We start from the raw sequence: 108,551 nt of genomic DNA on the forward strand, positions 1-108,551 counted from the left end.
AAAAAATGAGCAGGATCTTGCTGTGTGTGTAAAAAGAGGATTGTTGATGGCAACAGGAGGAAGAGGAGAGGAGATGCAGAGAAAGACTGTTGTGTGGGAGAGGTGTTGACTTGTTTGTTTGGATCATGTGTCTCTTCAACAAATCGTATCATCTTGGCAAACCATGCAAACATGTCTGAATCATAAATGTCAGAACCATGACATTGACAGGCTTTACTGTTCTTTTTTTTTTTTTTTTTTCCCCTCCATACTTGATTTTTTTTTTTTCTGCGTTTGTTTTTGGTAATTTCAAATAATCGTGGCGATGCGATATTCTGGATAATCGTAGGACAAAAAAGCGGCGTACCAGCCAGGAGGTGTGCGTGGATGTAGCCTATTTGTGTGCACACAAATCAACCACAATTATGATTGACATGCTGGAGGATGATGTTGCCTTGGAGACACAGAAATACAAAATGCCTTGCATTCACTGGCAAACAGAGAAGCAATGCATGCTGCATCTATTCATTCTTTGTGCTCGGGCTTGAACCACATTCTGACATTTTTGTCCATAATCTTTTATGCTCACTTTCACACTCCATCTGCCCTGTCATATCATCCTCAGTGTTATTGTCTGCCACCTTGCAGTCCTTGCTGACCTGTCTCCATATTTCATTATTATTGGCTTAAGGGGCCCCCACCCCTCCAAACTAGGCCCTCTGTGTAACTCCTCCATCCTCACTTTGCACTCCCCTGTTCACTCCTTCACTTTATTTCACAGGTTTAACAGGATGCATCTAGGTCACACATCAATCTTGTGTAACTTGTACCATCTGGGTGCAAAGCTTAGACAAAGTGAAAGGCTGATGGCCAGACAAACAAACACAAACATACATGCACACATTGCACTTGATGCAGCCGTCTCTGCCAGTGTTGTGACCAGGGGAATATGAGTAAACAGCAGCCGCTGTCAGATCTGGATTGACTGCACCTGTCAGCGTTTAATAAATAAATATGCGTATTCCTATTGTTACATTCACATGGTGCTGTTAAGGAGAGCGTTGCACAGCATCTTGGTTCAAGACAATGAGAACAAAAGCTTCTATTTTACAAGTTCAAAAGGCCCTGCAATCATATTTTAATACTCTACAAACTTGACTGTCGGATAACAAATTACTGCTCAATAAAAATCTACTTAATGCTCTTTGGCCTGAGACAGAACCTCAACTTAAATCTAATTGGCTGCCTTTAACCCACAATGATGCCAGAGTTCTTCAGGAAATAGGGAAAAAATGAAATATTTATGTACGTGGGCTGACTCTGAACTTACCTTCTAACCACACATCGATCATTTCATGAAGGAACCCTTTGGTGCTGGTGTTCTTTTTTGTTCTACATGATATTTTCTTAGAAAGAGACAACCTCTTCTACCAATGGTGGAAAATACTGTTCATTAGAATGCTTCTAACACTGATTTTCATCATCATTTTCATCATATAATTTTTTTAAAGCATTATTTGTGATTATACGCATTGTCCAAACCAAGTTTTGTTACGTCTACATCATTTTATGTATTAGAAGCTCTAATCAGATCTTGTTTTAAAATGGAGCAGTTATGCTTTTACTTGTGTTCTGTTATATATACTATTGCACTGGTGAAATCTTATATTAAACAAGGCAAACATTTAAAATAATGATATGTATGTGTATGTACAAGTAACCCCATGAGCCGAAATCTCAGTCTTCAATCTGCTAATGCTCACACTTGGATCTGCATGATGTCAAAGAGAGCAGATATACTTAACACGGTCATCCCGAGCACACAGCTTTGTCTGTGAGCACAGAAGCCCTACACATCTGCCTTTCAGACCTTCTGTTTGCAAGGGGCAGCGAATCAGAAAAAAGCTGGATTAAAGGGAGGGTGCCTTAAAGGGAGAATAGCTATAACAGCTTATTTCAGGTAGTGAGTGAACTGAGAAGTTGCACAAAGGCCCACTATAAGATAAATAAGGATTTCTATGAACAATAAATCATGCAAAGCTACTCTAGTAGCGTCAAAGAATTAAAGCAACGGCATTTATGTTTCATTCTCTGTTTGACTGAAATAAGCCGAGTACCTTTAAACATCAGCTCTGTATCATCTTGTCACTTACTTGAAAATATTTTGTTTTCTCATCTTAAAACAGATTGCTTACATTTTCAATCATTTCATTCACATTTAACATTTATTCACTGTTTACTATTAAGTTATTATATTTGTATAGTCCAAGGTTGTAACTCTGAGTCTGTTTTATGTTGTTTTCTTGTCATTTGTTTTGTAGGGATGCTCCAACATATCGGCCTGTATCAGCTTGTTGACTAATGCTGTTCTATTGGCATTTACCAATTTAATTCGCTGATATTTATATATTCTGCATTAACCAAATGTTTGAAGATACTCTGATGATGAACGGAAAGACTTTAAAAGTTATTTTTTATAATGACAATTTGTTTGTCTGATGCAAAGGGGAAATAAAAATAACCCTGAAAACAAAATAAAGAGAAACACATGAAGGTATTGCACAATTTCACAATTAAGTTATTTTTAGTCTTCTGTTTTCTATTTGATGTATAAATGTTTAAAGGGTTTTTTTCTAGTAAATTTATTGTACCTGGATCTAGACAGGGAAAATAAAATCTGTCGGGAAAAGGGGGCAGTTCACACATTTGACGGTCTTCTTGTCATCAGAGTTTCTGTCTCTTGTAGGCAGGATGGTAAGCAGGATAGATGTTTGGTATACAGGTTCATCGCAGCATCTCTGCTGACAGGTTGCGCGCATATCTGGCGGAGCGCAGTTTGAGTTCATGGTAGCACTGAACAAAACTGTGGTAGATGAATGTAATAGGCAGTGCCAGCAGCACAATGCCACTCACTACACACATACCCCCAAGCACCCGTCCTCCAATTGTCACCGGGTACACATCCCCATATCCCACTGTTGTCATTGAGATGATGACCCACCAGGCAGCTGCAGGGATGCTGGCATAATCACTGTTCTGGGTGCCCAGATTCAAGCCGTGCTCCAGTAGCTGGGCCAGGGCGCTGTATATAGCCATGGCAACACAGACAAACACCATCAGCATGACCATCTCTCTGTAGCAGCGCCTGAGAGTCAGCCCCAGAGTCTGCAGCCCCAGGAAGTGTCTGGCCAGCTTCATGAGCCAGAACACTCTCATCATCCGCAGCACCCGAAGTATCACTCCAGCAACCCCGAGCCCAGCACCCGGCATCCCTGCCCGGGCCATCGCCATGGTGACATAGTAGGGGGTGATGGCAATCACATCGATGATGTTGAGTGGCCGGCGGAGGAAGTCCCACTTGTCTTTGGCCACCAGAAAGCGGACTATGCACTCTGCTGTGAACCAGCCAATACACACTGCCTCCACTATCCTACAGAGAAGACAGAAGAAAAATGAGTTGCACATAGTGTAAACAGGAAATGGCAAGAGGAGCTATACTGAGATGGATGGATGGCATGAAATACTGCTTGACAGTCAGTATATGTGAGGAAGAAGAAACAAAAGCAAGGGACGTTAAACGATGGGAAATAAGGAACAAAGCTGTCGCAGTTCAGGGCTGGCATAAGTAAACAAAGACAGCAGGACAGCTACACGGGCTAGTTAATTGCCGGGGAACTGCACAGAGGGAGGGTTTAAACCCTTCAAAGAGAGACCGTGTCAAAAACAGCCACGCAATTACCCCATTGATTAGCACAGCAAAGACAATCAAAATGAATTTGAGATAGGCTGGCATTAGACCTAAAAGCAGTGAAGCCAAGTAAATACCACAATACCTACAGGGCAACTATCAGAACAATTACACCAAACCAAATTATGTAGCAGCTGAGAGAACTGCATCATCTAATGACATGAAACTAAATTGGAATCCTTTTGACCTCAGAGTATACACTCTACTTTTAGTTGATTACCTAACCACTGTAGCTGATCCAAAACTCAAAACTATGTCCAGCCTGAGGGAGCATAACCTAGCCTTATATAGAGAATGGCCAGCTCAGACTTCCTGGAGAGGACAGGCCAAAATCATGCAGACATGGAGATGCACTCTTTCACCTTCCACCCACAAGCTTAAGTTAAAATAAACTCTGACTTTTGATGATTCCTGTAAATGACCTAATTTCTTTCTGTTTGCTTGCACTATTATATAATCCCCTCAGTACACATTCTACTTTTATCTCATTGCCAACTCAAATATTAATCTATCATTATTTGATGTTTGTCCATCGTGTGCGCAGAGCACTGTAAACTAACCAGGACAGTAAACATATTCACACTAACTGTGAAGAGGATAGGAGAAATAAGAGGGGAAAGATATGGATTGGTTATTGATTTGCTTCCTTGAGGGATTGTCGGACTGTCATGTGAGGAGCCTAAGGTGTAATGTGCTGCCTGAAACTTGCCAGCGAGCATATTGACTTCAGGGGCATCAATTCACTAAAGCACAAGTCCAAATTCCCTGTAGACAGTGTAATATGTGGATGTTTTAAATATCTTGGTTCACTGTCATCTTTAATTGTATATAATTATAGCGAACATCATAGTAGCACTCAAAAAGCTGAGGTAGAAAACATCTCAGTGCATCCACCTCCTGGATAATATTAGTGCGCAATGACTTTGGCCGTTGCTTTGAACGCCCGCATGATCAAGTGTTGATGAGTATGTTTATGTATTTATACAATTTATGATGACATAAACGAATATCTGACATGATTTACTCTGTTAAGCTCACTTTTACGCAATCTCAAGCAATCACACAATCTCACTTGTAGGATATCCGCACACATTGCGCCTGAACATTTGGCAGCATTTTTATGAGGGGGCTTCTATTTCTTGAACTTAACTGACCCTTGACTATCGCCTACCTGTGCTCCTCCACAGTATTTCTCTTGGCTGTATCCCAATCCGGCAGGGTGCTAGCGCACAGCATGATCATAGAGACGATCACAAAGATCACGGACACTGAAGCCAAAAGCTGCGCTGCAAGGGAAGAGTTGGGCTCCTCAAACGTCTTGCGCATTTTCTCGAGCCACCTAGCGCGGCATGTGAGCTCAGGCTCTTGCACTGACTCGCCTGGGCTCTGGGGCTCATCCCCAATGTCCTCCTCAGACAGAGTGTCCAGTCCGATGTCGGACATCCTATCGTCCAGGCGTTTCTGGCAACAGGAGTCCAAGTGCGCGCTCTCCAGCCCCCAGTAGAGCATCTCTGTGTAAAAGGACAGCTCACACACTCCGGGTACAAATCGGAGTTTGCCGGAGCGCACGTACAACATAATGAACACGAAAGCCTGCGCGTGGCGGTCGAAGAAAAACTCATTCCGGTCCCGGTCGTAGTCGTCGCAGAGTTCAAGGACCTCTTTCTCGGTTGCGCAGGCAATCAGGCGGCTGACGCGTCTGAGAGGGAAATCCCTGATCACCTCACGGGTGAAGGCGTACCGGGTTCCCCCTACGTTAAGCACGCAGATGCTCTTCCCGAACTTCATCTTGTCAACTTGTCAACCCTGAAAGCTAAAAGAACTCCTCTTCAGAGTCCATTTTTCCTTCCAGTACAGGAGTTTGGGCAGTTGGGGAGCTCGTCTCCCCTGCCCCCCGGGGCGTGGTTCGCTTTGAGTGGAGGTGGCCCTGCGCTGAGGTCCGTGGCTGGTAACTGGAAACTCTTCCCTCTGTCCCTGACTCTCTCGTCTCCGTCTGCCTCTGTAGCCTGAAGAAGAGACTGATCCCCCCCAGTCAGCTCGAGCCAATCCCATCAGTGATGTCACATGCGCGCGCGCGTACGGACGCACGCAGAGAAAACCATAAGCAACACTAATACAGAGCGTAATAGATGATTTAAGTCCACAGTGGAGACTGCTTCTTGTTATGAAATAGTGTTTAGATTCGCCTGGAAGCAGATTATTGATAAATTATCGTCAAATATGAACCAAACTGAGTGGGAAACCCTCGCTGGTTTTGTTACTGTTGTATAAAATGATTTTTTAAAAAGCTCCATTACTTCTCACGGTAATGTTACTTGTTCCACTGATGAAAAAGTACATGCAGAGCTTATATTTGACATGTTTGCACCATCCTCAAAATGTATACACATATTTTTTATATTATGTAAATATCTTTAATTAATTTTCTTAGCATAGGTTAAGACAGCCTTTATTAGTCCCATAGTTGGGAAATACACATTATTACAGCAGCAAAGTGGACAGAGTAGAACAAATAGATGCACCATAACCTATAATCATCATCATCATCATCATCAAATTACTATTAGGATTATTATTTTAACAAATATAGTTTTTAATTTTTTATGTGGTTTCATTTTTTCCGACATTTTAAAATAATACAATATAAAAACAAACATTAGAAAAATAATAATCACAATTTACAAACATTCAACACACACACACACACACGCACACACACACACACACACACACACACACACACTGTTAGCAATTTTAGAAATTCAGTTTCAAAGATTAAATTAAATCAAAGATTAAATTTTATTTTCAACTTTTGGCTTTACAGAAATTAAAATATAAAAAAATAAAAAAATGCACAAATCGTTGTCTTAGGTGTTTGCTAAGGTGGGCTTTAAGTGTCTGCGCGTGTGGGCCGCGTGTAGCTCTGCTGCGCGTGCGCGGCCCCCCTCAAGCGTCAGCAGTGGTTTTTCGGGTTGATCCGACTTCTTTTGGCCGCTGTGAGTTAACTGTATCATAAAGGGTGCTGTAACTCGTAGGAGGAGGGGGGGCTGAATTGTCATAATTCTCCCGATAGGTTACACATCCGGAGTCCGACGATCTTAATTTGTCGCTCCTTTTCCCTTAAAAGAGAGCGACTTTTATTGTTTTTATTAATTTATTCCATTGCTCTTAGTTTATGGTTTGCACACTGGGAGGGCAGAAATGGCGGCCAACATGTACCGGGTCGGAGGTATGTATGTCAATGTGGATCTTTTTTATCACAGAGAAACCGTTGCAGTTTTGCTCGTTCTGGGTGTTATTTGGTTTTATTTTGACTCGTTTGCGTTTAATGGTGAGATGCGGATGTGCTACACCAACGTGGACGTGTTAAGTTGAAGCAGGAAGGTGAGGGTTGGTGTATATTTGGGATCCAAAATGGGTCAGGCCTCGCGTCTGTCGTGGCCACAGCAGCTAGCCGCCAGCTTGCTAAATTGTTAGCTGCCAATGTAAATATTTTTCACTTGTTTGCTGCTCTCCGGGTTTCTGAATACTTAGACTGGGGGGCACAGGAGGCTGCTACACTGATAGACCTTGCGACTAGACATGTGTTTAAAAGGTTGTTAACATGTTACCATGGGCAGTCTGAGGCTGCCTTTGTATTTGCCACTCCTGGCATGCAGCCATTAGTACGAGACCTTATTTAGCTAACGTTAGCACCAGCGATGGCTTCACTGATTACCATCAATGATTACGAGCCTCACCGCTCGTTTGCAGTATTTAAGGAACGTATTTAGCCATCTCGGTAACATCAGGTGCCGAGTTTTGTTGAAGTGTCCATTTAAAATAACCGCAAGTGAGATTAATTATCAAATAGGGATGCAGGATGGTTGATTTGCTAGCTAGCTCGTTAGCAGTCTACTGGAATTCAACATCAAATTATTGTCTCCGTTCATGGCGTCGTTGCGTCTGCATTTACACCTTTAGTCACGCATACTTGAGCTTTAAATCCAAACAGAGACGGCCAGTTAACCTAAATGCGTTTATGCTTGACATGCTACGCAAACTATAGCCGTCTAATGACATTTCTGGCAGCACTTTATAACCGGTATTTTGAAGGTGCATCAGCTTGTTTTCCCCTCTGGACATATTTAGTGCAACTTCTCCTGCTGCTTTCAGGTGCTCTTTGGAAACTCCATGAACATGTAGGGTAGGATACATAAACTTCCAGGGACATTCAGGTGTAGTTTCACACCTGTACCTGAACAAGTCTTAACAGATGTAGTTACAATTTAGCAGCAAAATACTAAATACAAGATAAGGGATATGTCATTATTTATTTGTTTTAACAGCAGTGCATACTTGAGGTACAGCAAATTCCCAAACAAGAGGCTGAGGATTATCATACGTATTAACATGATAGTGAATACACTCTGAGATGCATTAAATGCTATGCTTTTTGACAACCCTGACAAATTTGTCTGACCATGAATTAGAATATTTAAGACTGTGTGCAAATGTAGCATTTGCCATGGACTGAAGATGTGCAGAGGTAGTGTATGTCCTGCTGATTTTTTTTTAAAGTTTTATTTGCCCCCTTTATTGGGGGAGGGCAGTGGAGAGAAGATGGGAAAGCTGGGAAAAAGAACAAGGGGAAGATGCCCAGTAAATGGCCTAGGGTCACCTGCTCAACCCAGTGAGCTATACTGCCATCTGATGATATTGGTTATATTCATGGACAATCTTTATTAAAAAAAAAAATGTATTTAGACTTTTGTACTTTACTATCTTCAATTTATTTCTCTAACCAACTGAAACAGTGACATATGGTAACTGCCTTAAAGGCTATGATAATCTTGCACTTTTCTTCACCCTTAACTTGGTGCTTGCTAATTGGGTTTTTTTTCTCTTTTCTGGTGCAACTCTTGCTGAGAGTCCCAGCTTTCTACATATTTACTGACAAAAAAAAATATGCATATACATTGATTTGACCTACTGTGGTGTTGGCGTATTAATGCCTGTGGACAATCTCCTCTGGTACTGACTTTTGATTGAGTTTGGGTGGTATATATATTTAAATGATAGTCATCGTGTGTGTTTGCTATTGCAGATTATGTATTTTTTGAGAACTCCTCCAGTAACCCTTACCTGATCCGTCGGATAGAAGAGCTCAATAAGGTACTGATGTGTCAGTTTGTCATTTTCATGTGCGTTTATGTTGGGGAATTCCTCACTGTTCCTGTCCCCACCCCATCTTATTCCCACTGTTTGTGTGCATTTTGTGATCTTGTTTGTAATATGACTTGAAGAGACAGGTGTTCCCTGATCTACCAACTGTCGTGACACACCTGTGGGTGTGGGTGGGGTGATTATTATGAACAATTCACAAGCTCATGTTGCTTTGGGCTAAAGATGCAGATTCATTTTAATTATAAGCTGATACCATCCTTGAACAGTAATATGTTTGTTTGTTTTTTAAAGTTTTTTTCTTTCTTTTGTACCAGTATTTTACCTTAATTCCCATTTTATTTTGTTCGAAATCCTTCACAAGCATCATTAATGGATCATGCTTTCCTGTGTCATGCTTGCGCTGCGATATTCAGATAAATGCAGGTCATTATCAGATTGTGTGGGTGGAATATTGCCAGATCAGGTCATTATCATCCTGAAAGAGCGCACTGAGTCTGTATGTTATAATCTAAAGACAGGAGACATTGTAATTATCATAAATGATGAAGTAACAGGAACTCCCTGCAGCATGATAACATTTAATAAAGCTGAGCTGCAGCAAATACAAGCTGTATGAAGCTTGTCGTGTTGGTAAAGGGTAAATACAGTGCTTGATCAGACATGGTGGATATTTTTGTGGCTTTAGCTAGTGCATTTATATGCATGCTGTTGTACGTGTTATTTTTTCCACATCCTTTTTTATAGAAATACATTTGCTCTTGCGCACAATCACCAGAGAAAAACAGAAGAACTTGAAGGCAGGTAGGTGGGGAGTACAAGTTTTTTTTTTTTTTTTTTTTTTCTCCCCAGTCCTTTTTCAAACCATGTACCCCCCCATCTAGTCATCAGTCACGACATTTAATACTGGCTGACTCTGAACACAGCTTGATAGGTACACAAAGGAGCCAGGTCTCTTGGGAAATTACAGGGTTGTACAGGTAGGTGTTGCCGCTTATTTGAGTCAACCTGGATCTCTCTCCTCTCTCTTTTAGACTGCCAGTGGGAACGTGGAGGCCAAGGTAGTTTGTTTCTACAGAAGGAGAGACATCTCCCACAGCCTCATCCAGCTTGCAGATAAACATGCAAGTGAGTAATAGTCGTTACATATCTCGTGAATGATTCCCTCCAAGCATCTGTGAGAAACACAGTAGAGTTTCTTTGGGATCTGTTTATTAATATACATTAAACTATTGTATTTGCATGAGAAGGTTTATGTTTTACTAAATTGTAAAGTGACTGTTTTGGGGTTTTAAACTGCTGGTTGGACAAAGCTGTTTAAATGTGTCAGCTTGGTTCAAGGAAATAAAAAAATAAAATACTTTTTTTTTTTCCTAAAAGGACAGTTGTGATATTTTAGACCAGTCGATTATCTGACAGATCAATGTAAAAGTTTAGATTTTACTTTAAAATTTGTTTGACAACCCAAGGGGCGACAAAGGATCATGGGGGGCTCGAGCTGATCACAGCTGTCATATGGCGAGAGGCAGGGTACACCCTGAACAGGCTGTCAGTCTGTCACAATCTCTCACTGAGAGACAGACAACCATTCGCACACACATTTACACTTAGGGCCAGTTCAGAGTCACCAATTAACCTAACCCACAACTATTTTTGGACTGTGGAAGGAGGCTGGAGTACCTGGAGAGAACATATAGACACCACATAGAAGGGCCCCAGCCTGGATTTGAACCCAGGACCTTCTTGTTGTGAGGTGACATTGCTAAAAAGGGATGGAAAACTCTTCAATTTATAAAGGGAGAATCAGTCGCATTTCTGCCTGACAAACGATATAAAGATGAATTCATTATTAACATTTTTAAAGGACTTGTAATATTAACATTTAAGATTAAATGTCATTAAGCTTTCTGTCAGTCAAGATGACATTTCCAGTGGCAACTTTGCAAGTTGCACATTTACTACAAATAAGATGTTTGTAGTCAGAGATTGACCATTTGAAACTTAAATAGGTACTCAGTGTGACTTTTTCTGGGGGGGGGTCATATTTGTATTTCACTGTAATTTCTCATTTGCTTGTTACTGTGATTTAGAGAATTTGAGTGTGAGTGTGGCTGTGTGAAGTGGAAGGGAAAGTGTTGTTATCACAGCAACACCTATTCAGTGTGGGAAGCAGACTACCTGATTCCAGAAGGCTATTGGCCAGAATAAAACATTAATAGTTAGTTTCTCAAAGTAAAAACATGCTTTCCACCAAAGCAGTTTTCTACTTTAGATGAGGGTGATTGGAGTGAAGACCAGCAGGAGACCCAATGAACAACATGTTTAGTGCATTTATGTTATTCAGCACTGACTAGAAAAATACTGTTCTCTGTGCATGTGTCATCACATCAAACTCCTGTTAGAAACCAGTTTGAGAAGACTGATGCTGATAGAATAGACTTTGTAAACACAAAGGGACCTTAAGAACAAAAAGATAAACCTTACAATATGCAGAGACACATGCATTGATCACAATGTTGTGTCAATTCTGCAAGATGTTTGTTCTTCATCTGCCAGATGGTCAGAAGAAAATGGAGAAACAATAATAAAATTTATCACTGCCTACCACACTAAAACAAAACAAAAAACACTTAATTTATGGTTGACATTATATCAGAGGGAAAACAAAAGAACTCCAGCTAAATTTGATTTATAGGAATAAAACTCAATGTGCAGAGTTTATATAAGAGTCAAAGCTGAAAACCTTTTACTTATTGCCTCACTATAGATGTGTAGGTTGAAGGGAGACAAATATGTGTGGCTCTACATTCATCATTTGTGTCCAAAGAGGGGTGTATGGTGTGCAATTTTGGATTTTCCTGCTCCAGAGCAGTGGCCACACAGTGAGAGATGGTCAGAGGTGGCTGTAATGCTGTTACAATGACAGATTGTCAGAAATTTAGGATGCCCATCCATCCATCCCTCCATCCAATTCAGGGTCGCGGGGGGATGGAACCTGTCCCAGCTGCCATGGGGCTAGAGGCGGGGTACACCCTGGACAGGTTGCCAGTCTGTTGCAGGGCTAACACAGAGAGACAGACACTAACAGCAGGTGTTTGTACTGTGGGAGGAAGCTGGAGTACTTGGAGAGAACCCACACAGACACGGGAAGAACATGCAAACTCCACACAGAAAGATCCCGACCAGATAGAGGATTCAAACCCAGGCTCTTGGTCCTAGAATGACCATCTCACAATAATGGCTTCCATAACCTATGTCTACTAACCACGCGACATGAAATCATGTGCTGATCAACATGACACCAGAACATATAAAGACAAAAAAAATGAAACAAAGAAAAACAAACTCAGACAAAGTGGAAGAAAAACATTGTGTTTGCATCTCAAAGAGGAAAGTCTAGTTGTTGATTAATGGTTTGTACAAACTGTCCTCCAGCTGTTATGACTGTACCAAGGGGGATGTAGTATTAAAAGAAATGACAGAATAAAAACAGCTGTATGTCTTGGCTTCAATTCAGTAGGTACTGTACAGTCTGCATATATCAAACTTGATTTTTTTTTTTTTTTAATTTTATTTAACTCCGTGGTGAACCGATAAGACCACTGAAATCAGTGTTTAGGTGCCTTAAATTTTCAACAGATAGATGGTGCTATGTGTAAACAATATAACATGAGCCTTTGCAAATATTGCGCTCAGAGCATTTCTGCAACAATTATTAGCGGTTGCAGTTTATAAAGAGTAACAGTAACTCTTCAGGATATTACATTTTCATAAATCCTTAATATAACATTAACCACTGAAGTGCCAAATATCGCTTGCTGGTCCACCCACATGTTGTCTTCAGCAAACAATACTGTCATGTTTCAGAGTTTAGGCATTGATTGTCTGATTGACAGTTTGGGTTTTAATCAGTCAAACAAAGCAATTGCTGCGGTTTCCTTAACACACTGTAAGTGAATAGAATTCAACACTGCTTCGTGCTGCTTCCTCTTTCACCGTTACTTCCTTGGGATTTTTCAGTGCATACACTTTGAAAGCTACTATTCCCCTGAAAATGTCAGACCTATTAATTACCACCTATTCTCTTACCCCACTGACACATAGATAAATTTCCTGTGTCCAAAATAATTGTGTATTTTTCAGAAATGGACATGCATCGCTGCACTGAGGAGTCAGGGTTTTAGCAGGATTTTGTCATATGGATGTGACACTACACTAGTTCTTGTATACTGAAAATCGACTTGTAATTCATTTGCAGGATTATATTTATTTAAAGTCTGTACTGTGCCTGCACTGTTTACCAGTGATTTTAATGTTTATATACTACCTGGTTATTATGTGCTAACTCAGCAGCAACAAACCAGCTAATCCTGTATTTTTGCACAAACACTGTCATAGCACTAATAGTCATATAAGCTTGGGCTTCTTTATTTGTAGACAGCACTGTTAGGAAATGTGAAATTATGGAAGAATCTGTGATTTTGATGTTTTTACACGTATCAGCTAATGTCTTTTTTTTTTTTTTTTTCCCCCTTTCAAATTTGTCTCTGGAACAGATTGGCAGAAGCATCTCGTAAAATGTATTTATTTTTGTTTCTTTGTATTTGCCTTTGCAGAGGAGCTGGAGGAGGAGAAGGAGAACCCAACAGACACAGAGCTAACAGAAAAACAAAAACACCAGCTCCGCCACAGAGAGCTCTTCCTCTCCCGGCAGTATGAGAGTCTACCTGCGACGCACATCAGGTACAGTGCACAGGGTCACATACACAAAATGGACCATATAGCTCGTCATCTAAAGGCAGTGCCCATGGATAGTCACTCATTCAGCCTTGAACGCATCCATCAAGCACTGCTCACTTCCTTTGTTTGTGTTTTATATGGTATGTGCTTCCTCCCCCCCCCACTCTCTTTCCATTAGGGGGAAGTGCAGTGTCGCATTATTGAATGAGACTGAAGCCGTTCTTTCATACCTTGACAAAGAGGTAAGCCTGGGGATGGGGGGGGGGGGGGGGGGGGGGGGTGGTTTGATGTCTTTTTCTGGTTTTTGTTACCTCAAGCTGCAACATGGAAGGTCCAGTCATGATACATGCTTCCTTTTTTTATTCAGTTGCTTCAGAAGGTATTCTGACTTCAAAAAAACCCAAACAAAAACCACATTGGAAATTTGTTTCAGTGTAAATAATCCCTTTTTGTCTTAAATGGTTTAGAGATGCAACTATCTTTGCCTCATTTAGTATGAGCGGAACACATAAACACAAAGTGGAACACATAAAGAATCCACAGCATCTATAGCTCACCAGATCAGGCCTAGGTGCTAGCTGTTACATGACAGAAGAGTCATTGCGAAGAATTTGGCTGGATTAGCACTTGTTGGGAAGCTTTTATTGTATTAGGGTAAGGCCTGACTGGTGGGGTGTGGACAGGCAGGGGGACTATGTATTTTTATTGTTAATAATGGATAAAAATTGGGTGTGAGGCATTAGTGTCATTCAGTAACGTTATCTTTATGTTCCTCCTCTCCTCTGCATGGAGCTCCAGTGAAACTTAGAACAGAGGAGGGAAGCAAAACAGCAGTAGAGACTGACTCTGAGCTGGTGGAAACAATTGAGCAAGCTTCGAGACTGGTTGGCAGCCACCGGGAGTAACGTGTATTCCTTGACCGGTTGGCGAGCGATTGCTGGAGGTTCCTGACAGTTGCTTGGTGAAATTAGTCACAAATAGGTACAAAGTAGTGCACTGAAAAACCACCTTGTAATTTCTTTGGTTGCCCAAAGCAGTCACACTCTTTGCAAACAATTTTGTGTAGCAACAGTTGGAAAATAAACATTTTTCCCTAGCATCCAGAGGTTGCAGACTGGTCTCTAGGCCTGTGACCAATCCTGTATTCTGTAAGTCGGATGTGAGAGCCGGGATTGACTTAACTTCCGAATTGACTCCGTTCCAGTAGTAGTTGGAAAAGCTGTGAAAAACAGGATTTGTTTGGCTTATTAGCAAGATAGAGCCATTCATTCATCACTAGCAGTACAAAGTAAAGCCTGTTTTCATTTGTTTTTTTGGGGGGGGTTTGTGTGTTAGCTCAAAAACAGCTGCAGCACATTCACAGATTAAGCCTGGTCAGTGCTCTTTGTCAGGTTTATTTAGTGACTTAAACAGTTTTTTTTTTTTTTTTTTTTTTAGTTTATTTTGGTTAAAAACATTTTTAAGCAAAAAAAAAAAAAAGTTTACAAATGACAAGTAATCATCAATCAAAATAGTTGTTTTATTTTCTTGTCAGTTGACTAATTAAATTATCTTTTTACTAAAACTTTTGTTTATATTGTGGCGCACTGTGTCATAAGTATGTGTAATAACACCTGGAGATCACAGGAATCCCAGCCCAGGCAAAATCAAGGTACTTTCAGGTTAATTGATGTTTTTTTATTTAATTTTTATTTTTTTTTAGGATACCTTCTTCTATTCCCTGGTGTATGACCCCACACAGAAAACTCTGTTGGCTGACAAAGGAGAGATCAGAGTGGGACCGCGCTTTCAGGCAGACGTACCTGAAATGCTACAAGAGGGTAAATTGCATTTTTAAGTTCTAAAGCATGAACATATTTATTCTGTCTGGTACAGTTGTGCAATGTGTAATATTCTAAAAAATTAACTAGCAATCTAATTATTTTGTAATTAAAACCCTACCTCTGTGGCAAGCAAGCGTGGATTGCAGTCCATTGTGTTCCCCTACTGTTTGTGAGCTGTTACCTCTGCGTTTTGCAGGTGAGGCAGATGACAGAGATCAAGCAAAACTAGAAGAGAAACTGTGGGATCCAGAGTGCCCACTCACCAACAAACAGATAGACCAATTCTTAGTGGTGGCACGGTAGGTCACTTAGATATCCACATCAACAACTTCCTGATTGCATCCACTGGATAGGGAGATTCACAGATGGAATAATTCCTAGTTTTGGCACTTTAATAGCCTCTGGTGCTGTGAAGGATTGGTTAAAATATTTTGTGTGTGAGATAATATAATAAATGCACACTGTTGTGAGCCATGGTTCATAAGTTTGGCTCATTATTTTCAGTTTTATTCATTCAATATTTTTGTTTATATTATAGGGGATGAAAATGAATTAAAAATGAATCATGCAGGGATTTAAATCACTTTTTGGTAATAATAAATGACTGTTTACTGTTTGTGATGAACGATGCATCTGTTTGTGCCATTTATTTTTGCTCCATACCGCCCAGTGCATATTTTGTGCCATGAGGCTGTTTGTGTTTAAGTTGCAGACAAGTCCTGCACATTAATATGTGAAATCATACATATATGTATTATGTTTTGACTGTTTGTGGGGAAATTTTTCAGGGCGGTTGGGACCTTTGCCCGAGCGTTGGACTGCAGCAGCTCTGTTAGACAGCCAAGCTTACACATGAGTGCGGCTGCAGCCTCTCGAGATATCACGCTGGTCAGTGGGACGGACACACACACACACACACACACACAGTCAAACCCTACAGCACCTCGCTGGAATTTGAAACCCTTTTTCTTTGTGCATTGATTGCAGTTCCATGCAATGGACACGCTGCATCGTCATAATTACGATCTGTCCAGTGCACTGAGTGTACTGGTCCCAGCGGGGGGCCCGGTGCTCTGCAGGGATGAGATGGAGGAGTGGAGTGCCTCGGAAGCTGCCATGTTTGAAGAGGCATTAGAGAAATATGGAAAAGACTTCAATGACATCCGACAAGACTTTGTAAGTGTTTTGCAGTGATACTGCCTAGAAATACTAGTAATGCAGATGTTATTTAAATAAATAATACATTATTTATGATACTTTTCAAATATTTTGTTTTTATGTAGTGTTTGGTTGGTTGTTGCCCATGACTGTTAGTGACTGCTTACTGTGCAGTCTAATATCTTCATGTGGTGAAATGTATTCATTTTTTAAAACTTGTGTAGCATGCCAATGGACAGTTGAGAGGTTCGACTTTAAGGCTTAGAGAGCTTTGAGAAGTTTCTAAGGACTCGTTCTCATCAGTGAAAATCTGTCACAATGGAAATCCATTATAATCTGCATAAATTGAAGCTGCTGTTCTGTGAAGCACAAAATCACCAATTTTAGCACCCGCCTTTCAAGCCTGTGGGGGTGGGGGATGACTATTTGGTTCTTTTGAACTCTTCTTCCCACCATCTACCTCTACTGCACAATAAAGCCAGGGTATGGGTGCATGCAGTGGCACCAGGTGCTCATGAATACTTATTAAATGTGTGAATCTCTGTGTTTCAGTCTGAGGCCAGAACCAAGCAAAGCCAGTAACTCTGAGCCTCTGTGGTCACGATGCCTCTTGCTCATGAATATACATAAAGGCTTCGCACCCAGATGGCAAGAACATGAGATATTAATATCATTAATTTGCTCTGTGTCTGTCTCTCTTTCTCTCCCCTCACTTGACTCTTTTTGCTTGTGAAGCTGCCGTGGAAGTCTCTGACCAGTATCATAGAGTATTACTACATGTGGAAGACCACAGACAGATATGTGCAACAGGTGAGAATACCATGTAGTTGCTCTTTACATCCATTTGTTTGTAATTAATTAATATGCATTTACACAAGAATGAACTAAACCAGGACACACCTAGCAACTGGATTACACTACAGTATCTTTTCAGCTGCATAAATAAATTAATCGATGGAATAAGTTTTAGTCCTGTTTTTGGGCATTTCTGTTATGACTACTACAAAGAACCTTCATCTGAAAGGGATACTCCAATTTTTTAATGTTTATTTGAAACTGCAATAGCAAAACAAAGAAAAGGAAAACAACACGAGGCACTCAAAAAAGCACATAAAATTTCTTTGGTTTTAAATGTGCACAAAAATCCCTTCAATCATTAGAGAAGTACAGCAAAACCAAAGCGGTTCATGACAGTTATTCTGGTTGCCTTTCTGTAAAATCTAAATTCTTCACATAGTTCAAAAAATGATCCCCAGAAATATTTGAAAAGGGGACAAAAATGCTTTTTACCATCTCAGAGCTGAGGTTTTTAGTTCTTTGTTCATTCAGGATACAAAAGAAGTCAGAATTGCTAGAAATGGTCTTTGTTTTGAAGCAAATTTCTCACCTAAGCCTCCGACCACTTTCCAAATGTCTGAACTGCCAGACATAGTAAAACGGTAATCCTTGAGCCTGTCTGCCCTGTATATTTTTATGATAAAGATTTATTTGCAGTGATTAACTCTGCTGTGACAGGCTGTATGAGTGCAGCTTAAAAAATGTTGGATACTTTTACTTGTAGTGAACCTTTGCACCTTTCCTTAGACTTCCACTGCTGATATAAATGATTTAAAAAATGTTAATTGCATGCCCAAATCACCTTCTAGAGCCATTGAAAATTTATATAGCTGATCACAGACTAAGTTGGACATCTTAGGACAAAACAGCCCTTATCGTGTAGAAACAGAGCATTGCCCCTTAACATAGGCATGTTTTGTTGCAGAAAATGTTTTAAAAGCAAAAGGTCTGGTATAAAGGTTACCCTGGTTGAGATGATCTACCAAATATATAGCATGAACAAAGGATTTCATGTGCTTAGATTTAAATCGACTTTGTGTGTTCTTAAGAGCACAGAGGAAGAAAAGAATAATAATTTATTTAATCATTATCACCGTAATATCACGGTCTAGTTTTCAGGCTGCAGGGCTGATTTTTATTCAAGAGAATACTTGTTAAAGACAGAAGTTGTTTTTATTTTGGGATTAAAGAAATCCACTGTTTCTATTTGAACAGAAGAGACTGAAGGCAGCAGAGGCAGAAAGCAAGCTGAAGCAAGTTTATATCCCCACATAGTAAGTTTGTTTCATATTTCAGTGTTTGTAAATGACATTAGAGGTCTTTTATTACTCTGTTTGTGGTGAAAAGATGCTGCAGCACGTAACTGCTGTCATTTTGCTTCCTAAATCTCTCCTCCTTTTCTCTGACAGTAACAAACCCAACCCCAACCAGATCTCGATGACCAATGGCAAGATGGCGACAGTGAATGGTGCAGGCCCCGGGGCCTACCACACAGCAGGAGGGGGCAGAGCCTGCGAGAGCTGCTACAGTGAGTCTAGTGTCTGCGTGTGAGTGTGTGATTAGGCATGGCAAGTGTGAAATTGAATGGCGAGGGCAGTGAACATAAGTCAATTAGAAATCAAAGGGAGACAAATGAAGCCTTAGACAGCTGTCTCTTGGTTCTAGAAGAATTGCTTTCCTCTTACTTTCAGTTGCTGCTTATCTGTTTATAATTAACAGCTGTTCAAACCCATTGATCAATATCTCAGTTCACTTGGCTGTCTAGGAAATTCAGTAGCAACTGGTTTCTAGTCATGAATTTGAACATTTTTTTGAGATGGAGTGCAATGTGTCAATGTCAAACCACACATTTGGCCCAGTATATGTTACCCAGAGTGCTAACAGAATGCCTCTAGCTGGCTAAAAATATTTGGCAACCACTGGTCACAGGGGGGGAAAAAATGTACATTTCCCAAATGGTTAGTGAGTTGGTTGTGGGAGGTTGCTACTTGTCTGCAAAAACTTGCTAACTACTATCTGAGTGCTAGTAAAACTTGAAGAAGTGTGATGCAAAGTGCAAACGAAGAATATTTAATTTCAAAGTATAAGTTGTGCCTCAACATGTGTCAAAAGTGCAACTTTTATTTTGAAAGTGAACAGTCCGTTTCCGGTTTGTCTTGTATCTTTTTGCGGTTTCACTGCTGCTCTGGGAGTAGCTGGGAAGCGTTTTTAGGCAAATCGACATCTTCCCTGCAATCTGCCGACAACTGTGGCAATCTGCTAGCAACAAAAGCAATCGCAGCGAGGTTTTCAGTGCGGCACCGTATACCTCTTTGCAACCAGTTTCACCTTACAACCTCCAGCAACCACTCGCCAACTGGTCAGGGAATACACATTTTTCCCTCACAACCAGTAGTTGCTAGATAGTTGCCAACCAATATCTAGGTCTATGTGTCTTGGGCCTAAGGTGCTTTCAACATAACATCACTCTGATCTTTTCTGAATGATCACAATCCTCTGCGATACAAGTTGCATGCTATTAAAGTGCTTTAGCGTACAATACATAATATTCTGTGATTTTTCAGTGGCAATAATTGTGTTGGACACGGAAATAATGAGTGTTAGGGATCCTTCAGTTTTCCATCTGCTAATGTCATGTTTTATTGATGGTATTCAATTTTGTGTCCCTTGGTGGGACTCAGTTGCACTGAGAACTGGTGGAAAAATATAGTTTGAGTTCTGCTTATCAGTTTTTGAACATAAATTCTAGACCTGCAGTTCTAAAAAGGGGTACAATTAACAATTTTATTCACATTTTCTATAAAATTGTCCATTGCAGTTTTAGTCCAGCAGTTTTGTATGCATGTACCTAATTGTTTAATCCACAAATTGCTTTTATTCTAAATTATTCTACATTTTTTTCCCCCCAAAATCTACTGTAAAATATACAATATCTAAGAAATACTCACAGCCAGTTGCATTTTTTTTCATGCTAAAAGCTGGAAGATGTGACAAAATGAATGATAAATCATTAAAGCGAATGGATAAAAATGATCCAACCTAAATGCTACCCAGACCTACTCTCTGCTCACTCTGGCTGTTACCATTCTGCATGTGCGTGCAACGTTTCATGTTTATGAGCACCTAAAGTCAGTAGCAGGCATGCAGTGCGACACTGTGTGGAGTATGAATGTTGATTAAAAACACACAGGGAAGGATGAAGATCAGTATTGAGTGTCTTGAGACCAGCTTTCTCCTGCCAGCTCTCTAACAAGTGTTTAATGCATTTTGTACATTAACAGCCATGCAGTCAGCCCAGTGGTATTCATGGGGGCCTCCAAACATGCAGTGTCGTCTATGCGTCTCCTGCTGGATGTACTGGAAGAAGTACGGTGGCCTGAAGATGCCAAGCAGAGCTGAGGGCCCAGAGGAGAGGACCTCACCCAGTCCAGCAAGCAATGTAAGCTCAGTGAAGGGTACAGCAAAGATGAACTGTGACATAATCAGGGTTTCTGCATGTCCTCAAAACATGTTCAGATGTTTAATCACTTATAGTCAAGAGTTTGGAATGATTACAGAAAAAGCAAAACGTTTTAAACAAAGTCGTAAAAATCTTTAATCTTTGATTGGGTTGTCTGGATTGGGAGGGTTTTCCAATCAGATTTGGTGCCACATTTTAAACTGTTCTTCTATCCTTCTATTTTAAGTTCAGTTACTACAAACCAGCTAGCTCCAGCTTTTCATGTGGCCCCTTGGGAAAATTAGTTGCGCACCCCCTGCTCTACGCTAAGCCCACTGATGGTGCAGAGCAGAACAAGGGTAACCATTGCTAGCTGCAGTCTAAGACAAAGGAGTTGGAGTTTATCCGCATGATGACTCAGCAGAGAGGTGGCTGATTGTACTGCAGTAGAATGGTTTTACGTGACCGTCAGGCGCCCAGAAGTTAAACCCTGTTACCATATTCATATAAATTTTATGGATGTGGCAACAAAATGTTTGTAGAATATGTACATGTAAAAATAATAGTAGGCCAAGGAAGTGGCTGATGGAAACTATACAGAATCTTTTATTAATGTCAGTCCTCTTGTGAAAACAGTAGCTTTTCTTCTGTCCACTAGCGTCTGTATCACAACACATGCTCAACTGCCAGTTATCTAATGCAGTCTAATGCAATGGCCCTGCAATAAATTCTCCCCCCAAGAAGGTTGTAATGCTCAATTTTTTATCTAAACTGTTTTCAGAAGGCTGCTGAGTCAACTTTATGGCCGCTTTGGAGGCTGTAATTATCCTCTGGCATAAACGGGGTGGGCAAATGATTAGAATAACCTCACTGTATTACACAATACAGTTCAACAGCACCACGAACAGCAGCCTCCACAGTGACTACGGAGTGAATTAGACTCCCCTCTGAAACAGTTTCAGCCACAAAAGTTTTATTAAATATGCATCTATATTTAAGAACTACCAGTAAAACTTAATTTTGTATTCAGATTTTTTTTAAGCCTTCAAAACAGCCCCTGTAAATCTTTGATATTAGTGGACTTTTCAAAATAAAATGGATTGATACAAACGCTAGTGCAGTGCTACTGTTTTCCTGTTTTTATGCTCAGTGCAGCACTTGCACTGGATTTATTGAACAGTCAACTGGCTTTTAATTTATATGCTGCATTTCCACTAGTACCTACTCAGCGCAGCTCGACTCGGCATGGTTTGAAGGCTTTTCCATTAGGTCCTGGTTCCAGGTATTTTATTTTTTAATATCCACTCAGCCGGGGTTCCAAGCGATCCGAAAATGTGATGTCAAAGAACAGCCACTGATTGGCCAGAGTGTGTTGTCATTAGCTGAGTCTCGAGAGCGACTCCTTCACCAGAATCAGCCGTGCCATTTTTAAAACCCGACAGCAAGAAAATAGAGGCACGCAAACCACTGGGAGGCTCGGTTGAATGCCCAGACGGACGGTTTGCAGCGGTAGTTTTGCAAGAGAGCCATCTGAAACGCGCACACAGCATACATATTTTATTACTTAACAATGATAACCTTCATCCATTAAAACATTGTACGGTGGACTTATGCATGATGATGATAGTAAACTGGCATTAGCTACCGTTAGCCTGCCTCTATCTCATCTATTGTTGTGTTTTGAGTCGCATACAAATTATATCAAGAGACTGCTGCCCGCGTTGCTATATCGACTCCATCCACATTGAGGTGGTACTCAGTTGTAATGGAAACAAAACAAGACCATGCAGAGTCGTGTTGAGTCACGCTGAGTAGGTACTAGTGGAAAAGAGGCTTTAGACGTTTTGTCAGATGCTGAACTGATTTCATTTCCTTTTCTGTGTTTTCTCCTCTCTTTCCCTCCCTTGGTTTCAGGAGTCTCGCTCAAGGGGTCATGCTCCTCGCCAGTCCAACCACATGGTGCCGATGCGAAACAGCAACAGCCCCAAATCCTCCATGAAGACCAAGCAGGCTTTCCTGCTGCAGGCCACCCGCCTCACCAAGCTGGCCCGGCACATGTGCCGTGACATCATCAGGCTGCGCCGTGCTGCGCGCCGGCCCTTTGTCCCCATTAACTGTGGGGCCATAAAGGCAGAGTGTAAGAGCTCTTTCAATTCCTCCTAACTTCTGCCACATGGATGCACGCGCACACATTTCCAGAAAACACACAGCATACAGAGACACACACACACACACACACACACATTCGCCACCCCTCCTCACCTCTCCACACCCCGACTGCCCCACCATCAACCCCCACATCTCTGCCCGCCTCTGCCCCCCGTCTGTCTCTTTCTGTTTTTATTATAATTATTGTTATTATTATTTTGTTTTTTGTATTTTCCCACCCCGTTTCCAATAAAGACTGCCTGTCCTCATAACTGAGTTTTGATCATCTTTTCATTTGTGTTTTTCTTTTTTTTTTCTTTTTTATTCTTTTGTCTGTTATGGTTCTGAGTCACTTTGAACTGAAATCCATTGTTGGAATCATACACACAGGTTTAGTGGTTAGACAGGGCTATTCTACATGCGCATGCCTGCATACACACACGTTACCTGAAGTCGCTCCTGTCATTAATGAGTAGATTGTAACAGCATCCAGTAGAAGTCTAGTCTGAGCCGTATATATTTGCTGAAGTTAACGGTAGAGGAAATGTATTTTATTAAGAAAAGCTCTATTTTGCACGGCGCTCCGGGTGAAGGTGCCTCCAGTCTGTGCTGTTATGACTGAGTTGTCTCAGCCACAAATGTAAATACTGAACCTCAGCTGTCTTTGCCATCACTTTTTTTTTTTAATTTAAAATTTTTTTTTTTTTTTGCACATGCATTTTTGCTTTCCTGTTGATCATGTGTGTATCTGTGTATAAGACAAAGTGAACTGTGTTTGGATTGAGTGTGAGCTTCAGACAGATTTGGACTGCTCAAAGAAGGAAGGTGAAGAGAAGACTTGGGTAGCTGCTGGCCACATCGCCCTTTGTAGATAAGGGGCACCCATAAGGAGTCCAGATCCCATTTGGGGATGGACATTTTGCCATATTTTTCACTCAGCTAATTTCCTGTGTTTCAAATCATGCATTATTCATATGAATCCACCCTGTCTCCTATATCCTGTGGACAGGATTTGCCACTCAGACTCATTTCTTACCTTCGATTTCCCCTCCCTCATCTTTCATTCTCTGACTGTTGCAATATTCTCATCTCATCTACTTTTTTATTTTTTTGCTCTTTTGTTTCATTGCTGTGTGAATGTGAGAGTAGACCTGCAATAAAGTCACACCTGAAAGCATCTCTTCCGAGTCCTTGTGCTTCATGTGTCCGTGTTCTCTGTCCATCAACTCCACCACTCAGAGGAAGCACAGCGGCACCCCCACCTCCCCCTCCTCAGCATGGACTCAGCCTCCAGTGCCTGCTGTCATACCGTCTTCACATTTGAATGTATGTGTGTCTAAGATATGTTTTCATGCATGTAAGCATGTACTGACATCTGTACGCGCATGTGTGTGGGGGGGAATTTCTTTAATGGTCATGCCATCCCTTAAAGCAAATCACTGCATAAATACCTCAGTCATTTACTCCTTTGCATCAACTCCTGCATCTTGTGATCTTTCTCCACATTCATATACATGAGTAAAGGCCATTTTTATCTACATGAGACATTCATGTTCATATTACAAATGGATAAATAGGTTTTTCAACAAATAGAGGGAGAAGAGGGGACTGACACAAATTTTTGTGTATGTGTGTTTGGTTTAGATATGTTAAGGGTGTCGGAAGGGCAGGGGACTCGCCTACCTAAAACCAGAGCCGCCCAAAGGAGCACTCTGACCAGTGTTCTGCAGTTTCTAGGTAAATGAGCACACAGTGTTTGAGCAGTAGGATTTTACCCATGAACCAATAAATTATGAGTAGAAATGATTCAGATGGTCTATAGGAGCCACTTCATGCAGCTCCAGTGTGTTTTTTCCAGAGTCCCGTCCAGCAACCCACGCCCCTCGCTCCCACCGCACCCCAGGCCTGCAGACGCCTCCCCCTCGACGCCTCCTCTCCTCTCTACCGCATGGCCCTCACGGCATGCTGGGGAAACGCAGCTATCATCACCACAGCAGGGCTGACCCCGACAGGCGCACAGGTACATCACAGACTCTTATTATTCATTAAAAAAAAAAAAAAAAAAAGATCTGATTTAATTCCACAAAGGTAATTACTTTCAGCTTTGCTTAGCTTAATCCTGCCCCGAAACAGAAAGTTCTTTCTGTTAAAGCCCCCCCACACCCAAAAGAAAACTAGAAAAATGTATCCTTTTTTTTTTTTTCTTTTTTTTTTTTTAACTCAGTTACTTATAATGTGAATTAACTCTGGGGACCAAACAGTGTTGATATCCAATGTTTTTGTCATCCTTATGCTTGATAAAAATCAAATTAGTAGGAATACATCTGGAGTTGATAACCTTTTCTGCCATTTCTTATCTAAACTAGCTCCTTGGAGAGAATGACAACTAATTCTAATGAAAACGAATCAGCAGATGGGGGTCATTTGGATAATTTGGATGATTCAACTTCAGTTTGACACTTTGTTTTTTATTGGTAACTTCACTTTTTTTTACTGAAATTGAAACACAGTCATTTGTTGCACCACTTGTAACTAGGACAAGAAATAAAAACCAATCAATACTATTCACAACTGACAGGTTCCCTCATGTGTACTTTGCCTCTTTCTCTCACTGCTGTGGGTTTGTTTTTGCAGAGAACCCAGGTACAACAGGTGGACCTCTCATGGTAGGTTCCTTATTTTCTGTTTCCTTTACAATTTCTTTACAGCTGCATCGCCGCTTTGTAATCAAGTTACATGTGAAGGTATTTTTTTGCAGCATAATGGCCGCAACAGCAGCAGTGGAAGTACCAGGGGAGGAGTGATGATCCGCAAGAGGCGCCCTAACTGGATTGATGCCCCCGATGACAGCTTCTTCCTTGTCACACGGGAGACCAGGTAAGCAAAGGTGACCCTTTCTTGAATTCTGATTGGCTGACTGTGTGTGCGTGTAGAGAATGAGTTTTTGTCCTGTGGTGACCTTGGGACAGATGCACAGCGCATACAAATTCAAAAACGTGCAACAGAATTGAAGCTTTTCTCCTGGAAGAAACTGATTAACACACTCATGTCATATTGTATTGTTTTTCTAGGAATATTGGGGTTTTGGAAGGATTTTACATTCACCAGTTAGAAACGACAAACTTCATGCTCGATTTGTATTTTTAGGCTCATCGTATTTAAATTTGGCTCGTCTCACAGTTTGTCAAAGTTTGCTGACTGCGTGGAGCGTGCAGCGAACTGGACCCAAAGTGTGGGATTGCAGGAAACAGACAAATTAACAAAAAAGCAAGCCGCTTATTAGCTGATAAATGTCCAACATGCAGGTAAGTAGACAGAGACTGAGGGAAAGGATCGCACTATTTATAGACACATGGGGTAATCACACGGCTGACAATGAGACTGGAAGGGAAATACAACTAAAGAGCCAAGATGTAAGACACGAGACAAATAACTACAAAATGAAACAGGAAAAGAGTAACAAGCACTAGTCCTAGAAATGGATCCTTACAGCATAGTTATAAAGATGAGTAGGAATAAAACATGCAAAAATAGCCACTTTCAGGAGTAAATTATAATACATATGATGCCCATAAAACCTAAACATGTACTTAGCTTTTCTATCTTTACCCTGTGGGTGGCTTTTAGATGCGTCACCCTTTTAATCTTGGCCTGTCAGATTTATGCTTACTTATTTATTGCTGTCTAATTCACTTCAGTTACCTTTGCTCTGAGGGTTAAATGTGGAACAGGCATTCAGGTTCCCCAGTGATGAATCAGAATGACATATCCCACTCGTGATGAATTGTAATAATTTTGGTCATTCCTAACATTAAGTTTGGCCAATTTTCATTTGTTCAATAAACAGGGGAAAAAAAAAAGCCTGTGTGGTGACAGACATTATAGCTGCAGAGCACACGCACGCCTTTGAAAGCATGTCCCAGAGTGCTGCCTCACTCGCCCGCCAGTATGGTTGTAAAGATATTACACTTTCTGAAGATTTAATTGCATAAAATCCAGCCGAAATGTAAGATTTCACGATGGAGTCAGATAATTTAATAAAAATGTAATAAACGTGATTAGCTGTGGCATAAACAAAATAAGCTGTTTCATCCTCCTCCAGCTTTTTGACTGGAATAGCCTGGCTTTGACTTTGTTGTTTGTTGCCTTATAAAGAAATATTCTTAAGTCTTTGAATACAGATATCAATTTTTAAAAAAGGGGTCCTTAAAAAAAAATCCTTATCAAATTGCCTTAGCAACCCCAAAGAGTGGATTATCCACCTTCATGGCCTGTTTCTTTTTGCATGCTTTAGCCATCAGTATACATTTTGTTCTTGATGTAATTGAATATACATCCATATATTTTCTAAATGTACACATGCATTGACACGCTCTCATATGCACTTATAAGTGTGTGTGTGTGTGTGTGTGTGTGTGTGTGTCTGTGAGTGAAAGAGAGAGCGTGTGTGTGTGTGCATGTGTGTGTGTTCACATGTGCAAGAGAAAGATGTTCTTCCATTAAGCCTGTGTCTAAATGAGCCATAGCACCCGGCTCTCACAGCCGTCCTCGGACCGTTGGGGCTAAAATTAGAGGAGGCTAACTGGTGCAGATGGAGCCTGGCACCATTGTGCCCTGAGTGGAAATGTCATTACCACATTAACCATGGCTGCTCTTGCATGAATCACTCAGTTATCACCCAGATCAACATGGCCGTGTGAGTGCAACAGCATCGATCTGAATTCTGCACCCTTTGTTTAATTGTCTCCTAGTAGAGACAGTTAATGACTTTCTGAACAAAGCACATTAATAGATCTGCCCTGAAAGGTTGGTGCTAATGAGAAATGATCAGAAGTTTCATTAACACCCTTTCTCTGCCTCTCCTTCTCTCTGAGCATGATGAAAAACACAAAATATAGACAAGGGGTTGGAGATCACTCCCACTCATTCACGGATGGGAGAGAGACAAATAGAAACGGAAGTACAGATGACAAATTAACGTTTTTCATTTTAGGTGACACAGTGGAGTGTCATTAAAACAAATCAGCTAGTTAGGCAATACGAGAACATGAAACTATGAGGGAAGTTGTTTTTTAAGTGGATCTTTTCTTTTTTTACTTATTTTCTGTCATATACTCTCATTGGACACTTCATTAGGTACACCTGTTCAGCTGCTCGTAAACATAAATATTTAATCAGCCATGTCGGTTACCCATGACATGAAACCAAGCATCAGAATGAGGAGGACGGGTTCACAGAATATGTAACTCAATAATTTGAAAAACTACTCACAACTAAGCTATGCTAAAATGGTGGATATCCACATCAACATAGCTAATGTTTTAAATAATGTGTAAGTGTAGGTAAAGGTAATCCTTAGTAAGCTTCAGACTGATCTATATGTTGTCTTAGTGAGAGGGGAGGTCTCCAAATTGGTCATCTTAAGCACAGAAGCCCCACCCACCTGCTGTTCAGATCTTTTAGTGAGGGTCAGCCAATCAGAAAAAAACTGGATTAAGGAGAGAAAAGCTAAAACTGAGGGGCTTATTTTGAACTATGAGTCATAATAAGCTAACATATAATCCTCCATATCTGTCACATTATCCTTCAGATTTTATCTATTTGCCTCTGGAGAGGCTCCGAACTACAAAAAAGAAAAAGAAAAAAGGAATGAACTAGTTTTACAGCTAAAACACCAAAATGGTGCTTAAAGTACTTCACAATGCCTCAGTATTAAGTGTTATAATATATATCTTATTACTGCCTGTACAGCAAAGCGTCAGAAATGGGGGACATTAGGAGACAGAAGTAGAGGGAGCAAAACAGAATATAAATGAGACAGCCTGATATGTTTGAGGATAGATTTACATGTTTGCTTTCCTGCTCTGAACAGCCAGATGAACAGACAACCAGCAGAGATAAATCAGTTCTGTTCTTCCTCCTGTGTTATAATCTCTGTCAACTCTGAGCCATAACACACACATGTGGTGCTCAGTCTGAGGGTATTCTGTACTTGAGGGGTATGTTTGGGGACTCATACGTGCACATTTAGACACATTTTGTGTTGTTGGATGTACTGGCACATAATGTACTGTAATCTGCTCAACAGCAGATCCCTGTGGTTCGGCACATTACGGTTATACAGCACAGCGGGGATCGGGGGGGGGGGGGGGGGGTGCTGGTGTATTTTGCGTTCACAATACGAGAAACATTTACAGCAGTTTCAATGCTCAGGGAGCAGGGAAAGGGGGAAGAAAATGAGACTGCACAAAGAGCTTTGCTGTGCATTAGGTCTCAAACTGCTTTAAGGGAACCACGAATAATCACCTATACATTGTGGTTATGCACCTTGCATTTGTCTCCATTTGAATTCAATTAGTGCAGTGTCAAAGACTTGTGAGTGCGTCCCAAGGTTTTTGGTTTTTAGTGCCTGCGGGTTGGGAAAAGTGCTTTCCTGTCATGCTGCATAGCCCAGTGCAGTCTGGAAATTACCTACAAACCCCTCTACAAGCCTGAAAAATCCCGCAGAAATGTTCTCCTCTATTACTTCATAACCGACGCATGTATTTATTCTTCTACATCTGGTGCTCAGAACGTGTTGCATTCTCCTATAGCAAATCCTCTCGAGATGAGAAAAATCTAGTTGTATCTAATTGCATTCTCAACAGCCTGGAAGCACAATGTACTGCCCTCCAACTGAACTCCTGTGCTCATATTAAATCATTCAAACCACCTTAAACTTCACAGCTTTCTCTCTTTATGAGATTTTTCATTTTTATGTCTTAAACTGGCCGTTCTCTGGCTGTTTGCACTTTGCTGGTTAAGTTGTGCTGATCAGAGAAAGCAGAAACCTTTTTCTTGGTCATAGTTAAGAGACAGTGCCAAAAACAGAATCACATGTTGAGTGATGGCTACATTTTTACAACCAAACAACCAGCTGATTAACTACCAGTAGCCCAGTATGCTGCATATAAACCCACAGTGATAAATAAGCTGTCTCATTAAGTCGGTTTCATCATTTTTATATTTGGGCTCTGTTTGCTGCTATAGTCAGCATGAGTAATGGCTTGATGAAATACAGTCACTAGCCATTTTATTAAGTACACCTGCTCAACTGCTTGTTAATGCAATATCTTATCAGATTGCTTCAAGCCAGCAGGAAAGAACTAGCGAGTCAAAAACCTCTTGTTACAACCAAGGCATGCAGAAGAGCCTCTCTGAATGCACAACAAATCGAATCTTGAAGCAGATGGGCTACAGCAGCAGAAGACCACCCCGGGGTGCCACTCCTGTCAGCTAAGAAACTGAGGATACAATTCACATGGGCTCCCCAAAACTGGACAACAGAAGATTGGAGAAAAATGTGTGATGTGATGACTCTTGATTTCTGAATCCATCCTTGTATCCTGATGGTGATGTAATGCCTGCTGGTGGTGTAATGGTATAGGAAATATTTTCTTGGGACACTTTGAGCCCCTTAGTACTAATTTAGCATCATTTAAATACCACAGCTTACCTGAGTATTGTTGCCAGGCAATTCAGAAGGCAAAAGGAGGTCCAACCCAGTATTAGCGAGGTATACCTAATAAAGTGTCCAGTGAGTGTATAAAGATGTTACTAAAATGTTAGCTTACATTGTGTTTGTAGAAACTTGGTTAAAAACAAAAATAAATGAATGAAAAAAATGCAGGTGACAAATGAGCAGTTCATAAAATTTGTCATTCTGGGAACTACAATATTTAAATTTCTTGCTGAGAGTTATAATGAGAAGAGCAGTGATCCCTATCTGTCAGCTGAATATGGCACTTCTAGCAGGTGGTTGGCTAAGCTTCATTAAATAGACTGTTTTGTCCTGCTGCTTTAAATGATCCTGTAGGAACTTGTCTCAACTTTGTAAAAATAATTAACAAATGTAGCATGTAAGGAAGCCTGCTGAAGCAGTGAGTACAGAGGCCGGAGGCAAAGGCACAAAGTATACTGGGAAATGTTGGAAAAGCTCAAATGGGTTTATTTATTTAAACATGTCCCAAAAAACCCACAAGCTCATTTAACTAGCTGTCCTGCAGCTTTCAAGCAAACCTCAGCAGAGAGGCTTTATTGAGTATTTAAGGACTCTCTACTCATGTTAAGAGGGAATTATTTTTTTCCTGACCCTAGAAGCAATAATTGGGTAAGCCTGTGATATTTGCATTTTTAAGCAGTAAAAGCAGCAGATTGTATTCTTTCTCAGGTTAAAGTAAAGTAAGCACCTAAGGTAAAGTTAATCATGATACTATTCCTGAATAATGCATACTAATGGATTATAAGTGCTGACATTGAAGCTGGCGGGCTTGTTGGAGAATTTCCCAGGGGATCAATTAAGTCTTACTTACAATAATTGACCACATTTTTGTATTATTAATCTCGCTTTGCAAAGAAACTAGTGTTGTCAGAAGATGAATATATAAGATGGACATAGCCACTCTGATGTTAACTCACTGGTTTGAGAAGTTCTGGTGTGAAACCTCATTGTTAGCATTGCGGTTGAGCCAAGTGACCATATTTGGACAACAAGGTGTAGTTTATCCAAAAACACACAATTACCTGCTAATTAGTGCACAGGAAGAGAGGAGAAAAATGCAATAAATTTCTAGAATTTCACAAAACTGTAGCACAGATTGCAGCACACAGTAGGCCTTGTAATCAGGTAATTTCATTAGAAAATACTCCAAATTCCACAAACATGGCTGAACTGGTGACTGGTTTTGTACCCGGCTGTAAACACATTAATTTCTGCAGTAAAATTGTGCATTTTAACATACAAGTTTATGGTGACTAACCCACTTATAGAACTCAGGCACTTACGAGTTGGCTTCATTTATTTAGCTCTTGAGTTGAATAAAAAGAGTAATTTAAGCCTCTGAAATGTGGCAGAGAAGAAGCACAAAACAAGTACAAGGGCGCGAGGTCACAAACATACTCTCAGTTTTAATACTGTGGATTTTTTGCTGTTTATCTCTGCATCCCTGTATCTTCTTCTTCACTCATGTCCTATCTTGTTTCCACCCATCTAGGCGGGCTCGACGGATGCTGTCGCGTTCCCAGCTGAGGCACGCTTGTCGGCAACCCTGTGAGCAAATCACCCTGCGCAGGGTTTCCCAGGGCCCACCGCAGGGGCTTGTCCTTGCCCCTCCGCACCCTCACCCCAGCTTGAGAATGCGAGGCCCCATCGTCATCCACGATTGATCGGACACGAACTCTCCGATCGCCACTCCACCTCCTGCATACACACTAATGAATTCTCACCACCTGTTCTGCCATTAAATCCTCAAATTTTTCTTTGCTTTTAGTCCTAAAATTACCATTGTATCCCCTGACAACACTTAAACAAGCTGTCTGTTTGGTAACAGAAGGATGCGATGAGCTGCGATGCAATAGAAACATAAGCCTGACCTGACTGCAAGTGCTGCCTGTCTCTACTCCCTTGGGGATTATGTTTGTATATGTATATATACTGTATTTGGGTGCATGTAGAGAGTGTGTGTGTATGAATGTATGTGTGTGATCACATCAACCAACACATGAGGGAGAGATGAGAGTGAATGTTGATGTCTGCTGTTCTTAGTTTTTATGGGATGGACGTAACGACAGAATTTTGTGTGACCTTTGTGTCGATGGTGAATTCTCGTGAAGTTTTATCAGTTTGTATAAAGTTATTATTTTTTTGGGGGGGGGCATGGGGGCTGAATTATAAAATGGGGAAGGGGTAGCGCTGCATTTCTGGGGCGTGAGGTTCTTTTAACATGGGTAAAGAGACACATGTCCACTGCTGACATTAAAAAAGATACTGCACTATACTGAGGCTGAGACCGACGGTCATTTAAGAGACAGCTGCTTTGAATTGTGTTTTACATTCAGTCATTCACGCTCGTTTTGAAGTCTAAATAAATGAGCTGGAGTCAGTGTTGAAGAGAGATGAGATGTGTGTGAGAAGTGGGGTCTGTTATGCTAATTTCTGGCTCCATGTTTCTATTCTTGGACTCTACTGGAGAGGCTTTGCATCATTCACTCAGGCTCAGAATAATCCTCATATACTGGGCCTTGGTTCAGCCCATCACAAGTAAAATACGGCGTTTTAGTTCATTTCCCTTAAAGCCAGCTTTCACCTGATTCGCTGCTTCTTGCAAACGGAAGGTCTGAAAAGCATTCAGTCCTACGAGTGGAAAAAGCTGTCTGACGCCTAAGCCTTTGTCTCATACGGATATACATTTGGCATGTTTAAATGTGCCACATTATGCCTTCCTTATTATCTGTCTTTTATGTACAGCTACAATTTTGAATGCTGATAATAAACATGGCCACAATTTCAAATAATGAGGTTAGTGTATGTGAAAATAATCCCTATGAGCCAAATGCTCAGTTTCATACAGTTTTTCCTACTCTTGTTATGATAACAGAAGCCCCACCCACCTGTTGTTTAAACCTTCTGTTTATGAGGGGCAGCCAATTAGATGACTTAAAAGGATGGGGGACATAGTTAAAACAGCTTGTTTCACACAGAGGATCTAAGGGGCTGCACAAAGGCTGAAAATAAAAAAATAAATAAAGAGTATTTTGAACTGATAATCATGCAAAGCTACCTTAGTCGTGTCCATGGATAGAAATATAGACCAAAAATTAGTAGAGTAGATCCTCTTAATACGAGCATCACCCTTGTAAAATTATATATATATGACAAAAATAAGAAAAAGCATAATGGGCCCACTCTAAAAAAAAATGTGTATAACGTTACCCAAGAAGCTGTCAGTTATTCATGATGAATCTGCTTGAAGTACAAGACAGAGAAATTAAGAGCCAGCTTACACTAAACAACATAAACTTCCCACATAAACCACTGTATTATATATTGTATATCTCATTACACCACTGTAAATTTAACTCATCCTATTTCTATGGCAAGTTGTATCTACATATCCCTAACATGGGTATAAAGCACTTCCTTCACAGCAGAAAAGGGCATGGATCTGTCATATTTCCCTCAAGGCTGTAATGTCCCAGCAACTTTTTGAGGCATAAAAACACATGCAACTTTGCCAGCAGTTGTTTGCTATTTGCTAACATTATCTGCTTTATGTTCTTTAAAGCTAACACTTGCGTTTTTCCTGATTTTAACCCCAAACCCCACCCCGGCTGTACGACTGTATCGCCAGAGGGTGTTGCCTCAAAAAGTTGCCTGTCAGCACATCCGGCCTTAAGGTGTGTTTATTCTAAGTTTTAAAACTGGCATTGCCGCCGCATGTCTTTGAGGTGAGAGCCTCGGCTGACCGATGGGTCACATGATTTCTTCTCTTTCATTCAGAATGTTTATGTTTGTGTTTCCTGTATGTCATGTGTTGAATTATGAATATGCTGAGACCAATAAAAGAGAAAAACAACACAGTGCCAGGTAATGGTGTCCACTGTCAGAGAGTCATTTGGTGGTGTTATACACTCACATCCCGCCTTCTCTACCAGCCGCCCACTCCATCTCTTTACCTCTGTGTGTCTGTTTGTGTTGTTCTTGAGGGGGGGGTGTAATAGATGGGGCCTCATACACACTGTGGCTTGCATGATGTTGTCATAATATACCCCCACAAAATATGGCAATTTGGCACAGTGGTGAGGAATGAGGAGTGCTCTCAGAATATAAATCATGTTTGTGGGAGCATACAGCTTCCCTTGAGCTACTTCACTGTGTGTGCATAGGTGTGTGTGTGTGTGTGTGTTTGCACACTGTTGCACCCCCTGTTGTTCTGTTTAAAAGCTTTTTAACCTGCAGCTTATGCCCTCACCACAGCTTGCAGATGGGAAAACATGACCACAGTTAACTGTTGGGTGTTTTCTCAGCCTCTATTTTCTATGCAGTTTGTAGCAGATTGAACTTCACTACAGGTGTGAAGGACTATAGGATTTAGTAATAGTGTTTCATGACTTAGCCCATATGTGATTGATATGCTCGTCAAGCCAACATCTAAGGGAATTAATTAACCCCAGTTTGTACCTCTAATATAAGTGCAGATATTCATGTCATCAGTTTCTCTTAAATGACAGTCATTTTAAAAAATCATTTTGTAGACAAAGACATGCACTCAATGTACACACAGTTAAAAGACAAAAAGATTTGAAAATGAGAGACATGAGAGAAAAATCCTGCACCGTCAGCTGGCTGATTGATGACCCTGAATGCTGATGGACAGCACCTGGCTGAACCAGTTAGCAGGGTGTATAAAACCAGCATACTGAGGTTTACCCAAGCAGCATCTTTCTCCATTAGAGTATCAGAGAGTTTTGGACATTAGCAGTCACAGTTGTGAACTTGTGTCAGAATGTGTAAGTATCTTGAACTGCAGCTTTTCATTAAAAGCTTTAATGACCTGTTACTGAGCCGATGGGCACTTTATCTAATCTATTCTCAGCAGCCAAGAAAGTGCTGATTGTGTTTGCCCATGAGAGCCCTGCCTCTTTCAGTGCTGCAGCCAAAGATGCTGCTGTAGCAGCTCTGAATGCTCAGGACTGGACTGTGGAGGTGTCTGACTTGTACTCCATGAAGTTTAAAGCTGCTGCTACTGCTGAGGACATCACTGGTATACAAATATCCAGCAGGTATAAAAACACACTGCCTTTGCTCTTCAGCTGTAAGAACTTATTTTGTTGCAGGTGGAGTGAAGAATGCTGAGAACTTCTGCTATGCAGATGAGATCAAACTGGCATGGGAGGAAGGGAGACTGGTGGATGACATCAAAAAAGAGCAGGATAAGCTCAAGGAGGCAGACCTCGTCATCTTTCAGGTAGCGTCTGAATGGTGGAAATGTCTTGGTGATGAGCTGAGAGGTGTCCACATTAACCCAAGCCTCAATCCTGTCTTCCCAGTTCCCCTTGTACTGGTCATCTGTTCCTGCAATCATGAAGGGCTGGATGGATCGGGTGCTAGGCTTTGCCTACGCACAGGACAAGCGGTACAGCGAGGGGCTCTTCAAGGTGAGGGCTCCACCAAGATGATGTGTTCAAGCTAGGTTTTCCTTTTCCTCACTGTCTGCTCTCTGCCCAGGACAAGAAAGCCATGCTGTCCTTCACCACTGACTGTCCTGAGTCTGTGTACAGTGCCACTGGCATTAATGGAGACATTAATGTCACACTGTGGCCACTGCAGGTGAGGAGATGACTATGAACTGAGCCAAGCATTAAATGATCTGACATGTCATCTGGTAACAATGCAACTGCTCCTTCCTGTGTGCAGAAGGGGATCCTGAGCTACTGTGGCTTCCAGGTTCTTGCCCCTCAGATCTTCTGGGATCCTGCTCATGTTCCTGCTGAGGCTCGCAGCTCCATGCTGGAGAGCTGGCGTACACGACTGCAAAACCTCTGTGGGGAAGCGCCACTCTACTTTGCTCCCTTGGACTACTTTGACAAGGAGAAGGGTTTCCAGCTGAAGCCTGAGGTCCACGAGGAATATGCCAGCAAAGAGTTTGGCCTGACGGTGGGGATCCACATGGGCAAACCACTGCCAGCCAACAGCCAGATCAAGGCTGGGGTTTGAAGATGGGGAGTGGGCCCTATGTAGTGTTTTGGTCTTAAACTGTATGCTGCAATAAAAGGCTGCTTTATTCTGACTTCACTTTGAACAATGTGTCTTAAATGCACCACTCCAGTACTTCCTAACCATAATGGACATGTGTTACTTCCAGGATATAACATCAGACTGATGCAAATTTTTAGTATTCAAGTCAAAAGCAATTTACTGACTGAACCCACTACATGCTTGTTCAATCCAGCTGACAGCAACACTATGAAGGTGATGTCATTGGCTTAATTTATCACTGACATTAACATGACTCCTTCATGGGAAGGTGCTTTCTCCCTGGCTGAGCTACAAGTGCACCACTGACCAAACTAAGCATGGATATGTTCATGTACAGAACTAGCGACTAGGCAGTGGCAATATTTCTTCACAGCTTGATGTATCAGTTGCTTTGTAAGCAAGGTGGGGGAGAACTCGGATCACCCCAGGAAATGCAATATTGATTCTAACATGAGGATGTGGTCACACAGTACCACCATCATCTTTTAGTAGTCAAAAAGATTCCTCCATGCGCAGAATGAATTCATGTCTAAATACATCCTGTAACCATTTCTAATTCATAGGCTACTGAGCATGACTTGAGAAGATGTCAGTGATGGAACTGGCTGTCCTAAGAAACACACTTCATGTTCTTAACCTCTGAGCCATGGCCTCCTTGCTCCCCAAGCTGGTAGCCAAAAACCAGCCCTGCAACACTTCTGGTGTTAAATTTGGAATACTAATATAAATTCACGCTTTATACATGTTTTCATTTTGTTTTCCAGAAAACTTAAGAGCGTATCTTAAGACCGAAATCTTTTTTTTTTCTTTGTCTTTGATATATTATAGGTTCTTATGCACCTGAGGCTCCAGTGGTGTAATCAGTTAGCGCATGGTACTTATTACAGTATTAAGCAGAGCAATGTTGAGGTTGTGAGTTCAAGCCTCACCTGGAGTAGAGACTTTAGTCTAACCTTTACCTGATGAGAACAGGTAAACACTCACGAGAAGAATAATCCTCTAGCCACCTACTACCAACAACTGTTAAAAACTAAAATGTCTGCTTTCTTCAAAGGCCAGGCCCATCGGTGGTGGATTTAAGCTCTTCTACCATGGTGCAAATAGGAAGAGAAATGAAGCAGAGGTAGTCTTAACAGAAGTAGTGGCGTGTACCAGACAGGATCATGAGTTTGAAGCTAGAAAAGTTGATGTGAGTGTTGTGTGTATGGACCACAGTTTGTCACTCAAACGAGAGAGGGGAATTCTGTAGTAAGTTGGATGAAGTGATGGAGAGTCTCCCCAGAGCGAAGAGACTGGTGAATGTAGCAGACTTCAGTGGAGATGTTGGGTAGGTATGGTTTTAATGAGAGAAATGTGGAAGGACAGATGGTGGTGGATTTTGCAAAAAAAGGATGAAAATGACCATGATGAACAGTTACTTTAAGAAGAGCGAGGAACATAGGGTGACATATAGGAGTGCAGGAAGGTGCACACAGGTGGACTACAGTACATCTTATGCAGAAGGTGCAACTGGAAAAAGTTAGGACACTGCAAGGTGGTGTTAGGGGAGTCTGTTGAATGACTGGATATCAAGAAAAGGAAGCAAGTGAAGGCCGAGGCAAGGATTAAATGGTGGAAGTTGAAAAAGGTTGAAAAAATGTTCCACAGAGTTCAGGGAGGAATTGAGACAGGCTCTGGGTGGTAGGGAAGAGTCACCGGATGACTGGGAATGTACAGCTGAAATGGTGAAGGTAAATGGACTGTTTCTTTTATAGCACTTTTCTACTCTACATGAGCACTCAAAACACTTTATACAACTTTTGTCATTCACACATACAAGCACTTTCTATCTAACATTCACACACACAATCATACTCCGATAAACGCATAAGGGGAAACTCAGGGTTCAGTATCTTGCCTAAGGGTACTTTGGCATGCAGATTTCATGCTGAGAGTGAACAATGAGTTACAGTGAAATAAATCCATGAATAACAATCTCCAGTTCAGAGCCTGACACAGTGGTTCCTAACTTAGCAATATTTCTTAAGTGGTAAAAACAAGGGTGAACCAGAGATTTGACATGAACATCCAGAGTGAAGGCAGAATCAAAAGTTAGCCCAAGGTTCCTAATAGAAGACTTAGCAAATGTGGAGAGGGGGAGGATGAATTTCCATTATCTTAGGCATAAATTTGTTAGGTGGACAAACAAGGACTTCAGATTTTTCTTCATTAAGTTGGAGAAAGTTCTCAGCTGTCCATCTTTGGATAGAGTCTAAGCATCTATTCAGGATCTGTAGCTTAGAAACATCTTGGGGCTTGAAAGAGATAAATAATTGAATGCCATCTGCATAACAGTGGTAAGCCATGTTCTCAAAGGTGCTCAAAATGGGCTGTAGAGGAGGCAAATATAACAAAAACAGTAAGGGCCCTAAAACATAACCTTGTGGCGCACCATAGGTAAGAGAAGTGGAAGATGACCTGTACTTAGAGACAGCCACAGAAAACCATTGTTCAGATAGATATGATATGAACCACTCCAAAGCAGACCCAGATACACCCACCCAGTATCTCAGCCTATGGAGCAAAATGTGATGTTCAACAGTATCAAAAGCAGAGGTAAGGTCAAGCATCAGCAAAAAGAACATTCTCCTGCATCATTTTGCATCAAAATGTCCCAACCTTTTTTAACATCTTAGCAATAAATGGTAATTTTAAAATTGGTCTTTAGCTACTGAAAATAGTGGAAACAGTAGATATACTGGACAAAGGAAGCTGAAGATGGAGCTGCCAGGCAGGAGGAAAACAGGAAGACCAAAGAGGATGTAGTGAAGGATGACATGCAGTGCGCTGGTGTGACAGAGGAGGATGCTGAGGATAGGGTGAGATGGAAGCAGAGCTGGGCTGAACTAGGTTGAACATTCAGGTTGCTCTCAGATATTTCAAATCTATTAAATTTTATTTATATAGTGCCATGTAACAACAACAGTCACCTCAAGATGCTTTACAAAATAATACTGTGATACATTAATTTCAAAACAAAATGGGAAAACTGTGAGAAAATCTTCTACTTCTTCTTCTGTGGACCTTAATGGTGGCTAGCTGAGAGAAAATCCCCCAGTGCCAGCTGGCTGACTGATGAGCTTGACTGCTGATTGACAGCACCTGTGCGAGGTAGTGAAATAAGTGTGTATAAAAGCAGCAGGCTCAGCTCTGCTCCTGTATGAATAGCTTTTCTGTTAATATATCAGCCAGAAAGGAAGCTCATCAGGCAGCGTTGAGTACCAGCTTTGAGAATGGGTAAGAATAGTTTTTTGCTTCCTGGTAATTGCTGAGACTTTTTTTGGCCTCATACTCTAAAAACTGATTTAAAAAAAAAAAAAAAAATAACCAAAGCAATAAAATGTTTCCCATCTGATTGAAACTTGATTTTCTTCTTCTTGGGTTTGCAGCCAAGAAAGTGCTGATTGTGTTTGCCCATGAGAGCCCTGCCTCTTTCAGTGCTGCAGCCAAAGATGCTGCTGTAGCAGCTCTGAATGCTCAGGACTGGACTGTGGAGGTGTCTGACTTGTACTCCATGAAGTTTAAAGCTGCTGCTACTGCTGAGGACATTACTGGTATACAAATATCCAGCAGGTATAAAAACACACTGCCTTTGCTCTTCAGCTATAAGAACTTATTTTGTTGCAGGTGGAATGAAGAATGATGAGGGCTGCTATGCAGATGAGATCAAACTGGCATGGGAGGAAGGGAGACTGGTGGATGACATCAAAAAAGAGCAGGATAAGCTCAAGGAGGCAGACCTCGTCATCTTTCAGGTAGTGTCTGAATGGTGGACATGTCTTGGTGATGAGCTGAGAGGTGCCCACATTAACCCAAGCCTCAATCCTGTCTTCCCAGTTCCCCTTGTACTGGTCATCTGTTCCTGCAATCATGAAGGGCTGGATGGATCGGGTGCTAGGCTTTGCCTATGCACAGGAGAAGCGGTACAGCGAGGGGCTCTTCAAGGTGAGGGCTCCACCAAGATGATGTGTTCAAGCTAGGTTTTCCTTTTCCTCACTGTCTGCTCTCTGCCCAGGACAAGAAAGCCATGCTGTCCTTCACCACTGACTGTCCTGAGTCTGTGTACAGTGCCACTGGCATTAATGGAGACATTAATGTCACACTGTGGCCACTGCAGGTGAGGAGATGACTATGAACTGAGCCAAGCATTAAATGATCTGACATGTCATCTGGTAACAATGCAACTGCTCCTTCCTGTGTGCAGAAGGGGATCCTGAGCTACTGTGGCTTCCAGGTTCTTGCCCCTCAGATCTTCTGGGATCCTGCTCATGTTCCTGCTGAGGCTCGCAGCTCCATGCTGGAGAGCTGGCGTACACGACTGCAAAACCTCTGTGGGGAAGCGCCGCTCTACTTTGCTCCCTTGGACTACTTTGACAAGGAGAAGGGTTTCCAGCTGAAGCCTGAGGTCCACGAGGAATATGCCAGCAAAGAGTTTGGCCTGACGGTGGGGATCCACATGGGCAAACCACTGCCAGCCAACAGCCAGATCAAGGCCAGGGTTTGAAGCTGGGGAGTGGGCCCTATGTAGTGTTTTGGTCTTAAACTGTATGCTGCAATAAAAGGCTGCTTTATTCTGACTTTGAACAATGAGTCTTAAATGCACCACTCTAGTTGACATGTTAACCATATAGAACATGCCTATTCCTCGCACTATCACTAGCTTTCTAGACTGGTTTGATTGGTTGCATAGCAGAAATTCAAAAGTAATTTACTGACTGAGCCCAGTGCATATCAAAGTTATACTGAACCGCTCCACATAAAAATGCCACAATTGTTTCAGCTTGAATGAGCCAACTGATAACTATGAAGGTGTGATGGCAGAATCACCGGGTTCATTTATCACTCACTGCAACTGGTTTCCCAGGCTGAACTACAAATGCACTGACCACAAAGCCATGGAGAGCATTTTGTTGTAACCTTGTTCAGTTTGACGGTCAGACCTAATACTGGTGCACAGCAATGCCCAGGCTTGAATGATTACGCAGGCAGTTCCAGGATGAAGGAATTGATACATCAACTGGCTCCCATGCTCACCTGACCTTAAAAAAAAAAACAAACACCTGGAACATTGTTTGGGCCCATCTGATGCTGCCAGGTTGCACCTTAGGCTGTCCAGGAGCTCAGTGATGCCCTGGTCCAGATTTGGGAGGATATCCCCTAGGACACCATCCGACATCTCATTAGGAGCATGCCCCGACATTGTCAGGTGTGCATACAAGCACGTGAGGGCCAAACAAACTACGGAGTAGCATTCTGAGCTGCTGCAATGAATTTTTGGTAAAATAAACTAGCCTGCCACATCTTTTTTTTCACTTTGATTTTCAGGGTGTCTTTGAATTCAGCCCTCTGTAGGTTGATAATTTTCATTTTCTGTCAAATGTTGCGGCAACCTTTCATTCCTAATCCATTGCCCGGTCCATATCAGTATAAATATCCAGCATGTTTTTTTTCCCCCATTGAGATCTAATCTGTTTTCTAGATGTTCCTTTAATTTTTTTTAAGCACTGTATATTAATAAAGATATGACTTGATGACCATTAGAATAGTTTCCTAGTTTTTCCAATGGTAGGCTCAGATCACGCAATGAAAAGTTTAAATATTGATCGTGTGTGTGTGTGTGTGTGTGTGTGTGTGTGGTGGAGGGGAATGTGGCCCAGTACCACCATTATCTTTTAGTAGTACTCAAAAGAAAGCAGATTCCTCCACTGCACTGAATGAACTTGTGTCAAAAGTAACACATCTAAATACATACTGTAACCATTCATAAGCTAATGTTACTTTTGTACAACATTCTTATAACTCAGCAGAGAAGATGCAAGTGACAGGACTAGAAACAGCTGTCCTAAGACTAGCAGTATATGTTCCTAACCTCTGAGCCATGGCTTACTGCCTCTGTTGCCCTGCTGTTATGTCTACAGGCTGGCAGCCTAAAAGCAGCACTACCGCCAACACTTTCTGTATTAAATATTTGGGTGCAGAAAGTAAGAAAACATTTAGAATACTGATATAAATTAACCAATTTTATACATGGTTTCATTTTTTTTTTGCAGTAAATTATGTGAGTGTCATATCTTAAAAAACTGATATGAATTTTCTTTGGCTTTAATTTATTAAAGGTGCACACTTATCTGAAGCTCCAGTAGCATAATTGGTTAGTGCATGGTACTTATATGACAGTATTAGAGAGAGCAATGCCAAGGCTGTGAGTTCGAGCCTCACCTGGAGCACAGGTTTTAGTCTAACCTTTACCTGATGAGAACGGGTAAATGCTCATATGGAAGAAAAAAAAAAACATCTCAGCTATAGCTACAAAGACCGTTAAAAATTAAAGATGCGTATTTTCAACCAGAAAAACCACAATTTTCTAATTGTTATTTAACTGCCAAAAAATAAAAAATAAATTGATATTGTGATGGCCAATATAAAGAGAAATTCAAAAAGAATTTGCAAATGACTCCATTTACAACTATAGAATATAAATTTAAAAAAGAATTGTATTGAAAATACTATTTTAAAAACAACATTTATACTTCGAATGATGGAAATCATTTTCATTTCCTGCTGCTTTTTCATTTAGCATTTCTTCTTAGTTTCTTTGTTTAGTATATCCATAAACGCTCTAACAGTTCAGTGGCACATCTGGGCTTCCCTATAAACCTGCTACAGAGTCCAAACTGCACTCAATACAACATAAACTGACAAGTTGTATAATTAAATCCTGATTATTAGAAAAATGCAAGGCATGTTTTTTAGCACTTAAAAATTTGTAGTCCAATAACACAAACTAATTACACAGATTATGATAATTTTAAACACTATTTTATAGAAATATTACCTTGATATAAGATAAAAAAAAAAAAAACTTTATTAAAATCCACTTCTTTAGTTTTAGTATCATAAACTGTAAATAACTGTCTGGCTTTGTGAGTGTTATGATGACTTTTAAACCATGTAAGGACGTAGCTTCTACGCCCAAAGATCACTTTGGCCACATGATGGCAGTGTAGGACACCTTTTTATATTACTATGAGCATTCATAATAAAGATCAAAAAGATACCAACTATGAGTGCGCCGTGTGTGTATCTCTGTCTGTGTGTACAACTTTAATATTCTTATGTACTGTATAGAAAATAGTGTAGTGTATCGTTTATATCAGTGTTGCTAAGACTGTGGGACATGGAGCTACTACAAGTTGGGCACCGGTGATCAAGCGAAAATTATGTAATGAAACTACGGTGAATATGATTTATATGTGGATATGAATACAGTGATGACCACAGTTATAAATTCATCCCATGTTTAAACTGTGCCTAACATTCAGATTACTGTTAGGGTTACTCCAGCTTAAAATATTTTCTAGTTTCAGTAAAAAAAAAAAACCTGAGAGAAAATCCCCCAGTGCCAGCTGGCTGACTGATGAGCTTGATTGCTGATTGACAGCACCTGTGCGAGGTAGTGCTAGAAGTGTGTATAAAAGCAGCAGGCTCAGCTCTGCTCCTGTATGAGCAGCTTTTTCTCTGAATATACTACCAAGAAAGGAAGCTCCTCAGGCAGAGTTGAGTACCAGCTTTGAGAATGGGTAAGAAAACTTGTTCCTTCCTGGTAATTGCTGAAATTTGCTTGGCCTCATATTCTAAAAGCAGATGTAAAAATATATTTTTATTTAACCATAACAATAAAATGTTTCCCATCTGACTGAAAATTGACGATGATCTTCTTGGGATTGCAGCTAAGAAAGTGCTGATTGTGTTTGCCCATGAGAGCCCTGCCTCTTTCAGTGCTGCAGCCAAAGATGCTGCTGTAGCAGCTCTGAATGCTCAGGACTGGACTGTGGAGGTGTCTGACTTGTACTCCATGAAGTTTAAAGCTGCTGCTACTGCTGAGGACATCACTGGTATACAAATATCCAGCAGGTATAAAAACACACTGCCTTTGCTCTTCAGCTGTAAGAACTTATTTTGTTGCAGGTGGAATGAAGAATGCTGAGAACTTCTGCTATGCAGATGAGATCAAACTGGCATGGGAGGAAGGGAGACTGGTGGATGACATCAAAAAAGAGCAGGATAAGCTCAAGGAGGCAGACCTCGTCATCTTTCAGGTAGTGTCTGAATGGTGGACATGTCTTGGTGATGAGCTGAGAGGTGTCCACATTAACCCAAGCCTCAATCCTGTCTTCCCAGTTCCCCTTGTACTGGTCATCTGTTCCTGCAATCATGAAGGGCTGGATGGATCGGGTGCTAGGCTTTGCCTACGCACAGGAGAAGCGGTACAGCGAGGGGCTCTTCAAGGTGAGGGCTCCACCAAGATGCCTGTGTTCAAGCTAGGTTTTCCTTTTCCTCACTGTCTGCTCTCTGCCCAGGACAAGAAAGCCATGCTGTCCTTCACCACTGACTGTCCTGAGTCTGTGTACAGTGCCACTGGCATTAATGGAGACATTAATGTCACACTGTGGCCACTGCAGGTGAGGAGATGACTATGAACTGAGCCAAGCATTAAATGATCTGACATGTCATCTGGTAACAATGCAACTGCTCCTTCCTGTGTGCAGAAGGGGATCCTGAGCTACTGTGGCTTCCAGGTTCTTGCCCCTCAGATCTTCTGGGATCCTGCTCATGTTCCTGCTGAGGCTCGCAGCTCCATGCTGGAGAGCTGGCGTACACGACTGCAAAACCTCTGTGGGGAAGCGCCACTCTACTTTGCTCCCTTGGACTACTTTGCCAAGGAGAAGGGTTTCCAGCTGAAGCCTGAGGTCCACGAGGAATATGCCAGCAAAGAGTTTGGCCTGACGGTGGGGATCCACATGGGCAAACCACTGCCAGCCAACAGCCAGATCAAGGCCGGGGTTTGAAGCTGGGGAGTGGGCCCTATGTAGTGTTTTGGTCTTAAACTGTATGCTGCAATAAAAGGCTGCTTTATTCTGACTTTGAACAATGAGTCTTAAATGCACCACTCTGGTACTTGACATGTCAACCATATAGAATATGCCTATTCCTAGCATATGTTGTCACTATAGGATTTATAGACTGGTGTGAATTTCTGATATTCAAGTCAATAGTAACTTGCCAAACCCACTGCATGGAAAGTTTATACTGAACTGCTCAATGTGAGCATGTGACGTCACTGAGGGACACTAGATCAATCTATCTGCCGGCAACACGTACGAAGGGGTTACGACAATATTGAGGTCATTTATTACTCACCGTGACTTGACATGCATCTTTTATGTAAAGGTGCCATTTCAGTGGCTGAGCTGCAATTGTACTGACCAAGAAGCCCTGGAGACTGTTACGCTGCCTGTAACCTCATTCAGCATGACTGGTGTGGTTGTGGGTCAGTGACAGTCTGGGAAGCCATGTCCATTGAGGGATGCCTAGACCTTTACAGGCTAGGGCCTTGCCTTGTGATGAGTGCGCAGGCAGTTCCTGGATGATGAAGGAATTGATGCCATCAACTGGCATAGCAAGGTCTTAGTGTAATGATGCACAGTACCAGGCAAACGTTTGGACACGCTTGTCTTGCCATTCATTTTAGATTTGATAGGCTTGACTCATCCAGTGAGTGTAACAAACTAAAAGTCTCATTCTAATATTTGTGGATTTTTTTAATGTGTAAGATTACTATTAAACTAAAACTGCCTAACTTACAGAGGTAAGGCTGCTGTCATCTCAAATGAGCAGTTTTCTTGTGCATGGCATACTGTCCTGAGGCCTTCTGTGCATTTATCTTCACTCATGTTCATTGTATAGCTGTCTCTGTTCTTTTACATGTAATCAACAACTTTAAGTTTGGAGTGACTACTTTAGGCAAAGCTAGCTATTGAGTGGTACAGCTTTGTCCTAAGGAGCACCCTCCTACTCGTGCCTTATTTGAAGTGGAGCTCCTTGAGACTTCACTAGCCACTTTATTGGGTTCAACTTGCGAGTTCTGCATTAGACCCTCTTTTCAGACCTTAATCCTCATAGCATAGGTGCTGGACAACAATTCTGACCCATATTGACACGATGTCACACAGTTGCTGCACATTGATTGGCTAATCAGATATTTGTATTAATGAGCAGTTTAATGAAAACATCCGGTGAGTGTTTAACCCAGGTATAATTTGCACGCCTTCTCTCTAGAAATTGAAAATGATGCAGATGCTTCCACCACATAAAGCACGTCCCATTTACCTTTTCGCTGAGCTGGCACAACTGTAGGATTGGAAATAACCTACTGGCACATAGATAATGAGCACCTTGTTTCAAAAAGCATTACTTGATACAAATAGTCTGAGAACAATTATGTGTGCTGCGTTTTCACTCTCCCTTGAAATAAGGATTAAAGTAGGCTTTTAGGCGTTATTAAGACGGCCTACTTCTACTTTTATAAAATACTCACGTTTTTATTCGAGCTTTGTGAGAGGTACATGAACGCAGCACGTGAGTCGGCTTTTGGGGAGCTTCTCTCTGCTGGACTCTGACCACCGGCGTCCCACGAACTTTTAATGCAGTCCGGATAACTCCTCCCCGTTACACGCTTCGGGAAACAAAACGTAACTAAATAAATTACATTTCCTTCCCTTCTTCCGGGCCTTTGCGCTTTCTTAAACCGATTTCCTGGCCCCGTGTCGCCGAAGCTCCAGTGGCGCAATCGGTTAGCGCGCGGTACTTATATGACAGTATTCAGCAGAGCAATGCCGAGGTTGTGAGTTCGAGCCTCACCTGGAGCAGAGTTTTTAGTCTCTGCCTTCACCTGTAGGCCGCAGGTAAAGCCTCTCATGATGAGCTATTCTGTAGGCAGCTGCGCACCAGTGTCACCAACAGACCTACCAGCTGATCTTTGTAGGCGGATGTTTATCTGCACAGGTTTAATACCTCCTCCTGTCTTCTATAGTGATCAGTATGTATGAAAGACCGCAAGTGCTCTTACTGTACTTAGGACGTATATGTTTACTGGAAACTTAAAAGAGGGATTTATTAAAACACATTTTGAACAGAATCTTTTGCATGGTCTTGCTTTTCAGCATATTCTAGATATACCATATCATATACTTTCAGTATATGGTAGGCAGCACTCAATACAAAACTGAACTGAGAGGTTACGTAATTAAATAATTATTGTGTCAGTTCAGTGCCTTTTTATAGACCCAGATAGAGCAAATGAAACATGGATATCGCATGATATTATTTTCAGAATACAAATTTACCCAAGTTATATAACAGCATGCTTTGGATTAATATTGCTTCTTCAGCCATATAGTGAAAACATGAGCAGACATCCTTCTTTTCTATTTAGAGTCTCTAATAATAATAGAAGCATTGCACAAACATAAAACGAGTTATATAACTAGGCAATTCAAAGTGACATTTACATAACACATAATGACATAAAAAATGAAAAGGCATAATTATTAAGCATGAGTTGAATGCATGTTTTTTGTTGATTTTAACCGGTCTCTGGTACTTTGTTTTGTTTGATTTCTCTATGAAAGCTGATCACATGTGTTGCGTATGTAATAACACAAACACGCCAATATAAGCATTGGCTGTCTTTGGTGAAAACTTAAAATATTAATGTTGTCACTGCACTGTGATTTAAAGTCCTCGGTTAAAAGAAAAGCACATTAACCTGCTTGATAATAAACACGAAGCTCCTGCCTCTTATGAATCATGGACGGATGGATTAAAACAATAACGAAACAATCACAGCAAACTCAAACATGTTTTTGAACACCAGGGAGCTGAAAGCAACTTGAGCCCACTTGGTTCCAGCTTCCCAGTTATGTTGTTCAACACTGCCTCCTGTCGGTTATCACGTGGAGGTGCTCTTTGCTGTGAAACCAGTTGCCCTTCACTAGAGGGCGCTATAACAGCCCCAAACAGCACTGAGCTAGTGTGGCTCCAAATATATATTTTTGTAAGTGAAACAAATAAATAAATCTGTGCCAAAGATTGCAGCAGGGTCTTGTGTCAATTCTTATCATAATTTGTATTTACCAACATTTTAATTGACACATATTGATGCCATTTTCTAACCAGCTGCTTAATAAACTCTCCAGAGATGTCCCAGAGCCTTGATCTGCAGCAAAGTGTCAATCCTTTCACCGCAGCCTGAAATCTGTGTTACCAAACACACTCCCAATCACCTTAATCCTTTTTAAGATGCTGTTTTATTTCACTGTTACACGCTATGTGCACCTCTCCATCCTTGTGTGTTTACATGCATGTGTTTCTCAGCAGGTCTTCCACTCTAAGCCCACTAAAGCTGGGAATGAACAAGCAGAAGATTGCAGTAATGATGTGACCCAGATGTCCCGGGTGCAGATCTCCTGGCTGAAAATGAGAGTGCAGATCAGGACCTCGGACCTCCCCTCCCTCCCTCCCTCCATCACTCCCTCCCTCTGGCCTTGTACACAATCAAAGAGCATCTGTGTGTATGTGTGTATAATTTGAGGGGTTGTGTGTGCGTGTCGCGTGTGTTTAAGCTCATCCAGATCCATGTAAACATGAGGGATCAGACTTTGGAGTGTGTGCCACTTGTTCTCGGTGCTCCGGATTAGATGTAACAGTTTTTTAATTTACTCTCCTTAGTCGCCTCCATAAGACACTAAAGCCTGGCTTCCAAACCCTCCCTCCTTCCCTCCTTCCCTCCTTCCCTTCCTCCCCTTGACTCACCCATTCGCTGAGGTCAGCAGGTGGTTGAACAATCACATAACCCACACCACCCTGACAGTGGGCTCAGCGGGCCACTTTACTCAATGAGAGGCTTCGCAGTTGGAGTGGTGCAAGCATCTGTGTGTGTGTGTGTGTGTGTTTGTGTGTGTGTGTGTGTGTGTGTGTGTGTGTGTGTGTGTCAGGGATTGAGGGGAAAGGGGACAAAAGACAGAGTTTAATATTTGGGATAAGCTGTGATTGAACATCCTGAGATCAGAGCAGAACGATCAAATTCTGCCAGTGATAATCCTTCATCTTGGAAAATTAAATACCACTCTGCAGTCTCTCCTCTTCACTCGCACACACACACACACACACACACACACACACACACACACACACACACACACACACACACACACAGTATTTAAACGAGGTCTGACATGTGTCTCATAACCGTGCTCAGTTCCTCGGGGACCTGTTCTGATATATGATGAGTTTTTCATTAATAAGACACAAGTCTGATCCTGAGGGAGAAACACAAAATGACAACAGATAAGCTCTACTTTCCCCAGCCTGCCACCACACACACACACATAACACAGATTCACTGATACACTATAACTAAACATCTTTATACATGCGCTTATATTAAAGTCGTTGCTTTAATCACCCTGGCCCTGTTTTATTCACTCCAGCCTACATTTTATTTCCTTGAACAACCTTGTTCAGATAAATTCAATCTCATATTTATTTACAGTATAAGCCCCGATTCAACAGAACAAAGACACCAGTATAATTCATCAGACTGCATCAGAAACCTTGTTCCCCCTTACCTTTTTGTAATCTTTCCAAAATCACAATCCAGCATCCGCCCACACTTCAGGATGTGATTGCCCAGTTGTGTGGAGTAGAGTGAGATATGTTTCTGTCATTTTGTGACTGTCTTCAACAAGAGAAAAGCTTCTCATCATGGTTGAACTGACTCCATCTCTCTAAAGCCTTCCTGTCTTTTACATGTTATTGGAGTGTAGCAGAGTAATAAAGTTAGCTGATCTCCCCTGCCATTTTGATGTATGTTCATTTTCCATATTTTTAATCTTTGTGTGTATTTAGTTGTTAGTGTGTGTGTGTGTGTGTGTGTGTGTGTGTGTGTGTGTGTGTGTGTGTGTGTGTGTGTGTGTGTGTGTGTGTGTTTGGGGTGGTGGTGGTGGTGGTGGTGGTGGGGTGCATTCCAGCTCTTGGTTAGCTCTCTCTGCTTGACCGTTGGTCTGGGGATGAAAACCAGAAGAAAGAATAACCTCAGCCCCCAGCGCCATGCAAAATTCTTTCCATACCCGGGAGGTGAATTGGAGTCCACGGTCTGAGAAATGTAATCCGGAATCCCATGAAGATGGAGCATGTGATTGGTCAGGAGTTGCATCGTTTCCAGAGATGAAGGGACTTTTGGAAGTGCAACAAAGTGAGCTGCCTTGGAAAACCTATCAATTATTGTGAGAATGATATGTTGCCAGACGAAGAAGGTAGACCAGTAACAAAATCCAGAGTGATATGCAACTGTGGATGGCCCAGGAGTGGGTAGCGGTCTGAGAAGTCCCACTGGAGGTGAACTGGAAGATTTATTCTGAGCACATACTGAAGAGGCAGACACATATTTATGGACATCTTTCACATGTGTTGGCCACCAAAACAAATGTTGCAAAAAGGTTATGGTATGGTTCTTTCCAGGGTGACAGGTGAATTTTGCAGTATGGGCCCAAAGAATTACCTGAGAGCAGACACAGGTGGGCACGCGGGCAGTCGGTTGGGTGGTCCGCCACCTGGGTCGGGCTCATCCTGCTGAGCTTTCCGAGCCAAGGTCTCTACCTCCAAGGTGACGACTCTGGTGACGCTGGACAGCGGAATGATGTTCTTTTCCTCACCTGGGGAGTCTGAAGTAGCAAACTGACAAGACAGGGCATCTGATTTGATGTTGCAGGAACCTGGAAGGTAAGTATCATCAACGTGTACAAAAACGAATCAGTTGAGAAAATCGCAAAGCACGTCATTGGAAAACTGATGGCATCAGATGGAGTCCAAAGGGCATAACCCTATACTTAAAATGACCTAAGTGTGTGTTGAAAGCTGTTTTCCATTCATCTCTTTGTTTTAATCTTACCAGATGATAGGTGTTGCGTAGGTCCAGTTTTGAAAACACTGTAGCTCCTTGCAGAAGTTCAAAAGCAGAGGTTAATAAAGGTAACGGATACTTGTTCTTGACCATGATCTTATTTAAACCCCAGAAAACAATGCATGGCCATATCTTTTTTCTCAATAAAGAAAAATACGGCCTGCTAATCAGTCTGTGATCTATCTTTCCAGTTCAAGTTTGGTTAAACTGTATCGGCAATTGGTTGGCACCGGAGCTCCAGGAAGAAGGTCTACTGAGCAATCGCAACTGATATCGGGCAGGTGGGTTCCTTTAGGTGTTGTTACTTGTAGTGGATTTGGAAGGCTGGTCAAAGATATGCCTAATTCAACTGCCAAATTATAATCAAAGAAATAGGAAAGAAAGAGGATAAGTCCATGAAGTTAACAGTATACCAAACTAAAAGACCTCTAACACTACATAAGAAAGCTAAGAACACTTGGACACATGTTAAAAGACAGATTGTAGTTTTTGTCACATTCTTGTGGAACATCTACTGCACAGGAACAAATTATATTATTTTATTACAATTGCCATTGCCAAGAACCTTGAACACTGGCCATGAACACTCACTTCTGGAGTTTCAGTCCTGCTGGCCTAAGCTTTGTTATTACATGCTTCTTGTCCAAATGTACTTTGGGAGTTCTTTTAAGGTTTCATGCCCATCCATTTTCTTCTGCTTATCCAGTTCTGGATATCCAGTTACTTTTTTGACATTTCGCCTTCCCCTCCATTTAAGAGGGTTAAGCGAGATGTCAAAAAAGTAACTTAAAGGGCCAAACTGTATGTTATTTTTGACATCAATTCATGGACCGGAAGTGGCCCATGGGACGTAAGTTTGGACACCCCTGTTCTATACTTTACCAACCCTTTTTGCATTCCAAGTTTTGATGTGCCATACAGTGGTCCAGGGTAATATTTAAATGTCATTTTATTGTGAGAAAACAGAGAAAAAACACAGCACAATGAAGAACAAGTGCGTGAAGAGAATGCCATTTTGAATGTGCCATGCATTATGTAATTTACTCAGTGAGCAGAGTGATGGTGGGACAATATAAGATAGTTGAAATTATTGGCCTGCATTAAAGGTACATATTTAGTTTTGAGTGATAGAAAACATTGCATATGAAAAACTGAAGAGCTGTTACAATCTATTACATGTATACCAACATATTAAGCATAACATTATCCCAGAACAGCCCTGACCCGCCGAGGTATAGACTCCACTAGACCCCTGAAGGTGTGCTGTGGTATCTGCACCAACACATTAGCAGTCCTGTAAGTTGCAAAGTGGGGCCTCCATGGATTGGACTTGTTTGTCCAGGACATCCCACAGATGCTTGACTGGATTAAGATCTGGGGATTTTGGAGGCCAAGTCAACACTTCAAACTCGTTATTGTGCTCCTCAAACCATTCCTGAACCATTTTTGCTTTGTGGCATTTTCCTGCTGAAAGAGGCCACAGCCACAGGGGAATACCGTTTCCATGAAAGAGTGTACAAGGTGTGCAACAATGCTTAGGTAGGTGGTACATGCCAAATATGGATGGCAGGACCCAAGGTTTCCCAGCAGAACATTGCCCAAAGCATCACACTGCCTTTACCAGCTTAGCCTTCTTCCCATTGTGCACCTGGTGCCAGGTCTTCCCAGGTAAGCGACACACCCAGCCATCCATGTGATGCAAAAGAAATTGATTTGTCAGACCAAGCCACCTTCTCTCATTGGTCCGTGGCCCAGATCTGACGCTCATGTGTCCATTGTTGGAGTTTTTAGGGATGGACAGGGGTCAGCATGGTCACCATGCTATGCAGCCCGATACTCAACAAACTGCGATGCACTGTGTATTCTGACACCTTTCTATCATAACTAGCATTACAGGTACTTGGGTGTACACCTAAGTAACAACCTCACCTGGGGCAACAACACTTCCAGTCTGGTCAGGAAGGCACACCAGCGCCTCTACTTCCTCAGGTGGCTGAGGCGTGCTGGACTCGGAAGCTCAGTCCTCTCCTCATTCTACAGATGTGTGGTGGAGTGCAATCTGGGCTCCTGCATCACTGTATGGCATGGAAGCTGCTCTGCAGACGGTGGTGAAGGCTGCACAGAGGACTGTTGGAGTCAGCTTCTCCACCACCACAGACTTTACACCTCCAGATGCAGGAAAAGGGCCACCTGCATCCTGAAGGACCCCACACACCCAGCATACACACTTTTTGTTCCACTCCCCTCAGGCAGGAGGCTGAGGAGCATCATGAGCAGGACCACCAGACTGAGGAACAGTCCGTCCATGATCCTGTTGCTGCTTCTCCACTTTTCCTTCTTTGGACCACTTTTGATAGATACTGACCACTGCAGACCGGGGACACCCCACAAGAGCTGCAGTTTTGGCGATGTTCTGACCCAGTCACCTATCCATCACAATTTGACCCTTGTCAAACTTGCTCAAATCCATTTTTCCCTCTTCTAACACATCAGCTTTGAGGACAAAATGTTCACTTGCTCCCTAATATATTCCACCCACTAACATGTGTCATGATGTAGATTGATTGATTGATTGATTGATATTTATTTAACAGACTCCTAGTCCACACACGATAATAGAGATAATCATTGTTATTCACTTCACCTGATCATAATGTTGTGCTTGATCGGTGAGTGTGTATGTATAGTAGATTATAGTGTGTATTATAGTAAAATATAGCAATATTTAAAATATTGCAAAAACTTTCATGTCATTTAGGCTGCGCTTCTTAATGACTCCGGGGCACTCGGACTCGTGTATGGTAACTTTCAACCATTAAAAACAACAAAATAGTATAATCTCAGTTGCGCTCCGTTTTGTTTTATATATAAACCACATATATATTTATAGTATTAGTAGGCAGCTTTGGACGCAGAGTTGAAAGTTTCTATTTTAAGACTGACACCACTTATTTAAAGTATTGTCGGCGTATGCCGGTAACGCTTACTAATGCATCCCAAAGGTCCAGCATATCACAGAACTTCGCAACGGACCAATGAGAACGTAGTTTCGCACAGGGGCAGAGCTAATTGACGGGAGAAACAGCCAATTAACTGACGCTTTGCCTAGCCATTGTAACCAATCATCGAGCAGATGCCAAAAATAACACCTCCTCTTGTTCAGCACCCAAAGTCGAAGGATAGCTCTGGCCTTTCAATGGAAGAAAGTGCTAGATTTGTCAGTGTTGTATAATATAACCAATTCTCAGTGTCCATATTTGTTTGGGAACGATCGGAATTGTCTACATTTACTGTGAGGGACACAACTGGCGTCAAACATGCGTAAAAATCAACGCTATCCAAGCAGGGAACCACCGAGAAAGGAATTATCGCCGCTCATCTGAGGCCAATCTCCATTATTTTTGTCAAATAAGGAAACATAACACAGCTAGCCAGCTAACGTTAGCTCCGCAGATAGCTAGGCGAGTCTTCACACACACACAAAACAGAATTTTTTTTTAGCAGATAATCAAGATTGGATCTCCACTCGCACAGCAGCAGGAAAACGTAAGTAGCATGCTAGTATCTGCGCTAGCTGGAGTTTGACAGCGACAGCTAACTGTGAAGCTAACAGCTAACGTTAGCTCACATCAGCACAGCAGCAAACGGGCCTTTCCGTGCAGGGAGCAGTTTTAAGTGCAAGGGATTTCTGCATGTGGCATTTCCACAGCCAACCAGTTGGTTCATGCTACACAGGCAGATGAAAATAAAACCTAAGCCACTCGGCTGAAGTTTTAAAGTAACTTGGTTACCACAAGCGTTAGCTATGCTGCCTCATGGTACTTGTACCGATGTAAAGAAAGTGCCAAAGGGACCCTTTATGTTAGTATGTAATGTTTGCTGTGTAGCCCTAACAGTCTCCATCGATATATGCCTAACTGACGTGCAGGAGTGTCTCTGGGTACTCCATGTTCCCATGTGTGTGCAGGGTGGTTATAACGGCAGGGTTCCCCCCTTTAATGTGCAGTGTCCTTAGTCAAAGTCATGAAGTCAGTCAGGAGGCATCAAATGTAATGTAAACAGGGGAGATTTACTGATATTCGGCAGTAATGTTTCACTGCGACAACTGTACGGCTCCTCCCCACACTTCACTGATTTCTCACTGCTCATTATTTACAACAGTACCACTGATTCTGGATTTTGGACCGGCATCTATTTTTAGTGACTACCTACACTAGTGCAAGAGCTTTCCAACTTGAAGCATTTATTTATTTATGTATTTGAACAAACTAATAAGCTGCATGCTAGGCCTGCACGAAGTGAGGAAAGCGTGTGGTAACACCGTTTGGAATCGCAATGATTACATGATTTGCAATAAACAAACACACTGAGCTCTGACTGTGACATGTACAGTTCAGCTCAGGGTTGTCCCTAAGTTTCTGTGGGGCTTTAGGCGCTCAGGTTGCAGTAGGGAGGTGGTGGGGGTCCATCTTTCCATATAGAGGTGCGGTTACAGGCTTTGCTGTGATATTTATCTATTACTGACTATGGCTCAAAATATAACTCTTTATATTTACCTTATCAATACTTTTTAATCCCTTTCTTCACTTTTGCTACTTTTCTTTTTCTTTAGATTTTTTTTACATTTTTTAAAAATAATTTTAAGCTTTTAAAAAGAAGAAAAAAAACAAGACACGACTATAATCAGATATCTCAAAATTCATTTGCTAGTGCATCAGCAATAAATATAGTCATATAGTAAAGTTATTCACTAAACCCAGTAATATCTTTCTGGAACAAATGTGAACTGTCAGTAAAGTGCATAAGATTTCTAATATGAAATCCTGAGTGAAGTCTAGGAAAAAAGTTAACAGCACAGACAGCAGCGATCTTCATCCTCCTCACACTGTTATTAATGTGGATTCACTGCTTGTGACTAGTAGAGAGAATGAGAGCATGCTATTAAAATACTTGGCAAACTAAGCTGGGAATTGTGATACATCCAGACAACTTTCATTTTAGCTGGGTTGTAATGATTCATATTTAAACATGCTTCCTGTGGTTGTGCAAAACAAACTAGTTTGTGAGGATCACTTTTCTAGATCTTTAAGCTTGGTGATCAGGTGGTTTGATAAAGGACCCTTATTTGGGTTTTACTTACAGAGGCTTTGCTTGGATGGTGTATACAGCAATACTAATATAGCCATGATAATGTCAGTCAACCAAAATATCAGTCTTGGTCTGTTAGTTATGATTTAAACAGATATGGTTAAGTATATATGAGTATGTATGAGTAGAAACAAGCACAGACTAAAAGAACAGTAAGAAACCATTCACAGTGGAATTGCCAAAAACCACAAAGCATCTCAGACTTGACAAAAAGCAGGCAAAAATATGTCTTTAGAGCTCATTTAAAACTAAAGCAATGGGGCTTTATGTGGGACTGTTTCATAGCAGGATGGCAATGACCCAGAAAGCTCAGTCACCTTTGGTTTTTAGGCGAAAAGAGGGACAGAGTTGTTGGGAGGATGGCTTCAGTGAACTGAAGGCACAATATGTAGCATTTTGTTTCAGTCAAAGCTTTATTTGTTGTTTTGCTTAAATGGTCAAATATTGGTAGTGTATGCAGTTTTGTGTTTGTGCTTTGGTTGATTTATGGAACAGCAAAGTTAGATAGCTACGTTCTTTGAAATATTTTACAGGTGTTGCATATATTTCAGGCTTTTAAAAGGCACTAGAGGTCCACTGGCATAAGGCAGTCGTTTAAAATGTACAGTGGCTAGTTCTGATAAACAAAGGTTAGTTGTTAAACATTGCTGCAGATATACAGCAGAAACTCATGTGATCAACCCTTACTCACGCTGTGTTTCACTGATGTGGTAATAAAATGGCACAAAGACTTTGGGTTTGTGTGAGCTGCTGTTACTGATGCATGGTGTTATTGTTTTGCTACCAGCAGCTACATGCAGATTGTTGCTGTTTACCTCTTTGTCTTTCCTTATGTATTGTTCAAAAAACAAAATCAGGTAAATCTGGCTAGATATTTTCTGTTGGATATGCCTTTTTGGAGGTCTGCTCAGAAAATAAGCTTGATTTAATAAAAACATTTAATCTTAAGGCAGAGTGCCTTAGTAGTTCTCTGTGGTCATACTTGCACCACATAGTATCTAGCAAGATTTCCTGGATTTTGTTTCTTGTACTTCTACCCAGCCCAATTAAGGGCACTTCTTCCTTTAAAAACAAAAAATTTATTTATATATATATATATATATATATTTCCGGTTTATTCAGTCCAAACAAAAGCATCCTTTTAGATTGCCAACAAAAATAGGCTCCTTTATGGCAAGAATCATAATCATGATTGGTCAGTGTTCTTATTTGTCTTAGTCTTGAGTATTTACCATGAAGTGCCAGTATAAATGATGATGGGACTGTGGTGACGTCACTGTTTACAGAAACTACAAATGGGCCATTAGGCCATTACTGTGGGGTGTTCTTTTTTTTAACCTTTAGGTCTGGACTGAAGTACACAATGGGGACTGCCTCCACCAATGAATGAATAAAAACTGGCAGTCAAATGTCACCTACTACTAAAAACAGACCATGTGAGAGACACTGACAGATCCAGGGAAAAAGGTCCAGCAACACTTGTACTGGATCAATATGTTTTCAGCTTGTGGCCTTCATCATAATATATAACATTCAGAGAAAAAGACAGCTATGAGTAACTAATAATCTTTGTACAGTTTCAATAACAAAACCTCAAGAGTTTTACTTCCTCTAGATAGAACTTGTTGACCGAAGTCTTTTTTTTTAGTCATCTTGGTTGGAGCTGAACTAAACAGCGAGTGAGTTTAAGGAGGGGTCAAAGACTAGACCGTTGGAGTGTAAAAGAAAGCCACGATGTTTTCATCGTGATATTTTTATTATCGGCAAAAACCAAACACAGCTATTAATCGACGAGTCTGATGAATCGAATTAATTAACCCAATGAGTTCTGCTCTGGCTTTGCTCTTTGTGGCTTGTTTCCATGACAAAGAAAAGGCTGGCTGTGTTTTTATGTTCAGTGGAGCTTTGGACAGGAGTGTATCAGCAGCTTTTTGTGCAGATGATTAAGACATACTTCTCTATTGCAGATATGTCAAAGTTAAAGCTGATGCAAAATTTTATCATTGGTTTTATTGTATGGTACTGTATGGCGAATTTAGCCACCCTGCCCACCTTATATATATCACATGGTGATGAGGTGTACAGGTAGTGTGACATCACTTAGTTGGGCTTATACTCTGCTAGTCAGAAAGGAGATGAGTTCAATAGCTGATTTATTTTATCTGAGTCAGCAGTCACTGTGTAAAGTCTGAGCAGCAGATGAAACCCAGTGTCAGAGGAAGACTGAGATAGTCAGCAAGATTCTTTTAGAGTTTAACAGATCTTATCAACCTTAGCTGTGAACTGATAGAAACTCTAGGCGTCACAAGGTTGACCGCATTGATCCTCCACTATAGAGCGTAGTTTGCACTGCTTTAGTGGCTTTCAGATTATTCACTAACTGCCAAATGTGTGACCACTTGCAGCACAGCAGAGCTGCATATGTGCAGATTTGCACATAGGAGAGGAGGGAGTGACTGTATGAAGAGAAAGCAAAGTGTATCTGTACCAGCAGGAAAGAGCTGAATTACCTCCGTTACATACAGCAATGAATGAAAGAATTACCTTTAATAGTGGACATACATAGATGGATATCAGCGGAAGAGATAAAACAGCTTTAATATTGACATTTCTCTGCTTCTTTATTTTTTTTTATTAACTTATTTATTTTTAACAGTTAACAGGAAGCAATTCCTAATAAGATACACAAACAAACTTAATGATAATACCATTTGTCTGAGGAAATAAAGATAAATTATTAAACATCCCAGGTGCTTATGCCTGGTTAGGTTAGGTTGGGGCTTGTATTACACTGGTGGAAACCCTGCACTTAGGACATTGGGTGACAGTGATCAGTGTGCAAACAAATATTTTTGTGCTGTTCTTCATAAAATTTGCACATGTAAAATAGAGTCAAGGGTTTTCCTTGCACTAAATGGTTTTTTGGGGTAAACATTTGAATTACATGTAGTTAGAACTTTTTAGTTAGTTAGAATTGACCGTGTTGCTCTATCTAAAAGAAGACTTCCTGATTTCCTGTTTTGTTTTGGAGCATTGCATTGCTAAGCTTGAGTAAATTCAAGCCAACTTCAAAAAATTTTTATCTCAGTCTTTTTTTTTATGTGCAGGTAAAATGATGAAAATGTTTTCAAGTACTGTTCCAAGAAAATACTTGGATTTATTGAACTGTTGTGTAGCAAGTGTATCACTCTCTGTGTGTGTATTCCAATATAGTTGGTGTTATTTTGACCTTTGTTTACACTGTTTGATTATACTGTCAGCTCAGCAACAGCAGTGCAATGGACAGGATTACATCTTGTTTCATATCATCGTGGTAGTTGCAGACATATTATGTTGGGCACATTGTTGAGACAAGCAGAGTTTGAAAGATGTGTGTTGGATATTCTTGGCTTATAAAGACAAGTTTGGACTTGGTTACAGTTATCCTTGATTTATAGCACTTCTTTAAATTTACAGCGTAGCCTGAGGTGGACCTGCCCAGATCTTAACAAGAAGTGGTCCTGGGCAACACAAACCCCCTGCCTTCAGACATGTCACTCTCCAAACATTGAATCACTGAGATAACACATAGGTCCTATACCTATCATTTTCCAAGGTTAATGTAAAATAACTTTCATTTTGTGGTCAATTTCATTTTTTATAAAAGCTTTATCTCTTATGAGAAAATACGTGATTTGTCAGGTGGGTGATAATAGGGGAATTGAATGATCAGACTGATGGAGTCAAAAGCTGTCATGTATTCGCGTATCCGGCTCATATCCCGATCAGATGTTACATGCAACAAATGAGGATGATGTATTTTGACATACTGTATTAACACATTAGACCTAAAATCACACAAAAACATAAAATCAGAGTAGAAAAAAGTTAGAGGTTTTACTGTGAAAACCACAAAAATAGGTTAACTAACTATTTTTATAACTTGAAATACAAATATAAGTTTTCAAAATATATGTACAGATTTAGCAAGCAACAAAGTTATGTGCAACTATTTACATTAAAATGCAGGAAATGCCTGACATTTTTCTATAACTATTTACAGAACAATCAGTTTTTGTTTTTTAGTTCAACTACATTTAAAAAAAATTTTTAAACTGCTGTAACACATTTGCCCAATCTGGGACAAATAAAGCACATCTTATGTTTCTTTTATGTGTAAGGAACTATCTGGCTCAACTTTAATAGATTGTCTTACTTTCTTTAAAAAAAAAAAAAAAAAAAATATATATATATATATATATATATATATATATATATATATATAATTTTTTTTATTTTTTATTTTTTGGGGATTATTTCAGTCATGCTAGCTCACTTGACCACAGTTTGCAGTTAAGTAACAAACTTGCAAACATACAAAGAAGTTGTTTGTATAACAAATGTGAACCATCTCTGTTAGGTCTGTTGCTAGCTCTTGTTGTCCTGTGGTGATGTAAACATAGAACTAAGCTGATTGGACCATAGATCTGCTCACTGTCATCATATGCAGTCAAGCTTTTTTGGTCACGATCAGATTGATATCCAATCCGAGTATTGGATCGGTGCATTCCCTGTTAGTTTCATTCTTTATGTGGTTCCTCCCTCAGATTTTGAGTCTCACAAAGTAGTCAGCTGTGATTTTTGTGGTGTGCTGCTGTGGGCTGTGCTTTGTGCATTTTCATGCCTTTTTTTTTTCCATGAAAGATTGCAGAAGCTTGTCATGTTTTGCCTTAGTTTTTCTAACACCTGTTTTCTTTGAAACCACATTTCCAGAGCCAAATTTTACCTGTGAGCTTTGAACACCAGTTATTTTGGCTATCACTCAGGAGGTGTAATGCCACTCTCTGAAGCAATCAGCCGTAGATATGTTCACAAAGGGCAGATGAATGTTGGATGTGTGCACCTTTTGTCCTGTGTGTAATAAAAAAAAAATGTGAGAGATTAAAAATGCTTTCAGCACATGCCTTTTGTTAAGAGTGTCAGATAAGATTTAAAAAAAAAAAAAGGGGGATAAAAACATGTAACCTTATTTTCAGTTGTGTGAGTAGGTATGACTTGAAGGTGTGGTCATTACTGTTCCTCTGGGGACCAATTACACAACAGGAGCTGTTTCCCAGTTCAGGGTATGCTTGCTTCAAAGTCCGTAATTCAAGACTAAATACGTCCCAGCAGTTTGACGAGGCTGTGCCGTACCAGAGGCTCCTCCAAATGCAGCTGTGAAATTTGACCCACCGTATCCTCTGCAGTCCTAACTCACTATCCCACAGTCCTCTCAGAGCTTTCACATGGCTCCCTTTCACTATGTAAATATGGAGGAATATCACAAGATTGTGATATATTTATCAGGAATTTTCCTTTTGGTGGTCATCAGTTCAACATGGATTGAAAGCTGTAAGATGGGCTTATTATTCTTGCTAGCTCTTTTTTATGTTAGTAAGATGTGTTAAAACTTTGTATTCTGGTACTGAGTTTGCTGATGCTTCATTAGTTTTCCCTAACAGAGTTGAGTTGAGAGGTTTTATTGTCATTTCAGATATGTACGAGTACATATTGAAACTAAACAACGTTCCTCCAGGGACCAGGGTGCAACATAGAACAAAAAGTGCAAGACAGTACAGTACACAGTGCAGATACACAGTACAGTAAATATAAAAATACATAATACAATAAATATAGAAAAGTTCCTGTTCTTAAAAAGTAATAAAAGAAGAAGACAGGAGAATGGATGATCTACACTGATATACATTTAGCACTGTAGTTATAGCAGCAAGGTGAAGTGTAAACAGTAAGTGCAAATTTCAATATTGTGCAAGGATACAGTAATACAGTCACAATAATGCAATAATGTAGCAATAAAGAAAGGTTTGATTGCAGTTCCATGAGCAGGTTTGGGGTGTGCCTTAAGTTGACTAAACATAAAAATGCTCTTAGGCCACATATTTAAATGAATATATACCAAAGCCAGTGACGCTGTTACTGACTTCAGTGAGGGAACAAAGTAAGATGACCCTTCTGAGGCCTGTACTGTGAAGCAGGAAAATAGTGTCACAGTTCTTGGAAGATCCTGTGGACCTCAGTTATTATTTTTTATTTATTTTTTTTTTCTTACTTTCTTTCCCCAACTGAGCATCCATATGAAATAAATTCATTATGCCTTTTTATTTTTTCTCCTTTTGCCTACAAGCAGTTTGAAAGCAGTTTTCTTGTTCTAAGCTTTAACAGCAATATTATCCTGTAACAGTATCAAATCCTTGACCTTATATAAAATTAGCAATTTTGTTGTTGTTGTTGTTTTTTTTTGTTTATTTGTTCTCATACATTTAACACCACCAGGATTGCAGCAACTACAGTTTAAACAGTCTTGCTCACGGTAACAGAACATCTAAGCAACACATTAATTTATTAGAGTAAAACTATAATTATAGTCAGATCTTCAGGTCACACACACCCAAATCTCTGCATATAGCTTACATACTGTACAGTGCTTTTTTTATCGCACATACTCTCACACCCAGCATTACCTGTTTTACTTTTCTTCCATTGCTGCCAGAACTGTCCATGTTTGTGATTGTTCGTATGCTACCAGTACTGCCTCTTTCATGTGAAACCCTGGCTTAACTTATGACGTCAGTCACTTTTGTGTGATCACTTGATGGGGTTGCAGATGTCGGTGTAAGTGAAAAGGTCATCTGAATACATCATGGTGCAGGTCGCAGGTCATGAAAAAAGGGGAAGAAGAGTTTTTTTTGTAAGTTATTTGTGGGAATGTCAAACATTTAAATGTGTCTTCTTTCCAAGTTGATGTTAGCAATTAACAGTAATGTTGAAATAATGTGCTAGCTTGCAGTTCATTTCTCTCTCTTAGTGGTGCTGTTGTGTTTGTGGTGAGGCCTGTGCACGTGCATGTGTGCAAACTGAGGCTCACCCGTGCTGTTTTAAATAAGTTAAGAAATAATACAGTTATGAAAGTATATGAAGTAGCAGCAATTAGCTGCATCTTCAGTCAGTTCCTTATCCTGCAGATAGGTCCAAGATGGTGGAGCTGAAGTCTGTTTGCTGGCAGTGGTAATTCCTGTTTGGCTCTGCAGCCTCTGTGAGCTACACAGCAGCACCTCGTCTTCACCCGCTGTGGTTTCTGGTTAGAGTGGCCCTCCAGCTCACAGCAGATCTGCAGAGCAGAGTGAGGACTACCGGAGCCAGCTGCAGGTTAAGAGGCTGGAGCTGAAGTCTGTCTGAATACTGGATGAGAGATTTAAGACAGCTAAATGATACAGAAGGCTGTCACAACAGCAGACTGACCTACCTGCCAGCAGGGAAACTATATTTTAAGGACTGGAGGTGGCAGAGAGAGAACTTTTAAAATAATAGCAGTAAAAGAGCAGTTGTAAATTAATTGCATCATTGTCTAAGACCAATGATTAAAAACACAAAATATACTAGGCAGTCATCAATATACCTGGGTGGCCCTGCCACGTGTATATCTGGGAAACGCTGCTTGCTGCCTTTTTCAGTCTGTGTCCTGCTTGTTTGCTAGGCAGCCACTTTGCTCTGTGGCTTTGCTCTTCACAAAAGTTAAATACAACAGTGTTATATTTTATAAATGCCAACCAAGTTTATAAACAGCACCTTGGCAAAGATATGTGTCACATGTAAACATGTCCATGAAACAAAGCTTATGCGTTCCAGCAGCAGTATGAAGCTTAAGGCCTGGGCTATTGGTAATCACCAGGCGACTGACTAACTGGCTGTGTCCTCTTTAGTCATCTTAAAAAGTAATCCATTTTAGTGCTCCCTGTAAAGATACCGTTAGCTATCCAGCCAGGAAAACAGACCAGTATTGCTCAATAAAATTGGATATTGGAAATTTAAAGCAAGGGTTTTTCCTGTGTATAAAAAAAAAAAGGAAGTTTTAACAGTTTTAACAATTTTTTTCAAGTGGGATTTAAGTTACTCAACATTAAAATGCATAGATTTCTGTTAAGTCAGGTAACACAGGTTCTTAGCCTTGACAGTCATGCTCAAAAGACCTGTTTTGAGCCAGGAAAAACCCTGGATAGACAAGCAGCAGTGTGAAGGTGTTGAAGTTCCTGGAGGGAATGAAATGATTTAAAACATCCTATTTTTAACATGTAAGGTCTTAAATAGTTTTCACACACCTTTATATAAAACACTCAGATCAGGAGAAAGCTTCTGAATTACAGTGTATTAATATGTACTCATGGATAATGCTAAAACCCGTGAGTTACCCTTACTGAACAGGATAGCTGTTTTGTATGAACGTGCCTGCTCTGAGCGCAGCATTTGGACACTCCGCAGCATTATGTAATCCCCGACCTTCCACTTCCCTTTTCAAAGCCAGTGTTTTTTTTTTTGCAGGCGTGTCTCAGCATCGGGTGGTGGGGGGGGGGGGGTGTCTGTTTCAACCTGTGGTTACTGCGTGGGTGACAGCAGTTTTGTGGGGGTTAAGTGGTTCAGAGTTCCTTGTTTCAGTCTGATGTCACAGTGCAGATATTTCCTGGGCTTTTCTCTCCTCTGCGTATGTGTTTTTTTTTTTTGTTTTTGCCAGTAGTTTATTGACAGCCATTGTCAGCAAGAGATATCTCATCATATCTGCATGTGTTCTTGCAGTCTGCATGTCTCCTTTCAGGGCTGGCTGCTGCAACTGCCTTAATGGATAGATGATGCAACTCCCCTCTCTTCTCCCTACCAAGCAGCTGAATGTGTGTGTGTGTCTTTTATAGAGCAAGATAGAGAGGGGGATGTCGCTGAATGAAGCCTAGGCTGGATGTTTGCACTGCAGGGTGGGTGGTTGCTAGGCAATAGCAGTGTGTTTGTTTTATTTTTAGAGAGAATCACTGTGGGTGAACATAACACATTTGTCTCTTTCTCATACACATATCTGAGCCCTTTCTCAACATACATTAAAATACAGGCTGCATGAGAGTGGTGGAAGTGAGCTTGACTGAGAAAATCTAGTTGTTACAATCGCGTAGCAGGAAAGCAACAGAAAATGTGAATGGCGTGGCTCACCGCCTCACCCTGGTCATGAAATCTAAACCGGCTTGGCGTATTTATAGAGCATCTTTTTCTCGCACATAGACTGTGCCAGTGCACACATGCGCAGAGCAGACACAAACACACACACACAAACACACATATACGTGAAAGCAGCTGTAGTCACTCTCTGCACGTACCAGCCTTTTTTGGGCACATGGCCGTTGCGTTGTGTGTGTGTGTGTGTGCGCATGCGTGTGTGCACGCATGTGTGAAGTAACAGAGTGAAAGTCAGTATGCAGTCAAGGCTCTTTTGATTTTTTTTTTTTTTTTTTTTTTTTTTTTTTTTTAAATAGCTTATCATTGATTCCAAAATCTCACGAGTGCTTAAACACCAACCATGCATTTTGTAAATTGCTCAGCGCTGTAACAGTTGTTCACATTTAGGTCTGAATTAATTCATATGAAGGGAAAATGCCAGAAGAAAGTGAAAGGCAGTTTTTAAAGACTGTGATCTAGCCAAGATATTTATATAATATTAAGATAAGTGTCCGGTCAGGCTGCTTAAAGTAAGTAAAACGGAAATAATTATTCTGTAAGTGCGGCCTGGTACCAAATGACCCATGGGCTGGTACCGGCCCGGGGGTTGGGGACCTCTGGTCTAGTCGACTAGTTGCGCACATCCCTAGCTCTAGTATGTAGATAATTAGCTGTATTCCCTGTGGAGATCATTATTTAATGTGGAAGGCATGACCTAAACATCATAAATTGTTAAAACAAATGGATAAATGCATCAATATAAAATACTAAGCAAATGGACCAAAACACAAAAATTGTGTTTATTTACCTAATTTATTTGCACTCCATTCATTTCAGCTTAGTGTGTGTGACCCTGTGTGTCTTTCCCACACACGGAGTGAAAGTTGATGCCAATTTACATTTTGTGACATCACTGTAGATTTGGGGTGTAACAATTCTCCAAAACTATGCATCATGCTTATGTTTTTTTTTTTTTGTTTGTTTTTTAAAGATGCAGTCAAAAACAAAACAAACGAGAAGAAGAGAACTTTTTACCGCAGGTCTGATCACTTCTTCATGAACGTGGACATTTCAGCCTTCCCCACACTGCTTTACCTGGGAATAAACAGCTGTTTGTAATATGATTTGGGTCTTGGTTTCAGAAGTGTTACACTCCTACTCTGAGTGCGATAAAATCTTCTCAGCAAGTGTGACCAGCATAACATAAAAATTACATTAATGTCAGTGCAGCTTTTCCATTATTGTCACCTCAACTGAGCATTCTTTGCCATTAAATCACATTTAAGATGCAACTGCTGCAAACATACAGAACTGAATGTTTGCAAGCCTGAAATAACTGCTGATCCTTTGTGGTGACATAGCCTGGTTCCCCCCATGCCATGTCATTTACCTTTCTATCTAGTGAACTAGCAAAAAATAGGCTAGCAAAATATAGACTTCAAATTAGTTAATACTGTTAGAACACAGCTGGCGTTCTAACAGTATTTGTTGTCCATCAGATGAGTTGAGCCTGACTCAGCTTATGTCAGAGCACCACGCAATGTCAATGGCAAGGTACTGAGTTGACAAAAACTTGCGCATTCCTAGTGAATTGCTTCCTAATGGGTGTTTCTACTTTCTCCCTGCATTTGCTGCATCAAAACATAACTTAACTGCTAACTTTCCAGAGCAGTAAAATCCCTCCTGATGATGTAAACTGCTTCCCATTGTCGGCATCCAAAAAAAAAGTCATGGATACGCAGGGCCTTGAAATGTTAAGAACTGATGACGTCTGCCCGCCTGACACCACTGGCTTTAATAATTAAAAGGCTGATTGTGATTAACTCGTGGACAAAGAGGTTTTCCGGATTTAGAGTGAACAAGGTTTATGTAGAGGCAAAAACCAAACACTACTCAAAGTCAGATTTCATTCAGCTCTTGGCAGCAGAGAATTTAGACCCTGCTGATTCCATAATGCCACTCCATTTCCCAACAACAAGTTAACTAATGGTATTGGTTACCGTGTGTTCAGAGTGAAAGAGACTCTGTGTGTGCTCAGTGAAGCTTTTACAGTGTAATCCTCAACTCTGGTTCCTCCTCAGCTATCTTTGTCTCGTTAGGCTCTCTAGCTTTCACATCTATTGAGTAATTAAAAGCTCTCTGCACTCACAGTATGAAGCAACCTACTGAACTACTGACATCAAAAATCGGTGATTTAGATAGATTTAGAGGACAAAGCATGTCATTATGTACTTTAGCATGTTTGCTGTAGATTTGCCAAAAGCAGCTGTTAGTTGCCCTAACAGATATAACCTTTTCAATTTATTCGAGCTTGGGATCTCTATGAGAAGTACACTGGCTTGTGTACTACAGTAAGCAATAATCAGCTGCCTCTCAAGTGAGTATGCTGTCCCACAGTCAGATTCTGACTCTCTCTTGGACTGCAGTTGGTGGTACTATTCACTTTCTGCTCTGCAGTCCCGGTGAGCTCGGCATAGCGGCACATTAAAACTGTTTTTGCCATTTTTGTTTGGAGTCGCCCTCCAGTTCACAGCCGATCACCTGAGGACTGCCATCAACAGCTGCAGTTGAGGAGTTAAGAAATACTTTATTCATCCCAGATAGTATATTGGAGGGACAGCTCAGGTTGAGCAGTTTGGAAGGCTGAGATGGTTTGGACATGGGCAGAGGAGTGTTAGTGGATATATTGAGGACGACCACAGAGCAGATTCACAGATGTGGTGAAGGAGGATATGCAGGGGGTTGGCTTGACAGAGGAGAATGCTAGGGATGGCATGAGATGGAGGCAGCAGAGATCCCTAAAGGGAGCAGCCAAAAAAAGATGACAATCCCTGATTTGGGAAATTATCCAATTATGAGACAAGATGGTGATATCAAGAATCATAACAATAGCAGCCTGATCAGCCTGCCATTAGGGAAAAAGAAAATGTGAAGGGTGTGGGGACTGTTCATTATTAGTGAATAGATAGAAAATGCTAAAATTAGTTGCTAGGACATACCTTGGCAGCTGGCCATAGTAAAATCTGTGTGGGAGCCACTGACCACAGGTCCAATTCTAACTCAGTATACAAACTCAGTGTTGATGTCAGTTGCTGACTTGGTGAAAGAGAGATTGTTTTCTTTTTCCTTGACGTTTATGGTGTGATGTTTCTTTACTGAGTTGCCTTCTTCTCTTCCTCTGATCACTCTCTAGCTATAGGCAGCAATGGGTGCATTCCTGGACAAGCCGAAGACGGAGAAACATAGTGCCCATGGTGAGGGCAATGGGCTGCGTTATGGCCTAAGCTCCATGCAGGGCTGGAGGGTGGAAATGGAGGATGCCCACACAGCTGTGGTGGGCCTTCCCCATGGACTCACTGACTGGTCCTTCTTTGCTGTCTATGATGGTCACGCTGGCTCCCGGGTGGCCAACTACTGTTCCGGCCACCTGCTGGAGCACATCTTGTCAGGAGGGGCTGAATTTGGTTCAGGACCCGGCTCCGTGGAAGGCGTGAAGGATGGCATCCGCTCTGGCTTCCTGAACATTGACGAGTATATGCGCAGCTTCTCTGACCTGCGGCAAGGCCTGGACCGCAGCGGATCAACAGCCGTGTGCGTGCTGCTCAGCCCGACCCACCTCTACTTCATTAACTGCGGCGACTCGCGGGCTGTGCTGAGTCGAGACAGCAAGGTGGGCTTCTCCACCCAAGACCACAAGCCCTGCAACCCACGTGAAAAGGAGCGCATCCAGAATGCTGGCGGCTCAGTCATGATCCAGAGGGTAAATGGCTCCCTTGCTGTGTCCCGGGCCCTGGGGGACTACGACTACAAATGTGTGGATGGTAAGGGCCCTACGGAGCAGCTGGTGAGCCCTGAGCCTGAGGTGTGTGTGTTGGAGCGGGTGTCCGAAGGAGACGAATTTATAGTGCTGGCGTGCGATGGAATCTGGGATGTCATGTCCAACGAGGAGCTGTGTGAGTTTGTCCGCTCACGGCTGCTGGTGTGTGACGACCTTGAGAAGGTCTGTAACTCGGTGGTGGACACCTGCCTGCACAAGGTAAGCTGTTTCACTTTAAATCTACATTGTATATGAGAAAGTGTGCATAAAGATAGCTGCTTATCAGCTTGTATTTAACTTTACATCTGTAGAATGTGACTCAGATTTTAAATAAAGCTTGTTTGCTGATAGGATTATTTTAAATGCAAAAATGTAACCTTAACGTGTGTCCATGGGGCAGAGCTATGTTGCACATAAGACTAGAATGTTTGAAAGCTTACTTGCTGTATGAAAAATGAAGAAATCCTGGTGAATGTACAAGGTAAACATCTGTTTAGAAGTCTTTGCTCATGTTTTTGAAAATGATTGGTTATTTTAAATAGTGAAAAAAATCTTTGAAGGTTTCCTTTTATTCTAATATACTAAATGTCAGACCAGATCTGGTTATTAGAGTTGAGGAAATGATGACTGAAACAAAAGCTTTTCAGAGAATACCGCAGATTTTAGTTCTATTTGTGGCAATAGCGGTGTTAGAGGCATGTGCCTATTAAATAATACTGTTTGGAGTATTGGAGTCTCACTCCAACTGCAGCTGGTTGTCCTCCAGATCTCCAGAGCAGAAACAGGACCACTGTTGGAACCTTGACCTGCTGTCTAAGACTCAGTCGGGCTGCAAGATGAGGGGTTCAGGCAGCTAAATATAGAATATTAATATATTAATGATATAGAAGACATATACAAGAACAGCCTGGCCAGCAATCGAGGCAATAGGTAAACAGAAGACAGGAAAGGCCAGAGCTGGGATAGAAGTGACTGAACCTTTACAATATGAGTGAATGATTTTTCAGTATTTTATGGATGGTGTCGTGTCTTGGATGGATTTTCTTTTAAATTGCTAAATTAGTTGCCCAAAACACTTGGGCTGCAGTTAATATGCTTGGGCAGCTCGCCCAAGTGAAGTGTATTTGTGGGAAATGACTGCCACGTTTCTTAATAGAAATCTAAAGCTATGTAAAGTGGCTGAATATAGTGTACAATAGTAAATGATGGGCAGTAGCGTCACAGTGTAAGGAAAATAATTCAAATCTAAATAATTAAAATACATTACATTTCACATTAAGAAGTAAGGTGATGAATAATGCACTAGTGCTTTAAATTCTGTTAATATCCATTGGCCCTCTCAGCTATTGATTTAAGATAAAGCAGGAATGGCTGTTTGCCTTAGCAGAACAACATCATAGACTATTATCCTATTATACTATTATTTTTGTGTCTTGGGTACTCCAAGAACCAGTGAGTGCACAGCACCTTGTTGGACAGGTAATCTCAAGTAACAGCTACACACCGCCATAAATTTCCTCTGCTGCCACGGCTTTTTGTCATGTATGTGTACACTTAGAGAAAGTTACTGTGACCACATGCACTTTTACAAGGTAATGACAAGGTGGCTGCCCATTTGGTTAAAGGCCAAAGAAGTGTGTGCCCTATAAAGGCCAATTAATATACTGTCCAGTGTTTTACACTGGCCCTCCTGCCAATGAAATGCAGCAAATGCCCATAAAGACAGTGAAATATAAGTGTTAGAGGTGTATAATGAGACATTTTGGAGCTAAAGCAGTTACCTCATTAACTGATTGATTTTTACTTTATTATTATTTGCTTATTTTTCTGATTCTGGCTTTTGTTTCTTACATAGGTGTACATAGTTGTCAAGATATTTGTCTTGGGTTTATAAAACAAGTGCACAAGAACCTTTTCTTGTCACGTTAAGGTTATTCTTCACTGTCTCTCCCCAATCTTCACTCTGCAGGGGAGCAGGGACAATATGAGTGTGGTGCTGGTGTGTTTCTCCGCAGCTCCAAAGATCTCAGAGGAGGCTGTGAAGAAGGAAGAGGAATTGGATAAATACCTGGAAACTCGTGTTGAGGGTCAGTACTCTGATCACACACCCACCTACCATAAACTGTAACTGTGTACTTAATTGAATTTTAAACTTCAGTTACAATTTTGGATGATACAGACTAAATAATCCTTGTGCCTTTTTTTTTTGGTAGTAGTAGTAGTAATTGTCTTATCTTGCCTTTCATCACACCCCTTTCCTTTTATTCTTCCATAAAAGCCAAAATTCACTCATTATCAGGCAATGGCAAGTTTAGTTGTTTTTGTTTTTTCAGTTGAATTCTAATTAAAGTTCAAGGAAATCTACTTAATTAAAAATGATTTTTACAATTTGTATCCTAACATTACTGACAATTTGTACAATATTTATTATTATATTAAACAGGATAGGCTTAATATTGTTCTTTTTTTTTTTTTTTTGGAGAAAGGAACATTGCTTTATATGTCAACATCTTTCCTGTTTTGTAAGTACACGAAGTAAACTGTCACAACGCCACATATACTGTGGTTGAAACTTGTGGTTGGTTATCATGAACTGTCATAGTTCAGCCTTTTTCTAAAGGGCAAGGGAAACGCACACACAAGCTCACGTAAGTGCTTTGATTCTGTATCGTCTCAAGAGCTTGAAAAATGGATGAGTGGACTTTAAGTTTTTGAAAACATTTCACCTCTCACCCAGACGCTTCTTCAGTTTTTAAACCAGAAGGTGGAGGCTCCCAGGTATTTAAACCCTACTGAGGGGGGATGTCCGCTTTTAGAGGTGTTTGGTGACTCACTATTAATCATGTGTGTCATCATATGAGCCGTGGTGTGAAAGAGGCGTGGGTCATTATAGCAGGAGTTTTGTGCGAAACCACTATGACACCTTGCCCTACCCTGTCGTGACCTATTGATGTCACTTGGCATAAGGTGTGAGTTGCGATTGTGAAGACTGCATTGTAGGTGGCTGACAGCTGGTGTGGTAAGCCGCTACCTCTGTTCACAGTGGACATAGATAGCTTCTTTTACTCCTCTTTCAAACCTTCTGTCTTCCTAGTCCAGAATGTGAACATTGGCATCCTCAAAAGAGTGCTGTTCATCCTTAAGGTGCAGAAGTACAGCTGATTCCTGTTGATGTGATTAATAGTGGGTCCACCTCTGGGGTTTTAAAAACCTGGGACTCTCCACATTTTGGTTTTAGAATTGAAGAAGCCGTGAACCATCTTCAGAAACTTAAAGTCCAGTTGCCTTTTTTTTTTCTTCTTCTTCAAGCTCTTAAAACTACCATGACCTGGCTGACTGAGAACCTGCACAGACATTTAGATTTTGTGTTTATAACGTGAACATAAGCATTTTTTAGGTAGTACAAATGTTTTAAATATGCAGCTGAGTGCTGAAGCAGAAGGCAAGCAGCAGTTTGGCTGATTTACTATGGGCGAATTCTCAGCCTCTGTAGAGAAAGGTGGTGGTTAGATTCTAAAAATGGTGTATAATGTACTGTGTTGTTGTATTTGTCTGTAGAGCTTATGGGGAACTGTGGGGATGCAGGAGTCCCTGACCTGGTATCTGTCCTAAGGAGCATTGCTACAGAGAACATCCCCAACCTTCCCCCTGGTGGAGGCCTGGCCAGCAAGTAAATATACAAAAAAAAAAATTGCTTTTTATACACTTAGAACTTTATTTTTGACTATTAATTAATGTTTAGAAAATTGTCACCAGGATGTTAAATTCATATACACGCTTGGTTCACCAATAACAACTTTGTTTGAATAGCACATTTCTTATTGTAGTTATGAAGGCCGTTAACTAGAGCACAAGAGATGAAGAGTTTCACTAGGATTTGGAGTGATCAGAATGATTGTGTGACTGGCATGGATGGACTGCTCAAAGCTGTGAGAGTAGTGCCAAAGCTTTGACTGTCCTATAGCTTTTTATTGAGTCTTCATCCTGAATGTTCAGAGCTGAGCCCTGAATATTTCTTGTCCTTAATGACACTGGTATTTTGATGTAGCATCAAAACTGAGCTGAACTGAATTTAATTGTGGAGGGAACAACAGAAGACACACAGAGCCGTGTCGGAAACAACGTTTCACAGGACTCTATGCAGTCCTTTGGAAACCTAAGCACACCTTAATGCTTCCATAGGCTAAGAGGATAAGCAGCTGCCAGGTGCTGCTAATCAAATAAACTCGATTAATTGATCATCAGCAAGTGTGACTACCTCTATGAAGGTTTTGGCAGTTTGCAGATATTTCTGACAATTATGGTTGTATAAGCTGTGGATGGGATTAGGGTTTTACTTTATTTTTTTTTAAATAGAACTGCATCGAGTCCTGTGAAAACTCCCTTCTTCACTTGACTGTCTCATGTTACTTTTTACAGCGAGTTCAGCAGTTTGCATTGTTTCTGGTTTTTAGTCACATTTGAACACAGGAATTAGTATTTTTTTCTTCTCTCGAGTATCAGAACTAATACCTACCATATTAAAATGCCTGCCAAAATACAGCTGTTAATAGGATAGATCTGAAGTGTGTCACATTGCCTGATTCTTACAATAGCCAATATCAACTTTAATTAAATGCTGGCAGTATCACATGGCATGCAGGGGGAAAAAAATCAAGTATTTACACATGTGCTACAGTAACTTCATTAACACAGGGATCAGATGCAGCTGACAGTAAATAAGGTTTTGTGTTCTTCTTCTGCACATCCTACAGGTCAATGGTAAACGCAGATTTCAAGTTTAAAAGGTGCAATAGTTTGAAATAATGCAGCTCTTCTCTGAATGAATCCCTTGCTCCACCTGAGCTGTCAGATATATCCAGAGATGCCATTTATACACACATGCTCCCCAACTATTTCTCAAAGAAGACTTTGCCCTTGTGTCGAAAACACAACCGTTCTCCTTTAACTGCTGATTGGTCTGAAGTGACCCACTGTTTGTGCAGTTAAACACAGGCACAAAACCTGTGCTTACATTGACCCGTTACTTTGCACTGTTGATGGATGGCGTTATTGAAATTAATTTGTTTATAAATTAGTGTATTGTCAGTAGGTCACCTGCAGAACTTTCCTCTCCCACTGAAATCATGGCCTCAAGCTAATTTGAAATGCTTAGTAAATCAAAATTTTGATGATTTTAACAGCATGTTTTACTAGGAGAGAGGCCGTTTAATGCCATTTAATTTAATTTAAACCCACAAGCTGAAATAGGCTGGGTTCCTTTAAAATGTGGGAATATATTGATTCTGTGTTTTTTAATCCCACCTTAATTTCTGGAAGCTTATATTTGGGATTTAACCACTTTTCTGATTATTAGACAAGAAAAAAAAAAACCTTCTGGATTCAGGGATGAAACACTGAGAAAAGCATGAGTCCGCACGCACAACAACCTGGGATAAACATCCTGTTTAAAACTCCAACACATGTAGAAAACACAACGTCATGACACTGACTGCACACATTAATATAAACATCATGTCGTCTCTCATGCATGAATGGTGGATTCTTGAAAATTGACTAAGTTGCTTTAAACTCCATTAAGTCATCAATCAATATCCATTTACTAAGACTGAACAGAGACTGCATTATGTTGGGAGTTGTTTATCTCCTCTAAGCAGCGATCTGTGTGCTGTTTGTTTGTTTGCAGGCGGAGTGTGATCGAGGCGGTGTACAACAGGCTGAACCCTCACAGAGAAGAAGAAGGGGTGAGTTAACCTCTTTTTGAACCCCCTCAGCCTTTCACCCAGCCTCAACTTAACCTCACAAACAAACACCAGCCCAGACAAGGACACTCTCTTTCTGTGTGTTGCTGTATGTATGTGTGAGAGCAAGGGAAAAAAATGAATGTGATGTAAGTGTGAAAGATGGTGGAGGATAGACTAAACAGAATAACCTTGACAAGCTGAGGGAAAATCAATTGACTGGATTCCATGTTGAAAAGCACAGAAGCTCCATGCGGTCCATTTCTATTTTACATTTATCATTGAAACGGGTTGTATAGCAAGACCTTGCTAAACCTGTTGAACCTCTCAGCAACGAGTGTGTATCCTTTAAACCGCTGACTTTATATAGTTAATGCTTCACAAACCTGGTTTGGAAAACATCTAGGAAGCCTGGTAACTGGAAACGATTCAAAGGAACCTGCTAGCTTCTTTTGTTATATTAAATATTGACTTCATGTTACTGATAAAATCAGTAGTCATTGCTCTTATGATAGACTCATTCATTCATGTTTGACATGCTCAATATGTGCACATAAACAAGTGCTTGTAGACACAGAGGACATATAAAACATACTTTTAATGACCTCATTGGGAATCCCTTTTCTTTTGTTTATGTGTGTGCGTGTGTGTGTGTGTGTAAATGTCTTGATTTGTTGTCACCCCAACGGAAACATAAGTTCTCACATTCCACTGCAACCCATTCATGAATTGAGTCACTGAATTTGGACCCAGATTTGTTTGTGATATTTTTTTTGAACTTCAAGATGAGGTCTCCCAATTTGTCTTATTTCAGTTTGATATGCATTTGTGAAGATGCAGCCTGAAATGTCCAGTTTTTCTCTTTCTCACAATGTTAAAAAAAAAAAAAAAAAATTCCTAGGCCTCACATCTGGGGAAAAAAAAAATTCAAATCTGTGCATAAATTTTGGAGAACTCAGGCCAACAGACAAACCAATTCCGAAGAAGGCAATTGATTATTTGGTGTTTTCTGCCCTGTATTTTTTTTTTTTTTTTGACATGGTGGAAATCAATGTAAACCAAAGAAAAATAAGATTAGAGGAATTATTGTTCTTTGTTACATTTAACCAGTATGCACACTGCTTACAAAAAAATGTCAGGATCATCTGTGCTTTAATTAGCTAATTAAAGTGTCCATGCTGCATTGTATTTGTTGCTTGTCTAAGAAATCTGAAACCCATGATTATGGAAATTAAGTTGAAGTATTAAGTAATACGTCCCTGGATTCTGTTTTGACACCACCACAGGCACTTGCTCAGAAATATTGGTTCTGTGACTCCTAATTTAAAAAGGTAAAACCCACAGCTGATTTAAGTTGCTGTATTTCCAGTTTGTCTCATTGTGCACCTCTGCACTGCTTTCAGCTCAGTTGTTTTCACATCAAAGCTACTTTCAGTTTTTCTCCTCATTCACGAGCTGTCGACACAGCAGGTAACGCCGTGTGTTTGATTTGGCAGATTTTTACGCCGGATACCCTTCCTTATGCAACCCCTATGGAGCTATGGAGCCACTAGCTGTTTCCCCATCGGTCACAGGAATACCCACTCTGACAATGTGCACATGTGCAGTTGCTGGATCTCCTTCACTGTGCCCTTAAATTTAAATTTCACTGCAGGCTTGAGAACAAATGAATATCAGCCAGGTCTCCTGAGTACTGTGGGCAGCCAAAAAAATCTCTGCTTTTGAAATGTTTCCAGTGCTAGCACACATTGGCCTCAGGTGCCACAGTTGAAGATGTTTATGGTGAATGTCCACTCTGAGGCAGCTCAGGACAGTAAAGTAGAACCCATCACTGATGGTGTGACCCAGGCAGGAAATTCACAGCAAGCAACAAAGCAAATCAGGCTCCTGACCTGATACGATGGCTTCAGGTATGGGCACTGCAGAGTCCCCCGCTGAAAACTGGGGAAAGACCAAGATCATCTCCTCAGCAACAATCACTGGCATGAATGTTTGGTCAGTTTGACACACAGGCTGATGTTTGAGGTCTACAGTTAAACAGCAACTGTTCATGTGGTCAGACATCCACGAGGCCGTCTAAAAATATCAGGGCCAGAGATGCACAAGGAGGCAATGTTGACGGAGAACGTACACAAGATTTTTGGTTTTTAAGGGCAGAGTCACAGAATCTTTTCTGATAGCACCTTGTATAAATAAATATATAAATGTTATAGCACACAATCAAATTGATTCATAAAACTGGGGCATGTTCGGTTTAGTTTAAAATGTTCAACACTGTGCAGTGACAATCAAAAGATAAATAATACGAAGTATATACAGCTGCAAATAATGTAATAGCAACTGGAAAAAGACTAAATTTAAACTTAAGAACTCTGTTTATACTCCAGGAAATGTATATGCTGTCAGAGTAGGGAATCTCACATTTAGCATCTTTAAAGGAAGCTGCGACGGCTGCAGGCGTTTTTACAGATGTCTTTGTTCTGAAGCTGCGATCAGTGTCAGGTCTTGAACAGCCCATCAGGGTGAATGTGAAGGGGTGTGTGTGTGTGTGTGTGTGTGTGTGAATGCATGGGTGTGTTTGTTGTATTAATGTCAGTGGAGTCTTCCCTTGCAGGCTCTTTTCTTTGGGTTTTGTTGGTACTGATGAGTCTCCCCCCCTCCCCTTGTTACAACACACAGCAAATATCACAAGGGGTTGTTGATCAGAGGGTCAGAGGTAGCGTTTGCACGGTCCTGTCCGTCTGTGCAAGTATGTCTTTTGACGCTGCTGTATGGTAGATATTTGTGTACGTGTGTATGATGTGCCACTGCTTGCAAGGTGGTGTTTATACATGTGTGTTGGTGTGTGTTTGACCATGGAGCGTGCCTGTAGAGTCTGACCCTGGCGTGTCACCTCAGGCCTGTGCGGGGGGAGAGGAGGAGGAGGAGAGTGAGGAGGGAGGTGGCAGCACGGCAGCTCATCTGCTGGAGGCTCTTCGGCAGTTCCGCCTGCACCACCGGGGGCAGTACCGCACGGTGCTGGAGGAGTCCCTGGCTGCCTACCATCTGCGGGGGGAGAGCGCTGGGGAGAGAAGGAGGACGACCGACGACTGTGACAGCCAGGACGAACCTGCCTCCCCTCCCTCTCCCCCTTCGCCCCCGCCCTCACCCGCCATTGCAGAGCCGGAGGCCAGCCAAGATGAGCCTATCCCAAAGTCTGATCCCTCCTCTGACTGAGCATCTGCCCGTATACCCATTCACCCTCTCATCCATCCTACCCCAGAGCTCTAGTGAGATGCGCTATGACCTCTCCTCCTCTGTCCTTCATCACAGAACTTGAATGGTCACATGGGCTATGTCCAACTCTGTACTCAATAATTCACTTGGAACAAAACAAAACAAAAAAAAAAATAGTGTCCTTCTGTCCATTCAAGTTCTGTTTCTGAGACACTTGTATACCTTAGATGTAATGAGGACTCTTTGATTTCCCTTTTTGTTTCTCCTCACCACTTTGGCTTGGATTCCCAAACTTCAACTTGACCACATAGACTGTTTACCACTAAAAAAAGAAAAAAAAGAAAAAAAAAATACATATATTATTACATGCAAAAGCGACTAGTGAAGCCAAAGTGAACTTTGCACTCTATGGCCTACATTTATCACTATTTGCTTCTGGCTGACCCCACCCTCAACCCCACCCTCAAGCCTCATCCTCACAGCTTCTTACAGTGGAGGAACTGACAAAGAAAAAAAAGAGGAGACAATCTGAACTACAGCTGTGCAACACACTGCACTGTCTCCAGGCCTACTCCATCTACAGACTCAGAACACACTCTCTTCTTGTGTTTATGTATGTGTGTTTATGCGTGCGTGTCTGCATGAGTTTGACTGACCCAGCAAGAGCCCAGTCATCACTACTGAAATTTGTGTTTCTGATAAGTTGTAATACGTGACAGTTAACCCATCTCTCAGCATGCTTAGCAATGGTAGGTTGTTCAAACCAATCTTCCACATTATTTCATCTTAAAACACTGCCTCATAAGGACCCGTAGAGATTAAAATTGCTTTCTGGTTGATACTTTTATTGGGTAAGGGTGGAAGGTTTTCCAGAGGATGTTGAGACGCAGCCTCTTTGAACACCAGAAAGCAAAATTAGTAAATGGATAAAATTACCAGACCTTCTTGATGCCACGCGTTCAGTGATGTTTTTCGCAACTAGACATAGCTACAGTAGTTTGAAAGGCTAAGCACTACACTACATGTGACCTACCTTTGTGCTAACAACTGTTTGAGTTGAAATACTATCGAAGGCATGTTCACAGCTTAGCACTAGCATTTCAAACTGGAAACGGGAGCCTTACTAAGAAAATGTTAGCATTAGATAGCCTAACCTATTGAATGCTAACTGTAGACTGTATCTAAAAGATGGATGTAGTTTAGGCTCTGGAGAGTGAAGAATGCAGAAGTGCCTTAAACCTGCATTTCTTCTAATAGCCAGCAGGTGGGTGGCGACTCTGTTTTCAAAAAGATGTCCTGTTGTATAGATGGGGGGAAAAAAAGACACTTTTTGCTCATTGCCGTACGACTCAGTGAAGACGCTCTGTGGTTTAAAGTCTTATATAATACAACATGATTTTCATTTTGTAAATTATGGTCCCCGTTAGGGTAAAAATGCCTTAGGGCAGGCCTACCTTCTCCCCAGCTCACAGTCAGATTAACTTCTCACTTGTTTAAAAACATCACCAACAGCAAAAACTCTAAGCTTGAGACTTCACAATAGGACTTCACTAACCTGTGGGTGAGGTCACGGCGGCTACAGCTATCTTTTATATGCCGTCTATGCTGCACACCTGTTGTTAGCAATCTTACCAAAGCACAGCTGAATCTAAAAGCTGCTATTCTGGCAAAGTGCATAGATTGCTGAAAGTCAAACTGTTAAAAAAAAAGAAGCTTATTACTGCTGATGAGATTAAACAATTTACTTTAGGGTAACAGTACGGTCCCTCCTCTTGGAATTCCCCCGCTTTAATTAGTTCTGTCAGTCTAAAGGTAGCACTTCATGTGGGGTGGCGACCGCAAGTGTTTCTGCCTTCTTTCGATTTGACCAAAATGTTGGACTGACAGCTCCGTATTACCTTACAAAATGACACACATCTAAATGCTGGGTTTAGCATGTGAACAATGAATTACACTTAGACTGCAGTTCATATGTTTTATGTGAGATGGGTTTTTTTTCTCTGTTGTCTGTAATCAGTTCACAGTATCAATAATCGAGGCTTTCCTGAAGTCCCCTGTAGCTTCTGTTGAAAACCCACATGCAGCATATTGTATTCCTCACAGTTTGCACCGTTGCCTGTTCAAAACGACTCAATCGCAAACACTTACCTCGGTGTAAAAGTTTAATTGAAGCTGACCTCTTGACCTACAGGGTTTGTTTCTTATTCAGGTAGAGGGAGGTTACTGTGAGTCTGTACATGCCCTGTATTCTGGTAATGCATGCACTTACCTTTTCAGTATCTAAAACACTTAACTATCAAAGGGGAGGTGACGCTAAACAGTGTGCGTATGGTTGCGTGCTTGTGTGTGTGTGTGTGTTATATTTCTATGATTTCTATGTGGTTGTGTGGAACAGATAAATTCTGCAAATGAATAAATAAAAAGGATTCGAGGTGTAACACAATGATTTGTGTCAAGTGTGTCTTTCACTGTAAACTAACTGTATAGCTTTATTTCTTGGGTTTTAATTAATCAATTAAATTTTTTTTTTGAGGGCCCTGTACCAAATCAGTCACAGTTGCAGTTTACGGGTAGTCATAAGGGGTACAAAAACCCATTCAAAAGTGATTGTGTTTCATGATTAATCATCACAATCCCAAGGCAACATGGTGGCATTTGTTACAAGACCGTTCCCTGACACTTTCAGTAGACATTTCCAGTATCATTTACTCCATTTAATGTGTTGTGTGTGTGTCTGTGTAGGCTGTGAAGTATTTGGAAACAGCTAAAGCTTCCTCGCTCTCCTCTGTCAGCTGTTAGCGCAAGCCTTGACCTCGTCTCGGCCGCTTGAAGATGTTGTAAAGTGCCGTCGCCTTTAAAACAAAAGCAGCTCTCAGGTTTGAAAAGTCAAACTGAGCGAGGAGCGAGAGGAAGCCGTGTAGACGATAGGGACTCCATTCTCTCCATTCCTCCCCTGTTTTTCAGTCTGACAGCTGGCCTTGTGATTCTCCGCAAGGTGAGTCATCAGAGGTTCTGGTTGTGCAGGGGAATATCACGGCTTTCCACCATTAACCAATTAATTTGAATATGTTAAAAAATGGGAGGGGGTGAGGTTGAAAGTTTGCCATTATTTAAGACTTCTGGAACAGTTTAATAACTATATGCTATGAAAGAAATAACAAAGCTAACACACCTCTCTCCTCCCCTTTTTTTTTCTCCTCACTCAGAGTGCTGGTGACCTGGATGACCCCTGGTAGCTGCGACAAGAACACCCCCACCCCCCCCCCCCACCCCCTCCTGGTGATCCACGCATCCACTCGGGGAGGAGGAATGTCTCTCCATTGCGCCATGTCTTTCTCTACTAAAAGAGGGCATGTGGTGTGTGCTGGAGTGCGTGAGTGTGCGTATGTTGGTTGTGCGTGTGTGTTTGTGTGCGTGTGCGCGCGTTTGCAGCAGTGGGATGACGACGACGACGAAGACAACTACACACACGCATACTGCTTTAAACTTGGAGGAAAAACCAGAATCACTTCTCTGAAAAAAGATTTTATGAACTGAAGCATTGTGATGGTAGAGATGATTTTTACCATTGAGGTGTTTTTTTTTGGTTTCTTTTTTTTTGTTGTTGTTGTTTTTTTCCCCCCATTTTCTTTTCTTGAATGTTGATGCCTGACCTTACAATGACATGAGGACCTATTATGTGTGTGTGTTAGTGTGTATGCGAGAGAGTTTGTGTGTGAGAGTGTTTCGAGGAGGGCCAAGAGGAGACAAATGGTGGATAAAGACTTTGTATGTAATTCTTCTTCTCCTGGACATTTTTTTTTTTTTTTTTTTTTTTTGTGCTCCTGGGTCTGATTAATGCCTAACACCCTTGCTTCTTCCCTCTTAAAAGACACACACACACACACTCTCTCTCTAACTCACACAGACACACAAATCAATAACCACCCCCACCCCCACTTCCACCTGTGCACGTATGTGATGTGCCACCTTTGCAGGGCACTGCATGAGGACTTTGGTTCTACATGTACAGCTACGTGGTTTTTCTAATCAACCAGAATGGACGGCCATTGGACTAAACTCGGAGGGACCTCTGGACACTGATAGGCTTCTGAGGTTTAAAACACAAAGATGACTTGGATTTTATTTTTGTTCACGCTGTTAGGATGATGATGATCATCATGATAGGGAAATGGCAGGTTTTCACTGAAGAGCTGAGGGCAAGTTGGACTCATGGCTTCGTGGTTGTTGGGTTTGATTGGGGGGTAGGTGGGTGGGGTTCAGTATGCTCCCTGGTCTGCCTTCCCACCATCGCAGTTGGAGGTGCACATGATGACAGACTGTCCTTGCAGAAGAGTTTTTTTTTTTTTTTTTTTGTTTTGTTTTTTTTTGATGTTGTCCATGAGGTTACTAGCTGCTCGCTGTGTAGAGTGAGTGAACTCCCTGTTTTAACCCTGTTCCTGGTTCTCAGACTGCATTGGTAATGTTTGTATTGCTGTTGTTTGATTGCACTCACATTTGATTACAGAAAGCGTCTATATATGAAATAAAATACCTGCCAAGGATCCAGTCGTGGCTGCGTAATTCACAAACAGAAGTCATATCTTTTTTGGGTGTTTGTTTAAAAAAAAAAACACACAATATATGTTTACCGCCAGAGTAAAATGAGGTTTAGGAAGTACTAATTTATTTATTTTTGCAAGCCTTTTCTCCTTATATGAAGTCGTGTGAGCCTTAAATTATTCACAGAATGCTTTAAGTGCTGCAGTTGTGGTCAGACGTTTACATCCACTCATCATAGGCATGAATGTCATGGTGAATTTGGGGCTTTTAATGATTTCTTTGAACTGTTGTTTTTCCAGAGTGTAACGATTTTACAGCATGCACAAGTTTAAATTTATCTTTAATTTTCTCAAAACAAAAGTATACATATAGGATCAAATATATACAACTACCCACACCAGTATTTGGTTAAATGTCCCTTAGCAAGTTGCCCCTCGACCAGGCACCTTTGGTAGCCATCAGCAAGCTTCTGGCATAATTCTGGCTGCATATGTGATCACCCTTCTTGGCAGAATTTATTGGGTCCATTTAAATTTGTTGGTTTCTGGGCACAGACCTGGATTTTAAGTGTAGTCCACAAATTTTCAGATTGAGGTCAAAGGCAGTCCTCTTTGATTATTTCATCCACTTTGTGCAGTGAGTGTATGTAAACGTATGACCACAAATGTACTGTAGATCCTCTGCTGAAGGAACACATTTTACATATGCAACCTTTGAGCACTTAACAGAACAGAGCAAACTGCATCACTGTCACTGGAGTTTGCATGTCTTTTAGTATAAATGTTTGTATGCCTGTGGTCTTTTTAGGTCTTGTTTACACTCCTGGATTTGCAGCTACTAGAACACAGATTGAAAAACTGATCTGTTGCATTTGCAGGCTATTTATTGCCAAGAATAACTATCAGGAAAATGACTTCTGCTTTGATTTGGAGCAAAACAGAGGTGATTTCCACATCTCCTTTATTAGGCTATGACAGAGGATCAGAACTGAACACGCTGAGTAATCTTTAATGTTAAAGTGGGTGCGGGTTAAAGTTTCAGAGCTCTAATATTCCACTTTCCCATTGCAGTGCAATTCCTGCTGTGTAAAGCCAGATTAGGATCAAGCATAAAAACATTTATGCATTTAATGCATAACCATCTGAATGCATGCATATTCCTATGAGGTGACTATGGGGTGCATTTTCACTGCACAGCTCCCTTTGCTTGTATTGCTAAGACACAACTGTATAAAATGCATGCTTAAGGAGAAGGAATTAGTTCATATGTGGCACTTCCAGGCAGTTTTAAACTGAAACTCTGAACACGTGCAGCAGAGGTTACGGCGTCAGTGTAGTCAGGTAAAAAGAGAGACACCCTCAATGACAGTGAGAGCTCTGACTATAGTCTCGACATACCTCGCTAACCCATCCATTTTGCTTTGTTGTGCATCCCTCAGGACACATTTTGTTTCAGTGAAGACCGCTGCTCTGCACAAGCGCATAAGTCAACATGAAGCTGAAGTCTTCAGGAAAGATACTAAATTACTGAATGGTAGCTCCATGCTGCTGTTGTGAAATTTGACCTCTGACCTCTATCAAGAAGAGAATGTACAGACACGTCTTCTTTAGTTAGACAGGTAAGGGGTTGGTATAAACATTCATAATTAAAGGCAAACTATTGTGCATATTTTCAGCTTCATATTGTTCTTCTTGGAGTCTACCAGAGCAGCTTTGCAAGTTTCATATTTCAAAATAATCCTTATTTATCTTGTGAAAGAAGTCGTTTTAGCTCCTCTTCCCCACCCAAAGAGAAGGTTTGAACACCAGGAGGGTGGGTGTGCTGTGCTGGGATCACCATGTTAAAGCTGACGTCGTTGACAGTGCTGTGCACAAGTCTCGAGCCGCTCCTCATTTCTTTTTAATTTTCTTAAAAGGAGCTGGACTTCCTTGTAATTTTAGAAAAGTGGTCTGGAGGTCTTTCAAAGTTTTTCTTTGGGCATTGGCAGCTTTTTCACTCATTTTCAGTCCAGTCCTTGTGCATGACTATTTTCAGAGGGATGTTTTTTTCTTTGTTTTATTAAACCACTTAACACTGACCTATGAATTCTTCATGGATAAAAAAGGCACCTAACTCAAGGGATGAACTGTTGTGTCTACACATAACAACTTGGCAAAGAACCAATTTTAAACTGTATCTTTAAGCACTTTGTTATTGGCAGCATGTTGCATAAAAATATAATTTGTTCCCATTTCTGTAGTTGAGTCTGCAAAACAATACCAAAGCTAACAGTTTGACAGACATAAAATAATATTATCCCCCTTGCTCACGACACAGGAATTTTGTTGGAAAAAAATTTGTCTTCTGCCTACATAATCTTTTTGGTAGAAGATAGAAAATTAATATTACTGTACAATATAAAGGGGTTAAAGTAAAACAAAATGATTCCCAAAGAGCTGTTAGCCAAAAGCCTGGCATATCTTGGCATGCTGTGCAGTGTGTCCTCAAAAAAAATGAAGAAACTGGACACGTGGGGGACAAAAGAAGCATCAGGCCTAAAAAACTATCTACAGCAGATGAACATCATCTGAAAGTCATGTCCTTAAGTAACAGGAGAAAAGCAGACCTGACACAGGACCTGAGAGATGCATCTGACCCTTTAGTTGATCCGTCTGCTGTTCACTGAAGCCTCATCAGAAATGAAGTGGAAAGGTGGAAGCCATTCTTAATGAAGGGAAACAGAGAAATGCAAAACCATCTGGGAAGCATCTGATTGGAAACAGGCTTCATTTTTCAGCATGTGAATGATCCCAAACACACTGCAAGTGCAGTAGAAGCATACCTGCACAAAAACACACAGTGTCATGGATTGGCCTCCCCAGAGCCCAGACCTCGACGTTACTGAAGCAGTGTGGGACCATACTGACAAAGAACAGAACAAAAAGGGAGCCAGCATTCACAGACGAGATTTAAATGTCCTTCAAGAAGTCTGGAAAATAATTCCTGAAAACTACATTAAAGAAATGACACAAAAGCTTATATGCTGTATTTCGATGTACAATTTACATGTTTCAATAAACTACTGCACCTATTTCCCATTTTCCAAGCAAAATATAAAGAAATGAGGGGTGCCTCAAGACTTTTGCACAGTACTGTAGCTCTAAGAGTAAAAAGGATTTGCTCTGAGTATTCAGAGCAGTCTGAAGTCTGAGCTTTTGACTCACAGGAACTACTTTCACATAGGCTGACCTCATTTAAAATGCTGGCCATCCACATTCTAACAGTATGTATCTGACAGAAAAAAAAAATGAAGCATAAGATTATATGCTTCATCAAAAATTTCTGCTTTGACACCAGCACACCACCCCGACACACACACACACACTACTCCTGTCTAATCTGTCACTCTGTCATAATTTGATCATAATCCCTAATCATAATCACATTGTATCTTAAAGGTGTTCTCAATCTGGAGTGGGATTATGGGATTGCAGGACATGTGTGCGTTTGTGAATGAGCGATCCAAATATTGTGAAGTTGGTGTGTGTGTGTGTGTGTGTGTGTGTGTGTGTGTGTGTGTGTGTGTGTGTGTGTGTTTTGGGAGGGGTAAAAGGGGTAAATTTAATTTGATGATGGTGGCATACATCATGCGCTCTCTCTCGCTGATTCACCCAGTGAATCCACTTTAAGCCTGATATAACAAAACAATAGACAGACACTGACCTGTTAACATTGTGTTTGTGCACCCCTGTTTGGTTCATCGCTAATCTCCTTCACTTTAATTTGTTTTCAAAGAACTATAAATCTAAAAAAACAAGATGAATTTGAAGACACACATCTAGCACCTCTTCTGCTGAACAATCGTGAATTTTCTTTTGTCTTTTTTGACTTTGATTTTATTTATTTTACACTTCAGATGCCACCATCAGGTCGAGGTTTTCATTACCCAATGAAACATCTCTCTAAAATTTCTACCAGTGAGCACAGTCTTTTATGTTTATGTTTTATGCATATGTTTATTACTCATTTATGTTTAAGTTGCAGTACTAATAATATAAAAATGGCTATAGTATTCAAAATTATACTTAAATTTTAAAAATTTTTGTCAGATGTTACAAGCAAGGGATGGACTGTGAAACTGAGGCCACAGAACATACACTATATTGCCACAAATATTCTCTCATCTGCCTTCACACACACATATGAACTTGAGTGACATCCCATTCTTAAGCTATTGCAGAAAGCCTTCAACTTTTCTGGGAAGGGTTTCCACAAGGTTTAGAAGTGTGTTTTTTCCAGAAGCATATTTGTGAGGTCAGACACTGATGCTGAACGAGAAGGCCTGGGTCACAGCCTCCGCTCTAATTCATCACAAAGGCCTTCTATCAGGTTGAGGTCAGGACTCTGTGCAGGCCAGTCAAGTTCTTCCACACCAAAAGACTCATCCATGTCTTTATGGATCTTGCTTTCTGAACTCGTATGCAGTCATGTTGGAACAGGAAGCAGCCATCCCCAAACTGTTCCCACAAAGTTGGGAGCATTAACTGCCTTGATATGCTGAAGCATTAAGAGGTCGTTTCATCGGAACTAAGCGGCTGAGCCCCAACTCCTGAAAAACAACCTCACACCATAACCCCCCCTCCACCAAACTTCACACTTTACACAATGCAGTCAGACAAGTACTGTTCCCCTGGCAACCGCTGAACCCAGGCTAGATTGCCAGACGGAGAAGCGTGATTCATTACTCCAGAGAACGCATCATCACTGCTCTAGAGTCCAGTGGTGTGCTTTACACCACTGCATCTGACACTTTGCATTGCGCTTGGTGATTTAAGGCTTGGATGCAGCTGCTCATTCCATTCCAAGAAGCTCTCTACGCACTGAGGTAATGGAAAGGCACATGAAGTTTGGAGGTCTGTAGCGACTGACTTTGCAGAAAGTCGGCGACCTCGGTGCACTATGCGCTGACCCCACTCTGTCATTTTTTTGTGGCTGAGTTGCTGTTGTTCCCAATTGCTTCTACTTTGTTATAATACCACTAACAATTGACTGTGGAATGTTTAGTAATTTGAAAATTTCATGACTGGGCTTGTTGCACAGGTGCCATCCTATCACGGTACCACGCTGGAATTCACTGAGCTCCTCAGAGCGACCTATTCTCTCACAAATGTTTGTAGAAGCCGTCTGCATGGCTAGCTGTTTGGCTTATATACTTGTGGCCATGGAAGTGACTGGAACACTTGAATTCAATGATTTGAATGTGTGAGTGAATACAGTATAGTGTACAGTAACAGCCTTCACAATGTGAAAGCATCCTAAAGCATACCTTAATTTATCATCTTTTCTAGTCAAAATGGGAGCAAAATCTATGAAAAATGAGCATCGTGATGTATTAAATGAGACTTGAAACTGGCAACTGAGACCATGAATTAATTAGTAAAATTTTTACTAAGGAAACAGAGCTGAATTTTTTTCTCATACATTTCAATCTGGCTTCTTTTTGCAGGAGTCACCCCTTGGTGGGCTTTTAAAAAGAATGCAGCTTTAGGTAGTACTTAATAAAATGGCCCACGACTGGAGAGGTAATTCACTCAGAATTAAATGTAATTTTAATGTATTTTACTGAAATTATGATGTAATTATTTTTACCTACAAATATTTACTGCTAGATATATTAGAATAAGGGGCTAGCTATTCACATTTTTAAAGGAAATAAGATATTATTATTAATATTATGTGATAAGGACTCCCTTTCCTACTTGCAAGAAGAAATAAACACCCACAAACATTGCAGGGCTTACACCCATGTGACCTTATAATGATGGAGCCAAGTCTTGAGTTTTTTCTTTCACAAACACTGTTTCAACCATCAGCCTGAACTTTCAAAACCACTGCAAAAGCACTTTAAGAAAACTACCAAAAAAATTTGAAGTGAATGAGGAAACATAGTAGAATAACCCAAAACTGGACAGTGTAACAGAGATTTTTGGTCTCAGTCCTTCATTTCAGGTCATACTTTAAAACTTTAAAGTGTCAGAAAGGAGGATTATCCTGGTTATGCTCAGTGATCATAAACCACTCATCATAAACCATATTTACTGCACCAAAATGGTAATATTGTCATTTAGAACCCATAGACTGTATAAGAAAGATGGACGTAGCCACCGTCACATCATCCAACTGAGGGACACTGTACACTCATATTGTCAGTCACAAGGTGGGCCTGCCCTAAAGAATACCTTGCTTTAGCTTTATTTTACTCTAATGGAGACAATCATTTACAAAATAAACGCCATGTTGTAGACTTTCATATAGGGCTGGGCGATATATTGCGTTTTAAAAAAATATCAATATATTTTCATAAGCGATATAAGATGAGCCAATATTGTTTATATAGTTTGTCTCTGCACAACTTCACACTGCCCCGCCTCTCTCCGCTTCACCCGTAAATCATGCAGGAAGCGGCAGCATGGCAGTTTTGCCAACTAGTGACTTTGTCGCTAGCTCTAGCGGCTTTTCAGACCCCGCTGGCAGCTTTTTTTCCCCAAAAGTGACTAGCGACAAATTTAGCGACTTTTCCCGGAGAGGTTGACGGTTTTTGGAGAGTTTTGGAAACTTGAAATCCTCCGCTGTCACCGTGTTTTGTGTACTGAGACCGTTCGTACGCTTTGGCATCACCCAGACCCCCAAGAGTCCCTGGCTGCAGGTAAGAGGACCCTGCCATACCGCAACTCCATAGCAAAAGCTGGTTTGTACCGCAAGTGTGACCGTAATAGCGGACGTGGGTCTTTTTCTTGTGCCTGCAGACGTCGCATTGAGCGGGTGGGCCCGTTGCTGTGATACGTCAGCACATATGTCCATGGATTTACTGAGATGGCTAGAATCCTGCTGACTGAAACATGGAATTTTGTTCATTCAGTCTGTCACAGTATAGGAGTACACACAGGAGGAAGCTCTTTCCAGTGAAGTAGACTTCACCAGACTGGCTTTTTAAAGAATAAGTCAGCCTATTTTTGCTCTGTATCTTTTCTGTTTACATTTTATTAGCACAGCTGTGAGTCTTTTTTATAGAGGAAAAAAGCATTAATTTATTTTAGGAGCATTATTATTTAAATATGCTTGATTTTTGAGCAATTTCAGCTGAATGTTAATAAAAATGCCTGTGTGACATTTGGGACATGTAGCTTTGACTCAGAAGTGCCTTTTTGTTTACACCTTTTGGGAAGAAAAAATATCGAGATATATATCGTATATCACCATTCAGCTAAAAATATTGAGATATTACTTTTGGTCCATATCGCCCTGCCCTACTTTCATGTAGCTGCACTTCTTTCTGCACCCAGAGGAGTTGCCCCCTGCAGTTAGACAAAAAATCTAGGTTTAAGGCATTGGCCTGCATTGGCTTCACTTTTCAAACCCTAAAGCCGCATCCATCTTTCACATAAAGTCTATATTTGAAACATATTAACATCCTGATTTTGGTCATAGGCTCTATTCTGTCATGCCATGTTCTTATCACCATAAATAAGTTGCTACTTCTGTGAAAACATCAGAGCACAGCCTTTAACCTGTGGCTGTTAGAAAGCTGAAGCTGCTTTGGAAACTCAGTATACAGGTTACATATATCCTGCTTTATGCCACAGTATTTATATCATATATTTTTGCAGATATCCAGATATTGTGTTAATGTCTTCCTCTGCAGTGATGCTAGCGGTTATTGTGCGCTCTTTAGTTCGCGATCACCTGACATGGTTGACCCTAACACTCTTAACAACTTGTGCTAGATGAAAAACCAATAGCTGAATGGTTTTGTTAGCAGAGAGGGAGATACTAGTGGTGTTTCTTCTATCTCCTCGCTCTTAGGTCTCCCTTTCTTTTCCCTTTTCACCGGCTCCTGGTGCTTTCACTCGAGTTCTTCTTCCACCCACTCTTATCTATTCAGTGCAAAGGGTTTTCTGCTTGAAGCAGTGACCTTGGGCAGGAGTAATGGTGGCCTGGTGTTTCTGCAACGGCGCTGTCTTTTAAACATTTTAATTTACGCAGTGAAAGCTTAAATAAGACCAATTTGGACACACACCGTTTACCCACTGCTCCCTAAATTTGTGTGTGTGTGTGTGTGTGTGTGTGTGTGTGTGTGTGTGTGTGTGTGTGTGTGTGTGTGTGTGTGTGTGTGTGTGTGTGTGTGTGTGTGTGTGTGTCAGCATATGATTTTGAGTGAAGTAATTTAGCAGATGAGCGGGTGGCCATTGTTAGAGGGATAATCTGGCTCTTGCTGTTCAGATAGGTTAACATCCAGCAGATTAGACCAGATTACCCCCAACCACACCACACCAGACAGGACAGGAGCCAGCCTCTTCCCCTGCTGCCTCCCTCAATTCACTCCCTTCACTCCTTCTGACTCATTCCCACTTTTCTTCTGTTTCAGCAGGCTTTCATTTCCTCTATCGCCTACAACATATATTCCTACCATCCAGCTAACAGTTTGAGAGTGTTATCTTCTTTATTGCCAGATTTAGACACACGTAGCTCAGGTCAGCTACAGTCAAACAGCCAAAAGCTGTGCATTATTGTCTGTTTTATGCAACATTATCATTTTGTGTGAAATGAAGTATTCATGGTTAATAATAAGAAATATGCAGCTGATTTTTTTTTTCCCATTACAGATGCTACAGAATGGTTGTTACAATTACCAGCGGTTGCAGTTTTCATCTGTAAACTTCTTTTCTTTTGGTGGATTTGGCAAATTTCTTTGTCTTCATATACTGATAAATGTTAAGCAATGTAGCAAGAATTTAGATATAATCTTGGGATCATGGAAAAGATGGTCATGGTTCACATTTCACTGAAAGCTAGTACAAACTAATGAGTTAAAATTAAATGAATATCAATTTGTTTGTACTTTTGAAATCATGTTTTTTTTTTTTTAATCTGGCATATAATTGAATAAACTATCAAACTATCAAATGTTTCTCATTTATGCACATTGATGTGTGGCCTGTAAACCCTGGGATGTATGCCATTTTATGGACACTACAGTCTGCAGCATGTTGCACAAAACTCATCCCATGAGCCTGTAACATATATTTATAATTTAGTAAGTTCAGCCTATACCTTGCCTCTTGTCCTATGGCAACTATTATAGACTCCTACTGCTACCCTGAATTGGGTAAGTGATCACACAGCTCATAGAAAACCAGGCTGTCACAAGCTGACATAGTTTAGTGTTTATGGTTAAAAATTGAATGTATATGGTTAAAAAGATGTTAACTATTGTATCCAATTTTTTATTTATATATTCTCTTTGTGCCTTGCTGCTGTATCGTGATTGGTAGAAGCAGGTGTAACAAGCAAGGCCACAAATGTGCCTATAAATTATAATATAATGACTCACTACAGACAGCAAGCTCCTTGCAACTATAAAAAATCAGTGGTTGCCCTTTGTTTGCATTCAGCTTTTTAGCTGTTGGAGACCGATTGGAAGTAGTTGCGACAACCAATTGATCACCAAGAGGTTGAACATGCAACACCCTCAGCCTCTGGTTGACCGCTTTTAATCGCGGGAGGCAAGCTGTCTGTAGTCACTCTCAAAAAGATTGACCAAGTTTTAATTTATAAATGCAAATTGCCAACAGATTGCCATCAATCTGAGTCAGTCTGCACCAATGAATGCAACTTTTATGCAATGTTTCTCCCTGCAAAAGGGGACTCAACTCAGCTGGTTGCCAGCTGGTTGTCTTCTGGTTATATTCCTATATAAAAACAAGGTTGCAGAGCGTCTATGTCATTTTGCGGTTTAATTGCAGTTATGCAGCAACTACGTCACTATTTATGGAGGAATTTCTGTTCCAGCTCTGTAATGTTCTGGCCGGACTGTGAATGTAAAAAGTTAATGTGAATTTCTGTGCATGCATACAGCAAAACAGATTTGCAATTTTTGCCAATTTATCACAGTTAATCACCATGTTGTCGTAGTTCTCTAATTATTGATGCTTTGCAGTAAAAAATACAAAGAAAAAAAAAAAAAAAAAAACACTTCAAAGAAATCATTGAAAGCCCCAAATTACCAGAACGTTTCTGCACAGTGATGAGTGTCTATAAACTTCTGACCACAACTGCAGGTATGATGGTGAGCCATTAAAAGATTATTGTGCATAATGTACAGTATAATTGAGTCATAAATGATCCCACTCAGTCATTTTAGTTACAACACTAGTTTGACTGCTTGTGGTTTAATGTTGTTTTATTAAAGACACAAAAACTAATTTAAGTTACATAAGAACTTTCCGCTGCAAAAAATATCTCCAAATGAAAACTAATTCTCTTCATTTCCTTTTCTTTGATGTGGTTTTATTTCCCTCTCCCTGAGTTTGCATGTGCGCAGTATCCACATGTGTCACTGCATCTGTACGACTGTGTGTCTCTGCCTCGAAAAGCCTAAGAGCCAGCTGTTTGTTCAGGTTCCAGCCAGCTGTTTGTATTTTTGGCCGCTAGTGTTTGTTTGTCAGGTCGCTGCTGTGTTTATCTCATTCAAGCTATTAATTAAAAGCACTATCAGCAGTGAGGTGACACCAACACAACACAGGATAATGATGTAATTAATGGCTTTACATCTGGACCAGAGGTCCCAATCTATAGTCTTAAAGCATCCTAGAAAGCACTGTTAATCAAATTATATGATTATTTTGTTTATTTGTCTATCATTGAGGTGTTTGTGTTTTAAAGCCTGTGCAGCCATCTGTCATGTTTGGATGCATATTTGCGAGCATCTGCGTCTGTTTGGGTGACACACAAACGTCCGCAGTTGTTTCTGCACTCATATAGTTGGACTAATGCCTCGCCAATAAAAGCACCAGGATTGGGTTACCAGCCAATCAGGTGATGGGATTAGTAGCTCAGGTACAGTTACTTGAGTACCTGTCCTCCTCAGCTTTCTGTGACAGAGGTTAATTTGTAGTCAAATTGCGACCACACACACAGAAGCACCATGTAACACAATATGTTTTCCTTCCATTGAACTAGTATTTGTATGATGATGGGGAATCCCACCAACCTGCCCCCCCCCTTTTTTTGTTTTGTTTTTTGGGGGGGCTAAAATTTAGACAAACACAATATTAACAAACGCCTTCAGACAGAACCTGAGCTAGAACACAAATAATATCACTTTTAATTCCAAAATCAACCGTTTGAAAGTGCATTTGCCAAAAATGCTGAAATATTCTTTTAAATGACAGACTCATCATTATAATTATTGTTTTTTACCTTTCTAACAATGTGATTCAGCAGCTCAATAATAGGCCATCTGGCAGTTTTGCAACACATCAGTTTGTAAAAGCAAAGTCCTCATGCTCTGTCTACTTCCTGAATTTCTTCCTTCTCACTGTGCAACATTTTACCCCCATTCCTCCTTATTTTTTGGGTACAATTGGGCTCCAGATTCTCCTGGAGACCTGTAATAGCACAAAAGTACAACAAAGACTCAGGAAGTGATTAGTGGCTTAACGAGTGAGAGGCTTTGGTGGGAGTTTGGGGGGCTGCGTGGCCACGGGTGATGGGGTTAAGAGTTTCAGGGCTTAAGAGGTCACTGGAGAGGTTAATTAGGAGCACGGCTTTTGTTTATGAGGGGATAAGGAGACGCAAAGAAGATTCACTTTGTCCCCTCATAGTGTTTCTCCAGCCACCCTGGAAGTGTCATCCACCCGGTTTTACCCACCTCTGCTGTCCCTCCTTCTCCTCCTCCTCCCTGATAATTACCCTGCAGCTCATTATTAGCACACTAGCTTTCTCAACACATACACACACACACACACGCAGACTTCAGGTATCTTTCCTCAAGTATGTTTGGCATGTCCGTCCTGCTTCCATAGAAGAATGTCTTTTCAAATTGTGGTGAACTGTGGCAGTGACTGTCACTCAGAGCCTGTTGTGTGAGTCCATTGTTCTGCTGTTACAACACAGATTAGAACGTATACAAACAAAAGCATCTACAGACTCGGGCTCGAGTTGAGCAAAATGAGTGAGTCCACATCATGAGTATGTGTCCTTGAAGAAGAGACAACAGAACTGCGCAGTGCATCGGGAAAAAGTTTTGCATCACCTTTATTGTGTCTTAACCTGTGCAAGATGATGTCATCACCACAAAAACAGTCACAGATGATTGTAATTGAAATTTAATAATGAGTAAGCTCATTTTATTAGCTCTCTAATTAGTCAGCCTTTGCTGTCTGACATTTCCCTGATACATTCTTCTTCTTCTTCACTGCCAGCTGGTTAATTTCTGCTCAATTTGCTTTTTATTTGGGAATCTTCACCTCGAGCTGTCATGAAGTATTGGTGGGAGAATCTGACTAGAGCACCTGCATGTTTGAATAAAAATAATCATTTTATTTCTATCTGCAGCTGCGGACTCTGTTAAAGACCTGTGCTGTCTGATGGCAGGCTCTACTCTAGCAAACGCCCATTGCTCGAGGTTTTGAGTGAGACTCGGGGGAAGCAGGGGAACCATTACTGAGTTATATAATTAAATTCTGAAGGAAACGTGCCTCCCATTGTCAGTGGACTTGTTCAGACAGACAAATATACCTGACTTCAACACTTTTGACTGGGATGGTGTTTGGGACATAGTTAAACAGTCCTCTAGGAATTAAGATCATCAGCAAATACACTTAAGTTTTATAAACAGGATGTATATGACTCTAACTCTGACCCAAACTATACAGTATTACACTATACCCTCTAGGCACAAACTTTTATCTCATGGTGTGGGAATGTGCTGGAGAATGGTTAAAGAAAATTTGTCTGTGTTATTAAATATTTCTGTTCCAAAGTCCACATCCATCTTCATTTTAAATCATTTGCACCACCTGCAGCTGCACAAAGAAATGTGTGCTTTTAGCTGGTTTAACAGCTGCTAAAAAGTCGGTTGCCACCATATATGGTCTAAAAGATGACATCACTCATTGGTTTGTGAAGTCCCGTGGTCATGCAAAAAAACAAAAAAACAAAAAAAAAGATGTGACAAAGAGGGGTGAGTCTGGTTGTAAAACCACTCGCTCATTGGCTAATGACTTGTGAGCGAGCTAGAAATAGCATGGCTAATCCTCCTTTTTGAAACATGCTATGATTTACAAACTAGATTTACATTTTTTTCCAATATGACCCAAAATGAGCAACTGAGCCTATGAACTCAACAGGAAAGTGTTTACAGCAGTCAAGAAAGAAAGTAATTTTCCCACAGACTTCTATAGCACCGGAAGTCCTTTCCCAACCACAGCTATCACCACCTGGTGGCCTTCAGATAGAATGCAGGTTTAAGGCGCTTCCGCATTGGCTTCGTTTTTCCCCAAACAGGAAGTTAGTGAACACACCGTTAAGTTTATTGATGTTGCTTATCTTGAGCTGTCCAGAACGCGTATCCACAGGGTTAAAGAAGACACACTGAAAAATGCAGGCACAAGCAGTGGAAGATTTAAAAAACTTATCTATTTTTTTCTCTGTCCATTTTTCCCCCTTCTTGACCTGGCTCCTGTGGGGATTTTGTTATCTTACTCTTTGCGCTCTTTAGCTTTACTGATTGCATGCTTGTTTTTGTTCAAATGGAAATTAAACAATTGATCACAAAAAAATGCTGATCTTTCAATCCACGACTAACTGTAAGTGAAGGCCCAGTGAATGAAACACTGAATTTTGCCTCAATTTTTTCACTATAGGAAATGAGGCTGACCTGAATGTGGGGGGAATGTGGTTTATAAAAATAAATAAATAAAATGCTGCCTGGCACAACATCATATAAATTACTTGGAAATAAATAAATTGTCCATCCAGTCATCTTCTTCCGCTTATACTTTTCAGGGTCGCAGGGGGGCCTGGAGCCTATCCCTGCTGTCATAGGGCGAGAGGCAGTTTACGCCCCGTACAGGTCACCTGCCTTTATCTTACTGTATTTTATTGATCAATTCTACTTATTTCAGCATTCTGTCTAAATTGTGTCAATCCCAAATTAAAGAGTAAACAATAACAAAACATCATTACTGCTTTCTATTCTGTGAACAGAGGATCTCCAACAAGCAAGAACTACAGAGGGTATATCATGCTCAATAACAGGCAAAAAATAAATTTTAACCACTGCTGTTTATTTGGTCTAAACATCAAATACATCCAGCTGTAAGAAGATATTATTATTCTTTTCACATGTAGGGCAACCTGACAGGGTGTTTTTAAACAGATTTTAACACTATGCTAATTAATTTTAAAGCACTTACTGACATGTGCAGTTCCCATATCTTTATTTAAGACTAACTAAGACCTGCCTGGTGATTTCAGTAAAATCAATATTAAACCCACTATATCAAAATGTCTTGCAAACAGTTTCATTGTTGGGTTACTTCCAATGTGTACAAATGTATAGATTTGTGTGTGCGTAGATTTTATAGCCCTTCCCCTGTTGTGACCTTGTTTAATTCAGGTCTTATATGCATTAATTTCATTAATATATATAAAATATTTGGGGTTATTATTTTAGAGCTTATTTGATTTGGTTTAGGGATTAACTCGAACCATATGTAATGCTCAGGGTAAAAAACTAGCACACAACCCCTCGCACAACAGTGCAGGGACATCTGTCTGCTTGTTTAATTGGCATTAACCCTTTTAAGCTGAGTGACCCCCTTATTCACGGCCAACACATCTGCACCATTTGGAGGGTGTGCGTTTGTCTGTGACTGAACAGTGTGAGAAGGTGTAACAAAGGTATAAAAGAGTGTTTTTTTCCCAGTTTTACTTGGTGTATCCACATACAAGAACACACATACATACAGCCACTTCAGAGGACATTCCACTCATTCATGTCGGTTTACTGGACTCTAACCATCTTGATCAACCCCAAACTTTACCCTTGCTTTAAATCAAGACTTCATGCTAAAGTGTAATGTACTCTGTTTGCTTTTTGTTCCCTAAAAAGGGAGTGAAATCAACGCCGTACGACTGTAAATTGATTTATGTCCCCGTATCACGTTTGGTGTGGAGATTTATGCGCCTATACGGAAGCCCAGACACACAGAAGAGCAAAAGTTGCCACACTTCAACGCACACTTCAGCTAAAGTGTGTTAATGCTGATTGAATATGTTGCTCTATTACACTAATGTTAGCAGGCTGTAAAGGCCCGATGCTAATCCAAGGTAAGAGAATGGAGATGGAAAAGCTGATCTCTGAACTCTGGGATATTGGAAAAATGATTAGAAAAGTGATTAGATTGGTGGGAGTTCACTTAGAGAAACATACGCTTTCAGGTTTGGATGAGATTTCCAATCACACCGGTACGCTGCGCATTACTGCTGCTAATGATGCAAGCAGCTTACTGGCAGGATAAGAGAGGTTATGAGACTGAGGTGATAGTAGAGAGTAATATCAGTTCAATCACCATGAAAAGTCAGAATCACTGTGCACCACATAATATCTAGCAAGACTTCCTGGACATTGTTTTAGATGCTTCTGCCCCTCCGAAGAGCATCACTCAGAGCAGTCATCAGAGTCATGCCCCTTTCTTTGCAAACTGTCATAATTGCTCTGTTGCCATAGAGCTTGCAAACATGAAGGTGTTTACATTACAACAATGCAGTACAAGGAAATTCAGAATCACTGAAAAATGGAGGCTACTGGTAGATTAAAAAAAAGCGGAAATGAGATGCTGTTTTTGGTCTTTGTTTTTGCAATGTAACCTTCGTTTACAGGGACAAAACAGAATGAATTGTTCACATTACAAACGCAACTGAAGAGACTTCATCTGTTCAGCTTGTGTGTATAAAGTCAGAGATCAGCCCGCTGCGTTTGATTGACAGTGCTGCCTTGACAACCCCGCATCAGCCCCTGGGTGTCCAATGAGGAGTCAGATTCAGTTTCCCTCCCTGGCTCCCAGGTGAGTTTAATAATCTGCTTTCAGCAGATTTCTGTCAGACGGTTCCCAGAACGCATTCCGCCTCACTTTTAGCTTCATTCTGCGATCCAGATGGTTTTCAGGTCGCCTCTCGACTTTTTCTCAGCCTCCCGCCTCCTCCTGCCGCACTTTACGGATGGGTCCCCTGTCCTGGCACGCTCTCAGTCTCCGGATGATCCTTCCGCGACTTGCCCTCCTCTTGCCCTCCCAGGACTATGTTTCTCTGCAGCGCAGATTGCCAGCGTGTGCGAGACACTGGAGGAGACGGGAGACATCGAGCGGCTGGCCCGCTTCCTCTGGTCACTCCCAGTGACCGCGGACGGCCGCGACACCATCTCTGAACACGAGTCTGTGCAGCGGGCTCGCGCTGTGGTAGCCTTCCACACGGGAAGTTTCCGTGAGCTTTACCACATCCTGGAGACTCATCGTTTTACGCGCGCCTCGCACGCTAAACTGCAGGCGATGTGGCTCGAAGCGCACTACCGGGAGGCGGAGAAGCTCAGGGGTCGGCCACTCGGACCCGTGGACAAGTACCGCGTGAGGAAGAAGTTCCCGTTACCCAGGACCATCTGGGACGGAGAGCAGAAGACACACTGCTTTAAAGAGCGCACTAGGGGCCTGCTGAGAGAGTGGTACCTGCAGGACCCGTACCCTAATCCGGGAAAGAAGCGGGAGCTGGCACATGCCACCGGGCTGACACCGACCCAAGTAGGGAACTGGTTCAAAAACCGCAGACAGAGAGACAGGGCGGCGGCAGCCAAAAACAGGTCAGTATATTTGACTAGAAATAAGCTGTCTGTTGAGCGTCACAGCTGGAATGCTGGAAGGTGCGTTGAGGAACTTTGTTTTTTGGGAACGATTTCGCCAATAAATGCACGACTGCCTTTGGAGATTTTCAGTATCAAATTACTGCAACTATATTCAAACTTTAATGAAACTCTTTACTGTTCACGCACATACCTATTATTCAGTTAGGCAGCAGTCTACAAACAGCTAAGGGTGCGTAAAAGGGCCGTTCATGCGTAAAAGCGCTCGTCTATGCAGCATGCAGCTTTTCGTTTTCCTGTGGCATGGTCGGTCTTTCTTCACCTTTCTGTCGCTACAGTTTGCTTCGGGGTGTGTGTGCGGGTCAGTCATCGTGTTGATAAAGGAAAAGCATGCGTGAATGGGTGCAAATGGCTTACCGTACAAAGATAGACCCCAGTTTGACAGAAACAGATATGATAATAGTTTGTTTCATAGGTTAAAATTAATTTCAGTTTTTCAGTATGTTTTATTTTAATTCAGTTGATTAAATGACATCTTTTTCTCTTCAGTAACAGGTTGCAGCACCACCGTATGTGTTCCGACAGAGCGCGTGCACTAAGCAGAGGAGGCTGTAGTCCAGACGGGAGCACAGAGCGCGCGGATGGAGAAACTCTCCTCTCAGTAACGGACAGTGACTCTGACTTGGATGTCTGACAAATTACCATTTGGGGGCCTGGCGCCCCGTGTTGGTTAACAGTGAGGAGAATGTATGTGGACAAACTCTGCAGGGTGTGCGCTGCAATAAATGCTCGGGGTATAAAACGCAATATACCCCAGCCGAATACATCGGCGCAGGTTACATGAACATTTTGTCTTTTTCCATTTTTGTTTTCAGTTTTTTGATGGTCCCCAGGTACAAATCGCGAATTTTAACCACCGTTTTTATTTTAACTGCATCACTGGTTCACATCTGCTCACCCAGTTTTTCATGAACTTAATTAAACAGGCATCAAACGGTGGACCCCTGTTGGACTAAAACCCAGGGACCCCCCTAAAAAGAAGGGCCTTTACAGGTTGAAAGCTGCCAGTGAGCGAATCACTCTCATTTTCTCTAATTTTTTCTTTAATCAGTCTAGTTGTTCCTTTAGAGGCTCATGGTGGACTCCTAAATGTTTACTGTAGACAATCAGCACCACTGAATCCCTCCTGTCTGTATTTTAATAACCGTTGTTTTTGTTTTTGTTTATTTGTTTGTTTGTTTGTTTTTCGGTCATCTTGCCCTTTGCATTATTTAAAGTGTACTGTGTTGTCTGGGTCATTCTCTGTCTTTCTTCATGTTCATTTTAATGCTAAATAAATGTCTTTGGTATTTTATATAAATAAATTTATTTAATATACATCCCTGTTATTTCAGCACATCTGTAACATTCTTATAAGTCATTTGTAATAATCCGGCTCCAAATATCTTTCATATAAACAGTAAAAAGAAAAACACAGCTGTTATGAAAAAAAAACAAAAAAAAAACTGACACAATATATGTTTACAGTGTCTCGTAAAGCATTTATTAACCACGAATACGTGTGCGAATGAGTCGCGTGTGGGTTCAGCCTTAAATGTGTCCGCAAAGTGTCACCCAAAGGGATTTATCAAAGCTGTAGCTTTGTTGTTTTCGGAATGATCTAAAACCCAAATGTACAAACAAACAAACAAACAAAAAGAAACACACACACACACATATATATATATATATATATATATATATATATATATATATATATATATATATATATATATATATATATATATATATATATATATATATATATATATATATATATATATATATATATATATATACTTGCAAATAAAACCTTGTTTAAATAAGCTCAATATATTGGATGTAATTTTGCCATAAGTGCTACTTTTACGTAGTTAAATATTAAAACCGTAAAGAATGCGTTCAGTGCGAGATTTTCCACAACTATTCTTTTGTTTTGCTTACTTTTGTGATCAGTACAGTTTACGCTGACTTTCCCGCAAAATTTCCACGGTTCTGTTCCCCACGGTGGCCTCCTGCAACATTTTTTGCTTTTGTGCCAAATCATTTTTATAAACCTACAGTATATGCATGCAAACTAATACATCTAATCTAATGTTGGGTGAAAAAAAGCCCCAAAGTCTCCTGTTTTTATTATATGTGGTCATTATGCTCCACATAAGGAGACATAATAATTAAATAATCTCACTTTCTGTGCAGGCTCGACCCTCTTTTACAACACAAATGCACATTAGCGCCATCCAGTGGTAATATTAAATATAATTTCGTTAATATTTGTTTATGTAGGTCTAATGTGTTAAAATTAAAGTTGAAAGTTCGCAAAAGTTCACATAAAATATTAAATTCCTGTATGTTATTTCATTCTGTTTACTTCAAAAGTGATGCATCGACTTTCCAATAATATAACTGTGCGGTAGGGGCCGCTCTTCATAAACACTAATGCCTTTATTGTAATTTTAATGCCTTCTTTACTTTTATTTAACTTCACCTGACTCATGTTTCTTGGCATTAATCTTGTTTTTAGCGTGAGTCATGAAAACCACCCACTTTCCTGAGAAGGACGAGACAAAATTAATACCATTCTATTTTAATATACTTCTGAAAACATCAATGTTTTTTAAACACTTATGAGTCACCGTGGTTCTTCTTGACCATTGTGAAACAGTACCGGTCTCCGAGGTGCACTTGAACACAGCGTCCAGTGACATCATGACTTCGTAGCGTCATCCTTCCGGTGATACGGCCCTCGCACCAGCAGGTGGCGCAGCTGGATAGGCCTGATCATAAACTGTATCGGCATAAATAAACAGTCTATGAGCTTGACGCCCACAATTCAAATACAAACATTTTATTCTACTCCATCTACTGGATCGTAATTTAATATTTTAATATATAAATAATACATTGTTTTAGACAGGAGGCAGAGCTGGAAGTGTCAGATTTTCATTTTCATTGGGGGTGACCAGGATGGACAGGATTAGAAATGAGAATATCAGAAGGACCGCTCAGGTTGAGCAACGTGGAGACAAAGTTAGAGAGGCAAGGCTGAGATAGTTTGGAGAGAGAGTGGATACACTGGACAAAGAATCCTGAAGATGGAGCTGGCAGGAAAAGAGGAAGACCTCAGAGAAGGTTCACAGATGTAGTGACGGAGGACATGCAGAGGGTTGGTGTGACAGAGCAGGATGCTGAGGATAGGGTGAGATGGAGGCAGATGTTCCTCTGCCAAAGTGGATCATCTGCCTATATATTTATTTGTAGTAGTATTTGTGCACTGTGATATTACAAAGAACATCTGAGTACCTCTTCCACCACTGGCTGCATGGTAAAGATGCTCAGATTCCTCAATATGAGTACAACAACAACAACAACAAAAAGGCATGGCCAACAGGCTGGTTATGAAGACATTATGTTTCAGTAGAGAATTACATTTCAATTCCAAACCAGAAAGGAACAAACAAATGGCACATTTGGAGGAGAAAAAAAAGTGCAAAATTTGTTTAATTACAGTTTTGCTCTTGTTAAAAAACTAGTGGAGTCTGACAGCAAGCGCAGGGCTGGAGCTCGAGCTCGAGCAGATGCCTGGCAGATATAAGTTCTTGTGTGCGTATGCTGCTCCGGCTAATGCACAGGAGGTCAGGCCCTCGCTAACATGGAGTCCAGAAGATTTATGACAGCTTTCCCAGATATACGCTGCAGGACCTAAAGATAGGGTGAAACAACATTCATACCACACTTCTTTAAGTTTCCCAGTCTAGCTTCTGCTGCATCACTTCATATATATTGTTAACTTGTACATGTATTTTCATAACTTCTAGTTAACGATAAACCACTATAACTGTGTGTGTTTTTAGGTAAATTGCATACTTTTACATCACAGTCAAGGTGAGTTCAGAAGAACTGATACAAAAAATAACCTTGTGATACAGCACAAACAAAACTGTAAGTTTTAAGCAAAGTTTAGAACAGCAAGTATATATATTTTAAAGCTAATAATTAAGTAGAGGCACTGGCATGTCTCGACACAGTGAAGGATAGGTGAGTCTCTCAAAATTCTTAATTTCTATAGATAGATATTCTCAAAATTGATTGGTATTGCTATTTTTTACTGATTGTGATAATAATAAAAATATGATGACAACACTGGCATTAAGGTGTTTGTTATATTACAGAATATGCTACATACTAATAAAGAGATCACTAAGCAAATGGATAGTTGGTAATAAGGTAATTTCTGTATTTTTCTGTGGGATATCTCTGCAAAAGCATCACTTGCTGCTGATGAAAACACAATCAAAGTCCTTAGGGGTCATTCACAATTATCAACATTTTCCAAAGTGTAAAAAAGTACTCTTTTTCAGACTTTTCTATTTGTTAGGATTTATCAGGTGCAATAAACTGATTTATTGATTAATTTGAATGTAAATGTGTACTGCACTGCATGTACGCAACATGTACATGCCACCACACTGTACACAGTGGCAGTGGAGCAATGCGTCATCTGAATAGCCAGTTTTGTGCCAAAAAGTGATCTATCTGCCAAAAAGAGATTTCTGGTATTTGTCAAAAAAAGAAAAAAAAAATATTCCTGGTATTTATATTGTTTTAAATGACTTGTTGACCTATAATCTGTCAAGCATATCTCAAACACTATTGCTCATGAATGATATCAATTCATTTTGAGTCATAAAGAATATTCCTGTCACGTGGTAGAAGCTGCATTCAGTTTTTGGCAACACAGCCATCAGTGTTGCCAACTTAGCGACTTTGTTCCTAGATTTAGCGTCTTTCCAGAGCCCCCCCCCCCCCCAACGCACACGACTTTTCTTCTTTTCTTTTTTTTTTTTCAAAATGCGACTTAAGAAAAATTTACAGACTTTTTCTAGTGACACTGGTGACTTTTGGAGAGTTTTGGAGCTAGGCCGGAAACCTGAAAACTCCAGTCGCCGAGTTTTGTGTACATACAGTGCTTGTACTGCATCCCTTTGTACGCCATGGTATCACCTGGACCTCGCTTTGGCACCGAGGGGAACACCAACAATGCACGCTGTTCTGCAGTTCATGACACCCATCTCAATATAAGTTAAAATCTAAAATGATAATGCAATGCAAACATCCATTCATCAATTTTCTTCCACTTAATTCATGGCAGGTACTGAGGTCAGCAGCCAAAGCAGAGAAGCCCAGACCTCCCTTTCAAAAGCCGCCCCCTTCAGTGCATCCGCATCCATTCCCAGGCCAGCTGAGAGATGTAACCTCTGCCCTAGGGCCTCCACCCGGGAGGACACCTCACCCAAGGGGTGACCCCCACAACTGGCTCTTTTCGATGGAGGAATAGCGGCTGTACTCTCCCGAATGACTGAAGTCATCACCCTGTCTCTTAGGGACAGCACAGCCAGCTTTTGGAAAAATAACTATCAAAATAACTAAGAATATCCGACCTAATGAAAAATTCAGGCCAAGATGAACATTATGTTGTTTTTCTACAACAATGTCAGGACATTTAGGACAACAATTTACCGGCAATGGGCATTAGTTAAAAATTTGAACAGATTAAACAACTAGTACATCTGGTAGTGACAAGAGCAACAATAAGTCAACTATTCGCGCACATCCCTAGTTGTTAAGAATTTTGTGTGACCTCATCTAAAGTGAGGACCATCGGCAACTTACAAAGCGTTTACAAATGAAACTGAAAGGACAGCAGGACCTCAGGACTGAAACACGTCTCAGAACATACAAATATTTACCGCATAATGCAAACACCCTCACCACTGGCACACAACCGTATACACTTCCTCAAGTATTGCACTTAAGTAAATTATTTTATGTCTTTACTCAGGTATTTCTACTTTATCCGTCTTTTGCTTCATGATTACACAAAGTATTCAGCAGTGTAGAAGCCCCTTGTTGTTCGCCACAACTTTTTCAGGAGATACTCCACTGTAAATCGTCTAAAGTTCACTTTGACTTTGCCGAAAGCTCTTCTGTGCTGATGGAAGTGAACTGTGTGTTCTGAGGTGTTGTGTTTTGATTCACATGACTCAGGTACCATTCTATGCTGTCGCAAATACACAACAGGCTAAACAATCCAAAGACAAACAGAAATACTGCACATACAGAGTCTCAATATGAAGAGTTTCCTCACTTTTTTTTTTTTTTAATCAAATTAACCTTCTACTGTCTGTTCTTCGCTGACATATATTTGATCCACTGGTAATCATAAAAAGTTGACCAAACTTTTTATGATTTGTGATTCCTAATTGTTATTCTCCCACTGATAAATTCAAAAACTGTGGCGAAGAGTTGCCGGAAATGCACGAGAGGACTCGGCAGTGCTGAGCAGGCTGCATGGGCCCAATGTTTCTTGAGAGGTGCGCATCAGGTTGCTGCATAGGTTCAGAGCGGTTTCCGTAGCCACCTTGTGCGCACTGCTCAGGTAGACTTTGAGGTTGGTGGGGTTTTCCCCTTGAGAAATGTTCCGCAAATTTTATCATCATCCACAAGACACTCGTTTCTATCTGTCTCGCTATCGTAGTCAAAGACATCCCATATGGGACTCTGCTGCTTACTCCTAATTTTTGCTGTAGCCAGGGGCGTGGTGGCCATCGGGAGGTTTGGGAAGTTCCCGAACGGCCGGTCATTTCCAGGCCAAACCGGCCAGTGATCAGTATTTTTTTTTTACCCAAGTAAGCACAGCGGCGCTTGCGCTGCAGCTCTCGCAGCCACAGGTGCAGTCCGCACCTGCAAATAAAGTTCTCTTGTTTTAAAATTATGGTTTGTCCGTTGTACGCTCGGATAAAAAGCCTCTCCAAACCAAGCTCCCAGGCTGAATTTCAACCCCAGCCCGCCCCTGGCTGTAGCCATTATTTTGTGGACTGGCGTGGTGAGCAGATGCACACACAGTGAGGTGCCGGATGGTGCTCCCAGCTAAAACTGCCAGAGCAGAAAAAAATTATTTCATATCAATCCACAAGGCTTTTAAATAAACTGACGAGCATGAAAACAAAGGTCATTTTATCTTTATTTTCAGTTCATTTTAGTTAGTTTACAGTTTCATTTAGTTATTTTTTTTCCTTTTAATTGTCATTTTATTTATTTCAGTTAATGAAAATGTTTTTCAATTTCCATTTTCATTACTTTGTTCCTTTTCATTGATGATAATAACCTCGCTAACTAAACCAGGTACCAGAGGAAGTGGCAGCATTGAAGACAACATGGCATAGTCCTCAGAGAGAAAGCAGCTGAGCAAGGAGATGGCAAGATTATTGCTTTGATCTGTACAACTTTCAGCTGGCAGCAGAAGAAGTCCACTTTTCATTTGGCCATTTCTCAGGGTCAGGCTAGCCCTAAATGTCACTGTATAAAGTGCTGACCAGTGTCTTTATCCACTGATCAACGTGTCACTGGCAGTGCGGGAAAAGTGCACAGGCCTTGACCTGCACGGCAGCTGTTGCAGTGCATATTGGGATTTGTAGTATAAGTGGTGGAAGCACTATTTACCGGCGGGGCATGAATCATAGCAATATTAAATTATCTTGCAGGCTGACTTTGGCCCACTGGCTTTAAGTTTGACACATGTGCTCTGTATTATAGCCTGGAGCCCTATTAGTATGGAGTATTCACATTGTAAGAAAGGAAGTTTAGATTGCTCTAAAAGGCTAATAGGCATTTTTAATTAAATAAGAAGGGGTAGTTGAGATACATTATAAAATACCCTGTGCCCCTAACCCCAGGAATACAACAGACATGGTTCTGGCTTTGACACCATCACTGGAGCCAGCTGCATCAGCTCAAGCTAATGTTTGTAATTCTAGCAGACACGTGTCCAAGTAGCTCTCTGCTCTGACTGATCACTGTTGCTTAAAACAGCTTTTTTAAGGAAGACACATCAGTCTGCACAAAGCAAGTGAGGGTGGGCAGCAGGGGCTATTATGGGTTCAAACTTAATAATGTTATGCATACAGTGCCTTGTAAGTAATATTAATGGAATATGCTGTTTGCAAATGTAGCCAACTTTTTTTTTCACATTTGCAAACCAAGTGGTTTTGATGAGAATTTTCCAAAGTAACTTAAAGAACAATTTGTGGCAAAGCAGATAAAATGAGAAACATGCACAACGCTGTTTCTTAAAGTACCATTATTCAATAAAGACAGTGGAAAATCACACTGCCATTCCATACACTTAGACAAGAAGCAAACTGGTAAGATGATTGCTTTTATATTACGTTTCTGAATTCATACAAACGCTCCCTTTACTGTGCAGACTCAGCACAGAGCACAGAGCATATTTCAAGAGTGGAGAATAGATCTGTAATCTGTCACATCAACATAAGCAACCATCCTGTTTGAACCATGTTTTGAGTCAAATTAATCTTGTAAAATGCTGCTACTCATATCAATGAATATGTTCTTTAGAAGGCACACTGACATTTTTTAAAGCGTGCTACTGGAAAGCACATAAAGCATCAATGCAAATGCATGCAAAATTATTGTGTAAAAAAAAAAAAAAAGATTGTTTTTCCATCTAACTTTACGATCTGCCCAATTGCGCATTCTTCTTCACTCTTCTTCCCTTTCTCCCCCTCCCTATCCTCCTCTCTCAGTCTTTGTCCCATCACCAAAAGGTAAATGTAACAGAATTTACAACCTAATAAAACTGATCCATATCAATTTATAGTAAAATTCAAACTGAATAGGAACTGCTGCTGGCCATCGACAGGTAACATCCGTTTGACCTGCTGTCACCTGCAACTGGAGCTGTAGTATAAAACAAACAATGAAGCCCAATTTGACCAAAATAGGAACAGAAATCTTGAACACTTCATAAGTTACCGAAAAGTTGGGAAAATATAACATTAGAAGACAATGTTATAAAATAATACTAACATACATTATTATTACTATA

At 40.9% G+C, this 108,551-nt stretch overlaps 7 protein-coding genes and 2 non-coding genes across 11 annotated transcripts; 8 read left to right on the plus strand and 1 right to left on the minus strand.

The window, feature by feature from the left end:
- Positions 1-222: 222 nt before the first annotated feature.
- Positions 223-5,515, minus strand: kcng3 (potassium voltage-gated channel, subfamily G, member 3). Its single transcript, XM_030754243.1, has 2 exons — positions 4,899-5,515; positions 223-3,409 (listed from the first exon to the last, which is right to left on the minus strand). Exons 1-2 carry the CDS (start codon positions 5,513-5,515, stop codon positions 2,764-2,766), a joined length of 1,263 nt encoding a protein of 420 aa, XP_030610103.1. The 3' UTR covers positions 223-2,763.
- Positions 5,516-6,671: 1,156 nt separating this feature from the next.
- On the plus strand, positions 6,672-34,428 carry mta3 (metastasis associated 1 family, member 3). Its single transcript, XM_030755032.1, has 19 exons — positions 6,672-6,956; positions 8,814-8,881; positions 9,925-10,018; positions 13,507-13,633; positions 13,809-13,872; positions 15,333-15,450; positions 15,650-15,752; positions 16,242-16,341; positions 16,441-16,629; positions 17,347-17,421; positions 18,664-18,722; positions 18,858-18,976; positions 20,730-20,887; positions 22,802-23,024; positions 24,680-24,772; positions 24,894-25,055; positions 25,670-25,701; positions 25,794-25,912; positions 32,068-34,428. The coding sequence occupies exons 1-19, from the start codon at positions 6,929-6,931 to the stop codon at positions 32,237-32,239; spliced, it is 2,103 nt and encodes a 700-aa protein (XP_030610892.1). The 5' UTR covers positions 6,672-6,928; the 3' UTR covers positions 32,240-34,428.
- Positions 34,429-35,343: 915 nt separating this feature from the next.
- Positions 35,344-36,638, plus strand: LOC115798591 (NAD(P)H dehydrogenase [quinone] 1-like). 2 transcript variants are annotated; one of them, XM_030755489.1, is made up of 6 exons: positions 35,344-35,362; positions 35,449-35,616; positions 35,690-35,820; positions 35,903-36,010; positions 36,081-36,182; positions 36,270-36,638. In XM_030755489.1, the coding sequence occupies exons 1-6, from the start codon at positions 35,359-35,361 to the stop codon at positions 36,567-36,569; spliced, it is 813 nt and encodes a 270-aa protein (XP_030611349.1). In that variant the 5' UTR covers positions 35,344-35,358; the 3' UTR covers positions 36,570-36,638. The 2 variants fall into 2 exon arrangements, with proteins under 2 accessions (XP_030611349.1, XP_030611350.1); XM_030755490.1 differs by having other exon boundaries at positions 35,452-35,616.
- A 3,157-nt stretch (positions 36,639-39,795) lies between these two features.
- On the plus strand, positions 39,796-41,195 carry LOC115798603 (NAD(P)H dehydrogenase [quinone] 1-like). Its single transcript, XM_030755504.1, has 6 exons — positions 39,796-39,887; positions 40,040-40,204; positions 40,278-40,405; positions 40,488-40,595; positions 40,666-40,767; positions 40,855-41,195. Exons 1-6 carry the CDS (start codon positions 39,884-39,886, stop codon positions 41,152-41,154), a joined length of 807 nt encoding a protein of 268 aa, XP_030611364.1. The 5' UTR covers positions 39,796-39,883; the 3' UTR covers positions 41,155-41,195.
- A 1,588-nt stretch (positions 41,196-42,783) lies between these two features.
- Positions 42,784-42,877, plus strand: trnai-uau (transfer RNA isoleucine (anticodon UAU)). The gene is made up of 2 exons: positions 42,784-42,821; positions 42,842-42,877. It is a non-coding gene; the product is annotated as a tRNA-Ile (tRNA).
- Positions 42,878-44,187: 1,310 nt separating this feature from the next.
- Positions 44,188-45,578, plus strand: LOC115798594 (NAD(P)H dehydrogenase [quinone] 1-like). The gene is made up of 6 exons (XM_030755493.1): positions 44,188-44,230; positions 44,381-44,545; positions 44,619-44,749; positions 44,832-44,939; positions 45,011-45,112; positions 45,200-45,578. Exons 1-6 carry the CDS (start codon positions 44,227-44,229, stop codon positions 45,497-45,499), a joined length of 810 nt encoding a protein of 269 aa, XP_030611353.1. The 5' UTR covers positions 44,188-44,226; the 3' UTR covers positions 45,500-45,578.
- A 1,687-nt stretch (positions 45,579-47,265) lies between these two features.
- Positions 47,266-47,359, plus strand: trnai-uau (transfer RNA isoleucine (anticodon UAU)). Its single transcript has 2 exons — positions 47,266-47,303; positions 47,324-47,359. It is a non-coding gene; the product is annotated as a tRNA-Ile (tRNA).
- Positions 47,360-54,606: 7,247 nt separating this feature from the next.
- Positions 54,607-82,921, plus strand: ppm1bb (protein phosphatase, Mg2+/Mn2+ dependent, 1Bb). 2 transcript variants are annotated; one of them, XM_030754711.1, is made up of 7 exons: positions 54,607-54,999; positions 68,807-69,649; positions 71,400-71,517; positions 72,989-73,100; positions 75,117-75,174; positions 78,070-81,382; positions 81,594-82,921. In XM_030754711.1, exons 2-6 carry the CDS (start codon positions 68,819-68,821, stop codon positions 78,385-78,387), a joined length of 1,437 nt encoding a protein of 478 aa, XP_030610571.1. In that variant the 5' UTR covers positions 54,607-54,999; positions 68,807-68,818; the 3' UTR covers positions 78,388-81,382; positions 81,594-82,921. The 2 variants fall into 2 exon arrangements, with proteins under 2 accessions (XP_030610571.1, XP_030610572.1); XM_030754712.1 differs by lacking the exon at positions 78,070-81,382.
- Positions 82,922-98,869: 15,948 nt separating this feature from the next.
- six3b (SIX homeobox 3b) lies at positions 98,870-100,903 on the plus strand. The gene is made up of 2 exons (XM_030755042.1): positions 98,870-99,604; positions 100,154-100,903. The coding sequence occupies exons 1-2, from the start codon at positions 98,910-98,912 to the stop codon at positions 100,296-100,298; spliced, it is 840 nt and encodes a 279-aa protein (XP_030610902.1). The 5' UTR covers positions 98,870-98,909; the 3' UTR covers positions 100,299-100,903.
- The last annotated feature ends 7,648 nt before the right edge of the window (positions 100,904-108,551 follow it).

Source organism: Archocentrus centrarchus, chromosome 19 (assembly GCF_007364275.1).
Source record: "Archocentrus centrarchus isolate MPI-CPG fArcCen1 chromosome 19, fArcCen1, whole genome shotgun sequence".
In the NCBI taxonomy this organism is placed as follows: Eukaryota; Metazoa; Chordata; class Actinopteri; order Cichliformes; family Cichlidae; genus Archocentrus; species Archocentrus centrarchus.

What these genes read in the sequence shown, in the direction of transcription:
- kcng3 (XM_030754243.1), bottom strand. Translation starts at nt 5,515, where the DNA reads ATGAAGTTCGGGAAGAGCATCTGCGTGCTTAACGTAGGGGGAACCCGG. An exon ending in AATACTGTGGAGGAGCACAG is followed by an intron (nt 3,410 to 4,898) that starts GTAGGCGATAGT and finishes TCTTCTCTGTAG; the next exon opens with GATAGTGGAGGCAGTGTGTA.
- mta3 (XM_030755032.1), top strand. Translation starts at nt 6,929, where the DNA reads ATGGCGGCCAACATGTACCGGGTCGGAG. An exon ending in CAACATGTACCGGGTCGGAG is followed by an intron (nt 6,957 to 8,813) that starts GTATGTATGTCA and finishes TTGCTATTGCAG; the next exon opens with ATTATGTATTTTTTGAGAAC. An exon ending in CACCCAGTCCAGCAAGCAAT is followed by an intron (nt 20,888 to 22,801) that starts GTAAGCTCAGTG and finishes CCTTGGTTTCAG; the next exon opens with GAGTCTCGCTCAAGGGGTCA.
- LOC115798591 (XM_030755489.1), top strand. An exon ending in TACTGCTGAGGACATCACTG is followed by an intron (nt 35,617 to 35,689) that starts GTATACAAATAT and finishes ATTTTGTTGCAG; the next exon opens with GTGGAGTGAAGAATGCTGAG. An exon ending in TCACACTGTGGCCACTGCAG is followed by an intron (nt 36,183 to 36,269) that starts GTGAGGAGATGA and finishes TCCTGTGTGCAG; the next exon opens with AAGGGGATCCTGAGCTACTG.
- LOC115798603 (XM_030755504.1), top strand. An exon ending in CAGACCTCGTCATCTTTCAG is followed by an intron (nt 40,406 to 40,487) that starts GTAGTGTCTGAA and finishes CTGTCTTCCCAG; the next exon opens with TTCCCCTTGTACTGGTCATC. An exon ending in TCACACTGTGGCCACTGCAG is followed by an intron (nt 40,768 to 40,854) that starts GTGAGGAGATGA and finishes TCCTGTGTGCAG; the next exon opens with AAGGGGATCCTGAGCTACTG.
- LOC115798594 (XM_030755493.1), top strand. An exon ending in CAGACCTCGTCATCTTTCAG is followed by an intron (nt 44,750 to 44,831) that starts GTAGTGTCTGAA and finishes CTGTCTTCCCAG; the next exon opens with TTCCCCTTGTACTGGTCATC. An exon ending in ACAGCGAGGGGCTCTTCAAG is followed by an intron (nt 44,940 to 45,010) that starts GTGAGGGCTCCA and finishes CTCTCTGCCCAG; the next exon opens with GACAAGAAAGCCATGCTGTC.
- ppm1bb (XM_030754711.1), top strand. Translation starts at nt 68,819, where the DNA reads ATGGGTGCATTCCTGGACAAGCCGAAGACGGAGAAACATAGTGCCCAT. An exon ending in TGGACACCTGCCTGCACAAG is followed by an intron (nt 69,650 to 71,399) that starts GTAAGCTGTTTC and finishes TTCACTCTGCAG; the next exon opens with GGGAGCAGGGACAATATGAG. An exon ending in GGTGGAGGCCTGGCCAGCAA is followed by an intron (nt 73,101 to 75,116) that starts GTAAATATACAA and finishes GTTTGTTTGCAG; the next exon opens with GCGGAGTGTGATCGAGGCGG.
- six3b (XM_030755042.1), top strand. Translation starts at nt 98,910, where the DNA reads ATGGTTTTCAGGTCGCCTCTCGACTTTTTCTCAGCCTCCCGCCTCCTC. An exon ending in GCGGCGGCAGCCAAAAACAG is followed by an intron (nt 99,605 to 100,153) that starts GTCAGTATATTT and finishes TTTTCTCTTCAG; the next exon opens with TAACAGGTTGCAGCACCACC.